The 144,179-nt window shown below is 39.1% G+C and overlaps 2 protein-coding genes across 4 annotated transcripts; one reads left to right on the forward strand and one right to left on the reverse strand.

The window, feature by feature from the left end:
* Positions 1-21,250: 21,250 nt before the first annotated feature.
* Positions 21,251-72,039, forward strand: SLC18A2 (solute carrier family 18 member A2). The gene is made up of 17 exons (XM_081954378.1): positions 21,251-21,363; positions 23,472-23,616; positions 29,757-30,111; positions 36,430-36,488; positions 37,315-37,398; positions 37,998-38,090; positions 42,340-42,429; positions 42,959-43,002; positions 43,086-43,146; positions 47,050-47,145; positions 55,729-55,807; positions 56,023-56,074; positions 57,570-57,633; positions 62,448-62,567; positions 65,032-65,165; positions 66,132-66,345; positions 68,067-72,039. Exons 2-16 carry the CDS (start codon positions 23,496-23,498, stop codon positions 66,240-66,242), a joined length of 1,563 nt encoding a protein of 520 aa, XP_081810504.1. The 5' UTR covers positions 21,251-21,363; positions 23,472-23,495; the 3' UTR covers positions 66,243-66,345; positions 68,067-72,039.
* PDZD8 (PDZ domain containing 8) lies at positions 70,426-116,079 on the reverse strand. 3 transcript variants are annotated; one of them, XM_081954368.1, is made up of 6 exons: positions 116,000-116,079; positions 114,678-115,190; positions 103,952-104,074; positions 100,756-100,858; positions 76,359-76,521; positions 70,426-75,070 (listed from the first exon to the last, which is right to left on the reverse strand). In XM_081954368.1, the coding sequence occupies exons 1-6, from the start codon at positions 116,062-116,064 to the stop codon at positions 72,759-72,761; spliced, it is 3,279 nt and encodes a 1,092-aa protein (XP_081810494.1). In that variant the 5' UTR covers positions 116,065-116,079; the 3' UTR covers positions 70,426-72,758. The 3 variants fall into 3 exon arrangements, with proteins under 3 accessions (XP_081810494.1, XP_081810495.1, XP_081810493.1); XM_081954369.1 differs by lacking the exon at positions 116,000-116,079 and adding an exon at positions 115,611-115,849; XM_081954367.1 differs by lacking the exon at positions 116,000-116,079 and having other exon boundaries at positions 114,678-115,849.
* Between the last annotated feature and the right edge of the window lie 28,100 nt (positions 116,080-144,179).

Raw genomic sequence — 144,179 nt, forward strand, 5'->3', positions numbered from 1 at the left:
CATTTTGGTTGCTAAGCAGGAGCGTTGTTAAGTGATACTGATATTATATAACACTTTGAATTAAGCGGGTACCTTGAAGAAACATAACTTTGAGTTTCAAATAATACTGATTTCGTTGTTGTCTTAGGTGACATCTGTGAAAAAAATTCGGGTGCTCAGGCATGAAAATGTGCCGCTCAAACACTATACTTTTCTGCTCACATCGAAAAAAAATTAGAGGGAACATTGCTTCCAGGTCTGTTTTGGCAGGTCACTGCGTGGTGTGGCTCTCTGACTCTCACAGTTTAAAATTTTGGCTCTTTTTGTCGAACTTGTTCGCCACCCCTGTACTATTGTGTTGAAGACCCAGTAAAACAGATGTCGATAAGAAAAGCATTCTGCAGCCAGAATTAGAGAGACCCTTACTTTAATTTAGCCTCCCATTTTGCTTTATTAGAGATGGACATTAAGAAGACAATTACAGAAAATTAGTTCAGAATTTGGGGTAAATGTATACTGTCTAGAATAGAGGTGGGGAACTATGACCCCTTTATGGCTTGACGTCAACTCCCAGAATTCCTGAGCCATGGCATGGCTGGCTCAGGAATTCTGGGAGTTGAAGTCCACCAAGTCATAAAAGGGCAATATAGTTTCCCACCCCTAGTCTAGAAAGAAAGAATCTTTTCGGTGCCTTGATTCCCAGATGAAAATATTTTTTTTACTTTTTATTTTAAAAAAGGGTATGCAAGTGGTGGGAATGGAGATTGAGAGACAGAAATATTGGAAGTCTTAATGGAAAGGCAATTTTTAGCATCTCTCAGCAAGTTCTGATAGATCTAATTTTATTCTAAAATTTCTCAACCCATAATCCGGCATGAAAGTGTAGTTATCATAATCCATGAATGAAAGTAAGCAGCAAGATTTAAATGGTGTTTTTCATCATGTATCTTCCTAAAGAATATGTCATTCTATCTTTATGGAGGGTAGAAGAGAACACAAACTGAGTCACTAACAACATTAACAGATGCATCTGCCCCTCTTTGGAAACTTGTGCTTTGAAATAGCTCTAGGGACGTACAATTTAATGGCTGCCACGGATGTTGAAACGATTCTGTGTTCTGATTCAAACTTTAAAGCGAATTTTCTCAGAGGAACAAAGAGATGGCTTGATATAAGGTTTGCAAATTATTTCTTTTATCTCTAATTTAGCCTTTGTGAGTTGGCCTTTGTCCTTTACAAGCAGAAACTTTATGCTAAAATGAATTTAAAATGTAGACAATGAAAGCAGCTTTTAAGCTTTCCCTCTTCCTTTTCAAGCTTTTATCCCTAGTCCGAGGAAACTAAATCTGGCATATTTTAAAAGGTCATTATTTGTTATCATACACAGAATCAAGGAATTTGAAAGATACATGGAAATTATGGTCTTAGATGCCCTACGTACATTACATGCGTATGAAATTTTATTTTTTATTTTTCAAGAGAGATCTCAAACTGACCTAAACACCTTCTGTATCTATGACTTGTCAGAAGAGTTCTTTGGTCAGAGAGGGATATTGAACATATACTAAAAGTCTTTACCTCCTTTCATGTGTAATGGAAAAATAACCACATTGTCAATCAGACCTTTGAAAGTGATCTGTGGAAACTAAACATCAGCAATGTTGATAGAAGTGAGACGTATTGAGCAACCTTACCTTCAGATGTGAATCCTTGCCCGTTCCTGGCATTGCACGTATCTCACTTTCCTCTTCTTGCCACACACTCACCCTTTTCCATTGGACTTTATCTCCCACATCTCTGTTCTTGCTGTGTTCTATGGGTCAGAAAAAAATACTTCTGTTTCTCATACTACTGTCATGTTTTCTTTTTTTCAGGTTTGTAATTGTGAATTCTATTAGGGATTGCCAAGCAAATAGATGGCAGCAATGAGATAAGGTGTTTTCTGTCTCTTTGCTGCCATCTTGTCATTCAGATATGGTAAGGGTAGGATAGTAAAAACTAAGCAACTATCAGCCACTTGAAGCTACCTTTAGAATGCTTAGAAGTGATAGTTGTACTGCAATGACCGCACCCAAACATTTTTGGCACCAGGGGACAGTTTTGTGGAAGGCCGTTTTTCCATGGACTGGAGAGGGGGATGGTTTCAGTTTTGCTCGCTCGCCCACCTCTCACCTCCAGCTGGTCTGTGGCCTGGGGTTGGGGGACCTCTGCTATAGTAGTTGAATGAAATCTGAGGCAAAGTAGGTGTATTTTATGCAAGAAAGTGATTCCCCCCCTCACATTGAAGATGTTACCTAGCTTGGGTAATGAAATGTCTGCAAGCAAACAGACAACTTCAGACAGCACCAAGCACCCCACAGTTCAACCCTGAGCTACAGATATTCTTTCCTGTTAAGGGTGCCTTACGCATTATGAATTGTGCCTCATTTTAAACATAGTTTATTACACAAGCCATAGTGATGTGTGGCTGAATTTAACTTGGTGATGAGGCTAGTTTACATTGAAGGAGAAATTTGGTTCTTCCTCAGTCTTTGGCTAAAAGTCTTCTTTGCAATGCTGTTTTAAGTCTAGAAGAATAATTACAGAGAGAACCATGGAAAAAGAGAACCGTGGGAGAACACCAGCTTTATGGGCTACTCAGATAACATCCTTCCAGTATGGATTTACAAGGGGATGGGAGTTCAGTTTCTAGTCATATACATAGAGGGTTGGCTAATAACAATTTTGTCTCTACAGCCTACCTAACTGTTCTGTCCCGTGATTCAAATGAAAATGCAGACACAAGCTTGGCTGTCTGCCATGATTAATTACATAGATAAAGCCACACCTTGGCTAGGAGCCTAGAAAGTTATCTTCAAAAACCCAAGATTAAATTTATGGAATGCTTTCTCAACGGCTCGTATAATGGACTGTTGTTTCCTGGAAAGATTCCCCTCCCGTCACTCCACCTATAATTTTTTGGGGAGGGGCCATACCCTTAGCCAGCTGTCCTTACTTCCTTCTATGACGTCTACTCTACAGCTGTTCCTTTCTCCTATCAATTCTGCGCATACACACATCAGGGACAACCTCCCTCTGTTCCTCCTCACTGCTCCCTGACTCCGATGCCACCTGGTGGCCAACAGGCCTCTCTAGTTCCTGCTCTGACTCCAAACATTCTCCAGAGTCTTCCTCATCCTCCAGAGCAGTCCCATAATGGTCTGAGCTGTCAGAGTCCACCAACAGCTCAGCCGGCTGCTGCTGGGCCACAACACCCAACTATCTATCCTGACATATTAGACCGCTTTTATGTTAGCTTGATTTAATGCTCTTCCCTCAGCATTCATGATGGGCAGATAGCAGAATGTTCTGTTTGAGCAAGCACTCTGCCTTTTGGGGATGTGTGAGCAGATTAATGAGTCATACTCTTCTGTGTTGTCTTCTTTTAAATTGAAGGATATTACTTGTTGGTTTGCATGATTTAAAGTATCCGAATTATAGTAAAGTGTTATGTCCCTTTATATAGGTTATCCTTGACTTACGACTAGCATTGAACCCAAAATTTAGGTTGCTCAGTGAGACATTGTTTTTTTTTTTATATTCAATTTTTTATTGGTTTTTAAAAAAAATTTTACAAGGAAAAAGGTTATAGAGTTATAAAACATTTTGGCAGCTACATCGTGCGGGGGGGGGAGCCCCCCCCAGGTCTTGCAACTTGTACGCACACTGATAAAGAGAGAAATCAACATTTAACTATGTATTAGCAGTTTGAAATTAACACATAATCATCAGTTTGTTTCAATCATTTGTTTAGTATCACTTCCAACAGACTACATTGTAGCAACAATTGCAATAGTATTCCAAGTCACTTTTGTGATCTGAGTATTCTAGCTGTTGCATCCTCTCTCCCATCCGCGGGCTGTGCCTCAGCCCCTCCCTCCTTTGTTTTTTGTGTAGCCTCCCCCACTTCGCCTAGAAGAGCTGCATGTTTTTTAGCGAAAGCCTCTGCTTCCAGTAGTGTATGAATTCTGATTCTGCTGCCCTCCCAAAAGATCAACATGCCTTCTGGAAATAGCCATTTGAACCAAATCCCATTATTATATAATTTTTTTGCTAAGAAGGAATATTTCCTTCTATTATCTCTTACTTTCTTTGGGATCTGTTTAAGAATGGTTATTTCTTTATCTTTATATTTTAATGGACCTCCCCTTTGAGCTCCTAGAACCTCATCTCTTGTAGCTTTTCTAAGAAATTTGACACATTGATAAGTGAGGCTTGCCCTATTTTATGACCTTTCTTACCATTGTTGATAAATGAATTACTGCAGTTGTTAAGTGAATCTGGCTTCCCCGTTGACTTTGCTAGTCAGAATGTCACAAAAGGTGATTATTTGATCCCAGGAAACTGCAATCATCATAAATATGAGTTAGTTGCCAAGCATCTGAATTTCGATCACATGACCATGGGAATGCTGCAGTGGTCATAAGTGTGAAAAATGGTCATAAGTCACTTTTTCCAGTGCTGTTGCAACTTCAAAAAGTCACTAAATGAACTGTTGTAAGCTGAGGATTACCTGCAGCTTTTTTTAGACTTTAGGATACATTGAAGTTTTTTCAGTTTATATAATTCATTTGCTTGGGATGGACAGCTATAAAAAATGAATGAATGAATGAAACTTTTATAAGTTGATATTTCCACCATAATAATAAAGAGAAACAAACAATAAATTAGTCACATTGTATTATTATTCCACTTGAAAAATGACATCAGCCAGTGTAAATTGTTAAAAGGAAAACAGTATGTTCTACAATTGTACCATCTTTTAATACTTTAAATCCAACTGGTCTTTTAAAATTATTTTGGTCAGTTCATTTTTCTCACTTTCCTGCTTTGAGAAGATTTGTTTTTTTCCCCCATTCTGTTAATTTTCTTTTTTTTCATCGTTTATTTACTAATAGAAGGCAATATAAAATGAAAACAAAGAAATGAGCAAAATGTCATAGAACTGGGTCTGAGAAACACAACACAACACAACACCTATACCCTGTCTGTGACTAATAAACATTTTCATAACTAGCAATGGGAAAAACCGCTCAATTACTATTACTCAATTAATAGCAACACCCAATGAAATTAACACAAAATAATTGTGCAACTGCACCCAGTAGGGTTTTCAGTAAGTTCTACTGATTTTAGTGCTGAACGTTAAGTGCTTCTGCGATTATTTCTATTTCAGATTTCATTAACTACCTGCCTTTGGTAAATCTATGCAAAAGATCCCAGTTATGGCTAGGAAAATGTTTATATGTATAGATATTTTGAGTTTCAATGCAATTTACCTAATCCTTTTTGTCTAAAATAGAAAGATGCCCACATTTAACCTCAATTGCTACTACTGTCTAAAAGCTCATTCCCTTCCTACCATTTGAATCCTGTTTTCATTTTTTTCATTTGTATTCTCTCCCCCCCTTCAGTTCATTACAATAAATCATAAAATCTTGAAACTGCTGTTTTAAAAGCATAATTAAGCATAATTAGAATAAAATCCATAAAAATCTAGCAGTATTGAAATGCAAGCTGAGAAGTGAAATGTCATAGAAGCTTGGTGGAAGAGGCACAACTTGACTGCCCTCCTGACTATAACAGGCATAAGGGTAACTGAAACTCCAGGAAAAAGATATTCCAGAAGATGTGATTCACAGCTCCTCCCTTCAGCCTTCCCAGGGTGAAGGGATCTATAGCATGTCCACCTGTGTGGCCTGAAGAACCAGGAAGATTCAATTTGTAAACTGTATATTGACACCAAGTCCTACAGGGTTGTATAAAGCAGCACTTTTGTACTGCTTTACCCACAAGCCTACTGGTAGCTAATGCAGTTCTCACAATAAAAATGTTGGACTATATTATGAGTCCTGCCCCTATCAGCATGCAAAAGGCTACATTTTGTAGCCATTACAGTTTTCTGATAGTCTTTCAGGGGCCCAGGTTCAAGCAGATGACAGTCCAAGATGTCTTGACCATAAGTGTGGGTTCCTATCGGTTTGGACCTGTTCAGCCGAACTGGTAGTAGTTTGGCGGCCTGGGTCACTGGAACTGGCAGCAACCCAGGCCTACCATGGCTTTGAACCGGTTCTCCTGGTTCTCCTGGTGCCTATGACACCACCATCTTGTTTTTTGCTTCTGCCTATGTGCAGAGCAATTTTTATTGCACCGTTCATGCACGCACAGCGCACATCAAGTGCGCGTAAGTGGGGTGCAGCCACAAGTGAACCAGCAGTAGTGCCTGCCAGAACCCATCCCTGATAGGTGTAATTCTTATTATGAGTTTAGCTTCTTTAACTGAACTCCTGGGCCATCTTTCATCTTCATAGAGGATGGGGAAGTAGAGGTACTACATGTTTATTACATTAAAACAGCGGTTCTCAAATAGTGGGGCGCGCCCCCCTGGGGGGGCGCAAGGCTCCGTAAAGGGGGGCGCAAAGGCTCCCTTTCCATCTGGGTGCAACGGCGGCGGCGTGGGCGAGGCATAATATATCCCGCCTGGAAGTGGCAGCACTTCGGACTGTGGATTTTCATTGGAGCCGCAGGCTGGAGCTGTGCAAGAAGCCTGCTCGGGCGGGGGTGGGAGGGAGGGAAGCATGGCTGTCCCAGGCTTCCCTCCCTTCCCCCCCCCAGCCCAAGCAGACTTTTTGCACAGCTCCAGCCCGCGGCTCTGATGAGTCTCTGAGCAGTCCCCAGCGCTGCCACTTCAAGCCGGGATATATTCTGCCATGCCCTCGGCGGCGTCTTTATGCAGGTAGCTCGCCTCCCCGCCAGCAGCTCCACCGCCAGGATTCCGTCTGGAAGCGGAAGCGCAACAGCCGCTGTTGGGGAAGGGACAAAGGGGCGGCGGTCGCCCGATCTTGCCACCGCCACCCCTTCGCCCCTGGGATGCTGGAGGAGCTGCTGGCAGGGAGGGAGGGAAGAAAGGGAGGAGGGAGTAAGGATAGACAAGCAAGAGGGAAAGAGGAAAGAAGGCAAGCAGGCAGGAAGGAGGCAGAAGGAAGGAGGGAAGAATGGAACTGGAAGGGAGGCAGGGAAGGAGGGAGGGAGAAAGGAAGGATAGGAGGATAGGGAAAGAGGAAAGAAGGCAGGCAGGCAGGGGGAAAGAGGAAGGAGGGAACTGGAAGGGAGGCAGGAAGGAAGGGAAGGAGGAAGGGAGGGTGGAAGGAAGGAAGGATAGACAAGCAAGAGGGAAAGAGGAAAGAAGGCAAGCAGGCAGGAAGGAAGCAGAAGGAAGGAGGGAAGAATGGAATTGGAAGGGAGGCAGGGAAGGAGGGAGGGAGAAAGGAAGGATAGGAGGATAGGGAAAGAGGAAAGAAGGCAGGCAGGCAGGGGGAAAGAGGAAGGAGGGAACTGGAAGGGAGGCAGGAAGGAAGGGAAGGAGGAAGGGAGGGTGGAAGGAAGGATAGACAAGTAAGAGGGAAAGAGGAAAGAAAGCATGTGACTACGGTGGGAGACGAGGAAAGACCGGTGTGCTATGTTATGCAGAGGTGTACTTATAACAATTTTATAGACAAATTATACTATTTACAGTCGCGCGGGGGGGGGGGGGGCGCGAAATGTTTTCTTCTTCCTAGGGGGGGCATGACAGAAAATAATTGAGAAGCACTGCATTAAAATGTCATATGAATATTCCCAGCAGTTAAATGGACTTGGAAATATTCGGTTTCCTGGAACTGGAGAAGCTAAAGCTTCTGAGGAAACATCTCTTTTTTTCCCCCTTGCTCAATCCTCAGCCTTACCACTTGGCTGTACTACAAGTAATGTACGCTTGTAACAGTGAGAGAAATCATTGATGTACTTATTAAAAGTTTCTTTTTATTTATAGTCACATGATAAAAAGTGGTTCTAGAGCTTATCTTTGATCCAAATTAAACCCTGATTTTTTTAATGTCTTGGTTTCTTTCTTCCTTAGCAATGCATTGCAGACTTAGCTAAAGTGCTATTTACTCTCAGAAATACTTAAGAATTTAAAATGGCAAACCACAGTAGGCTTCCTTCAGCTGCACTAGTGAGACCAATGGCTAAACTGTGCATCTGTGATGTAAAAGATAGTGTTTTATCAAAATTCACCACTCGGCACACCCACACAAAGAGACAGCTACCATTTGTGTTTCAGGAAGAAGCTATGAGGCAGATATGAAGTTTTATCATGTTCTTTCAGTCCAATGAAGAATTACTAAGTCCCACTAAATTCAGAGGACTATTATTAACCTATTAATAATTTTCAATTTTAATTTTAAATAATGCTGCACCCTACTGATTTAACCTATTATTAATGATTCTACTCCCCCCCGCTCCCCATTTTCTAATTCTTGTTTTTGGCAATAAATTATTAGCCTTTTAAAATCTGGATCATAAGATTGATCACTATTCAGACTCTTTGTAAAGGATGTATAAATAAATGGCATACTATGGCCCACCTTCTCCTTGTCTACCTCTCTAAACGGCAGCTATTTGTCCTAAACAGCTTCCCTTTTACTTTTGGGAAACATGTTTAGGATTTCCTAAAACCAATTTAAATGTAATCTAAAACTGTCTGGACAGCGAAAATGACTAGTACATGCTGAGGACAATGTTCCATTAGCACTAATTTATTGTCCTTCAGGGCATTGCAGAAACATTGATGAATACAACAGAACACAGACATTTCTGCTTTATTAGAATATCACCTCGCACATGTCTGTTCATGAATCAGCATCTTACAGTTCCTTTTATTCCCAGAATATTTTTTTTTAATTTCTATTCCAAATGTATATGAGGTATTTGAAGTGAAAGGGTCAAAGTACCATGTCAAAACCGATTGTCGTGATGAATACGCAGGAGCATGCAACCCAGAAGGAGACAACACATGGATTTTTTTCTTGATTTCAGTGCTTACAATACAACAAGGATAGGGAATATGCACTTTTTCCAGATGTTATTGAAGTCTAATTCACACCCACCCTAGCCAACAAGAGCAATAAGGGATGGATGGGAGTTGCCACCCACAACAGGAGATAGATGCACCTGCAGAACCCAATAGCTTTGTCAAAATGCTGATGATCAGGTGGAAAAGTTGTGATGCACGTTCTGTCCCTTGTATATGAATAGGTGATGTCATATTCAGAAAGGCAGGACTTGAGTTTAGTTGTTCTGATTCTCCTTTCATCATTGGCCCTCCTGATGGACTCCCACAGTGGGAGGTCACGCATTACTGTCCTGCAGTGAAGGACGAATGCATGCATTTTCTTAGATTATAGAATTATATTAGCTTTTGAATAACCAAAGAAATAATGATTTAATATAATAGGTATATGGCTCTGCAATGCTTCCTATTCTGGGGGCAGGAATATAGCATCTTTATGGAGCTTTTCAGAGCAACTGCATTTCAAAATCATGATAATAATGATAATAATAAACTTTAATTTATAGACCGCACCCTTTCCTAAACAGGACTTGGGGCGGTGTACAGTCATATTAAAACAATGTAAATACAAAAATATAGATAGATATACATAAATAGATGGAGGAGGTAGGTTGTACACTGTACAATAGATTAAAATTCGAGTATAAATTAAAAATACCCTTAAAAATTACCCCAAAATAAGGTGTTTGCCAGGAGGTTGAAAGTGGGACTATAAATCAGCCAGGCCAGCTAATTGGAACAGGTGGGTCTTAAGTTTCTGTCGGAAGGAGCGGAGGTCGGTAGTAATTCTAATATCGGGGGGGAGGTCATTCCAGAGGGTTGGGCCCATCACAGAGAAGGCTCTACTCCTGGGCGCCGCCCGTTGACACTGTTTAGTGGACGGCACCCGGAGGAGTCCCTCCCTGTGGGAGCGGATTGGCCGCAGGGATGTATGAGGTGAGATGCGATCCCGCAGGTAACTAGGTCCCGTGCCATGAAGCGCTTTGAAGATGGTAACCAATACCTTGAAACGCACCCGAAAAACTACAGGCAGCCAGTGCAGCTCGCGCAGGAGTGGTGTTATATGGGAGTACCTGGTCCTCCCCATGATAGCCCGCGCAGCCGCATTCTGAACTAGCTGTAGTCTTCGGGTGCATCTCAAGGGGAGCCCCATGTAGAGAGCGTTGCAGTAGTCCAGGCGAGACGTCACCAGCGCATGAGTGACTGTGCGTAGGGCGTCCCGGTCCAATAGGGGGCGCAATTGGCGCACCAGGCGAACCAGGGGGAACGCCCCCCTTGCCACGGCTGCCACATGGTCATCCATTGACAGCCGGGCATCTAGGAGGACGCCCAAATTGCGCGCCCGTTCCACAGGGGGCAGTTGCTCACCCCCTATGGCCAGTGATGGAGTCCACTGGTTGAACCGAGGCGCCGGTAACCACAGCCACTCTGTCTTGGAGGGGTTGAGCCTGAGTCTGTTGTCCCCCATCCAGACCCGGATGGCTTCCAAACACCGGGACATCATTTCGACGGCCTCGTTGGGGTGGTTTGGGGTGGAAATGTACAGCTGAGTGTCATCAGCGTACAGATGGTATCCAACCCCAAAACCACGGATGATCTCACCCAGTGGCTTCACATATGTGTTGAACAGAAGGAGCGAGAGGACCGACCCCTGCGGCACCCCACAAGTGAGCGGCCTCAGGGTCGACCTCTGCTCCCCTGCCAACACACATTGCGTCCGGTCGGAAAGGTAGGAGCGAAACCACCGCAAAACGGTGCCCCCTACTCCCACCCCCTCCAGCCGGCGCAATAGGATACCATGGTCGATGGTATCGAAGGCCGCTGATAGGTCTAATAGGACCAGGATAGAGGAACAGCCCCTATCTCTGGCCCTCCAGAGATCATCCACCAATGCGACCAAGGCCGTCTCCGTACTGTGACCGGGCCGGAAGCCGGACTGGCGCTGGTCTAGATAGTCGGTTTCCTCCAGGTGACGTGGGAACTGTTGCGCCACCACACTCTCTACAACCTTCACTAAAAAGGGAAGGTTGGAGACAGGACGATAATTAGCTAGCTCCGCCGGGTCCAGGGAAGGCTTCTTGAGTAGGGGCCTTACCACCGCCTCTTTCAAGGCGGTCGGTAAGGACCCCTTCCCCAATGAAGCATTCACAAGACCCAGGAGCCAGTCTCGTGTAACCTCCCAGGATGCCAGTACAAGGCAGGAGGGACACGGGTCCAATAAACATGTAGTGGCTCGCAGTCGCCACGTAACCTGTCCAAATCCTCAGGGGCAACAGAGTCAAACTCCTCCCAGCGTGGTGCCTCAAGATTTGCGTCCGACGTCTCCCCTGGTCCACTGAAGGGGGCCCATCCACTCCGGATCTGAGCAATTTTGTCCTGCAGATATTCCCCAAACTCCTCTGCTCTCCCCTGCAAAGAGGCTTCCCGCGGCCTCTGTGATAGGAGGGAGCGGGTCACCCGAAACAGGGCGGCAGGGCGGTTATCTGCGGACGCAATAAGAGCGGCACAGTGTCTACGTTTGGCCACTCTCAGTGCCACAAGGTAGGTTCGTAAATAGGCTCTTACCTGTGTTCGGTCAGATTTGGAGCGTGAGGACCTCCACCTGCTTTCTAGGCATCTCTTGTGGTGTTTCATCACCCTCAGCTCCTCGGTAAACCAAGGGGCCAGGGTGGTTCGTTGCCGCAGGAGAGGCCGCAAAGGCGCTACCCGGTCCAAGGCCCCAGCAGCCGCCATATTCCATGCGGCTACCAGGTCCTCCATCCGGGAGCGGGTCAGGGCTACAGGAAGTGGCCCAAGCTCCGTCTGGAACCTATCCGGTTCCATCAGTCGCCTGGGGTGGAACCATCTGGGACAATTGGGTTCCGCCTCCCCGCGATGGGGGGTAACGCCAGGGAAGTCGAGCCGGAGAGATGAGTTATCTGACCATGACAGGGGTGTAATAACCAAATCCCCTATTCCCAGATCACTCGTCCACTGTCCAGAGACAAAAATAAGGTCCAGTGTGTGACCACCCTCGTTTGTGGGGCCCTGAAGTAATTGGGTCAGGTCCATGGCTGTCATGGAAGCCATGAACTCCTGAGCCGCCTCAGATGCTTCACCCGTCGACGGCAGGTTGAAATCCCCCATAACCACAAGTTTGGGGGTATCCACCGCCGTCTCCGCGATCAGCTCGAGGAGCTCAGGCAGGGCCGCTGATGTATAGCGAGGAGCCAAGTATACAATCAGCAAGCCCAACTGCCTCCCTGGGCCCCATTTCACACCAAGGGACTCACACCCGGATATCTATGAGATAATTATACAGAGTAGCCACAGGACCCCATGGCAAAACACAGGCAATTTAAAGTGTTAGAGACAAGTGCTACCTTTCTGCCTCTGTACATTATAAAACACTTGTTTTAATTCAGTCCAATTTGCTGCACAGCCCTAATAAACATTTCAATCTTCCCAAAGGAATTCATCTTCCCAAAGGTGACTGGGAAACAATGAATGCTTGGAATGAATGAATGGAAACAACTTTCATCTTCCTAAAGGTGACTGGGAAACAATTAATACTTGATTCTGGGCGAGTTGAGTAGGGTTTTTTGCTAGAGGCTGATTTATTCTCATTGGGGATGAAAAGGAAGCCAGTGTTATGTACAAGAAAGATTTATAGATTACCATTTATAGGTTACTTTCTCAAGTATGAGTTTACTTGAGTATTTAAGATCATGAACAGAGACCATACTTTGTCTTCCAAAATCATGGTTGATTGGCTTAGAGAGTAGGTGCCTTTTTATGGTTAGACCCAGACTTTGCAAATCCCAGCTCAGAAATCCAAGCCACTTCTTTCTCCAGCCTTCTGCTGCTTCTTTGGCTTTAAACTTTGGGGTCTTTGTTTACCCATCTCCTTAAATATACACACGGATCTGCATGCATTAATTTCTCAACCATTCTGGGCCTATGACTAAGTTGCTCCTCCTGTGTGAAAGTTCGTGTCACAATAAATCAGTTCAACTTTAAGCTTCCATTGCACTTTCTGTGCATTTTTTAAAGAGAGTCTTTGCTTTCTACCTTCCATGCTCCTGCTGAGTATTGTGCCAAAGGGAAGATGTGATATTTTCTTTTCAGAGTGCAGGGCCCAGAGGGGAACAAGTGCTTGTTTCCTTGCCTTACCTTGACCTATACCTTGTTAAGCTACGTGCCTGACAAGTGAACCCAGATGAGGGCTCACGGATATAACCAATGCAGTTCATTGCTATTTATTTATACTTAAACATGGGTCAACATGCAAAGCAGAGTGTAATCACATTTGAAAGTGAGATCTCTGCTGAACATCATTCTGAACTTCCACAGTGCCTGGAAGATGATATTTACAGCTGGGTGTTTAGTTGTTTAAATGCCAAAAGGTTTCAAAGAGCAGCATAAACAGTCAATATAAACACAATTTGCATGTAATGACTGGATTCCTTTAACCTCAAGGGATGGGGAAGATTATTTGTCAGATGCCTTTTAGTTAGAGACAAATGTCCAGGAAAAAAAATAATTAGGTTTGTAACACGGCACTCAGTGTCTCTTCTTATTGATTAGGAAGCTAAGGCAAAGTTTGCCTGCAAGGCTGTGTCAAGTGTTAAAGAGAACACTTAGCTGGGAAAGACAGATAAAACAACCTGTGATTTAACCTGGTTATTAATCAGCTTTTATTTTTCTTGACAGCAGTTCTCTCCTTGTTAAAATACCAAGTTAAGGCAACATGATCTCTCTTTTCTGTCTGGTACAAAATGATTATTTCAAGTGATAGCTGTCACTGAAAATGTCAATAATTAACACTTACCATCTAATGTTCTACCTGAAAAAAACATTTTAAACATGACGTGTTTAATTCCAGTGCAGTTGCGTTTGTTCTTGATATTATTCTAGGGAAGGACAGTTTCAAATATTTCAAAGGATAGCAATTAGAAGTAGACGTGGGTACAGCTGAGCCTAGGAGGAAATCAATCAATCATATTTATAACTAATATAGTACAGTACAGTACAGAAAAAGCATGATGGAAAGTATATGAAATAAAGCAGAAATAACATCATATGTTTTCCGTTGCCAACTAAAACAAGTAGCCCAATTTGCTTATCACTGGAACAGATTCTGAATGATGATATGGTCATCTGTTCTAGAAACAACACAAAATTGGTGGGAAATGACACGTTGACTTTGGCAGCTGAGAGAGTGGAAGTGGGGATGTACTGGAAAAATTGGTGGGGGCAAATTGCCACATAGGTTCCCCACATATCTAGGCAACATATGGTGGCAAAGGAAGGGAGGGAGGGAGGGAAGGAAGATTCTGGGAAAACAGGAAATAGGCGGGCTAACTTGTAGGCCATGGGGAGGAGGAAGCAAGGGGACAACATATATCAGCCTTGCCTACATGATCTACATGTAAAATACAGTGTGAACCTTCTGAATTTCATTTTGACCAAACCAAAAGCAATGAAACACTTAAGGTTTTGTTTCTGTAACTGCGGTGGACCCAGACTGGTTTGGCAGAAACCTGTGGGATTCAGTGATGTTTTTATTGTTTCATGTACATATCTGGTAAGAATTGACCTGAAAGCAATATAAGAGACCATAGATAATGACCATTGTGATAGAATTTCCTAAGGAATACTATATTGTACATTGATTATACTGTAACTGTTTGAATATATTATCTTTTTATGAATCAGGATCATGATAGCTAAACACCAATCCATGGGAAAGTGGAGCATTTGATTGATAGAATACTTCGCCAATCCAGGACAGAAGAGGGAAGCACACTGGTTTAGACCTAACATATAATGCATACCATGCTTTCCTTGCAGACAAACCAAAACCTGGCTCTTCTGGGAAACTATCTTGAAACCATTGACAGGCTATTGTGTTGAGTTTATTTGGATTTTTCAGCCAAAAAAATTGTTATCAGTAAACCAAATCACAGATGTGTCACCTCTAAAAGAGGGAGTTTTATGCTGATTAATGTTCAAAGTGGGAGGGGAACTCACAAATCTTCTCTCTACTGACAATCATTTCCCATTCTGTAAATAATGTTCAAAGGACTACAATGTTAATTGAAGGCACGTGAAATGGCTAAGGGGCCATGACATTTAATGTTAGTGCCAGGATGTGCTAGAGATATAAGGGGATAGGAAAAACAGGAGCAACTTAATGGCATCCATTATACATTTCATCATAGAATCAAATGAACATGTGCTCATAGGATAAACCTTTCTTTTTAGACAGGAGAAATAAAATGACCATTCTTTAAATTGAGTACAAAAAGGTAATAGCTTATAATGATGATAATGGGAGCAATCCTGAATGTTGTGTCTTTGTAATCAACTGCAGAATGCTAGAATTCTAGTAGATGCTAGAATTTGAATTATCTGCTGGGAATGTAGCAGTCTCTCTCTCTCTCTCTCTCTCTCTCTCTCTCTCTCTCTCTCTCTCTCTCTCTCTCTCTCTCTCTCTCTCTCTCCCTCTCCCTCTCCCTCTCCCTCTCCCTCTCCCTCTCCCTCCCTCCCTCTCCCTCTCCCTCTCCCTTTCCCTCCCTCCCTCTCTCCCTCTCTCTCTCTTCTGTTTGCAAAGCTACATGATGCATACTTTTAAGATATTGATAAGGAATGAAATAATCAGTAAAAACAATAGCACTGTGAATTTGCACAATCTCATATATGCATAATGTTTGCACAATCTCATATATAAGAGCCAATCCTGGTGTCATTGTTAAGTGATGACTTTGAAGGTTCCTAAGCGTGACCATGATCTAGGAACAGATGTTGAAACCACATCCCAAGCAAGCATACCAGTGGGTGAGAACTGTAGGGCACTACAGAGCATGAAATCTATGATATCTTAATGGATGGCCATAACCTGAGTACTACCTATATTTTGATTTGCAATTGTGATGATTATATATATAACAAATGATATTGATTTATTTGTACCCCACGTTTATTGTTTTTACAAATAACTCAAGGTGAGGAATGTATCCAATACAGCTTCCTTTTCTTATTTTCCTTATAACAACAATCCTGTGAAATGGGTTGGGTTTGTGTTGAGGGAGAAAGACTGATCTGGCTTTCATGGTTAAAGCAGATTTAATTCCCATTCCCGCCTTTTAGCTTGGTGCCTTAACCACTAGACCAGATTGGTTCTCATATAGGAGATTGTGCAAATTCACCTGTTATTGAAGAACTCACTTATAATATTCTGGATAGATATCTGAGTATGATAACCTGGAATAGGAGATGTCTGCTCCTGTTAAAGAGTGTTCTATGCCATGCTGTGAAATTTTGATTTTGATTTTTTAAATTTTAGATCACCGTATTTGTATATGTTACCTGTATTTCTACCCTGGCAACAGAATTCCTTGCATGTCTCTCCTGCTAGACCTAATAGGATGTTAAGAAACATCAGGGAAGAGTTGGTCCTGAAAATTACTTGGCCCTAGAACATGAAAGGCTTTAGAGATGATACCTGTATCTTGAATTGCATCTAGAAGTACACTAGACACCAATGTGACTCACAATGTAACCAGTGGATACTGAGATGCATTCATAACTTCCATCATTATTGGATTCTTTACCAGCTGTACTTTCTGGAGGATTTTCAGGGACAGCCCCATGTAGAGTGCATTGCAGTAGTCCACTCAAGAGGTGACTAAGGAATGATCAACTGGGAACCAGGAGTGCTTTTGTACACTGGAATGACTATGCAAAATAGTGTTAATGACTTAGTGTGTGTTTTCAATTAACATGTGTTTGAACTTTGATCACAACGATATTATTTATTGTAACAATGTTAGCTACAAGATGGATCTTAATCAATTACTAAAAACTTTAAAAAATCACAATAACATTCCGTTGTTTCCACAGGAATGCCATTTGATTGCCTGCACTTCCATTCTAGCCATTGTCTATTCACTGCAGGATAAAGGTCTCTTCTGCGTGTTTCCATCCAATACGGTTCCTGAGCTTTCCTTTGCCAGCTGGGCCCATAATACTTGCTGATGTCATCGATCCATCCTGGTTTGAAACACGCTAAGTCATTGCAAGCCAATAGTGACTTACATATTTAAAAATATTCACTTATGTCTAAATTACCAGAAATCTGCTAACTGCTTTGCAAATTCTTGAGGGGAAAATGTAGCTATGCACAGGAGACGTACTGATTCAAACCAGTTTTCATTCATTGAGTGAACTTGTCAACATGATCCAAACCATACAATAATCAAATTAACAAAGGCATCAATTTTTCAATCACACCCAGGGAAAAATAAACTGACTAAATATAACTGAGTTTCCATTGAATGTGCAGTGAAAATCCAGCACAATGACCTTTTAGATGCTACCACCATGTAAGTATTAATAATATATCTGTGCACAAATAAGTACTCTCAGAAACAATTTCAGCCACTTGTTCTAAAGGTGCTGGCAAGATCCCTTTTAATATATATCAGCTTTTGTATCTGGCAGTGAGAATGTCAGCTCCTTGGAGGCAGAAAGACCTTGAGAGACTAGGAAAACCAATGATTCAAACTCGAGCAGTATTAAGTAGCCATCATCACCATGCACTGAGCTGGGGAAAGGCAATGCAAGGAACAGAATAAACAGTTACAGGCTAGAGAGGAAATCTTTTATGGCAAGATGTTTACAATATATCTTGTCATAAGGAAATCTCTTTCTTCTCTCCTAATGCACAACATATGTGGGATTCTCTTTGAAAATCTGACTGCATTACAGCTAAAGATTTATTTATTTTTCTCTTTGAAGTATTGTTAATGTGTAAATTATTCCTTTTCACCATAATGCAATATTGCTATTGATGTTTCGTAAAAGGACATTAATGTAGCTTTGACTAAATAAGGCTGCTTTCTCCTAGTTGCAGTGGGTTCCAATTCAAATTTCAGTAATTATCTGTTTACAATTACAGCACATAGGTCTTCGGCTTTCTATTGGAAAATTGAAAGATGTGTGTATAAAGAGGGTGGCAGAAAGGGAGAGAAAGAGATTATATATTGATTTACAATATATTTTTTATTTCTTCATAAAACTCAAAAAATAGTTTTATTAGGACCAATCCAAATGTTGTAAAATAGCAAGCAAGCTTTCAGTTGTTCTGCATGGTTAAAAAGGCTAAGCAAAACATAGATGGAGGAGAGGATTTGTCATGATGTGGTTGGCAAATCTGTATTTGGAGATAGCAGAGATAATTATTTAAGAAAGGGGTGAACAGCAACAGAGGAGTCCATGCGTTATGGTTCACTAAACAACTGTGAACGTTGCATGGGTGAAACAGCCTCCTATTTTATTGCCAAAAGTTCTGGCACTCATTATGAAAACAAATCAGAACCAAGTAGAATTTATAATACCTTGTACAGAAAGTTTCTTAACCTCAGTAACTTTAAAATGTGTAGATTTCAACTCCCAGAATTTCCTAATCAGCATGCACTGGCTTGAGTATTTGGGGAATTGAAGGCCATGCACCTTATAATGGCTGAGGTTGAGAAACGTTGTCCCAGGTTATAGTGAGAGGAAGGCAATGCAGAAGGGAGAATTATAAAAGCTAAAAAGGAAAGCCGATAGAGAAAGCTGTAAAATTATTGTATATTGTTATTCATGTTCTGTGTTTTGTTTTGTCTTATTGTGTTTCTTTTTCTTTGCTGTGTCTTCCCTATTGTTTTTAAAGATCAAAACATTTAATTAAAAAATTTTTTTTTTAAAAAAAGAGAGAAACGTTGTCCCAGAGCCATCTACCCAATGTGTGAAAACAGCCTTTATGAGGGAAAGATTCAGAGATATCTGGATGATGTTATGAAGATGCTATAAGTTGATAATAGAGAAATGTATGGAGATAGATAGTGGAGCAATATGTCAAGACTGTTCCTTTTGCTATGATAATTCTAGAAACAACTACTGTAGTTCTCAGAACTGATTGGAAGAACTTTTTTTAAAAAATTGGAGAAATAGATGTTGATGTAGATTGTTTACAGACAATACTAGCGTGTAGTCACTGAATTCTCACAACTTCATTTTCAAAGCTGGGTGTTTAAAAAATGCAACAGAGTGATATATGTCTAGCATCTATTAGGAAACAGGACAAAAATCGATTTTATAAAATTTAGGGTATGGAATTTATTTCACTAAAAAAAGAAATAGAAATGTTTTATATATAAAACCCCAACCAAAACCAAAATTTGTATTGACTGATAAGCGGGGAGTGGAAATTAATCTGCATGGATCTAAGACTTTGATGTTGGAAATGTATGCCCCAAATGAGGATAAAGCATTATTCTATAAAACACTTACAGAGACCCTAATAGATTTCCCTTATGAACATTCTCTAATGCAAATCTCTCACGACAAGAAGCATTTTACAGAGGAGAAATTGACTAGAAAGTATTGCATAAAGGCACTTCAAATTTATTTTGGAAATATGAACAAGAAAAGACATTTAATTATGTTTAGTATGTAAAAACCGGGAAAACTTTAGATTCAACTACACATACTGACTTAAAAGATTTTAAAGATTAATATACAGTTTAAACCAAAAGGGTTCAGAGGGGGGATTGATGGACAAACAATTGCAAAGCTGTCATGAAACTTTGTTTTTGTATATGATAACTGCAGCAAGATGATTGTATCCATAAAAATGGAAAGACTGGCATTATCCACAGTGGAGGAGTGGTTGATGAAGATGATTAAACTAAGATGGCTATACTGATTTAATTTATTATGAGAAAAGACAATATCTATGATTATTGCTATGTGGAAGCCACTTACAGACTGAGTACCACAGAAAAAAATGAACTTGTGATTTATGATTTTGATCATTAGACAGGACCCAGGTGCAGGCTACATAGAGACCTCAGAGACAGTTCAACACATAGTAGCAGGATGAGGATGCGGGTAGGAACACCCTACATTGAATGACTGAATCAAATAGCTGTTTACAAGAACATCGATACAATATATTGGCCAGATGGAAGATTCCACAAAAGGTCATGCAGAAGAAGAGGACTAAGATATGGCGGGACTTCCAGAACCAGACATACTGATAGGTACTAGAAATTCAGCCAGACATCATGGTAACAGATCCAGCACACAAGACAGCAATCGTGATATATGTAGCAGTGCCCGGTGACAGCAACATCACAAAGAAGCCGTATGAGAAGCTAGAGAAGTTTCAGGACCTGAATGAGGAACTACTAGACAACATATGAAAATGGCAGGAGACTGTGACATCTAATCTAAGAGAGTAGCTCACATAAATCCCAAAAAGGACATCAGAGCTCTGTCCAGAATTGTCCAAACCTCAGACTGCCTTGTTAATCAGATGCCTTCTCATAAGTTGTCTACCAGCACTTTCAGACCAATAATGGGTCAATTTCTGGTCAATCCCATGGATGGTAGAGCTTGCTGACTAGTAGCCTAAGGTAAGGTGACTTGGGCACACTTTCTTGTTCAGTCAAGACCCACTTCTGGTTGCACTTTGTAACACCTCTCCTTCCTGTAGCAGGACCTGTTTTTCTTTAAAAGGATATTGTGTCCACTACCCTGGAGTTCAAGGGGAAAGGTATAAACTAATTAAATTCTCTGCCAGGAAAAAGGCAAGGCCTGCGCCTGTGGCCGAAGGGAGCAATCTCGAACATTGCTAGGGCAATCTGCTGCTGATGGAAAGCGCAAGTGAGGAAAAAGCCCTAAAGGCAAGCAGTGCTTTTTATTCAAGTACATTTCAGTGCTTTTAACATTAGGCAATGCAGATCAGCCTCCTGTGCGCTGCGTCCGAAGATGGAGACGCCAGTAAAGCCAGCTGGCTTCAATGAGCTCTGGGCACACTGTCTTCCTCGTATTTACCGCTCGCGCAGCAGCTGCCCGAGGAGCGTGGCGGAGAGGCCATCTGCCCCGCCAGCCACGGTTATTTCTTCTCGGGCTTCTAAGCCAGACGCTTGCAAAAAGTGCCTCAGGCTCTGCAGCGGTTTTCCACAAGGGCAACTTCTTCTTTCCTTCTTCCAGGCGTGAGAGACTTGCTTACTTTTGAGACTGAGAGAAGAAAGAGCGGGGTGGGAGGGGGAGGAAGCAAGATGCCCCCAAGCAGGGAGCGCTACCTATAATTTCTTTTGGGGGAGGGTGGGGTGGGGTGGGGGTGAGGGGACGGGACCAGGCAACGCCTTGGTTGCTGGGCTGCCGTCCATCAGCCAGCAGCATCGGAGGGAGTCGTGAGGAGAGAGATAAGGATCTGGCGTGACGTCAAGGAGGAGCTTGGTAAGCGGAGCTTCTGTGAGGTACCGGGGCTCTTTAGCGCGGCGTTGGCGCTCCGGCAGCGAGCGAGGCGAAGCTCAGGGCTGCGTCTGGGGAGCCTGGTCGTCTGGGAAAGGCGCGTGGAGGTTTTTGCGCGCGGCAAAGGGAAAGAGCGGGCGAGGGACGCGGGAATCTGAGACTGTGGGGTGAGTGAAGGAAACCTGGCGGCGCTTCTGGAGCGAGAGCAGGAGAGGCGCTGGGTCAAAAGAGCGGCCGGGGCGGGGAGAGAAGCGGTGGCAAAAGTGCGGGAGGGTGGATGGATTTGGGGGGGGGGACTGATGGAAATGAGGCGAGGAGCGATGCTGGAGGACCCTGGAGGAGTGGGGATGGGAGGGAATGGCGGGAGAGACCGGTACAAAGATGGATTTTGGAGCCGGGCGAAGCATTAAAAAAAAAGTACCGAAGTCCCCGCGCATCCCAGTCACTTTGGTTGGTATCCTTCGATTCTCCCCTCTCCCCCAAACTTTCTTAATGGCACTTTACACACTAGTGGATTAATTTTTGTGGACAAGATTTCATCACCTGCGTAGAGAAATACCTGGGGAAGTACCCAGGGATGGCATTCCTGTCTCATCCAGTGCATCTCATAAAGGGGACAATACTCCATCAAGGCTGATGCCATAAAGATAGGCACTTTTACAATCTTGCTCTCTTTCTCTCTCCCTCCCCCACTCCCCTTCTCTCTCCCTCCTCTGTATTTAACATTACCTGAATTTGGGAATTAATGACATCTGTCAATCCAGGAACAAGGGAATAATCTGGAGCCAGAACACTGTGGATGTATGTGTTTTTGGACATAGTTGGGAAGTAATGGCAGAAACAATGTAGAGATGTATATTGGGGTTCATCCTTGGCACCTATTTTCAGTATTGAAATACAGACCTGGAAGAGACATTTTTCTCATCTGATTCTTGATATATCAGCTTTAACAAATGATTAATACTGGTCGTGAAAAAGTAGGAATGCAAATATAGTGAAGTCTTTAAAATATAGGATGAAACAGTATGTATGAAATTTAATTTGTGTACTTGTAGTTTTACATTATATTGTGATTTTGGATAATGATAAAAATTCATGCAATGTTACCGGTACCACCTCTTATAATAAACATGAATCTTTGGAGGTATATTGGGGGGAAATCGTTCTGATGATGCGGTATGTCAATTAGTGAAGAATATAAATATTGGTTGGGGTGAATTTGTTTTAGGGTTTATTTCTGTGTGGGGGTTTGTAGGAATCCATTAGGTTTGTGTCTTCCTGGGACCTCTCTATATAAAAAAGAATATTTGAGTCAGCTTCCCATTTACTCTTTCTTGAAATGAAACCCAAGTTGTAGAATTTGAGTTTGGATCCATGGTGGATGCATGCATCTGGAGTATCAAAACAACTGAGGTTCTGAGATCTCAAATATTAGTAATCCCCCTTTTTTTTTTTACATTTATTGTCAATCTTTGTTATTTAGGCAAAATTGCCACATTATGTTAAACAATTAGAAATTAAAACTAGAGATTTTTGGAAATGGGTATATTGGGTGGAAACAAACTATAATCAAGAAGAATTTTCTGGATATATGTCTATATTGCACTGGTGTTCTGAATAATTTTGTCTAAAATGTAATTCAGTCTTCAAAAGTCAGTTTGAGATTGTGGAAAATAAACATATTTATTTCATGTCAACTATTTTTTTAAGGAGATTATTTTAAATAAAGGTATAAGTGCCTGATGCTCTTTGTCTAGAGCGAAGCCAGGCAGATTAATTAATAAAAATATGGGCAGTAAATGAAGCCAGTTTAAGATATCAAGTATTTCTGTTGGTTCAATGAACAATATCTTTTTATATGTTACTAGGCTAGTCTATCTTTATTTTTAGATTATTTTTATTTCTATAAACCACTGTTAATTAGATTTTGCACAGGCTATTTTTACATGTGGGTACCCAGCTCTAACAAAAGGCAAATAACTTCTGTATAATAAGTTGGTGTTGAAATATTGACAGCAGTGTTAGCCATCATTTATAGCTTTATTCTTGATAAGAGAAAAATCCTTGCTTAGCTAGATAACATAAGAAAAGAGTCAAGCAGAAGCAGCAATGACAGTCACGAAAACGAAGAGAAAGAGACATAGGTAGCCTTAGTGGTGGCAGATTATGAAATCATGTTCTTCTTTAAAAAGAGTGCCAGGAAAGCAAAAAAAAAAAAAAAGCTTTCAAATTCTAGATTGTATTGAAATATTGTTTTTTATGTTTATTTTATAAGCCATAATTTGAGAGAACTAAAATCATGGCTTGGCATGAATTCGGTGTGCTGAATTGGCTTCGAGAGAGTCGGCAGTCCCGGAAATTAATCTTGTTGATTGTCTTCATTGCTCTGCTCTTGGACAACATGCTGCTGACTGTAGTTGGTATGTAAAAAGTTCCTGATATTATAAATATTGTAACCGCTTTGCTTGTGGGTAGCCTTAAACTCCTGCATGAAGTTTGTATGTCTGTACATGTGGGTTTGCTACATTCATTTCCTTCCTTTGTGGCTTTTGTAAAACAAAATGGCAGGAAAGATAAAAAGTTGGCATGTCATGTCTGATGAAAGAGACTTTGGCTCTTTCATTCTTACATTTTATTATGGTTTAGGTTTTCAGTGTCACAACAATTAGCCATTATGGAAACAGCAAGAAATTGAATTAGCTTGCATGATGGCTTGAATGTATGAACATTGATCAGATAATTAAACATTGCGTTCTTATCAAAGGAAGAGATATTTTATTCTAAAAGGACTACTGTAAAGGACTGGCTTCTCATCTACTGTAGGCAAATCTTAAATTTGTTATCTTCTTTTATTGCTATAAGCAATTAAAAAAAGTTTGAAGCAAGATTTGTTTTCAGGTAACACAAAACTTCTGTTTTTATTCAGTGGTAATGAACTGTTATTGTTTATTGCTCATATAGCAATTGGCAAGACAGTAACTCTTATAAAACAAATACCAGACTTTTCAGGTAAACTAGATAGGAAACACAACCAGAGGAGCTAATTCTACTTTACTGCAAGGTTACATAAACAAATTCTTGCGGGTCTGAAAGTACAAATCTCCCACCATCTCCTTTTCAGTCTGAGAAACAAGGGAGGATCCCTCTTGAGCCTCTTTCTCCTCTCATTATGCAGCTGTAGAGTATGCCTTTTGTTATCTGGCTATTCTCTGGGAATATCTATGGAGATTCTCAGTCATCCAGGTCACAGTACTCCCAAAGGTGCTTTTTTCAAGAGGCAACTGGACTTTCTGGTTTTTCTTTGATGACGTTTCACTTCTCATCCAAGAAACTTCTTCAGTTCTAAGCGAAGCGAAACGTCTACAAAGAAAAACCAGAAAGTCCAGTTGCCCCTTGAAGAAAATCACGTTGGGAACATTCTCAGAAGAGCATTTCTTTGCCCTGAGTCCCAAAGTCATTCTCACGTATCATTGCACAGGGGGAATTTCTTCAATAAAAGAATCATGAAGATGAAAAAGCATTCACAGAATTATCAAACAAACAGCAAAAACCTTCATCACAGGAATGTACTTCATTTGATGCCCCAGATTTGATAATTCGAATATGTATTTAAATCAGAATGAGTACAATTGAATAATTTTGAAATCTGTTTTGTATATAGAAATTTAAATACATGTTAAGTTGTGTTAATACTTAAGCGTTTCTATAATGTAAATCATGATTTTGTATATATTGTAATATTAATTTTTCCATGAAAATGCATCTTACATTAAAATGAAACCATCTTTTTAAACTTTTATATGTTATTTCTTATAATAACCCTGTGAAATGAATTGGGTAGATTCATAGCGTATAATTATGTTTACCCTAACTAGTTTGAATTTCCAGGTTTAAAACAACCAACCATCATTTAGAATTCTGTACTTGGGGTTTCCCCCCCCCCACAAATTTCAGTATTTTATTTCTATTTCTTTACTAGACTTTCTATGCAATTATCAAGACAAAATTGAAAACAACATAGAATTCCAACTACAGACTCCAAAATAATAACAAATGTTATTCATCAGGGGCTTTTCAGATTTTAATATCCCCCAATTCAACAGACTCTTCAGGTTGACTAATATCCTAAATGTAGATTGTCAATTATCTCTGACGTCTGTTGAATTATACATACGCATGAACAATTCTTGTTTTATGCCCCGTCCAACTCCATTCCCATAAAAAAATGGCTATTTCAGCGTTGTTATTGTTTGGTTCAATATAAAGTAACATGGTTTAATTTAGCAATCCTGTACTAATGTACCAGGAAATATGTCGATTGATCTAAATGAAGCTGACTCTGAGGAGACATGTGGGGAAAAGCTATTTACATATGAATTTTTTTGTAGCTGTCAAATTGTATATGTGTTTATACAGGAAATATAAAAAAAATATTTTCATATTATATTTTAAACCACTGGTTGAAATGGGACTTAATTATAGCAATTTAAATTTGCTCTGATATCAAGTAAGTAAATCTTCACTAGATGTTGTTTTTGCAGTGTAGTTTGTAAAATTAAATTTGAGATCCATAAATTGGAATAAGTAATCTTCCTGCTCCTGTATCTACTGCACTTGTGCAGAAGTAAATTTCAATTTTCCTTTGTCATGCTTTAGAACTAGCTTTGACAAGAGATTTTCCAAATGATTTTAAGTTTTGCAACTTAGCATCCTCACTCTTTCCCTATTTTTCTTATCAAGCGTTCCTATCTATTCCATTTTCACTTGCTCTTCCTGGTGGAATATGCCCTTTTCTGCATAGTCCCCCCTCCCCAAAAAAAGCCTGGTTATTTGAACAGCTTTATAAATAATAGCCATTTATGGCTCTCCTATCCACTAGGCTTCCTGTAACAACAATAATATCCTGAGAAAATTGGTTATGCTCTGACATATTAACATTTTTATCTGTTTCATGTTACATTCATGTCAAAATTATCTTTTAGTTTTAAAGTATGGAAATATAGCTTTGTAAATTATTTCCATATCACTAGTTTTTCAGTTACGTACTTGCTGAAGGCCATTCACTTATCTCAACTGAAAGGTTTCCTGAATAAATAGGATTGTTTACACAGTAATTAGATTCAGACATTTGCAAAACAAGATTCATCTAAATGATTGATAATTTTGTCATTAATATCCCCTGCCAAGTAGTTTTTCCTACCTCCTTATTTTAAAAGTCCTCATTTTCTTTCTCACACATTTATATACTTGGGATGCTGTTACTAGGAATTTCAACCATATACAGATGCCATATTTACTCATTTTCTTTCTGTTTCCTTAATTTCCTAAAATAATTACTATATCATCTGAAATACGTTGACTTGAAATTGAACAGGATTTCCACAGGACCATCAACCTGTAATTTATTAAACTGTATCAAATTTCTGTACCTGGACGGGAGGGTGGATTAGCAAGTGTGGAAAACGTGCTGGGAGGCATCCTATCAAATCGCAGTTGAGGAGATTAATTAATTTGGCAGGCAGCAAAAGCTCACCGACTGAGCAGCAAAGAGAGAGAGAACATCTCCTGTCAAATCTCAGAGCAGTAGTATGGAATGAGGTGGATGATGCTATCTACAACGAGTCCCACTTTAATCGGGCCTTTGGATTTATGACCAGAGTAGCTCTACAAGCAGAAAAATTGGATCATCATCCTGAATGGTTTAATGTTTACAACAAAGTTTACATAACCTTAAGCACACACAAGTGTGCTGGCTTATCTGAATGGGGCATCAACTTGGCCAGTTTTATAGAGCAAGTTGGAAACACACTAGCATAAAGGGCTCACATCAACTTTGTCTGTAAAGGTAGCTCCCGCATCTTAACCTGTCAGAAAGTACCATGACAAATGTAACCTGGCCTCCATAGCCATTTAATATGGCATCTTTTTGTAGAAACCTCATATTCGGTTACATCTGGCAATGGGCAGCCGTGCTGTGAATTCATCTGATATCCATTATAAATCTGTCTTGTGTCAATATTGTATTGTATAAAAATATCTGTCTCTAGGGTTCTTTAGTCTGTAATGATATTTAGCAGTATTAAGTAGGTGTGGGAGAAGTTGCCTGTGGTTGCCAGTTTTAATAAAGCCTGTTCTTACACAATCAAATTATTTTTAAAAAGGGAAAAAAGGAATTCCAACCAAATGCAGATTGCCATATTTACTCATTTTCTTTCTGTTTCCTTAATTTCCCAAAATAATTACTTTATCATCTGAAATACATTGACTTGAAATTGAACAGGATTTACACAGGACCATTAACCTGTGTGTCATTTATTAAACTGTATCAAAAAGTTTTATCTGGAAAACACCTGTTACGTACATTTGTAAAGAACATATGAAGGAGAGATTATCTACCCTAATATTGTCTTTGTTAATTGCAACAACTGTTCGGAATATTAGATCTGAATCTTTTCCAGAGCTACTTGGAATCTTGAATGTTCATGACAAAAATAGGAAGCTAATTACTGAGTTATTTATAAAACCAGAAGTTCACATTAACTGAAGTTAATGTGGAATACTACTTAATCTAAAATCTCTTCAGATTAATGAAGATTAACAGTATAAATCCAACCCTAAATAAGTAGTCTTGATTCATGTTCTTCAGAGATCAAGTACATTATTTTATAGAATGAATACAAGAATTATTTTACTTTCAAAATTCTTGAAGAAATATCAAATGCAACCAGTTGTAGATAATTATTACATTGTGTTCCAGTTAAGAAAGTCAAGACTAAAAGTATCATTGTTATTTATTTCCTTATTTATATTTTATTTAACAGTTTTGCAAACAAAAAAGAAAAAAAGAAGCTTCGTTTACTGAAATAACTAAAAATATAAAAGATACAATAGTAGTTCCTTGAACTCCGTTATGAAGAGGGGAATTCATCCTTTTTCTGCGGTGTTTCCTGGACAACTAATTGGTATCAATATTGCATTCATTTACATACCAGGTTATTATTTTTTAGATGACTAGTATTTTGTTTCCAGATGAACTTTATAGAGGCTGATTTATCATTGTTGCCTTTTGATGTTTATTGTGTTTGTTCTAATTAGGATGCTTATTTGATGTTTATACTATGCGCTTCAAACAACTGCTGTGGGTAAAGGACATATACTGTAAATGAATAAGGGCATAACAAGCATAGGATTTTAATCTTTAGCTTTTAAAGAATTGGAAGTATTTTATTCAGATCATAGTTATATTAATGCCTGGGGTACGCAAAAATCATCTTACACATAATTTTAATATCAATTTTTAGATGCTTTTGCATTTTTAAATTCCACTCCCTATTTAACCATATGGGGAATACTTTTGCAGAATTCTGAGGAAATTGGGGAAGACTTGAATATATTTTTCCTCAGTTCTTTGATGTTAGACTGAATAAGTCTTATCATGTTTTTTTCATTCCGTGTAGAAAAGAATGACTGACTGCTTGAATTCCAATCATTTTATGAATGAACTTATGGGTTTGTCTTCATCAGGATTCTTGTATAAGTGGAAACATACTTTAGAATAGCTATGTTTTCAATTTTTTTAGAACTATCTTATAAATTAAATAGCCTAGTTTACGATACAGCCTATTTTTGTGTTTTATTAAACTAATAATAATGCTGTTTAAAAATACAAATAGGAAATGCATTTTACAATACAATAGTAGAGTTGGAAGGGACCTTGGAGGCCTTCTAGTCCAACCCCCTGCCTAGGCAGGAAACCCTATACCATTTCAGGCAAATGGCTATCCAACATCTTAAAGACTTCCAGTGTTGGGGCATTCACAACTTCTGGAGGCAAGCTGTTCCACTGATTAATTGTTCTAACTGTCAAGAAATTTCTCCTCAGTTCTAAGTTGCTTCTTTCCTTGATTAGTTTTCACCAATTGCTTCTTGTTCTACCCTCAGGTGCCTTGGAAAATAGTTTGACTCCCTCTTCTTTGTGGCAACCCCTGAGATATTGGAAGACTGCTATCATGTCTCCCCTAGCCCTTCATTCTCTTAAGCTAAACATACCCAGTTCCTGCAACCGTTCCTCATATGTTTTAGTCTCCAGTCCCCTAATCATCTTTGTTGCTCTTCTCTGCACTCTTTCTAGAGTCTCCACATCTTTTCAAGTAATATGCAAATATTACTTTTCAAGTAATATGCAAATATTACTTTTCAAGTAATATGCAAATATTAAAAGATGTTACAAGTTAAATTATGTTGAAATGATAAAATAGTTCACGTAAGATTAAATATGAAGAAAAATGGAAAGTCTGGACACATGTATCAGAGAGTACAAAATTTGATCAGACTTAAACTGCTTTTATGAGCTCTTCTGTTGAAATAAAGTTATTTTTGATAAATCCAAACAGTAATTTTTCCATCATGAAAAATTCTGAAAACTAGCTAATTGTTCATCCATGCACTTTACAAAAGAAAACGTGCAGCCTTGTGCTTATTTTTGTTGTGTTTATTACGACATGTGTATGTCGTAATGTGTGACATAATTATGTGACAATTGCTCTCTTTGCTTTTTCAGTGCCAATAATACCAAGTTATTTGTATAGCCTTAGACACCCCCAAAATGTAACGGATGTCCAAACCATTAGACCAGAGACTCCTGTCAACTCGAACAGATTGCAAAGCATCTTTTCTTATTATGACAATTCAACTATAGTTACTGGAAATAATTCTGAGAGAACAAGGCCAGAAGATTATTATGCTCAGACAGAGCAAATGGTGGTCAATATGACTATGACAACTCCATCCTCCTCAGACTGTCCAAAGAAAGACAAAGAGTTGGTGAACGAAAACGTAGAAGTTGGTTTGCTTTTTGCTTCCAAAGCAACTGTCCAATTGCTTACTAACCCTTTTATAGGACCAATGACAAACAGGTATGTTTTCTTTTTTTTCTTACATAATAAAATATATTCCATGTGTTCTATTCACCTGTGTATTTATTTTTTTAGAGAAATATTTGCTTTATTATGTATGTATCTTATTTCTTATTTTGTTTATTGGTTGCTTTCACTGATATATATATATATATATATTATTAAAACAAATTGCTAATAAACCTGCACTATATCATGCTTAAACAAACCAGCCTTCTATTTACCTTCTATTTTATTTTAAATAATTTTCAACTTTGTTCCTTTTCTGCTTTTTGACTGGCATCTTGTAGAAGGAGTGAACTTTTTTTTAGCTAATGCAGATATCAGATAATGAGAACTAGAAATGAAATAGCTTAGTAAAAGTATTGCAATGTCTTCAGTAATAATATGGGAGTAGTGAGTGAAAATTATGCACTTCCTTCCAGCCAAGCTTTCAAATACGTTTTTTTAAATTATAAACACATTTATTTTTATGTTACTTTTCAAAGAACATCCTCCTAAGTTAGCTTGTTGTGCACTTGGTTAGACTGCAGATCAATTCTGTCCATAGCCAGGAATTTGATCCTGACAGGGTTGAAAGTTGACTCAGCCTTCCAGCCTTCTGAGGTCAGTAAAATGAGGACCCAGATTGTTGGGGGTAATATGCTGACTTTGTAAATGACTCAGAGAATGCTGTAAAGCAGGGGTGTCAAACTCAATTTCATTGAGAGCTGCATCAGGGTTGTGTTTGATCCCGGGGGGGGGGCAGGTGGGCATGGCCAGCTTGACACCAATCATGTCAGGGGCACCTCGGTGGCCCAAGTGCTCTACCAGCGAAAACAGGCTCATAAGCTCTGTTTTTGGCTGGGACGGCCTCTTGCAACCCTCTGCCAGTGAAAACGAAGCTTGGGAGGGACGTGCGTGGCCATCCCGAGCTCCATTTTCGCTGGCAGAGGCACCACGAGCCAGTCCTTTGCTGTTTCCAAGGCTGCCCCACGGACCAGATCTAAGCACCCTACGGATTGGATTCGACCCATGGGCCTTAAGTTTGACACCCCTGTTGTAAAGCATATGGAGCAGTATATAAATATTAAGTGCTATTGCTATTGTTACTATAAATGCCTGCAAGTAAGAGCTGATGAAACCAGAGACAGAAATGACTGCATGATGGGTTTGTTGTTCAGTTTGTTGATCAGTTTGTTTATCTCCTGAAAAGATAACAATTCAGGCAGGCTCATATTGTTCCCTTTTAGGCTGTGATTAGAAGCATTAGAGTGGCACCATGGTTTTAATATATATCATCACAATTTCATACTTTTCCAACAATAGCCTATACAATAAAGCTGTAGGAAAAAAGTTAGTATAATCAAATTGATAAACACTATGTTCCTATTAAAGCACGACTGAAAAACACCTATAAAACAGCAAACCATTGCAACATTCTAATAGCATGAAACAGTGATCATGGGCAGAAAACCTTCTGATTCCAGGGACGTTATCTTTACTTCTGGATGGGTTTATACTTCATTGTGGAGAAATGATTCATAATTTCAGAATTATTTTGGATTCATGGCTCCTGTTTAAAGAGAAGATGACAGCTATGGTCAAGAGGACTTTTGTACAGTTATATCCATTGCGGAAATTATGAATATTTCTGAACTGAAAAATCCTAAAATCACTCTGGATTATTGTAATTTATTTTACAGAAAACAAGTAGTTTTCTGCTACATTCCTCCCATATAACACCTCTAGTTTGAGAGCGGAATTGGATGCCAGTTTACGTTCAGTTGCAATTCTTTAATTGTCATATATTATCTTTAAAGACTTCTTGGTTCACAAGTTGAATATCTACAGAACTGCCTCCTCCAAATTCTACCTGTCTATGCAGATCAAGTGAGGTATACTTTTCTTGGGTCATTCAATCTATACAGGCCAAAAGCTTTCCCAGTTACACTCCCTCTTCTCTGAAGCATTTGTACTTCCAGAGGTCAGATTAATCCCCAATTTACTGGCTTTTGGTAAAGCTGAAAAACTGTTTTTTAAAGCCCCAGGAGGAGATCTGGTCTGAGGTTGTTCTGGGTTGTGTCTGAATGTTACCTTGGAGACCATAGTTTTCTGCCTAATTTTCTTTGTTACTGTTAGTTATCTGATTGTGGATTGTGTGTGTGTGTGTGTGTGTGTGTGTGTGTGTGTGTGTGTGGTTATTTTAATCTTATTGAAAGAATAGAGTAGAAGCCATTCAGAATCTCTCTGGATTGGAGACGCATAGCACAGCAAACAAATAAGCACAAATTTCTGTTTGCCCATAAGATGCTGCACATATAATGATCTATTTTATATAATGTAAAACAGTTTTTTTTAAAAAAAGGCATTATGGTTACTATTTGATTATTAGTTATGTTTATATACAGCTGTGTGAAAAAGTCCTGCATGCTTTACAGTTTACGGTTTATGACATTTTTTGGATAGGTCATTGATTTTATGATATTTTATGCTAACTGATATGCAAATATTGTTATATTTAAATAAATACTGGTGGTTTTTAAGTGAAAAGCATAAACATTTTGCAATTTGGTACTGTTTGGATAGGAATTGTGAATTTTCTTGCATGCTTACAATGCATGCTTATAATGACTATGAAAACAGATTAACTGATGCATACCCAGTGGCATACGTGTTGCAATTACTAAGGCCGATGCTAGAGTTTTGTTAACATTTTTATTGTTTGTGGCTCTGAAAGGGACCGTCTAGGTAACCAAACATGGTTACTAATATGAAATTGGCCAGCCCTTATTGCTTATCACCAGGCGGCATCACTTCGGCATAGACTGTATAAGCCTTTGCACGTGATCTTTGGTGACAATGTGATGCCAGGCTGCAATAATGGATTCAATCAGCTCCTGCTTGGTCTTCGGATGCTTCTTGCTTATTTCGTAACCAATCTTGGCCCACAAGTTCTCAGTTGGGTTCAAATTCAGGCTCTGAGCTGGCCAATCCAGGAGTCGAACACCATGCTTCTTCATCCACCGCTGGACGGACTTGGCTCAATGATAAGGAGCGTTATCATCCTGGAAGTAAAAGTCCTTCCCTACAAGTTGCTGAGCTGGAAGAAGCATGGTCTTTTCCAGGACTTCAACATACTGCTTGGAATTCATGATTCCCTGCACAATTTGTATCCGACCAATACCAGAAGCAGCGATACAACCCCAGATCATCATGTGCAATGGATGCTTCACAGATTCAGGCAGTACGGCTGAATTTTTTTAAGCTGGAAATCTTCTGACATACCTATTGCACTGATTCCCAGTCAAGTAGAAATTGCTCTCGTCATTGAAGATGACCTTGGCCCACTGTTCATTGGTCCACTTGGCATACTTCTTGGCCCACACACATCAATGAGAGCAGTGAACGTCTGTGAGCAAAGGTTTACTTTGAGCCCTGCAGCCTTTGTGTCCTCCAGCAAGCAGTCTGCGACACACTCTACTTGTGCACACTTTTACATCTGAGGTGAGGTGAGCTTCCTGTTAGCCATTGAAATGCGTTGCAGAGCCTGATTTTGCCATTTTGTTGAATTTCTTGGTCTTCCAGAGCGGAGCCTGTCATTAACTGAACCAGTTATTTGGTACTTTTCAACCACTCTGCTCACTGTGGTGTGATGGCATTCCGCTCTCTTGGCTATTTCTGTACAGAAGTAACCCTCTTCATGAAGCACAATGATGCGATGCCGCTGCTCAGTACTGGTGAAAGCAAAGGCCTACATCCTTCCCTGCAGCCAGAGCTAAATTAAATTTCTCGATGCTTTTTCATGCCTATTTATAGTCAGAGAGTATGACAACATTGATTGGCTCATAGATTTAGCCGCTGTTCATTTTGATTGGTCAGCCAAAGCTCGCTGCTGATTGGCTACTTTCGATCCTAACATTCTCAAAAATTCAAGTTGTGTTTGTTTTAGCACATAAACTCACTCAAAACCTTAAAAAGACTTTGGTTATATTAATAAAAATTATGCATCTCAATCCGACTACATAAATTTTCATCGAAGTACTAATTTTGTGTGGTTTCTATGAGTGAAAAGTTAATTAAACATGTAAATACAGCTTAAAACTGAAAGCGTGCAGGACTTTTTCATACAGCTGTAATATATGCTATTATATATGATATCCCACCATACTGTCTACAAGAAATAAAACCAAAGCACATAAAACAGTAAAGTAACATCCGTGTTTTCCCCAAAATACGACAGGGTCTTATTTTCATTTGACCCCCGAAATAAGTGCTTGGCCTTATTTTCGGGGAGGTATTATTTTTGAGGTGCAGGAGGTGGCGAGCATGGTCACCTCATGGCTGCTGCTATGTTGCAATATTTTCAGGGAGGGCTTATTTTGGAGGGGAGGGCTTATTTTAGCACATGCGCTCAAAAGCCCGATTGGGCTTATTATTTGAGGAGGTCTTATTTTCAGGGAAACAGGGTATCAAAAGCAATGGCAATTTTATCAGCCAAATTTTGAACTGAAAAGTCTAAAATATTAGAAAATCAAAACTGCAATGATAGATTGAAGCCTGAACCTACTCCTTTCTGATATTTAATATAAAATAAATAAAATAGTTGTTTTAGATGAAATAGCTGGAGGGAAAGGTAATATTTATATTGCACTTTGAATATTAAAATCTGCTAAGTATTACTGTTGTGTTACTTTTAGAAAGCAGTATTAATTTTCATTTAGAGTAATATAGAAAGCCTGGTTCACATGCTGAATGGGCTCACAATATATGGATGGAACAGCCTAATAACATATAGATTCTGGAATGGTTAGGTCTAATTTATGTAGGTATTTTAGATGCAATTGCGTGTTTGTTTGAATTTCTAGTAAAAATGTGAGATGCCCTTGAGCTCAGCTCAACTCCTTTTTTAAAAAGGGTTTTTATTAGAAGAACAGTTTAAGAAACTACAGAAACATAAAAAAATATTAAAACAAAGTAAAAAAGTGAAAGATAACAAAAGAAAAAGAAATCTAAAGAAGCACTTCTGGTTTTCTTTTCGGCAATTATAAACAAAATAATTGACATCTCTTTCCCCTCCCTTCCAAATTACACATCATGGTTTGCTTCTTCTCTTATACAAACCTTTTAAATCAATGAATACTGAAATCACTAGTTCAAGTTTATTCATTTCCAGCAAACAAATAAATAAATCATAAGGGTTTCCAGGCTTTTATAAAAGTAAGTATAGTTTCCTCCTTAGTTTAGCTACAATTCCTAATGATTGTAGGCTATGTAGTTTCCTTGGCAGTATTACCAGAATGGTTTTCCTTTCCCCCTTTTAATGGTTTCCAGCAAAGCCAACAATGATGTGATTGGAGCAGCTGAGAAAAGGTAGAGCAATCGTAGTGGAAAAACCATTGTTGCAGAAACTTTCTGTAAATTTCCCTCTTTTTCATTGGTTGCAAAATCATAGTAACTTGTATTTATGTCATCTGGTGCTGATCTGATATTTTGATGAAGAATTAACAGAGAACGGCCTCGAGCCTTACTTGTTTTAGCATCTCATGAAGAAACATCTCATGGAACACCAGAGAATTTGTCTGTACATCTCTGTACTCCTTCTATTTCTGTATTTCTTTAATGGTACTAATACATTATTGATATGTGGTTCTGTATGCTAAGTTAATGAAAATAATTGTGAGTTTTAAAATAAATGATTTATAATCTGTAGAGATCTGTAAAGAGATTTCTGATACCATTTCGGCCTATGCAAAAGTCATGGGTTTGCATCATGATGCTCTTACAAATGTCAACCCTCTTGCTGGCTTTGGGGGAGTCCCTACCATTTGGCTAAAGTATTATGAAACTTTGTTTCAGTCACGGGTCTCCAAACTTGACAGCTTTAAGACTTGTGGCCTGGCTGGGGAATTCTGGGAGTTGAGGTCCATGAGTCTTAAAGCTGCCAAGTTTGGAGACCCCTGGTTTCAGTATTAAAAGTTTTGCACAGCTGTATGTTGTGTTTTGTCACTGAAGGAATTTCTTGAATGTAATTATTCATTTGTAGTGTTTTACAGACAGTTAATTTAAGGTAAGAACCAGAATTTATTTCACTCTTGCTGAAACAAACAAAGCTTGTAGTCTGGCAAAAATCTGAAATTATTTTGTGGTTCCCCCCATTTTACATGAGCAACATCTCCTCACAGATGCTTGCCCCCTCAAAATTCTTCTCTGCCCTTCAAAATGTGGCCCTAGCTTATAAAATATTATTTTCAGCTTCCTAAAAAATGAAACATCTGTTGTAGATATAGAAAAAACATATGTAATGAGTCAAAAATTGCTATTGATTTTGTTTTCCAGGATAGGCTATCAGGTCCCCATGTTTGCTGGTTTCTGCATCATGTTTATTTCAACAATAAGTAAGTGTTGTTTTTCTACTATATCCCCAAGTATTACAGAAGAGAAGGAGAAATGGGAACAAAGCACTGTTCTGCATTGTCAAATCTGGATATCCTTTGGTTCTAAGAATATATGAAGCTTTCATAGAAAACTCTTGGGTAAAACATCAATGAAGACAAGACTTTGTTCCACAGATTCTAACTGTGCCATAATAATCTTGTAGTATTCACTTAACCATTACCTTTACCACTGTTGCTTAGGGTATGCTTTGAGCTGAAATGTTTTCTTTTACAGTCCATACCATTGAAGCAGAAGAGACAGAATGGATAGAAAAATAAGGCACTTTAATCTTGCCTTTTCTTACTTGCCAGATGAAAAGCAACCATAGCCCAATGGAAAGAGGAATGCCCTTGAATGTCTCTCATTCACCAGAGTGGCTCCTTCAATTGAATTATTCTATTTATTATATAGCAATGCGTATTCTTCACAGAGGCTTGGTAATTGCTTGTCCATTTTCAGAAAAAAAAAACCTCCTAAACCAGTTAAATTGTATCTTGACTATGGGAAGGAATTGTGAAATGTTGGAACAAATATTGTTTTGATAAGAAGCTTCCTACATTTTTTTCTTTTATGTTGTGTCATCAAGTGGCTAATCATTTCAGCAATAATAACTCTAGATGAAATAAGACAAAATAATGCAGGTTGAAATTCACATGATGGTCGCAGAGAATTCAGATTAAATGAATGTTAATAATAGGGTAATATAAAAGGCTTTAACTTTTAAATTTAGATAGAGTGTAATCCTTTGGTTTTTTTTTTAATGTTTTCTCCTACTTTCCCCCCCAGTGTTTGCCTTTTCAGAAAGCTATAACTTGCTTGTAATTGCAAGAGCTCTCCAAGGTGTTGGTTCATCTTGTTCTTCTGTAGCTGGTAGGTTTTGAACACGTACATCAGCATAAGGGCTACAACTGTTTGTTCTTTTCTTTACTATGGATTTGTTCAAATTGCAAACTATTTTAGTGTTATTATCTTTATATAATTAGATGAGGCCTCTAATTATAAAAAACTTTGAATTTCTTAAGAATGTTTACGATATTTTCTTCTACTTTTAAAGCTTTAAAATCATTTTTCAGATCAAGTAGATTTAATACGTTCTGTGTCATTTAGAATGTGTAGTTTGTTGCAGTCATTCTAGATTCCTGGAAGTCTTCATCTTCTTGAGAATTCCAGGTTATATCCATTATCCTTTCCTGCATACCACTTTCTGGTAAAGGGTTGCAAAGAAAAGAGTAAGTTAAAGGGGGGGGGGGGGAGGTCCCATTTGTATTAAAGGCTCCATTGCCTTAAAGAGGCACAGTTGGAGAGAATTCTCACCCCTCCTCTCCCTGATCTTGAGAGATTTTCCAAAGGACAATTTATTGGATGTGTGAAGATAAATGTTTCACAGGTGATTGCTCATATCTTAGTGTAATTTCCTGTCTGCCGAAAACAAGCCTAGTGTTTTTCACTTTTCTTTTCTTTTTATGCAGGGATGGGTATGCTAGCCAGTGTCTATACTGACGATGAAGAAAGAGGCAATGCAATGGGGATTGCCTTGGGAGGCTTGGCCTTGGGGGTGTTAGGTCAGTATGATAATGTTCCCTGGATCAGAATATAGGTAGTCCTTGAGTTACAACCACAATTGAGCCCAACATTGATGTTGCTAGGTGAAACATTTTTCAGTTTTCCCATTTTACAACTCTTCTTGCCACAGTTGTTAAGGGAATATGGATTTCCCTATTGACTTTGCTTGTTGGAAGGTCACAAAAGGCAATCGCATGACCCTGGGACACTGCAACCGTCATAAATGTGAACCACTTGCCAAGCATCTGAATTTTGATCATGTGACCATGGGGATATTGCAATGGCCATAAGTGCGAAAAGCTGTCGTAACTCACTTTTTTCACTGCCGTTGTCACTTTGAATGGTCACTAAATGAACTGTTGTAAGTTGAAGACTACCTGTATGCAATTTTAGAAATTTCACATGCTGCTTTTTCAGTCAACTGTGCTACTTTAAAGCCAGTCCTTCTTACTCTTAACTAAATCCATTTGTAATTAGTCCCTCAGGCTATGAATTTTTTCACACCTACATTACAGTCATTGCCACTGAACACATAAATACTAACATCTAAGTAAAACTATTCAGGAATATACTATTAAATAAATTATTTGACTCAGAATTATTTTGTTGGCTTCTCAAAGAATTGTACATACTGTATATGCACACACAGAGAAGATAGTAATAGCAATAGTACTTAGACTTAGACTTATATACTGCTTCACAGTGCATTTCAGCTCTCTCTAAGTGGTTCATAGAGTCATCATATTGTCCCCACCAATCTGGGTCCTCATTTTACCAACCTCAGAAGGATCCACTCAGAATCAAACTCCTGGTTGGAGATCACTTCCAGTTCCTGCTGGCGACGGACGTGCTGTCCGCCGCTCGTCTCCTCGGTTGGCTCTGTAAGGAGCACAGGGGGCCTTGGAGGGGTCTCCTGCTGAAGGGCGGCTCGCTGAAACCCCTCGGAAGCAGCGGCAGCCGGCGGGGGTGTTTTCAGCCTCGCCTAGGAGCTGGGGAGCGGAGGGGGGGTTTGGGACAGCTTCGGGCTGTCCGCCCTTTTGCCGAATGGGCTCCGGGAGGAAGGAGTTTATCCAAGGAAGAGCAGCTGAATGCTGGTGGTGGGGGAGCCATCCTGATCTCCTTAATCATCATTAAAGAATAAGCAGCAGACTACTGTAAATTCGTGTTCAACTTATTTGAAACTGAAGATTAGGGGGGGGTGTGTTTCTTCTCTTTACCCCCCTCGGATTAAGCGGCATTTGAACTCTATTGGAATGGAGAGAGAACAAAGGCTGACTCGTCACTTGAACTAACTATGTGAGAAAGATCACTATCACAATTGCAAGAGATGATTGCTGAGCTGTCTTTTTTAAAAAAAAACTTTATGGAGATCTCCGTTCTTCTCTTTGTGAAAGATGCCCCCCTTCTGTCTTTGTTTTTGCACTTACAAATGACGTCTGCCTTTTGAAACTACCTTAGAAAAAAACCCTCTGGTATTGTTTTATTACCCTCTCTGAGGGAGACCGGGACCCCCCCCCCCCGTTACGTGGTCTTTCTGGACTTTGATTATTCGACTTTCCCCTTTCTGGTGTGCCTCTGTGCCTTGGAACTGTGAAGGAGAATTAACTCTTCGCTTTTGGATTTGCCTGTCTCCTTGGACCGGCACAGCTGCGCAATCCGCTGATGCCATTTTCTTTGTAAAAGACTTATATACGTCTCTGAACTTAGATAAATGGGGCCTAAGAAACCACCAACGGGCAAGTCATTTTCGGCTCCTGTGTCTGCCGCCTCCAGTCCAAGCATGCAGCAAATGAAAATTACTTCATTGTTACAACAAGAAGGGTCTGGAGAGAGCCCAAAAGAGCTATCTGTTACCCAAATGTTTCAAGAAATTATGAGGGGTCAAAATGAGTTGAAAAAAGAGGTGACAGATCTCAAAGATGAACTCAGAGATGTTAAACATCATATTTCAGAAAACAAACAGAGAATTGTGGTGTTGGAGGAGGGAGAGGCTGGGCTGGGGGAGGAGGTTAAGGCATTCCAGAAGGGAAATGTAGACCTGGAAAACTTTATGGCAAAAATAGAATGTGAAAGAATGTCCTTTTTTCTCAGATTCCAGAACCCACTAGAGACAGAAAATGAAGACCTTAAGGATATTATGAGTTTTAGCAGAATACATTAAGAGAGACAAAGAACAGCTGTGGTGGGATATGGATCTGGTTTATAGGTTTAATCCAGCATATGCTAGAAGTCATAATGTTCCAAGGGAGGTACATGTTAAATTTCTCAGGAGGACCACAAGGGATGAGGTGCTTGGGGCCCAAAGGGGGTTGGGGCCCAACCACTAAAATATAAAGATGAAGAAATCACCATTCTTAAGCAAATTCTGAAAAAGATAAGAGAAAGAAGGAGGAAGTATTCCTCCTTATCAAAGAAATTATACAATAAAGGAGTTTGGTTTAGATGGTTATTGCCAGAGGGAATGTTGATCTTTTGGGAGGGAAATAGAATCAGAATTAATACAGTGCAGGAGGCTGAAGCCTTCATTAAAAACATTTCTCTCTCCTAGAGGACGAACACAGAGAAAGTAGTGAAAAGGGTAGCAAGGTACAAGATATGAAGGAGCGGGGGGCTGTGGCTTCACCTAAGGACAGGGAGGAAGGAGCAATATCGAAAAGGCTCAGGTCACAAAAATAAAAGTATTTGAAATATTTGTAATTGTTGATATACTAGAAAGTGACAAAGGAAAAATGATTGAACACATGGTTGATACAATGTAGAATAAGATTCTGTTTTTTGCTTATCTTTTATATGTTGTTTTTAATATTGTAAAAATTGTGAGATCTGGAGGGATTTCTACCACTAGCATGGGAGCTGCCAAAATTTTCTATGTACTCCTTTACCTTTTCCCATAAATGTTTAAAAACCAATAAAATTCTTTTTTTAAAAAAGAATCAAACTCCTGGAGTAAGCAGTGAGTTATCCAGAATGCAGTGCAGCATTCTAGCCACTGTACCACTTAAGTACAGCCACTGTACCACTGTACTTAAACCCGTACAGAGTACCGTGAATGAAGTTTTGACTCCTGGTGAGGGCCTTGACAAGTCACTGTTTCCTGGAACATTTTCAGAAGTGGTTTGCCATTGCCTTTTTATCAAGCAGAGAGGGAGTGACTGGCCAAAAGCTGCCTAACTAACTTTGTGCCTAAGGTGGGACTAGAACTCCCATTTTCCCATTTTCTAGCTTGGGTCCTTAATTATTACACGAGCAGACTGAGTTGCTAATACACTGAATATGTAATTGTGCTTTCCTTCCATTTTGTAGCTTTAGATACTTAACAAGTAGCAAGCAATAGTTGCCTAGACATTCTTGCATTTTTATCATATTCTGCTACATTTGATATATAAGAACCCTGGTGGCACAGTGGTTAGAGTGCAGTACTGCAGGCTACTTCTGCCGATCACCCACTGCCAGCAGTTTGGCACATCGAATCTCACCAGGCTCAAGGTTGACTCAGCCTTCCATCCTTCCGAGGTAGGTAAAATGAGGACTCAGATTGTTGGGGGCAATATGCTGATTTTGTAAACCGCTTAGAGAGGGCTGTAAAACACTGTGAAGCAGTATATAAGTCTAAGTATTATTGCTATATATACTGTATGATTGAAAAATGTATGGAGTAGGCAAGTGTTTCTGTGAACAGCTACTTCATGTCCCAAATGATTCAGTAGAATGATATTTTTTTATTCCTTTCAATCAATTGAATGTTGAAAAGAAATTATGCATTAAGAACTGTCCGTTGGTGGGATAATTATCTAAAAATAGAATGGAATTACCAAATTGGGTGTTGGGGAGAAGCAGATAGAAGAAAAATCAAGTTTGAAAATAGACCAAATTGGGCTGATGGCTGTGGGGGAAAAATCAAGAATATTCCCCTTTGAATCCCTTTATGAGAGAGCCAGTGGGACAGTGGCTCTGAAGGCAGCTGGGTGTTCCATTCAAGCCCCTTCCCCTATTCCATCCTCACATGAGCCAGAGCACAGCTATTTTAAGCTGTTGGGAAGAATTCCTGATGCCATGGTCTTGCATGCTTTCTCTGCTTTGTTTGAGGTTAAAACTTTCCCCATTAAAAATGAGGTTTTAATCTAAATGGCAGACACAATATTTGTCTACTTATAGAATTGCCTTTCATCATTGTTGATATTTGGCCATACATCTTACCAGAATGTAAATAGTTACTAAGCAAAGTGACTTTGGTCTGGTTTTTCCTAGTGGGTCCACCTTTTGGAAGTGTGTTGTATGAATTTGTTGGGAAGGCAGCCCCATTCCTGGTGTTAGCAGCATTGACTCTTTTTGATGGAGGTAAGTCAAAGAACAAGTAGTCCTCGGCTTAGGGCCAAAACTGAGCTCAAAGTGAGCTCAGTGAGATACTTGTTAAGTGAGTTTTACCCCATTGTATGACTTTTCTTGACACAGTTGTTAAGTGAATCATCCTAATTGTTAAGTTAGTGTCATGGTTGTTAAATCTGGTCTTCACTTAGCTTGTCAGAGGGTTGCACAAGGTGACCACATGATCCCAGGGCACCTGCAACCATCATAAATATGAACCAGTTTCCAAACGTCTGAATTTTGATCATATGACTCACATGGGGATGCTGCAATGGTCGTAAATGTGGAAAGCGGTCATAAGTCGCTTTTTTCAGTGCCATTGTAACTTTGAATGGTCACTCCATGAACTGTTGTAAATTTAGGACTACCTGTATTGCTTATGGTTTCATACATACATACATACATACATACATACATACATACATACATATATATATACTGTATATATAATTAAATTATAGTGTTATAGAGTAAAATGACCCTTTTTTTGGTTTTTTTGCAGCAATACAATTGTTAATTTTGCAGCCATCCAAGATACAACCAGAAGTAAGTACTTCGGATAACTTTTTAAAAGAATGTTTATTTTGCCCCTTTATAAAACTGTTTATTTTTAATTCTTATTTTAACAGAGTCAAAAAGGAGCATCATTACTGACCCTCTTGAGAGACCCATACATTCTTATTGCTGCAGGTATGTTTGGATTTTACAACATATTTTTAAAATATGTGGTTGTTGTCTGAATTTCACAGGTCACTTGAAAATGAAATTAAAAAAATATTTCAGCATTCAAAACCAGCTATCTTCTATTACAGTGATGGCGAACCTTTTCGGCACTGAGTGCCAAAAAAGGAGCGTGGATGCTAATCTGGGCTGCAACCTGGGAGAGGAGCTGTCCAGGGCCCATGAACGCACCCGAAAATGAACTTCTGGTTTCTGGGGCGCACATACATGCCGGTCAGCTAGTCTTCCAGGTTTCTGGCACACATGCACGCGTGACAATCAGCAGACTGGTGCGCATGCTCATGCAGGAAAATTGAAGACCAGCACTGCTGCATGCATGAAGGTCAGCTGATTGTCGCAAGCACATGTGCGCCAGAAACCTGGAAGAGGAACGGGCTACTTTGGACACGCGTACCATAGGTTCACCATCACGGCTCTATTACCTTTGGTGTTATTCCTTCTTTTTTTCCTCCTTCTCATCCTCCTTCTCCCTCTTCTCCTCTTCCTTCTCGTCCATGAATAAGTTCTGGTTTACAGCTAATCACTATTTTTTTTACTTTTGAAGCGTCAGTTAGACTATTTCCAGCCTTTTTTTGCTTAAAAAAGTAAAATTATCTTTGGCAAACTAAAGTGAAATTGAGTTCAGGACATTTAGTAAGTGGCAAGAGAATTATTCATGCTAATTAGGAATCACAATGGAAATTCCACATCCCAGGTAGCAAAATTTATGCAACAAAGCTTTATATAATCATTTATAAATTTCTGTATATGGTAGTCAGATTCAGCATAGCAATATTTTTTCTCTGGTATTTCTTAAGAGTTCCTTAATAACAAGTTTAGTGATACTCTATTTCCTTAACTACCTGGTTTCTGATTTTTCTCTCTTACAGCAGCAAACCCTGGTTAACTTCTTTTTGCATTTCCAATTTTTAAGCCCTCCTTTTCCCCAGATCTATATCCTATGTTTGGATTTCTTCAGTATGATATCCCCAGAACCCATTATTTCTTCACAATTATCTTTTTGGTTTATGCTTTTTGTTTTCACATTGTTGTTGCTGTTGTGCAATTTTCTTCTGGGTAATCTGAAGAAGTGATTGGTCACTTCTCCCAATTATCTACCCTTACCTTTTTTTTCTGGAGATTTTTTTGCAGCTGTACAGTACATGTGTATGTTTTAAGTGGAATGAATGAAAATAACATTACCTTGTTGAACAGAATTTGCATCTAAATTGCTAGGCCACTTGAGCAACAGGACATCCATTGTACCACTTATTAAACAATTAGAGAAGGTCTCACAACTATAGCCATGATACAATACATAATTGTGTCTTTTCAAAGTATATTAAACTGAAATTGTGTATCACTGTGTTTGTCAAATACTATTGAAAAGTTGTTGAAATAATGCTTCTTAGTGTTGATTTACATGCAGCTGGTCTCTTGACAAGTGCTCTTTGGTGTTAGAAAAACAAGGCTGGAAAATTACAAAAATGGGGAACTTAAAAAAATAGGAGAGATAATTAGATATACTTAAATATCATTGAAATTAAAGGAACATGTTTCTTTTGGAAGAAATATTCATTAATTTTAATTGTAACCTAAAGCATTCTTATTTTCCCATTGTATTAAACTTAAAAATATACCTTCTTTTATCATATTTCTTATGTGTAATTTTATTAGATATGCATGGGATATACTGGGATGGGTTAAACCTCTGGTTGGGTATATGAACTGATGCCTATACCTCCTGTAATAATTCATAGCTCTTCCAAGAACTTTCCAGTGATTTCCTTCTATCTTGTTTATATTTTCTATCGTCTTCCCTTTTTCTTTTGTTCAACCTTGTCACACAATACTAGCTTTATCTACACAACTAAAGTATGTGAGTTTCTGTTTGCTGATCATTAATTTGAAGAATCCTACCTTATTTGTCCAGGACCAATTTATTGATTCTTTCCTGCACTTTTGGGTGGTAATCCCTGGGAGGGAAATTATATTGCATGGTAATAATTACTCTTAGAGTTATTTTAAATAATAATTAGGTATCAAAAATTTAACTATTTAACACCAAGTTGTAAATCATTGAAGCATAATGAGGGCAATGTCACAATTCTCTCTTCCTGGTGTTTGGTTCTCTTTAGTAGCTTTATAATTTGATTATGTGTGAAGCATTTTGCTTCAAAGTTGATTGCTAAATCAAGCAAATCTCCACTTGTTTGATTGTTTTTGGGTTTGTTTAGCAAACTACATTCCTCTTAAATCATATTTATTCTAGGGAAAACTAGATTCTGTTTCTCCTGTTCTGTGGGAAGAAATGAGGTGTTTGAGACTAGAATGAAACAAACTGTTTTCCCAAGTGGGTTCATGTTTGTACATTAATCATAAAGTTTAATTTTCAATTTTTGTCTAATTTAGACTGAGCTGTAGTGTTATTTTTTTCCTTGAATAGCTTCAATGTATAGCATTTTAAATTGGATTTGCAGAGCTTTGGATGTTTGCAGCTGTGTTTATGTCAAATATTTTTCTTTAGAATTGGTTCTCAGTTAATGCTCCTGTGCTGGAGTAATAGCGTCCTACATATTTATATTAAAATTGTTTATGTTGATCTCTATAAGTTATAAAAGCAAATAAAAGTACTTTAAAAAAGGAGAAAATTGAGGACTCTTAAATGTGGCAACGGTCACCTTGCCTTATGTTATAACATGCTGCTAGAGAACTTGTCATCCACAGCATTTTATGTTAGCATTGTTTTAAACAAATTTATAAAAATAAAAATGGCTGAAGTTTTACATTATAAAATCTTGTGAGAGGTTTGCAGTCTCACAGGACAGAGCTATTTTTGTGCAAGAAGATATCAGAACTTGAAAAAGCAAAGATGTTTTTTCCCCAAGTTCTAATATCTTTGGTACAACATCATCATCTTTGCAAGAAATGAATTGGATTCTTGTTCTTTGCCTTTAGGCATATAGGTGAGAGCACATCTAGGTTTTAGATATCCTAAATAGACAGCTTAATACAATGTGGCATATTTGAACAAAGAATGACAGCAGTAGTCATTTTATTGCTGAACTGTGTGATAAGAGAGCCTTTTCTTGGGCTAAATAATTTCTGTATAGCTGAGAAATACTAGTTGAAGTGTAAAGGTTTAAAAGTCATCACAAGCTGAGTTTGCAGTTAAGTTTTTATTGTTATCAAAATTATTTAAACTGCTTTAAAAGTCATTCAGTGCATGAGCGGTATAAGTCCGAGTTATAGAATCTGAAGATTTTCATGTAAAAACTCCATAATTACTCCATATTACTCCATAATGTGCTGGAAGAGAAATTCTATCAAAAATAGCAACACACTTGATATATTTGAATCTACTTGTAGGGAATGTGGCCGCTGTTTTATTTTGTGATAAGCAATCCACAAGACTTGATTTTGTTGGTTTCTTTCTTTGGCTCATTCTCAAGTCTTGTAGCAAATAAAATTTCAATCTGAAAATTGAAAGCATCGCATACAAAAACACATTTTATTAAAACAAAATATGCATATTATCACTGAGTCAGTAATAGCAAAATTATTTGTATTAAAAGTTGTGCGTTGCCTCTGCTAGATTTAAAACATTTTCTAAACGTCATTAACACATTGCACTCCATGTCTTTGGCATAATCTATTGCTTATTGTCTCATTTTTGGAAAAGTGGAACTTTTATGAAATTACAGGATTAAATGCTTCCCTCCCCCCACCCTAGCAATTGAAATATAATCATTGTTGTACATTTGACAACCAACTCTTCAAACTGCATTTGTTCATGTCGGCGTAGCTCTTTCCAGCTATTGATTAGAATTTAAGTGAAATAATTCCAGAAATCTATTTTTCATCTCTTTCAAGGAGCAATATGCTTTGCAAACATGGCAATTGCTATGCTGGAACCGGCCTTACCCATTTGGATGATGGAGACAATGTGTTCAAGCAAATGGCAACTGGGTAAATTGCAACAAAATCTTAACTATTTTCTTTTTGATCCTAAGTGTATGTGATTGCCTTTTCAGAATTGTTAATCATGGATGTTCAGTTTTTATTTTTGAAATCTGTATTTAGCTAATAGAATGATTATCCAACTTATAGTACTTTATGCATTATGCATTGGAAAACATGAGACTGTGCAGAATTTCAAAGGATTGCCTCCGTTCATAAGATGCCTAATGAAAGCAGATATTTGTGGATAAATTTGTGAGTAAAAGCAGTGCCTTTTACAATGCTTTGCAATTCCATGCTTAGGAGAGGGGACTGGTGATGCTGCTTCATTTTGGTGACTGAACTACTGTTTATGATCCATGGAAATGAAAGCCTTCCCTATACATGCAACATGTTTCACTGAGACAATAGTATAACTGTGGCAGATTGTCCATGATGTACTGAGTAAAGCTTTTATGCAGGTGTAGCGTACATAATGTAGCATCTCTACTGTTCTCTTTATAAGGAATGTGATGTACTGCACACATTCCTTATAAAGAGAACAGTAGAGATGCTACATAATGTACGCTACACCTGCATAAAAGCTTTACCCAGTAGAGGTTTTCTAAGCATTGGAATGTTCCATTAGAAATAGATAACATTTAATTAAATTTACCAAATTATATATGCACCAATATACCCCAACTTCTGAAGAATAGCTCTATCTGGGCCATGTGACTCAAATGACTTGGAATAGAACAGTCAGCAACATTCAAAGTGCTGCCTAAGTGCTTCTCCCATAGGAAAGAACTGGATGAGTTTTCTTTGGACTTTTTTCTTCTCACCTGAACTTGCCTATTTTCTTCCTCAAACTTCCCCCCCCCCTGGATTCTCATTTACTGTACATCAAACATGCTTCTAGTTAGTTCAGGATTCAAAATGTTATACAGACAAATAGAGACCATAGTCCATTTGGTAGTGCAGTGGTTAAAATACAGTATTACAGGCTAACTCTGCCCACAACCAGGACTTCGATCCTGAATGACTCAAGGTTGACTTGGCCTTCCATACTTCTAAAGTCAGTAAAATGAGGACCCCAATTCTTGGGAGCAATATGCTGACATTTGTAACTGCTCAGAGAGTGCTATAAAGCACTGTGGAATGGTATATAAGTTTAAGTGCTATTGCTATGTAGTCACTTTCCAAAACTCCCTTAACTTGAAAGGTATGTAAAGGGAAACTAACTCTGTGATAGTTACTACAGAGTGAAGGGGATAGTTTCTTACTTGCATAGATGCCAAATGTAATAGCATTATAGTTTCCCATCTGTCTGAAGCACATATGCTAATATTACTCAGCTGGACTCTGAAAAAATATCCTTATTAAAGGCTGTTTAGTATACTTAGTGATGGGATAAGAGGATCTACCAGTTTATGGATTTCTATTTAGAAAATAGAAAACAAAAATTAGGAATAAATGGCCAGTTTTCTAAGTGGAGGGAACTAAAACATAAAATCCTTTAAGGATTTATTTGGGAACAGAAATATTAAATGTATTAATCAGTGGTATTGATCTGGCCAAACTGTTAGTAGATGAACCAAACTGTTCACAGTACCAAGAGTGGAAGTACCAAGAGTGGAAGAAATCCAGAATGAGTTTTTTAAATGGGTAAGTGATCAATTAAGTGATAAATGCAGGTCACTTTAGGTGTATGAAAGACAACTGGACTTTCTTGATTTTTTTCTTTGAAAACATTTTGCTTCTCATCCCAGAAGCATCTTCAGTTGTGAAGAAGGAGGAACATAATTTTTTTTTAATAAAAGTTTTTTATTTATGGACAAAGACGAACAAAACATAAAACATAAAACATAAAACCTTCATCAATTACATATATCATGTCGTTTGTTTACAGGCTTTTGTGCATCGCCGCTTACAGTTACGTATAAAGTCACAGATAAGCCATCAGATATGCATAGGTACATTATTATCATTATACATCATTTGTTCATCTACAGTTGTTATTCCTTTATTTTGAACAAAATATTCTAAGTATTGAATTCCTATATATATCAACATTCCATTGCATCATTCTTAGTTTATTTAATAATAATATGCCTTTATAAAGTCACCTATATCATTCTATTATTCTCACAGTATATAAACAGAAAAAAAAATCTCCAACATTTTTCATTTCCATGTTTTTTTATCTAGCCACTGATAGAATAAGTCCCATACCTTATAAAATTGTTCGTCTTCTTGTTCTCTAATTTCAAATGTCAATTTACACATTTCAGCACATTCCATTATTTTCCAAATAATTTCCTCCTGCATTGGTATTTTCTTTTTTCCAATTTTTTGCAAATACAATTCTAGCTGCTGTTAAGACATTTACAATCAAATATTTCAAATCTCTGTTGTATATTTCCGGTATAATTCCCATCCCAACAATATCATGTCCTTCTATGGTAAATAATCTGGAATTCCTTAATGTTATCTACTCCTTTACCCACATCAGGCTTGTTGCCTGATAATATAATTCCCAGTTAGGCAGGCCAAATCCTCCTCTTATTCTAGCTTCTTGTAACAATTTTAATTTTATTCTTGCTTTTTTCCCCTGCCAGATGTACTTCAGCACTATTTTATTTAAATCGTCAAAGTAGTCTTTCCCTAATCTGATTGGAATTGTCTGGAACAAATATAAGATTATGGGTAAGGTATTCATTTTGATTGCAGATTTTCTCCCTATCATTGATAGTTGTAGATTTTCCCATTTCATCAAATCGATCACAATCTCCTGTTTGAGTTTATAATGGTTGTTCTCTTTGAGTGCACTACACCTTGCGGTTAAATATATCCCCAAATATTTAACCTTATTCGTAACTTGAATCTCCAAGGCTTCCGCCAATTCTTCCTTTTGTCTTGATGATATATTCTTTGTCAAAATCTTCGTTTTATCTTTGTTTATTTTCAAACCTGCTACTTTTCCATATTCCTCTATTTTTTCTATCAATTTAGGTGCAGTTTCTAATGGAACCTGTAAGATGAAAAACAGAGTATCTGCAAATGCTTGCAGTTTATATTCTTCCTTTTTAATTTTCATTCCTTTTATTTCTTTTTCTTCTCTGATATTTCTATTTAAAACTTCTAATGTTAACACAAAAAGTAGAGGTAATAAAGGGCAGCCTTGTCTCGTCCCTTTCTTTATTTGAAGAATAAAGTCAAATAGTCTGTCAGTTCTCCATTTATCATTATCTTTGCTGTTTGTTTGTGGTATATGGTTTGTATGGCTTGTGTAAATTTCTTACCAAAGCCCATCTGTTTCAGTTGTAAAAACATAAATCGCCAATTCACATTATCAAATGCTTTTTGTGCATCTAAAAACATCAAAGCCATTTGTTTTTCAGAGTGTGCCTCATAATATTCCAAAGTGTCCAGAATTATTCTCATATTATCTTTAATTTGTCTCTTTGGTAAAAACCCATTTTGGTCAGAGTGAATAAAACTATTTAAATATTTTTTGAATCGTTCTGTCAGTATTGAAGCAAATAACTTATAGTCCGAGTTTAACAGGGAGATAGGTCTATAGTTCTTAATTTGTAATGGATGAGCCTCTTCTTTTGGCAGAAGTGTGATATATGCTTTTGACCATGATTTGGGTATCCTCCTCTCTGACATCACCTCATTCATAACTTCTAATAATGGAAAAGACAAAGGTTCTTGGAGTGTCTTGTAAAATTCCACTGGTAGCTCATCCGGGCCTGGGGCCTTTCCATTGTTTTGTTTTTTGAGTGCTTCGGTTAGCTCCATCATAGTTATTTTGCCTTCTAGCATTGTTTCAGTTTCTTTGGGTATCTGGGGAGGATTAGCTTCCTGTAGATATTGTTTGACTCCTCCCTCTTCTATATTCTCTTGTTCATACAGTTTGCCATAATAGGCTTGTATATTTTTTTTCTTCTCTTCATTTCCATGACAAAATTGCCCTCGATCATCTATGAATTGTAGTATTTTCTTTGATTCACAGGAATTAATTTCCGGTGTAGTTTTCTATAGAATTCATCTTGTTTATCGTTGGGAGCGTAAATTGCTGTTAAAAGTATTTTCTTGTTATTGTCCATAATTTCCACCATTAAAATTCTTCCATCATCATCTGCATAGATTTGTTCCGCTGGTATTGTATCGTTAATGTAAAAGATCACTCCTCTTTTCTTACAGCTTGCCAATGTAGTAAATATTTTTTCCCAATTTTGGCTGTACCAATAACTGTTCATGTTGCTTTTGAATATGTACTTCTTGTAGACAAATTATGTCCAATTTTAATTTTTCTAATTTATGGAATATTGTTCTTCTTTTAATTGCTGAGTTAAGTCCATTTATATTGATTGTAATCATTTTTATCTCTTCCATATTTATGTTTTATAAGTAGGATTTATAGCTCTAGTTGATCTTGGTTCTCATGGTTCTCTGATATCAACACCATCTACAGCACCTTCTTCTATCTCGATCCTGCCTACAGCACCTTCTTCTTTCTCAGTCTCGGCTGTGGACACTTCTTGAAGTTCTGTCAATGATTCTTCTTTTCCAGCCTCTCCAGCCTTCCCTCTGAGATGTTCTGTGAAAAATGCTTCCGCTTTTTCAGTCATATCTATTTTATATCTTTGTCCTTGCCATACAAACATTAGGCCTTCTGGTATAAGCCATCTGTAGTTAACGCCTTTTTTGAGTAAAGTCTTAGTCAGGAATTAGTATTCTCTTCTCATCTCTCTTACTCTTCTTGGAATTTGTTTCAGAACTACAATCTACTTGCCTTTATATTCCAATTTTTGATCTCTTGCTTTTTGTAGTAGTTGTGTCTTAATTGCTTTCTTAGTAAGTCTTACATGAATTCCCCTTGGAAGAACATTTCTTGCTGCATATCTTGTGTAAACTCGAAACACCTCATCTAAACCATCCATCATCTTCTCTTGTGTTATCTCCAGAACATCTGTCAGAAGTTCTGTTAATATTTGTGCCAAGTTCTCTCCTTTTTCTTCTTCTATATTTTGAAATTTTAGAAAAAATTCTGACCTTTCAATTTCCCATCCGCTGTTGTCTTTTTCCACCATATTCAGTCTACTTTCAATATCCCCAATTTTCTTCTCTCTTTGTTCATTTTTTCTTCAATTTTTTGTAGTCCGTCGTTGTATTTCATCATCAGTTGTTGAATATGTTCAATTTTTTTGTCTGTTTTACCTGTTTTTTGTTCAATATTTTTTTTGATGAGAAGTGAAATGTTTTCAAAGAAAAAGTCAAGAAAGTCCAGTTGCATTTTGGAAAAAAACACTTTTGGACAACTAAGACCTGGATTGAGAGTTTTCATAGACATATATGAAATGATGCACCTTGGGACTCCAAAACCCTTAGCTATACAGATAGAATATGAATTGACTTTAATTCTCAGGGTCACAGAAGATAGCTTAATAAAAAGGCCAACTCAGAGTGAGAACCAATGTCTTTCAACCTATCCCTTGCCCTAAACTAAACAGATTCACAATTTGGCTTTTCCAAAATGGGAATTTCAGATATTTGGAACAATTAATCTGTAATGAGAGCTGGGCCATGCATCGTGAGGCTGGGAGGTGGGTGAGTGAGAGCGGAACAGCTGCTCGCACAACCCCCCTCTCCAGCTGTGCAGAGTGCCATACACTGGCATTTGGAAGGTGCCAGGCTGCGGGAGCCGGGCGGCGGCGAACAGATGCTCATGCAGCTTGGTGATACCCCTAGGTCAGTGAATGGCGCTGTGCCCGGCTGCACAGGGGGTTTGCTGGGTGGCTGCTTGTGAGCGTGGTTGCTTCATGGGTGTTGTGCTGCACTGCTGCGACAGTGCACCACAGCCATTCACCCATGAGGCTGTACCCGGCTCTTTGGGAGCCCACTCGCAGGAGAGCAGCCGACCGGCAACCCCCCTTTTCAGCTGGGCACAGCGCTGCTCACCAACCTATCCCAAAGGCACCAAGCAACGCAATCACTTTTGCCTCCTCCTAGGTTTCCATGGCTTGGCACCTTCAGGATACCGCTAGGTTGGTAAGCGGTGCTCTGCCTGGCCGGAGGTTGGGGGTTTGTCCAGGGGGCTTATATGGGGGGCTTATATTTTTGCCCACCAGAAAAATGTGGCATGGTTGTATTATGAGGACATGCCGTATTTTCGGGTAAACATGTAAGATGTTGACTGCATGCAAGAAAAAGCAATTCTATACTTCATTATATAGTGAATTATACATATAATTCATTATAAAAAGGATTTGAGTTTTTCACAGCCGCTGTACACAATCTACATCTTAATTGAGTAATTGACCATATGATATAGTGCAGTGAATTCTTGATGTGAGGAATTCTATGACTATGCACAATAAGGTGACTAAAAGAATAATATTGAGAAATTGAAAAAATGCTAATACTCCAGATACCAAGGGTTTGCATCATGTCCATTCTTGAAAAGGCAATATTGGTTATCGTAAACTAAAGATGAAGCAAGGTGTTCTTTTTTTGGCATAGATGTTATTGCAATAATATTTTGTTTCTGATTATAATACCATATGGTATATTTGCAAACCAGGGACTAACTGGTTTGGTACAACATCATCATCTTTGCAAGAAATGAATTGGAATATATTCAGTTTCTTCTGCGTCTTCCCCCACTTTTTTGTTTTTTATCATTTTTATTTATATAGATCAGTGATGGCAAACCTTTTTCGGCTAGCGTGCCAAAAGCGGGGGGAGCTCAAGGGGATTGTACATGGGCATGCCACACCCATAATGCTTTGCGCACAACCCTAGTGCGCATGCGCGCATGACCAGCACTTCCCCCATTTTTGGCATGCTTTTTTCATCCTCCCCAGGCTCCAAAGGCTTTATAGGAGCCTTGGGAGGGTGAAAACAGCCTCTCCCACCCCCCCGAAATTTCCAGAGGCTTTAGAAGCTTCCCTTAAGCCTCCGGAGTGCGAAAAACCGGCCCTACAGGCAAACTGGAAGTTCAGGAAGTTCCGTTCCCGAACTTCTGGTTTGCTTGTAGGGCCGGTTTTAGCCTTCCAGAGCCTCCAGGGGCCTCCAGGAAGTTTCCCTTAAGGCTCCGGAGGGCAAAAAATGACCCTATGAGCAAACTGGAAGTCACTTCTGGGTTGCTTGTAGGGCCAGTTTTAGCTCTCCAGAGCATTCAGGAGCCCTCAGGAGGCTTCCCTGAAGGCTCCAGAGGGCTAAAATCAGTCCTACGAGCAACTCGGATCCTAGTTGCCCATAGGGCTGGTTTTTTGCACTCTGGAGGCTTCAGGGAAGCTCCTAAAACCTCCAGAGGGTGAAGAATGGCCTCAAAAGAAGGCTGTAGTCAGCTGGCCAGTGTGCGCATGCATGCTGGCCAGTTCACAGGGCAAGCCTTGCGTGCCCTGATAAATGACTCCGTATGCCACCTGTGGCACGCGTGCCATAGATTCGCATCACAGGTATACGTAGGTTCATTTTAAATTTATTATAGTTGTATATCTTAGCATTTTTAAAAATAAACAATAAATGAAAGAAAAAAGCTTTTGGAGATGTGTGGTATGTTGCATCTGGAATACTGTGTATTGGTCACCATTTGAGAAAAGGAATAGAAGAAAAAATTGTTAAAGAGAAAAAAGTGTTAAACCAAACTGCTCAGAACACCTTCCCTGTGAGAATATTTTTTCTCCTTCTCTCAAATCATTAAGACAAGGGACCAACTATTTCGGATGAGATTTAAAATAGGAATAAGAAGTTATCTTTAATAGAATGCATAATTAACATGTAGGAAATCATCACTGATTTGCATGGCTTTAAAAGGAGGTTTGGTGGTAGATCTATCAAGCATTAAACACATGTTACCTGTAAATTGGGGAATACCAATGTCTGTTACAGGGCAACAAGAACAGGAGAAGGATATAGTGTCTGGGCATGTCCCCAAAAGTACCTGTTTAATAAAACGAACCTTGACCTGATCTAACATGGTTACTAAAGAAAATCCTTCTGATTCACACCAAAGACCTGTCAAGTCCAGTATTCTGTTTACAATAAATGAATAGGGAATCCTATAAGCAGGATGTGATCAATAGAATAACATTCTTTCTTCTTGCCAGTAACAAGTATTCCGCTGCATTATATAGCAACAATGGACTGATAGCCATATTCTCCGTTAATTATTTTGTATTTTATAAATTTGGATTTCTAAATGTAAAGTAATTTGTGATCTAATTCTAGAAAAAAAATTAGTTATTAGTGTTTATTACTTTTCAATTTAATTCACCTTTTAACAAAATGTATTGGCACTTCTTAATATGTCTTATTTCTTTCTTCTAGAGCTGCATATACTCCTTCACCTACACAGAAACAAGAATTTATGAGAACGCTTTTGAAAATATAATGATAGTTTAAATCTGATAGATTGTCTTGTTTGAGATTATAAAAGGTTTGAGGTAACCCGGATATTAAAGGGTATTTTATTTTATTTGGTTCAGACCGTGGACCTTCATTAGATATGTTCTAATAAAATTGGCTGTGCCTGAAGGTATTAGTTTTTCCTATGCTTCACTGAAAGCAATGTTGATAAGACACTCTCATATTTTTCAGGCGTTGCTTTCATTCCAGCCAGTATCTCTTATCTGATTGGAACAAATCTTTTTGGGAGCCTTGCACACAAAATGGGAAGGTAGGCTAAGTTTAAACTCTGAGTTCATGGACAACATTTGCTAAATGCTTGGTGTTTCTTAATTCTTAGGGAAAACATTCTGATGCATTCATAATAATCAATTATTTTATTTTAAAGTCATATAGTGCTATTAGCTACCATGTATTACTTCAGGAAAAATTCATCTGTTTTCTGTGTTTCTGGATGGCTAAAAGATACTATTTCTCCTTCCATAGGTGGTTTTGTGCCCTAATTGGGATGATAATAGTGGGATTAAGCATTTTGTGTGTGAGTAAAAGTTGTTACTGCAAAAAATACATTTTTGTTCTTTTTTTACTTTTGTTGTTTGTAACAGTAAAGTAGGAAGCAACATCCTTTATTTAGTCAGATCTAAATACAGGTGGTTCTTGACATGATTACATCTGAGCCATTCCATCCTAAGTGAGACTGTTGTTAAGTGAGTTTTGTTGTTCGCGTAACACATTTGTCAAGTGAATTTGGCTTCCTCCTTGACTTTGCTTGTCAGAAGGTCACAAAAGGCGATCACATGACCCTGGGACACTGCAATCTTTATAAATATGAGTCAATTGCCAGGCAGTTGAATTTTAATCATGTAGCCATGGGGATACTGCACCGGTCACAAATGTGAAAAATGGCCATAAGTCACTTTTTTCAATGCTATTGTTACTTCAAATGGTCACTAAATAAATATTTGTAAGTTGAGGACTACCTGTAGCTCATTAAAATGGGGGGGGGGGCTTGAAAATTTGAGTTTAACAGCTGCTTATTTTCAACTGTGATTTGTTTTAATCATATATTATTGAACAAACTAGCAGCTCAATTCACACATTTTATAAGCTATAAAATTGTGGTTTAAAAATATTGGGTTTTTTTTCTGAACAAACTGGAATATTTCCCCTTAATATGAACAATTATGCCCTTGAATAAATTGTCCAATATTTTTCCAATGTAGATCCTCTAGCACTCATTTTTCCTGTGTATATTTTCCTGGTGCACATTTTTAAAATGCACATTCCCTGCTTTAAACCCATTTAAAGATATAAACTTCAAAATATATAAATACTGCTATTTGCAGTAATATTCATTACTATATCTTTTTGCCATGCATTTTTTTACGTGGGCAAACAAATGATTACAGCACTTCCAGTGAAATATTCTTTTGCATCTCAAATTGCAGCCATTTTGTTCTTACCCTCCTTCAGGAGAAAAATAATTATAAAAAATGAGCTAGGCCCTCTTGATTCTATTATTCTTTTAATTTGTGTCAACAACACTTAGAAATCTTGCCTTCATTAACATTTTTAGTTTGCATTTTTCTGGCCTTAGTATTTCCCTATCTTTTAATGTAATGCTACCAATTTTTAAAATGATGTTGCTTTCTCATGTATAAACACAACTAGTTAGACTTGAATTCTATTGAATAAATTCCATTTATTCATGCTCCAATTCTCATAGCTGAAGACTTTGTAGGTGTAACTGGTGTCACTAAAATCTTTAAAACTAAAACATTATTTACATTCTATTTGAATCTTATATCAAACATAGGTGTACATTCAAATTTAATAAATTTAATACAGGGGTCTAGGAGGTACGTCTCACCCCCTTGCTTTTGGAGGCTCTACCAAATAGGTGGTGTCAAAAAGTTGCATTTAGAAATGTTAAGAGGCATGTACCACACAAAACTAGCATAGTCCTCAAGCTGATGGAAATTGTCTGCTCATCTAATGAAAAACTTTGATACTTCATTTTGTTTTACTTCCAGGTACCATTTGCTAAAAACATATATGGACTTATAGTACCAAATTTTGGAGTTGGCTTTGCCATTGGTAAGAAAAAAATGGCTAAACATTTGGTTTAGAAAAGTGTGTGTGTGTGTGTGTGTGTGTGTGTGTGCATGTGTGTGTGTATATATATATACATTGTGTGTGTATTGCGTGTATGTGTGTGTGTACAAAAATACGAGGGCCAGGTGTAGTTATAAAAGAAACAGACATTGTGATCACCGGAACTTTAAAATATATTGCTCATTTAGCTTTCCTTAGCCACTGCTAACACTGTCAGAGTGTAAAAACCATTAAAGAGATACCTGCCTTTATACAATATTAATCAATTTGGCCATTGCATACATGTAGGCCCATCCACCCTCCTCCCACCTGTAGTTAGCTTTGTTGTTTTACATCAGGCATGTTAATTGATGCTCCTATTCCTTCCTCCCCTATCGAACACAGCTTGGGCTGCTCATCCCCAGGGAATAAGGCTGAGCTGTCTGGTGTTGCTTTAATAGCATTCTCTCTGGCTTCCTCCCACACCTCCTCCTCCTCCTTCTCTCTCACAGGCATATTTGATATATTAACCAGCTTCATTTGTTGTTTTGCCTGTGATCTTGTAATTGGCCCAGGAGGAGCAAGCCTATTGTATAAAGGCAGATATCTCTTTAATGGTTTTTACACACTGACGATGTTACCAGTGGCTATCGAAAGTTACGTGAGCAATATATTTTTAAGTTCTGGAGATCACAATGTCTGTTTCTTTTATGTATGTGTCTGTGTGTATGTATGTAAGTATGTATGTATGTATGTTATATGCAGTAGATTCTGATTTCTACCACAATTCTCTTCAATGAATTTGAAAAGGGTACAATATTTTCCTGTGAAGAGATGCATCCAGATTGTTCATATGCACAATTCTGTGAAAGAAGGGGAGGTACTTGAGATACATCTTATGTTTCTGTTGAACAGTGGTAGAAGTGGTAACATAGAAAATAGCTCACCTGGATTTATGGGATTGGTTCATGATCCTAGATAGACTACTTTATATCTCAGATTTTAATTAAGTTGCAACATGTGGCATCAGTTAGTAATTTAGATCTCCTTCCTGATTGGACTCTGAATTCAAAAGATGCATATTTGAAATATGATGGCTTTAACATAAAGAACTTTATCCCATTTTCATTACTAACAACAATTATCCTGTTTCCCCGAAAATAAGACCTCCCTGGATAATAAGCCCAATCAGACTTTTGAGTGCATGCGCTAAAATAAGCCCTTCCCCAAAAAAATAACCCCTCCCCCCCAAAATTACAACACTGTAGCAGCCATGAGGTGACCACGCTCGCCGCCTCCTGCACCTAAAAAATAATAAGATCTCCCCAAAAATAAATACCAAGCGCTGTGTTTGGGGAAATACGGTAGTAATAGTTAAGAGTCCAACGTTCTAAAAAGATTGTATGCAGCAATATACATTAGCCTTTGTAATACATGGAAACCTGAGGCTTGGTCATTGTTTCCAAAAATATACACAGTAAAAACATTGCCAGGAGAGTTAATTAGTGTTCATAGTAGGAAAAGATAATGCTTTACTGCTGCTTCCTTTCAAAAAGCAAATATTTTACAATCTACAAAAGAAGTACAGTCAGCAGTGATTATCAGTATATAAGACAAATAAGAAAACCTATTTGGTCTCAATGCAATGTTGGTAGACTATGCTGCTAGCAAGAAAATTAAACATATTTTATTGTATCATAACAGATATGACAGATGGTACAATAATTAGATATACATATGTCATATAGAATATAAAGAGTTTTTACGGGGTAGAGACCATGTACAATATTTTGACATTGGTAAATAGCACTGAATCGATTATATTCTAATAAATTACCTTTAATTATAGCAAAAGTAGCTCATGGATAACTAATTCTAGCATATAATTTAACAGTTTTAAATTAGTCAAAGGTCCCATTTTTTACACACTACAAGGTAGCAGAAAGTATTTTGTGAACATTTTGCCAATAAACATAGAAAGGGCTAAACATTTTGGATGAATCTTTCACAGAAAATTACCCTTGTCTTTCATATACAGGCCTTTGCAGATGGAGATTAATGTTTCTTTATATTAGCACCAGCTTTAAAGTATCAGCAGCAGGAGAGTTCTTGTTTTGAACTGTATTTATATATTATGGCAGAAGGTTTGATTAATTTCTAACAGCCCAGCTGTAATAGCTACAGAATGTAATATCTCTTCTACTGGCTTGATGTCTCTGTCTGCCTGCCTGCCTAGTCAAATCTATAAGGAGGTTTAAGGACAGTTAATGGCAAGTTAAAACCACACATTAGTAGAATACATTAATATGCCGAGAAAGCCATTCAGCTGAAAATAATATACTTGCATTAAGACAACTTGTATTAAGGCAATTTAAATTTTGCATTATAGCAGGATACATAATTATATGAAATCTAAACATATATTTAGTGCTCAAATATACACCGTTGAACTTTGATATTGGAATAATAAGATACATGGTGAATTCATGATTATTAAAAAGTTTTCCTAATTTCAGAATCTGAAATATCATAACTGATTATCATAACCCATTGATTTTATACCTGATACCATAACAAAGTTTGTAAAGGTGATATGATGCTTTTATAGACTAGGCAGAACTAGGCTGTTCCTCTTTGTGAAAAGTAATCTCAATTTAGAAGGGCAAACACCTGTACATAAAGCAATGTGACATTTGAAGCAAAATTTCTTATTAAGAACTTACAATTTTTTTTTTGTAATTGTTCCTGCTCTGGTGAACAAAGCACAACCTACCGTATTTTTCGCCCTATAAGACGCATTTTTTTACTCCAAAAAAGAGGGTGAAAATCTGGGTGTGTCTTATAGGCCGAATGTAGCCACCTGCGCAGTGGTGGGTTTCTGCTGGTTGGTCAATGAACCTGGAAGCCCCGCCCCTGTCACTCACTTGCAAGTCCTTGCCGTTTTTTTGCATCGGGGCTTGCTGCAAGAGAGAGGGAGCAAAGACCTTTTCCGGATTGGTGGTGGTGGAGGTGCGGGCCCGTACTCACTAAAGCAAGTCTGGGGAAGTCCTTTGCGCCAGCTGAAAAAGGTCTTCACTTCCCCCCCCCCTTGCAGCATGCCCTGATGCAAAAAATGGCGAGATCTCTTCTCAGAAATGTCTTCTCGGGCTGGCCGGATCTCTCTCCAGATCTTGCGGCTTTTTCAGGGTTTTCTTTTTTAAAAACACCTGTCCGAACTATCTTGAAAACCTGTGATGTTGCTTTGGGAGGGGGCAGGCGGCAGCATTTGCCCCTGCCGCCCTCCCTGGGCACCTGCAGCCTTGGAGCCTGCAGCTTTAAAACAAGCCTTTGCACAGCTGCCTGTCTTTCCCCTCCGAAAGCAACCTCGCAGGTTTTCAAGATGTTCTGCAGAGGCGTTTGGCGCAAACTCCTCTCCTGTTCCTTCTTCTGCGGGGAGGGGGGCTGCCTTGCTTTGACAGCCACCTCTTTTCCAATTGGGGGGTGGGGAGAAATCCTTTGCATGGATCCCCCCAATTGGAAGGAGGAGGCTCCATCCGCGGGGGGAGAGATCCCCCTCACATTCCTCGTCTTCCTGGATGGGCTTGACATAAAAAGACATAAAAAAGAACCTTAATTCCAGGCTCAACAAAAGAAGCTGGAAAGAGATACTGAAGCCAGGAAGCTGAAATCCGGGACTGGAGAACAACCTTTTCTGTCCCCTTACCAGCCCATCCGGGAAGATGAGGAACGCCAGGGGGATCCCCCCCCCGCGGTTGGGCTCCAAACTAGCGGAGCCTCGTCCTTCTTTTTAAGCAGCCGATCTTTAAGCAGGCGATCTTCGGCTGCTGCACAAGTCGCGCTGCCTTCTTCTCTCTGATAGCTGCCTGCTTAAAAAGAAGGACGAGGCTCCGCTGGTTCGGAGCCCATCCACGGGGGGGGGAGGGATCCCCCTCGCGTTCCTCATCTTCCTGGATGGGCTGGTAAGGGGACAGAAAAGGTTGTTCTCCAGTTGGGACGGAGAGAGGGACAGACAGACAGAGACACACACACACACAGAGACACACACACACACACAGAGTGAGTGATTGAGTGAGTGACAGACAGACAGACAGACACACACATATATACACACAGAGTGACAGACAGAGAGGAAGGGAGGAGAGAGAAACACAGAGCGATAGAGAGAGAGGGAGGGAGGGAGGGAGGGAGAGGGAGAGACAGACAGACACACACATACAGAGTGACAGATGGAGGAGGGAGGAGAGAGAGAGACAGAGATAAAGAGACAGACAGACAGACACACAGAAAGAATGACAGAGAGAGACAGAGAGGGGGGAGGGAGAGAGAGAGACAAAGAGCTACACACACACACACACAGAGACAGACAGACACATAGAGAAACAGAAAGAGAGAGAAAGAGAAAAAGGCAGAAAAAATGAAAAAAGAAAAGAAAAAAAAGAAAGTGGGAGAGAGAGATGAAAGAAACAAAGAAAGAAAACTTATGACCACAATTGAGCCCAAAATTGAGTGGCAATTGAGCCCAAAAATCTTTTTTCTCTAGATTTTCCTCCTTTAAAATTGGGTGCGTCTTATATTCCGGAGCGTCTTATAGGGCGAAAAATACAGTATTTCAAATTTTGATTGCATTATATTGAAAGGAATATGTTTTTGTTATTGTTGGAATGCGTCTTGATTTCAAAATTCTGTAGTAAATTCAGTAAACTGGGTACTTCACATACATACTTCCTTCAGAAATTATTTCTAGTCATTTTGTGAGTAGATATTTGGAGAGAAATTGGAGATCCTGATTAAAATACTTTTTTGTGTGTTATAATCAGGGATGGTGGATTCTTCACTGATGCCTATTATGGGCTACCTTGTTGATCTGCGCCATGTTTCTGTCTACGGGAGCGTTTATGCAATTGCAGATGTTGCCTTTTGTATGGGTTTTGCTTTAGGTAAGGACTTAATCTGTTTATTTGAAATACATTTAACATTAAAACACTGTTGCAGAAGAACTTTGCACTGTTTTATATTACCCCACCTTCACCTCCACAAATCCAGCTCCCAGGATTGGGGGTGGGAGGGTTTGCAATTGAAGGCTTTTTCACTTCCCGCTGAAGAGATGCTATTCTGGGGCAGGGGTATCAAACTTATGACCCGCCGGGCAGAAGCATCATGCACTGGCCATGCCAACGCCCTGTTTAGTGAAGGGGAAAGAGTTGCATCATGTGACCACACTGTGATGACGAGAGTTTGACACCCCTGTTCTAGGGCTTACCCAAGCTGTTCTTCTTTTTGCCTTTTTTGCCTTTCCTACTGCAGAATGCTACCGTATTTCTCAGAAAATAAGACCGAGTCTTATTTTCTTTTAGGCTTGAAAATAAGCACATCGGCTTATTTTTGAGGTGGTCTTACTTTTTTTTAAGGTACAGCAGGCCGGACTCAGTGAACTGGATGTGCCATGGACATACCACCGCCTCCATTCCAAACCTTCAGCATTCGGAATGGAAGCTTTTTGGCAAACAGGAGGAAAATGGGCAGGATTTTCCTGCCTGCCATCCTCCCCTCAGTCTGTGCTAAGCTTGCGGAATGGATGACAGGCAGGAAATTCCCCCCTCCCATTTTCCTCCCGTTCACCAAAAAACCTCAGTTCCAAATGTTGAAGGTTCAGAATGGAGGCTTTTTGACAAACAGGAGGAAAATGGGGGGGAGGGGGGAATTTTCCTGCCTGACATCCTTCCCTTGGTCTGTGCTGAGTGTCAGAGTTCCAAGTAACACCCCCAATGAAAGAAGACTCCAAAGCTTGAAGTTTCTCAAAATTCCATTTTATTAGAGATGTCATATTGGCACATCTGGGAACACCCAAATCTGAAGGTTCTGGGTTTTCTCTGCCCAAAAGAAAGTCAAAGATCCATCCCCTGCACCTGCAAGTCCATCACATGGTCCAGTCAATTCACTGTCCCAACTGGAGACAACCTCTAATCACTCCCATCCAAATGCAGGCTAAATGCCCTTGATCCCAGAGAAAGGAATATTGTTATGGCTAATCCTCCACCACTCCTTGTGATCCCCTCTCCCATTTTCCCAGGCACTAAATGTGGCAGGCCTGAAGCTCCAACAGAAAAGATGGCTTCCAATGATGACTCTGAGCTTGAGGAATGGATGACAGACAGGAAAATTGCCCCCCCCTTTTCCTCCTGTTCGCCAAAAAGCCTCCATTTCGAATGCTGAAGGGAAGGAGGGTTTTTGGCAAACGGGAGGAAAATGGGGTGGGAGGATTTTCCTGCTTGCTATCCTTCCCTCAGTCTGTGATGAGCTTGAGGAATGGATGATAAGCAGGAAAATCCCCCCCTTTCCTCCCGTTTGCCAAACAAACCTCCCGCAAGCCTCCCAAACAGAGGGAAAAAGCAAAGCATCTGGTCACGGAGCTGCCAGCTTCGGGGAAGCAGCCCAACAAGCAGAAGTGCCGTATCCAGAAAGAGAAGGGCAAAAGCAGTATGTGCGTTGCCCAAGTGGCCAGCAGGTTGCAGTCAGACAGTTGCCCCCTCCCCCCTGTGCCACTACTCATGCTGGCCACTCCCATCTCCTGGCTTATTTTTTGGGTAGGGATAATATTAGGCCCACCACCCAAAAATTAGGGTTAGGCTTATTATTGGGGTGGGTTGTGTTTTCGGAGAAACATGGTAGGAAACCATGCTATCTCTTTTTAATCATTGGTAGAAGTCCCAAGGTATGCATGAAAGTCAAGAGGGGCACTCTGGGGCCTTCAGATCTCCACTTATGCTGTTTAAACTTTCTGAAAGAAAGCTACAGAAAAATAGCCTGATAGCAAAAATGATGGGTTAGGGCGAGAACAAGCTGATTTCCCTTTTTCACTCTTAAATTCCTTGAAATAATGACAACTATGGCAATGAAGCAAGGGCATTATACGAAGCATTTCAGTAGGCAGCAATCAGAACATTTAGTATAATATTCACATTTTAAATATCTAATCGTGCTTTCAGAGTATCCTGCCTATCAATGCACCTTATGAACAAATGTGTTGGTACCCATTGTCAATCATTCCTGTACAGGTCCTCTTTCTGTTCAGAGTGGCTAAACTCTGGAACCAATCTATGGCTTGTTTATCTTTATATGCCAACTGCGATCTTGTGGCATTCCCAAACAAGCCCTACTTTAGTTTGGAGCATGTCATCCAGGTTTGTACATAATGCCAATTAAATAGAAACATAGGTAGCTGCCTTATCCTTATTTTAGGAGGAGCCAATTGAAACCAGTTAGGCAGTTTTAATTGGCCTACTTGTCTACTCTTTGACTTAGACATGAAGTGGCCCAATGTTTTAGATCATGTCTTATATTTTTTTTCTTATGGATGGTGCTCAGCTTTTCCTTTTGGTTACACAATTTGTATTTCCAAAGGTCCATCTGTTGGTGGTGTTATTGCAAAGTCAATTGGATTTCCATGGCTTATGACAATTATAGGAATTATTGATATCCTCTTTGCTCCCCTGTGTTTGTTTCTACGCAGTCCACCTGCCAAGGAAGAAAAAATGGTAAGCACAGAGCTGCGTCTTGTTCTTCTCTGGAGTCAATATAGAACAATTTTGTAGCATGCCTTCCATGGCTACATTTTCTGCAACAAAATAAACACGATTGCTTTTAAGTACATTAACAAAGGTGTTTTATCATTTACTTTTCTCTAAAATATATATTTTAATTAGGAGACTGTTGAGTTCTAGTCCTGCTTTAGGCAGGAAAACTGGCTGGTTTACTTTGGACAGATTACTCTCAGACCAATCCACCTCATAGGGTTGTTGCTGTGGGGAAAATGGGAAGGAGAAGGAGTCTTAGGTATGTCTGTCACCTTAAGTCAGGGGTGTCCAAACTTGGGAACTGGCTGGCTGGGGAATTCTGGGAGTTGAAGTCCACAAGTCTTAAAGTTCCCAAGTTTGGACACCCCTGACTTAAGTTATTGAAATGAAAGCAGGATAAAAAGCTAATAACTAACTAACTAACTAACTAACTAACTAACTAACTAACTAACTAACAAACAATAATATTCTGTAAGTTATCTGGATAGTTCCACACTAGAGATAGATTTCTTCTGTATTTTCAACTACTATTCTCTGGTAGTTGACTAAAAACCCTATATTTTGGACTCATATTTAGATAACAGCATGTTATCAAGATAGCTGAAAGTATCTTAAGTTAAGATACATTTTTTAAAATTATAGATAAAACTACTTTTTAATCCATCTTTAGTTTGGATTAATTCACAAACCATTGGATTAATCTGTTTTGTATTTTTATATTTAGTGAACAGGACAACTACCTTAAGTGTTTTATATTTAAAACTAAACATTAGTTAGGCTAGTATAAAATGGGCAGACAGATTAAACTTTTGAAAATCAATCTTATGTGCTATATACTTAAGTGAGAACTAATTTTGAAGACTTATGTTGTTACACAAAACATTGCAATGCTTTGGTAATATAATAACATCTATGTTTTTTTTGTAGGCAATACTTATGGATCAAAACTGTCATTTTAAAACCAAAATGTATACCCAGAACAGCATCCAACCAGATCCATTAGATGATGATGAAGAAGAATATGAGAGTGATGAATAATATTTAAAAGCTGTTATTGGTAGTTCAATGATCCATCTCATCAAAAAGTTTTAAATGTACTGCTCTTTTAATTGTGAACTTGTATAACAAAATGAAACCAAAGGTATAGTTATTTATTGCCCTTGATCAAGATTACCCATTGCCTTATGAAAAAAAAAATTAGACGATTCTGTTGTTAAAACTTGGTGTTTCACATTATGCATTTTGTAAATGTATACATCTCCATCTAGATCCAAAATTAATTCAAACATTTCCCTTATTATACATTTTCATTTAATTCATTGCAGCAATGAGTGCCTGAAACTAGCAATTATAAATTACCAGATTGTCTATTTAAAGATATTTATATAATACTTTGCACTTTTCAAATTAACTTTACTTCAAACTATTCTTACACTTAACCTAATTCAGAATGATGTAGAGTGAACAAAACTTTATATGGCTAATAGATAATCAATTTCATTACAAAACTATGTGACATTTGGGAAAGAGAAGTTTAATATACAGTATTTAATAGGTTCATCTTAATTTTGCATTGCTACTAATAACATTCCACTGAACATTTTAAATCTCATCTAACTTGCCCAAATCTAGTGTCTTATCCTCATATAAACATTGTCTACTACATTATCTAAATATGTAAACTTCAGATAGCTTTGCAATAGCTTCAACCATTCATCACATTCAAAATGGTACAGAAAGAAAAAGTTAAGCTATATGATTCCTGCTTACGTAAGTTTGAAGTCGAGTGTGTATAGGAGACAAGCCCCAGATCCCCAGTTAAGATGTGATAATTCACATTGTTATTTCCCTGGGATGGAGAGTCAAGCCTTGATCTGGAGCTTCAACATGCTGCAAACAATGATGATGCGGGAGGCCTTTTTGTCATTTACATGAAAATAATTGTTGTTTCCAAAATCCTGGACTGTAGGACCCAATTATAGCTTCGGGAAGTCTGAGGTTTAGTTATATCACATACTCTATGAGTTGTGCCTCATCGTTATTCAGTCTTTCATCCTAGGCTGCTGCATGGTTTATGGTTTAATATTTTCTTCACATCAAGTACCTGACCTAGCCAATTTCCAAGCAATGAACCTCACCATATAAAAAGAAAATTATTTATAAGAAGTTATTTGCGTTATATTCCCTTCCTATTCAAAATTCAATTTGGATGATTCCTTCCAAGGAAGCTACTGATGCTACAAATTTGAGCATGTCACAAAACAACATCCAGTCCTGGGACATTTTAAAAAATTAATTTTTCAAGGAACATAGCCCCAAAATCTTTATACAAATTTCTGTAAAGTTTGGCATGCTTTATCTCTTCGTGAAGCATTTAGTTTTTCTGCTAATGTTTTCCCATTTAATGAAGAAACAAGACTGATAATTAATCCAGTTTCTCCCATCTTAGTCTAGAGTTGCTTTTTTTTACCCCAATTCTTGCTTCAGATCCAAAGATAAAAATGGAATGGCTATAGCAGATCAGCCTGTTTCTGAAGTCAAGATGAATCCTCACATTGCATTATTAATCTCCGCATACTTCTGGATAAATCTGTTCTAATATGTGCCTATTTAAACTAGAAACAAAACTATCAGGACTTCAATTCCCACATGAGACTTGTTTTGTAAAAATGCTATCTGATTATTAAAAAGGAAAACCAGGCAGGTATATTCCCTAGTAGACTTGCACTAGAATAAGTAAAGTATCTGTCATGCTAAAAGTTTTATTTATTTACACGTCATGTTAAAAGTTTTATTTTTCTAGTTTGTTTTGTTTTTGCAAATTACAAAATTATTGGACACACCTGCCTTTAATGTTGTCAGACTTTTAGGTATCCGGACAAAATGAAATCCATACCAAGTCTATTCACGGACTTTGCTTGTAACTATCCTTTGGACATCAGCCGATGGAAATGGATTAACACCTTTTCTTGAGTGAGAGTCTGCAACATATTGTGCTTTTGAAGAATATGCACAGCGGGATTAGAGATTTCAAGACTGACTAGCTTGACATATGGGAGGCAGGTAACATTCTGGTTAATACATAATGGTCTATATTGCAACCTATCAACTCCTGTAAGTGTTCTCTCAGTGTTGAAATGAGCCCACGGGTTATGGCCTTAGTTGTGAAAATAAAAAACAAATGTAAGACCATGTAAGTATCAAACATTTATGTATTGTGGTACACATAACACCCTGTTTGTAAACTTGATCTCTGTGCCTTTTCTAATGTATCAGCAGATGCTTTGTATTTAAAACAGACTTTCTATAGTTTTGTAAAACATGTGTTTATGTGTCTTTTCCATGTATAAAACATATATTTTGGTCACGTTTTGGAAATGCTTTAGAGGAATTGTTATTGTTCTGTTATACAGAAAATAAGAATGGAATGTTATTTTGTGAAAGAAATAAAAGGCAACACTGTGGTATTTCATTACTGTTAATGTGCCAATTAGTCCAGAAAGGTAAGACACCAAGTCTTCATCTCCTTTCTCCACTGTATGACAGTTCTCAAAATGACTGTACTGAATTTTAAATTGTTCTATACATTGAAGAGTAAACAGCTGCCCTCATATAAGGATTCAAAAACCTTATCTTAAATGACAATTAAACAGATATCTCTGTGTCTATATATGTATATGCAAGGGAAAGAAGTGTGTGGAAAGAGAGGCATTTGACAATTCCTCTAATCTCTTACAGATTTTCAGAATTCTCCCTTTAAACTCAAATGTTGGGTAGATAAAGAGATGTTCTGTATTCACAACTCTTCAACAGATTCCCTAAATTATGGGTAGGAAGTTTTAAACAACAAAACCCCACTGTGAAAGGTAGGAGAGTGCCAGTTATTATTCTTCCCTCACGGTTGTCCTTCTTATGGCAGCACAATAGACAATAAGTGGCACTGGAGATTTCTGCATCAGAACATTCTGAGACAGATTTGAATTACTCAGTTTTTTCCCTCTTACTATAAACATTGCGCTGGATAATAAACTAATAGGCTGAGATGCTATTGCAATTAATTTATTCTAATCCATTTTACTTTTGGCACATGACTGTAATCAAATCAAATTAAATCAACAAATTGTACCACATTTATTTTAGTGATACCTTTATTACAGAGAAAAGTATTTACCTCAATCTGTATTTGGCTTCAATGCAGCATATTCTTTCAAAAGTCACCTTGCATATCTAAATGTATTGTGCAGAATTTACTAATTTCTCTACAAAATTAGTTTTATTTAACGGTAGTCTGAGTTTTTGGGTACATTTTTCAAAACAGATAATTGATTTTTCTGATCTCTTTTTCATAATACATTTTTAAAATATATTTTTTTCACCCTAATAAGTATGTTAAGTAACATGTTTTCAGATAATGCTTATCTGTGAAAAGTCATACTGATAATCTTAAGAGAATAACATAAGCATTCAAAACTGCTTCTATGATATTATGATAATGATATTGAATATAAAACCTATTAGGATACTCTTAGATAGTTATAACCTCAAGGAGTTGCATCACACAGTATGTTTTAAGAATTCTGTTATTAGAAGTTTAATATGAAAATGATTATGAAAACACAAAAAAACCTACAGGACATACTTTGTAAATAAATTTAATATTCCCAAGAAGTTTTAACTTGTGATTTTAAATTCCTCAGATTTATCAAGAATTTCTCAATCAAAGAATAAAGTACTTCTTCTGTACCAGAAAGTATTGCAAATGTAGAGAAGCTCCTTAGAAAATGTGTTATTAGAAAAAAGGTCACGTATTGGTACCTCTTGTATGTAACTGGGCAATCTCATTCTCTATTTCGTCCATTAGCCTTTTACCAATGTGGAGCCTTTACCAATGCAATTCCCTGATTACAGATAAGGCTATCTGACTCTGATGAGAAATGAAATCAAAAACATTGGGCAGAAATCAGGATGGGAAAGGGTCCATAAAAGTTTCCATTGTGGGGGGTTCCTAACTACCTAGGCCTATGAAAGAATGACTGTAGCATCATTATAGATACACAGGCCTTCCATCTATAACATTTCCACCATAGTTTTACTGAATACAGAAATGCTGAAAACATAGAAAGCCATTACTCTAGAAAATAGCATAGCATGGAATAAATTTAAAAAAGAAACCTTTAATTATGTGCCACAATATTTAACCGCTTATAACAAAGAAACAGAATTTATTTAAAAACTTTTATTAAAGCTTGTTTTCATGATAAAATCATCTGACAATCATTTCAGGCAGATTTCCATAAATATATGCTAGTGTCAAGTAATAAGATACCATCACATCAAGATACTCTTGCATCCAGTGGTATTTATTATTTTCAGCTGTGTATAGTAAAGCAGAGAAGCAAAGGATATAAAAGGAATGTATCAATAGTTTTTCTTAAAAACAGTATTTATTATAATTCTATGCTTTATATGTTTTCCTTGATACTACAATACTATTATTTTGCTGCCATTCTCACGCAACAGTTAGAATATTGCACTATATTTATCTTACATTATACAATCATCATAGTGGAGTATTGATACCCAACTTTTCATGCCTCTTTCATGAACAGGTGACTATTATATGATGTTAGCTTATTAAACCTAGTATCTGTAGTATTTCTGTCATAGCATTCTCATTTGTAAGTTAGTATCTGGACAGAAACTAAAGGGAAAATGTTCTAGTTTATGCAAACTTCTGTTATTCTGATGATTTTTGAAAAATAGGATTTTTTAAATACAGTATAGATTAAATATTATTGGTTCATTTGGGAAAATACTTAAAATTGTTTTACCTTTTCAAAAAATATGGATTATATTAATTTGGAAACTGTTCGGTTGAACCATTTATTTTTTTATTTTAAGGGCAAGTTGTAAAATTAAAAATGTTAGGACGTTGTTCACTCCCATTATACAAGCAAAAAAATTCTATGCAGTAGCATAAGTGGTTTCTTGTTAGTCAAGTAGGAGTAATGCAGAATTCTATCTTTTTATTTAGTTTTACAAAATTATTTTATAACACAATGCCAAAAATGATAATTAAGCATATAAAAACAAAACATTAAGAAATATGGGTGTGAAATACCAAGATAACTCTAACAAACAATCCTCATCTCAGATCAGTTGATATTTTTTTTCCAGAAATGAGACCAAATTTTGTTTTAGTGTTGCTGGAATCAAGTTTCAATGGGTGGGTGAGGGCTACAGGGGAAGTCTGACGTTGCTGAGTATGTCATTTATTTATTTATTTTGTCACCAGAACTACCAGAGAATAAATCAAATTAGTGTTAATTTTTAAAACCCCTTTACATATGAATTCTTAATATTTAGATTCTTTAAAAAAAACAACTCATAAGGTTACCATTAAATTTTCTCATGGGCGCTTAACATTATTACATCATAGAAGAGTATGTTTTATGAAGCTTCCATCTAGTTACAGGAGCAAAGAAAAACCTGTGGCACATACTCAATACATTTCTATAAAACATTGGTATAGCATGTGTATAGGCAAAAAGGAATTGTCTATGGATATTTCTGAGCAAGGAAATTAGAACCTGATGACCGTTGTTTCAATGATATGTGCTTTAAAGGTATTTCCTGCTAAAGACTGTAATAAATTCACAGAAGGAAAGAGTAAAATGTAAATTGTCTTTTCAAAAAAATCAGACTTCTCTGTGAAAGAAAATCAGAGAAATCAGACATTAGAATACTAATGCTACCAAATAATTGAAAATAAAGGCATGTTATCTATAATGCATCATTGGCAAAAAAAAAACAACAACCCCAAAAAACAAAGAAAGCTGAAAATCACAATCCCCTTTCCAAAATATACTGAATAAGCAAATAGCAAAGTATAACAAAAATTTTCAAAAACTGGCCCCTCGGCAGCTGCTACAGTAGTTCTAATTTGAGCACAAAATAAAAAAAAAAGTTTTAAAACTGGGGAATGAAAGGAACAAAAAAGGAGAACCAAAACTGTGCAAAGCACTTCAAGGGCAATTTAGGAAGTGTGTTGATGTGAGCAAAGGGCTCTTTCTTGAAACAGAGAGGCAGCCGTGCCCTTCAGAAGACAACATTTCCATTGAGATTGCCAAAAAGCAGGCTATGTGTGAACATGTCTGTGGAGATGACAGCAGAAAGCCCTCAAAAGAGGTGTTAGGTCTCATGGAGGAAGTGGCTGCTTCACTCATTCCAACAAAACATCAGTCTGAATGCTTTTTTTTTTTTTGCAATTTACCCTGATATATTTTAGAAATACATTTTAGAAAAAAGTTCAAATAAATTAAAAATCATCTAGTATAAAGTCCCAAAATGTTATTTAAACATAACATGGTTCAACAAAATAAAACCATATTGTACCTGGAAATAAAAGCCATTTCCTTACATGGGTTTGAAAATAATGGAGAAGCAGCTTGTATATATTATCTCAGTGTTTAATTACAATTTTGAAATCCGATGTAGTTTGATTAAGTGCAAAGTGTTTCCCAGTTTATCATTTGCAAGACCAACTGTGCAATATCAGTCTAAAGAAACATTCTGGGATTCAAGTCTCTCTTCTTCTTTGAGTAGGGTTTCAAGTACTGGTGCTATTACTAAAGCAGCCTCATCTTCATTATCTGTTTCTTCCACTAAGGTGTTGTCCTCTTCATCTTTATCCTCTTTTGTAGATCCAAGTTCTGAAGCAGAATTTTCTAAAGCTTCTATATCCTCAATGCCTGCTTTATAATGGATCATAAGGAGTGTTAGGGCTTGCAACCTTTCACCCGATTTAGCCAGAGCAGCAGTCAATAGCCTTTTTTTCCTTACATCCGTTGCTTCTTTCTTTTCTCTAATTAAGGAATTGTTGCTCTCCAGTTCCTGGTCTATTTCATATTGAAGTTTTTCTAACATAATCTCTAATTTCTGGATTCTTTCTTCTGTAGGTAAACTTCTATAAAGGTCTCGGCCAATTTCTTTCACTGCAATGAAAACACTGTCATCAAGTCCTCCTTCCTTCCTTGCTAATTTAATCCCCGAAGCAGTTACTTGCTTAGAAGGACTACTAGGACCACCGGTATCTGTATCACTACCTTCATTATCAGAAGGGTGTGGCGTCTGCTTTGGCGAAGGTTCTACCACTTCAGGTCCTTGATCATTAATACGAACTTTAGGAACTTGACGGAGGTTTAAGAGTCGGCTGCTTGTATTAAGGAGGTGTCTTGTTAGACCGGTTGCTTTATTTGCAGTTTTCAATTCTGAATCTATACGAGGTCCTGGTGTGGACTGAGAATCTTGATTTTCAAATTTAAAAGGGTGTGAAACTCGTTCAAGTCGTCTTGTGGCTCCTAAACAGAAGGGAGCATCTGTCAGACACTTTTCTTGACATTTTTTGTGGCAAACATATGCACAAACCACACACTGTGAGGCTGCTTTTGTCCAAACTTTCTTTTTGCAGTAGTCACACCAAGTTGGATTTTGAAACTGAGTATCTTGGAAATTATGCCTATTTTCACTATAAGTAATTTGTCCGAAGTAAGAATCATCTTTTGAAAGAATAGGAGCTGCTGCTTCTTCTGAAATATTTTCTTTCTCTTTTTCCAACAGAAAAGTTGAGTCTTCCGGCTCACCCTCTCTTAAATATTTAAAATGTACAGTGACATCACCATAACAAAACTTTTCATTGAAACCTTTGTGTGAGATCAAACTCCGTAATGCTGTTCTAGTTACTGCAGCTTTAGGTGCAGGAGGATTTAGTCGAAATGACCTAATGAATTCCATGGAGGATGTAGCTATACAATCTAAAGCTACATCTTCAAGTTTTACGCTTTCATATCCCAAACAAACCAGCCCACCTACTTTAAAAGGGTCTCTACACCAAACACCAATATTTAGGTAAGTGTGTTCTTTTCCTACTTCAAATATGTAGGAAGAGCCTTTTGTCCTTGACCATTTACCTGCTCGATTACGGTAAGGAATTTCTGGTGATTCCCATGAATTATGGTTTTCTACTGCCTTAGCATTCAGTGAATAATGTGAATTCTCTGATATGTCTTTATGTAGTTCTGATTTGTTTGTAACAGATTTATTGGCAGGTGCTTTAATATTCTGTAGAGATTCTATACTTTCTTTTAATGCTTCTGATTTATTTGTAATTGTTTTAAAACTTTGTGAAGTTTCTGAAGACTCCTTAGCAAATGGTTTGGGTCCTGTAGATTCTTCTCCTAGATCAATAATTCTGATTACCTTTTCTGAACCCTTGTCTCCATTATTAGCAGGAAGAGGGAGCTTGTCTACTTTCTCAGAAGATAAGTCGCCAGTTTCTAATTTATTTTGAACATCACTAGAAACTGCTGGCACTTTAATCTGTGGTCTGGGTGGTACAGGTGGTTTGGTTACATTTAACTGTGGCTGTTTGTTTGTCTGTTGACTTATATCCAAGTTCTCAGGACTTTTGTGTACTACTGGTCTGGCTGTCTCTTTGAAAAGTCCCCTTGAAGGTGCCTGATAACTTCCTAGATGTAACTTGCGATTTAATACTGGAGATAGTGTTCCAGGTGGTTTACCAGCAAGTGAAACTGGTATGTGCTTGGGACTAGTTGAAGAATCATCTTTGAATTCACTTGACTTTAGTGCATTTGCCAAGTCTTCAAATTCTATATCTAATTCTTTATTATCTATTTCATTCAGCAAATATTCATCTGAAAATGTTGACTCTTCCAACTGAGTAAGATTATCTTGAGGTAATGAAGTCTGCTGACTATAGCCAACCGGTCTCTCATAATATATGGTGACTCTTTCACCGGCCTGTTTGATAAGTTTTAACACTTGTGCTGTTGATGTAATCCTGACTCCTATTAAAAAAAGAGAGGAAAACAATAATGATTAATATTTGTTGAAGTAACTGATAAATACCTAAACTGAGAATGCTACCTAGTCAAGGAGAAGCCATGCAGTCTCTTTCCCTTCCATACACAAATTGGGATTGCCTTATCAATTAATTCTTCATCAATGTTATTACTACAGGTAGTAATGTAAATAGAAAGTAAAGCAATTACCATTTGTATTATAACAACAAAGAAACCCTATTTACACTGTTGATGGAAGGAGAGCTGGTATTGGTGTACTGGTTAAGGCACCAGGCTAGAAACTGGGAGATATGAGTTCTAGTTACTTCAGGCACTTTTGCCAGTCACTCATTCTCAGCCTTAGTAAAGAGACAATGCTAAACTGTTTCCAAAAATGTTGCCAAGAAAACTGCAGGAATTTGTCCAGGCAGTTGCCAGGAGTTCATACTGGAAAATACAAAGCCAACCGATCATCTGACGAAGGGATAAATAATAATGACAATAATAATCATCAGAATCCCAAGGTTACAACAGGTGCTATGTACTAGGAAAGGAAGAAGCAGGGAGATCTTCCCTCCAACCCTAAAACTCACAGGCTGACTCTGGGACAGTCACGCTCCCTTACTCCATTTTATCTCCCAAGGTGATAAGAGAGAAAAGGACAGATTAAAAATGCAACACATACATAAAACGTACCACTCTTTAAGAAAACACTTGCAATATTAACACAAAACAATACTGTTCAACAGATAATAAAGGTTTAGAGAATTAAAACTTTCACATTTACTATTCTCTACACAAACATCACATATAGTGAACTCTTGTGCACCAAGAACTATTTTACATAAAGAGTTACCTAAACACTCAATTGTTTGTATATCTTCTACTGAATGAAAACCGTTTCCTCAACAGCTGATACCAAATACTGATGTGAGTTTTTCTGAAATATTTATGTGTTTTCTATTCTCCAAACATAATGCCCCTTCAATGTTGAGAAAAATATATCTAAAACATAAGTAGTACAGGTATTTTTATTCTAAAAACTACACTAAAATGTAATTATGACATGCAGCTGAAAACAAGTTATGATATTGTTTCATTAGGGCACTATTGCCCTCAATATTATAAAAAATTCTATGATCCTGCTTGGTTATGACTGATAAAGGATGGGTGAAACTTTTAAAAATACATTCCCCATAATGTCACTTAATTTTTACACCTTCTGAGCACTTCCCCAATGACATACAGCTTAGCAAATCTTATTAAGCTTAGTTCATGTAGTTTCACTGCATACCTCCAATAGATAATAGCCTGTCGCCCCTCTGAAGGTCAGCGGCGGCAGCAGCAGAATTTGGTGTAACAGTTTCAATAACAACGTGACCTGTTTCTCCTTCCTTAGCCTGTATTTGACGCAGAGTGAGTCCAATACTTGGCGAATTTCCTTTTATGAGTTCTGCCTGTGAGGGGGGAAAAATGAAAAATAATTTTCACTGTTAATATTAATGTCTATAATTCATAAAATTAAATGTTTTTCTGCTTGTATCTTGTGCAAAATTGTACTTGAGAGAGAGAAAGGTATATACCATATAATTACTATGTTTTAAGGAGAAATAGGTTTATAAAACACAGTACGTCTCACAGGTCAATTATTTCAAACAGAATATTTGTTATAGGTTTTATCTTATTATCTAAACAGTACTTAAAATGATCTTTTCTACCCAAATTGGATACTATTAATACAATACTTTTTCAAAAGTTATTTGAAGAATCTCTGTAATTTACAGTATACTCCAACTTAGCAAGAAGATATGTAATTCATGAGTTCAGCTAAACTAATTCATAATAAAAGAAACCAGAATTAAGAAAATTCTATAATCTTTATATTTTCTATTCCAAGTATCCAAAATCATTCACATTCTCCGATATAAAACATTTTTAATATGTCAGTATCTTTATAGTCACCTGAAATTGGGAAAAGTTAATACTGTTACCTAAATAACTGGCCTATAGGATAATTGTGTGTTATATTATTTATTTGTTTTGTTGTTTATTCACACCACCTTCATTCATATCTATTACATCTTTTACTTTTCTCTAAGTTCCACAGGCATAAAGCATATCAATTCTCTTTCTTTTCTGTATTAATATATGCTCTATCATTTACTTCTCTTACGTTCCAAGTTCCAATTTTCTACATACCACGATTGATACCTGATGGCCCTGGAAAAATATATTACTGCTGCCCATCATGGTTTTGGGGAAAACTCAGGGTTTCAAACAATGCTTTTTAGCAAGAGAGAAACAGACTAACTTATCGATCATAGCTGTATCCATGCCACAGATACTACTTTTCTATTAACAATAAACATAGTAGTGGTCTGTTCTGGAACATTATGGCCAGTGCACCACAAGTATAACTAAAACCCAGTTCGATCCCAAACATACTCACACTACTCTATGCAATCAAGAAGCTCTACGTTGGAAACAACCTTGTGAACCTGCAAACTTTGGCCACGTTCCAGTAATTATAAGAAACATACAATATGATAGTTTTAGAATCCTCAAATCTTTGGAAATATTCTCTTCTTACTGCTCTTCTGAAATCTTAATTATGCAATGAAACATTAATTCAGTCTTGTTCTTTGAATCCAACTTAATGGAATCATCATTAAATTCTCTCCATTTGAATCAAATTCCAGAAATTCTGAGTATCAAGTTGTTCACATTTCTAGCAGAAGGAGATTTCGACTACTCTCAATGAAAATGCCATCACTTTTTTTTCAGATATCATCTGTATTTTTTCCTGTGACTGCCCTACCTAAAACTAAGCTTCATTAGAAAATAGAGTTCTTACAGAGACAACAAAACAGATATATCTTCACAACCTACCACTCTCTTAATGATAACTATTTGCTCAGAACAGCTGTGCTTTGCTTGGAGCAACTTGAGATTAAACTATTGTCTATCAGAATATGTCTACTCTGAAAATGGTAAGTACTGCTACAAAGGGAAATTTAAGACAGACTTAATAATTTCTGTTTATTTTTATTTATTATTCTGAAACAATAAATTCTGTTAAATTTAAACAAATCACAGCAGTTATTTCAAGTCAACAGTGAATAAAAAGTTAAAAGTTAACATAAACATTGAACATAGATTATTAACCTGACTAATAGCAGCTAAAATACACAATAACAGAAATCAGAAGTGCTATCAACTGATATTGTACAATATGAAGATCAGTACTGCTTGTAAAATCATCTCTTTTGATTAGCAATTCACTTGTCAAACGTAAAAGATTTTTAAGTTTTAAAAATTGTCTTGAAAGATCAAACACATGTATTCTATACAAGTAATCTAAAATTCAATACTGGAATCTCAATCAATGATTATCTAGATAGCAGAGCTGGAAAAATATTTTCTCTGAGAATTTCTAGAATCTTTTCCAGTTGGAAAACAGATGTTCAATGAGTATTATATATTTCTTTAACATTTAAGAAACAGTTACATAACATCCCAGTGTCAGAATCTGATTTAAATTTTAACAAATGGCCCTGATTTTTTCCTGATTATTTCATCATACTTGTAATAACATACACTTGAACTGCACTGAGCCTCTCCTTGAGGGAGATGAGTGATCTAGAAACATGAAATATAAATAAAAAAATAAAAAAATGCAGAAATAATCAGTTTCTGTGGCTAGCAAGTAAACTTATCAGCAATTAGCACAAATTGCCTAGGTATTCCAAGTAAGCTGCAATTACCAAACCAGAAAAGAGAATATACAAACTGCAAAAGCAATTTAAGAAGCTGTGTGTATTAGGTCGGCTTTTTAAAAAGACCATAAGCTTTTTACACAATTCTGCAGCTGTTTCATCAAAGAGAACAATTTAGCCAGTGTGATTCCTGCTGTATATGTCTTATTCTCCGACTTTTAATCTTTGCTAATTGTAGCTGGGATGCTATCTCAGACCTGGAAGAAAATTATTTTTACAATTTTCACTCTTTTTATATACACTGACAGTTAAAAAAAATCCTCTAATTTGGCATTTGAGCACAAAAAATTCTGAAAATTAAACCAAATGATTTCTCAGATAGTAGATATTAATTAAATATAGCCTTTAAATAAAAAGAAATTATTTATTAAAATTTAGTTATTTTATAATATTGCTCTAAGAACTTATTTCGTTATGAGGTGTACTTAATAATTTAGTACAACTAGACCATTGTTATTCAGATTTCAAATAGTTTAAATACGGATGGACACAGTTCTCTTCTGGTTCAACTCCTTCCTCCAAGGACAGTTCTAATTGGTGAAAAAGGAGTGAGAGGTGACCCCTACTTTGTGGGGTGCCACAGGCAATGTTCCCTCTAATTTTTTTTCAATGTGAGCAGAAAAGTATAGTGTTTGAGCGGCACATTTTCATGCCTGAGCACCTGAATTTTTTTTCACAGATGTCACCTAAGACAACAACGAAATCAATATTATTTGAAACTCAAAGTTATGTTTCTTCAAGGTACCCACTTAATTAAAAGTGTTATATAATATCAGTATCACTTAACAATGCTCCTGCTTAGCAACCAAAATGTTGGCTCAGGAACTCTGGCATTTGAAGCACGCAAGTCTTAAAGCTGTCAAGTTACAAGACCCTTGCACCCCTAACCCTTTAGAAAAAAACCCAGGGGTCTTCAAACCTGACAGCTTTAAGACTTGTGGACTTCAACTCCCAGAATTCCTCCTCCAGTCATGTTGGCTCAGGAACTCTGGCATTGAAGTGTGCAAGTCTTAAAGCTGTCAAGTTACAAGCTCCTTGCACCCCTAACCATTTAGGAAAAAAAAAACCAGGGGTCTTCAAACCTGACAGCTTTAAGACTTGTGGACTTCAACTCCCAGAATTCCTCCTCCAGTCATGTTGCAGCGATGTCATCTGCGTGGATCTGCTCCATCTTTGGTTTCTTCATGGCAGCGGCGCCTCCCCCTCTGCTCGGAGCACCTGAGCTGAGCCCTGCGTTACCCTTGCCCCCTCCTCCTCCGCCGTGCTTTTGAGGGGCCATGAGGCCTTTTTTGCCCCTGCTCCCCCCCGCCGCCTTCCTACTGGCTCCCGCAGCCTCATGGCTCCTCAAAAGCATGGCGGAGGAGGAAGGGGCAGGGGTGACGCGGGGCTCAGCTCAGGTGCTCTGAGCGAAGGGGGAGGCGCTGCTGCCATGCACGGGGATGCCGGCTGGAGCTTTGGCGGCTTCACCTCAGCCACAGCGCCGGGCGGCAAATCCAGCAGTGCTGTTAGAGGAGGAGGTGGCAGCAGTTATTCCGGTGGCGGCGGGGGCTTTGGGGCTTCACAACTACCCTCAGTCGCCCGTGCTCATCAAGACAAGTCTGGGGAGGTCCTTTGCGGGCGGCCAGTTCTAGCTGCCTGCAAAGGACCTCCCCAGCTTCCAGAGCCTGTGGCAATAGAAATCACTGCTCGGCAGTTGAAAACTGCTGCGCGGTGTTTTCTTGCTACGTGCGTGGCTGCGCAGCCGCGCACCTTAGAGGGAACATTGGCCACAGGGCTTTTTGCTCTTTCCACATCTTTTAAACATCTACATGAAACCTCTTGGCGAGCATATCTGTCACAATTAGATGAGGTATCACCAATATGGCGATGCTACCCAACTATATACAGGTGAAACTCAAAAAATTAGAATATTGTGCAAAAGTTCATTTATTTCAGTAATGCAACTTAAAAGGTGAAACTAATATATGAGATAGACTCATTACATGCAAAGCAAGATAGTTCAAGCCGTGATTTGTCATAATTGTGATGATTATGGTTTACAGCTCATGAAAACCCCAAATCTACAATCTCAGAAAATTAGAATATTACATGCAATCAATAAAACAAGGGTTGTACATAGAACAATATCGGACCTCTGAAAAGTATAAGTATGCATATGTACTCAGTACTTGGTTTGGGCTCCTTTTGCAGCTATTACTGCCTCAATGTGGTGTGGCATGGAAGCTATCTGCCTGTGGCACTGCTGAGGTGTTATGGAAGACCAGGATGCTTCAATAGCGGCCTTCAGCTCTTCTGCATTGTTCGGTCTCATGTCTCTCATCTTTCTCTTGGCAATGCCCCATAGATTCTCTAAGGGGTTCAGGTCAGGCGAGTTTGCTGGCCAATCAAGCACAGTAATCCCATTGAACCAGGTTTTGGTACTTTTGGCAGTGTGGGCAGGTGCCAAGTCCTGTTGGAAAATGAAATCAGCATCCCCATAAAGTTCGTCTGCGGAAGGAAGCATGAAGTGCTCCAAAATCTCCTGGTAGACGGCTGCGTTGACCTGGACTTAATGAAGCACAGTGGACCGACACCAGCAGATGACATGGCTCCCCAAATCAACACAGACTGTGGAAACTTCACACTGGACTTCAAGCATCTTGCAGTGTGTGCCTCTCCATTCTTCCTCCATACTCTGGGTCCTTGGTTTCCAAATGAGATGCAAAAGTTGCTCTCATCAGAAAAGAGGATTTTGGACCACTGAGCAAGACCAGGTCTGTTTTTCTTTAGCCCAGGTAAGACGCTTCTGATGTTTTTTGTTGTTCAGGAGCGGCTTGACAAGAGGAATACGACATTTGAAGCCCATGTCCAGGATCCGTCTGTGTGTGGTGGCTCTTGATGCACTGACTCCAGCCTCAGTCCACTCCTTGTGAAAGTCCCCAACACTTTTGAATGGCCTTTTCCTGACAATCGTCTCCAGGCTGCAGTCATCCTGCTGCTTGTGCACCTTTTTCTTCCACACTTTTCCCTTCCACATAACTTTCTATTAATGTGCTTTGATACAGCACTTTGGGAACATCCAACTTCTTTTGCAATTACTTTTTGAGGCTTTCCCTCCTTATAGAGGGTGTCAACAATGGTTTTCTGCACAACTGTCAGGTCAGCAGTCTTTCCCATGATTGTGATTCCTATTGAACCAGACTGAGAGACCACTTAAAGGCTCAGGAACCCTTTGCAGGTGTTATGGCTTAATTAGCTGATTAGAGTGGGACACTTTGAGCCTAGAATATTGCACCTTTTCACAAGATTCTAATTTTCTGAGATTGTGGATTTGGGGTTTTCATGAGCTGTAAGCCATAATCATCACAATTATGACAAATCACGGCTTGAACTATCTTGTTTTGCATGTAAATATATGTAATCTCATATATTAGTTTCATCTTTTAAGTTGCATTAGTGGAATAAATGAACTTTTGCACGATATTCTAATTTTTCGAGTTTCACCTGTATCTCTGTTCCCGGGTCAAGTGAGTGATGCAGTACTTGTTTATTTTTGTGTGTTCAAAATGGACAAAAGGAAGATCCCTTCAGATAAGAGCACTACAAGTTCAAAGAAAGAAGAGGCTTGTTATTACACTAGAGCTGTGATGGCGAACCTATGGCATGCGTGCCACATGTGGCACGTGGAGCCATTTATCTGGGACAAGGCGTTGCCCTGTCAGCTGACCAGCGTCCATGAGCGCACTGGCCAGCTGACTTTGCCCTTCTTTTGAGGCCATTTTTCGCACTCCAGAGGCTTCCCTGAAGCCTCCAGAGCGTGAAAAACCAGAGGTTTGCTCGTAGGGCCGGTTTTAGCCCTCCGGAGGCTTCAGGAGGCTTCCTTGAAGGCTTCAGAGGGCAAAAAACGACCCTATGAGCCAGAAGGCCGGTTTTAGTCTTCCGGAGTGTTCAGGAGGCTTCCCTGAAGGCTCCAGAGGGCAAAAAAACGACCCTACGAGCAACCCGGATCCTGTTTGCTCATAGGGTCGTTTTCTGCCCTCCGGAGCCTTCAGGGAAGCCTCCTGAAGTCCCGTAAAGGCTCTGAAAGGGTTAAAACCGGCCGTACAAGAAAACTGGAAATCTGTTCCCAAACTTCCAGTTTGCCCATAGGGCCGGTTTTTCACACTCCAGAGGCTTCAGGGAAGTTCCTGAAGCCTCCGGAGGGCCTCGGGGGGAGGGAGCTGTTTTCGCCCTCCCCAGGCTCATATAAAGCCTCTGGAGCCCGGGGAGGGCAAAAAAACAACACCAAAAATGGGGGGGAGCACTGGTTGTGCGCATAGCATTATGGGTGTGGCACGCCCACTCACGACCTCCCCTGAGCTCCCCCCGCTTTTGGCACGTGAGCCACAAAAGGTTCGCCATCACTGCACTAGAGCAAAACTTAGATGGAATAGAATAACACATTAACAACATCACATTTTCATCACAAGCCCAGACTGGATTGCAATTGTCATGGGTGGAAATTATTTCTCTTTCATCTACCATCAATGTTTCCTTAACAGTATGGCTATTTTGGGAACTAAGGTCATGCACGGTTAAAGATATACACTTTGCTACCAAGGAGAATTACTAAAGCAATTTTCACTGTAGTTGATGTAAAAGCAAAGCTGTGTTTTTATAACTGTATCCATATATCTCACTACATCTATTTTTACCACAGGAGGGTCAGCTATTCTTCATTCTTTGTGGGGATTCTGTTCCAGGTAAACAGTTGTAATTAACAAGACCATAAGAAAATTTATTTTCTATGAGAGCAAAAATCCATTTACCATTTACTTGGACAACAAATCTAATTTATTCCCACTGGGGATACACAAAACCACCGTTAATGAGGGTTTCAATAACAAGGGCTACCTGTACTACTACAATTCAATGAAATGACATAAGGAACTGTAAGGAAGCGCAACAATATTTCTTTTGCTGATACCTTTGAATAACATATGACAGACCAGAGAGACACACAGACTGATCTATGATGCAGATGATACATATTTGGGAAGTTTGTATGCCAATTGGCATTTACTGGGACAATTTCTTTCCAAACACACTTTCTCTAATGAATTCTGAACACATCTGGAATCCTAGGAGCTCATATAAGATGATAATAAGCAACTAATTTAGCTAGGCTGACTATTATTTGGAAGACTCTGCCTCTCCTTGTCTTTCCTGCATTTTCCTTTTCTCAAAAACTGTGTTTATTTGCAAGTTTGGCTCTCGTGATTGAATAATGGAATTTCTACTTTACCATGCACGAATCACAGCCTTTCTCAATGGACATTTTTGGACTCTAAAAAACAAACAAATCAGAAGTTCAGAAAACACTACTGGTAGTTAAAAATGATTAGAGAGCTTATAAATCTTCTGAAGACTGGCTTAAGAAGATGCTGTTATTTAACCCTAAGAAAAGAAGAAGGTGGCAGGAAAAAGGAATATCGCTCTTGAAATACGTCTCCCCATACAGAATGATGATGTCATTGAATACTGGAATCCAGTTATGGAAAGGAAGGTTGCAATTGAGTGTGTGTGTGGTTGTGTGTGTTTCGCAAGAACATTTGGAACACTAGAACAGCGGTCTCCAACCTCTTCCGCTTAGTGGACTGGCGGAGGCGATGGCAGCAGGCACGCACACTCTTGCCCACCACTTCTGCAACCCACTTGTGAATGGGCCACAGACTGGGTGTTGTGGATCCCTGTACTAGAACACCATCTGATGAAGATGTTTTGATTTGAATATCTGCAGTGATCTGGAAGATGATTTTGATAATCCCTTCCATATGTTAGAAACAAACAAAACCATTACAAATATACTTCTATAGCTGATTTGAGAGTACTTTAGGAATGAAAGGATGTTTAGGTACTCTCTTCCAATACAGGAAGGATCAACAATTGGAGGGGGAAATCTGATGCTGGAAACAGCCCCTCCCCATGCCACTAGTTTAAAAATCTCCAAACATTTTGAAGAGAAGCATTTCATGTATGGATGATTTTACAATGTTCTGGAACAGATTCTGCACAGTCCAAGGATACAGAGTACAATCTGTTGCGGACATTTCACAATAGAAATTAAAGAGTTTGCTGCAGTATAGGTAAAAAAAAATTGGCATTTAAATATGTAAAAAATGTCACATTTAAATATGATAGGAAACATTTGCTTTTTCAGGAATTTATTTTTCATGTGAGCTTTCCCAAAGTCACAGAAAAAGCTGCAAGGATTAAGGCCATTGTTAGCATTTGGAAATGTGGGCCTATTTTATTTCTTGCTTACAACCTGAAAGAGTTCTGTACTACTTTACCATTTCAAGATCACTCAGTTGGGTCAGTTACACTGTAAGTATAAGAAACCTATTTCCTACTGAAGAAATCTGTTAATCTTCAAATGTCAGCAGAAAATCATGAAAAATAAACCTCTTTTTTCATCACTGAACTCTTGCTGTTCATATCCTGTGACCTATATTTTTAATATCCTCTAAACAGCAGAGTGGTAAAATAATTAAAAGTGAAAAGATTCTACAATGTGTTGGCATTTAAATTATTAGACAAACAAAAAGAGATTGAATTAGGTTTCTGAGCTGTTAAGATCAGGCAATGTGGATTAGAGACTTATTTTTCAAAACAACTTTAATTTATGAATTTGTTTATATGATAAATTCTCTTCAAGGATGGTTATATATTATAGTGGAGAATTGGAAATGATGAGGGACTGTGTTAAAGAACTGGGGATTTTAAAATTGCATTAATCCGCTACTTGATCGCTTGCCATTTGGCAGGAACAAAAAAACGTCTCCCCATTACTTCTTTTTCTAGGAACATTGAATTGGTACGCTAGATGCTTCAAAACCCTTTGCATAGAAAACAATATAAAATGGAAAGTAAGGTTCTTTGGCCTGTACACACTGTAAAAAAACCATAAAGTGATATGCTTTTGCTTCAATTAATACAAACCAATATGAGGGGGAAGTACCCCTCAATGTATAAACTGCAAGTTCACATTTTATGGTTTATGATGAATGTAACAATGAATTACAGGTAGTCCTCAACTCACATCCACAACTGAGCCCAACATTTATGTTGCTAAGTGAAACAGTTACTAAGTGAATTTTGCCCCATTTTATTAACTTTCTCTTACAAGAAAAAAGTTAAGGAAACAATTGGTCCATTGCTAGGAGAAAGTGGCAACTGGCTGACCAACCGCACTCAAAGTATAGTCCTCAATGGAACTGCATCTACATGGAGGGAAGTATGCAGTGGAGTACCCCAAGGCTCTGTTTTAGGCCCAGTACTCTTCAACATCTTCATCAATGATTTGGATGAGGGAATAAATGGGGAACTCATCAAATTTGCAGATGACAGCAAGCTGGCAGGAATAGCCAACACTCCAGAAGATAGGCTTAAGATACAGAAGGATCTTGACAAACTTGAACATTGGGCACTATCTAATAAAATGAAATTCAATGGTGAAAAGAGTAAGGTTCTACATTTAGGCAACAAAAACGGAATGCACAGGTACAGTATAGGTGGTACCTTGCTCAGTAGTAGTAACTGTGCAAGGGATCTTGGAGTCCTAGTAGACAACCATTTAAATATGAGCCAGCAGTGTGCAGCAGCTGCCAAAAAAGCCAACGCAGTCCTAGGCTGCATCAACAGAGGGATAGAATCAAGATCAGGTGAAGTGTTAATACCACTTTATAATGCCTTGGTAAGGCCACACTTGGAATACTGCATTCAGTTCTGGTCGCCACGATGTAAAAAAGATGTGGAGACTCTAGAAAGAGTGCAGAGAAGAGCAACAAAGATGATTAGGGGATTGGAGACTAAAACATATGAAGAACGGTTGCAGGAACTGGGTATGTTTTGCTTAAGAGAAAGAAGGACCAGGGGAGACATGATAGCAGTGTTCCAATATCTCAGGGGTTGCCACAAAGAAGAGGGAGTCAAATTATTCTCCAAGGCACCTGAGGGTAGAACAAGAAGCAATGGGTGGAAACTAATCAAGGAGAGAAGCAACTTAGAACTGAGGAGAAACTTCCTGACAGTTAGAACAATTAATCAGTGGAACAGCTTGCCTCCAGACGTTGTGAATGCCCCAACACTGGAAGTCTTTAAGAAGATGTTGGATAGCCATCTGTCTGAAACGGTATAGGGTTTCCTGCCTAGGCAGGGGGTTGGACTAGAAGACCTCCAAGGTCCCTTCCAACTCTACTATTGTATTGTATTGTATTGCCACTACTCTTAAATGAATCACGGAAGTTGTTAAGTTAGTAACACGGTTGCTAAGTGAATCTGGCTTCCCCATTGACTTTGCATGTCAGAAGATTGCAAAAGGTGATCACTTGACCCCAGGACACTGCAACTGTCATAAATATGAGTCGGTTGCCAAGCGTCTGAATCATATGATCATAGGGATGCTGCAACAGTTGTATGAAAAACGGTCATAAGTTACTTTTTTTAGTGCCTTTGTAACTTTGAACAGTCACTAAATGAACTGATGTAAGTAGAGGACTACTGTACTGATCTTGATAAATATTTTATATTAAAGTTTTGGGTATTTTTTATATATACTTTTCTCCCCAAATATCATCATGCCTCTTTTCTCTTTTCTAATCTTAGCTTCATGCTTTATTCAGCTTTTACCTTCTCTCCTGAACTGACAACCTGTTCCTTCAATTAGCTGAGGAAATTGGAAGCTGATAATGAGTAGGAGGTAATGTAGCTTCTTACCACTAGAAACATATAAAATTAAATGTGCCCAAATTTTTAGCATCTAAAAAACAGACAAACTTCCAGGCAAAAAGCAACCTTTGTTATTTGTTAGGGTTATTTGAAAAAGCTCTTGGAGTGGTCAATAGGCATAAATGGCTATTGACACTGGCTAGTAGAGCAGGGATGTTGAAAACCTGAAGAAGAGCTATTGCTGGGAGAGGCTGTTTACCTGGTAAATTTACCTTCCATATCTTAACCTTTGCAGGGCTACACTTTTGTTTCCCAGCTACAGCATTTCCTTTCATTTGCATGTTTTATTCCACCTTTTCTCTTTCTCGTCTTTATTTTTTCTCTTTACACCCCATATCTTTCCCTTTTCTTATCTTGCAGAAATATTTGCTTGCTTGTTTATTAAATTTATATGCCACCCATCTCAATGTCCCAAGTCACTCTGGGAGGCTTACAATATACAAGAATATACAACAGGAAGAATTTGACTTTTGTATTTATACTGATGAGAGTGACATGTATAAGAGAGAATAAGTAGCATTACACAGATGGGAATCAATTACTTTTTGAAATGCCCTATCATTTTAGAGGACAATTCATTTTATGTAATAATTATTTTGTATATGTGAATGAAAGGGTTAATACACAAACACACAATAGATACAAACTCAAGGTAAACCGCTCCAAACTCGATTGCAGAAAATATGATTTCAGCAACAGAATGGTCAATGCCTGGAATGCACTAACCTGACTGTTCTTACATCTTCAAACCTCCATAACTTTAAAACTGTCTACTGTTGACCTCACCCCATTCCTAAGAGGTCAGTAGGGGTGTGCATTAGTGCACCAGCATGCGTAACATCTCTGTCCTACTGTTCCCATTTATTTGTACCCATTTCCTGTGTTCTAATTTATGTTTATTTTTTCCTGTTATCTTGTGCATGAGTGACAAACTAACTAACTAAATAAAAATTCATAAATAAAATCTCTACCCCCAAAAGCGTTACAGCTTCTGACTTTTACGGCTGTCAATTGTATCGTGCAAAATGAACCATCAATTACATTACGACTATAGATCAAGCCTAATTTAATTATTGTCTAATTGAACAACTAGCTTCATAGTTAATCAACTTTTATTCTGCTTAGATCCGAGACATGCATACAACTTTTAAAGTAAGAGTTATCTGGAGATCAGATGATATTCTTACCCTTACAAAACTTTCCTCTAACAAATTATCCAATGTTATACATTCACCCTTTAGACAAATAAAGTTGTCTAGATTTTAAAAAATCCTACACAAAGTATTTATAGGAAAAGTTTATAGCCCAGTGCTCACATGACTTCCAGCAAAAACAAATAAGCATAAAACCTTCCTACACTAATGTTTTCAAGGCCTTCCAGATCATCATGAAAAGGAAGCTGTATGGATCTCAAAGGGGCCTCATTCCAGAGGCCAAGCACTGCTACAGAGAAGCCATACTTCCTGGATCTTGAAATGTAATTTTGCTTAATCAAGGGGAAGGAAAATGCATTTATTCAATTAGATCATCCTGGACAGGCAAAAACAGTGGAAGACAGGGGCTCCATCGAAACGTTGCGCTCTATGCTAGATAGGAGTTTATGGGTAATAACCAGTACCTTGAAACACACCCAGAAGCAGACTGTCAATCAATGCAACTCACGAAGTAGAGGAGTCATATGGGCATTCAGAAGCATGCCCCTTACTGCTCATGTTGCTGCATTCTGGAACTGTGGAAGCTTCCAAGTGATCTTCAAGGACAACCTCGTGTAAAGCACATTGCAATAATCGAGTCACAACGTGACAAGAGAACAAGCAACTGTTTAGAGTGAGTGTCAACTGAAGCAGGAAAGACTGGTGCTCCAGGAAAAAACTCTGTAAAGGTCTTCTTGGCCATAGCTGTCACCTATTCTTTAAGCAAGAGCTGCAAGTCCAAGAGAATCCCCAAGTTGCACATTCTTCTGATTGTAGAAGTAACTCATCCAGAAATATAAAGATAATTCCTGGATCTGGATGGTCTTAACTGCCACAGTTATTAAGTCTTAGCAGGATGGACGTAGAGTTGGTTTCTCCCCAATTAGTCCCACAAAGCCTCCAAGCACTGGGACAGAACCTTGACATCCTCACTTGCCTGGCTTGATGTCAAAAGATATAACTGGGTATCATCAGCGTACTTATGGCACTGACCTCATACTCGCAGATGACATCACCCAGAGGTTTCATGTAGATGTTAAGTAGGAGAACAATGCATATTAACGAAGGGAGGGAGGAAAGGCAGAGATTGTTGATGCTTCCTGTCAGTTCCCACAAGGAAACTTAATGGGGAATCCAGCAGGAAGTTAGAAATTCCTCCTGGTCCCAGTGCTTTTTTCCCTACCAATGGTCATTCTATTTCTCGGTTAGGTAAAGAAATATCTCTGAAAAGATGACCCAATGGGGCATGGATTGTCTAGTACAGGGGTCGGTAATCTTAAACACTCAAAGAGCCACAAAGGTCCTAACTGGAAGCCCCCTGTTCAATTCTGAAGCTGACCGGAAGTCTGGTTCTTACACCATAGAGTCTCCTCCTAGCACAGCATCTTTTCCTCTACCTGTGCTAACCAAAAGCCCTATCAATTGTGGAGCCAACTGGCAGCAGGGAGCCGCAACAGAGGGATGAAAGAGCCACATGTGGCTCCAGACACGCAGGCTGCTGACCCCTGGTCTAGTATATACTGTTGTTGTGGCAGAAAATATACATATAACAGAACACAACTACTACAATCATTGGAGTCAAGATGACAAACCAAGTTAAACATTTAATACAGACTGAATTTATATAAAGGATTATATAAAGTTACATAACCTCCAAGTCTCAAAACTATCCCCCAGAATATTTCTAAATATTGACTCTTACAATATTTCTTTTGTAAAAAGTGACATTTTCAAAAAGGCAATTTCTCCCTCTTAATCTCAGTTCTCGTTTGACAGGATTAACAAGTGAAATGGCAGATTTTAGTAAGTACAGTAAATTGCTAACCATATGAGGCATTTAACGAAGGCTCACACATTATTAATTCACCATTACTTCAAATGAGACAGGAGTTCTTAAATAAGATATCATGTGTTTGTTTATAAGACATGGATAAACTTAACATTAGTATCACAAGTGAAGATTTAAGGTCTTTTAAGAATGAAAATAATGTCTTTTGAAAAAATGACATTTTATCAGAATTTTTATAAATTAGTGGTTAAACTCCAGGAACAACCCAGGAAACTACACATTTTCTTCTCATTAGGCATGAAGCAGCAAACTACAAGTGATTTTAACTGTGTAGTTCAAACCCTGATATTTTTTCCTATAAAAATGTTCAGTATTTTATATATTATTATTGTTGTTGTTGTTGTTGTTGTTGTTGTTGTTATGGTTAATCTTCATTTTGATTCAGAGTCTGGGACTGGTAAAACAGTTCAAGTCCTAAGTAAGGACCTAAGACCTGTTAAGGTAGCATCTGAGTATATAGGCAATTCTGATTAGGGTGATCTCCCACCCCACCCCCCCCAAGTCAGGATATTTAGGTCTAATAAGTTCAAAGTTTCCATATCTCTAGGCAGCCCTTTGCGTATTGCTCTAAGGGCATCTATTACTATTGGTACAACCATTGATTTCTTCCTCCATAATCACTCAACTTCAATTTGCAAATCACAATATTTTTTTCTAGCTATTTCTCCTCAATTCGCCTGGTATATTATTATTACTATTATTACTATTAGAATTATACAATTTAGTCTGGCACTGGTAAAAACTTAACAGTTCAAATCCTAATCAGGGACCGAAGAGCTGTTAAGATAACGTCTAAGTATACAGGCAGTTCCGAGTTTAGTATCATTATTATGGTTTGTCACAGTCAGTCAGATATTCAAACTGGATTTGGAGTTTTTGCCCACCTATCGAGTCCTTTCCAAGGACCTGTTATAGGCAGATCTGGATGTTTGATGATGTTACAGATATCGTTGCAGGATGAAGGCTATTCTGAGCAAAAATGCCTTTTGCAACAGACTGATGGTGAATTTGTCAATGCTAATGGTGTCCAAGAAATACTACAGTTGTTTTGGGACTGCACCCAAGGCACCTATTACAATAGGTACTATCTTTGCTTGCTTTTGCCACAGGCATTCTATTTATATTTGCAGACCTTTGTATTTTGTTATCTTCTCCTGTTCTTTCTCTTCTGCTGTCTCCAGGTTCTGCCATGTTCACTATCCAGACTTCTTTGTCTTTCTTATCAGCAATTGTTAAGCCTGGGGTGTTAGTATTTAGTCCATGTAGAGTTTTGTCAGTTTGTTTTTAATGATACCCAAATCAGTGGGGTTCAAAACATGAGACAGTTCTCCCAACAACAGAGGTCCCTAGGCAACATACACGTAACTACTCACTGTTTACCCCTTCTCCACTCTTCCCCTATTCCTCCACCTACTTCTCCTTGTGAGTTCTACTACTGGAAAAAAGTACATCTTTCCAGCTGCTTCAGGCTATTTTATTTCCACCTATACTTCCTTCCCTCTGTACTGCACACCAATACGGTTTCTCAGCACAACTTTTATAGTTAACATTGCTGCATTGGCTGGAGAAAGTGTTTAAAGAGGCAGGACAACAGCTACATATGTGCTGGCCATTTTCTAGGCAGCCTGCCTTCTCACAAGGTTCTTCTTCATTTTATTTTCAAAATAAATTTGTGAGATCTGTTACGTAGATACAGATTGGCCCAAAGTAAACAATGGAGAAGGAATCTGAACTTGTCCCGCACCTTAATCTAACACCTTAATCACAACTGTACAGGCTCTAGCTTTAATTATTAAAAATGACTGGGTGCAATTTGCATATTTGGGGATTTGCATATTTGGGTACAATCCTTTAAGTCTTCAAATCCAATATGAAATAACGGTAAATGACAGCATGCAGATACTAGATGTATTTGCCATGTAACAACCCTAGTTTATTAAGTTTATGTTGTTACTTCTAAACCAATTATTGTGTAAAAATACAAATACAAAATAGAAATGGAATATATCTATCAAAGGTAGGGAGCATCTCCAATACTTCCTGCTGAGTTCCCACCACATTTGCTTTGTACATAAAAGATCACTTGAGAAAGCAATGATGTTTTCCACGACTTAGCAGTAAAAGGAAACCAGACCACCAAAGAACATGATGGCTGGACACCATCAAAGCTGCACCTGCCAAAGCACAGAAAAACTCAAAGAAGTAGCGTATGATTGGAAGATGTGGAGAGAGCTGGCCTATAGAATCACCAAGGGTTGGACACGGCTGAATGGAGAACATCATCAAGAAGATGATTTGGGAAATACTCTAGTCTGAAATGTGGAAAATAGTTGCCAATCAGTGTAGATTAAATTCCCTAAAACAATGGTAATGGGAAGTCCTCTGATTTTATGTTTAAAATTGAGGGTCTTATGGATTCACTGGAGCACCCATTCACTTTCTGTCAGGAGAGGGAAGCAAACAGGCTTTGCCCTCATTTCCAGTGACTTTGTTATTAATAGTAGTTACAAGACTGATACATTGAACAACAGTATTAGAGGGAAAGAAATGCAGAATCCTTGTAAAAATGGGATGCTGTATAGCAGGGGTGTCAAACTAATTTCATTGAGGGCTGCATCAGGGTTGTGTTTGACCTCGGGGGGACTAGGATGAGCATGGACAACTTTATGTCACTTGTGTCAAGGGTGCCTATGGTGGCCCGAGTGCTCTATCAGTGGCTCCCAAGCTCCATTTTCGGCTGCAATGGCCTTCTGCAACCCTCTGTCAGCAAAAACAGAGCTCAGGAGGGCCCGGTCCTTCGCTGTTTCCTGGATCCGGCCTACGGGCTTTCAGTTTGACACCCCTGGTGTATAGCTTCTGATCTAGTCAAAACATAGCCATGAATGGGGAGGGGGGGAGGAGAAAGCAGACTTCAATTATACAGCAAACATGTAACTGTATATGAACCATGTACAGAAAATTACAAATGTTCTTGAAACAGATATGCCATATTGACAACTGACATTTGAAGCAATATATTGGATAGGTTTAATAATCCTGAATCAATTGTAATCCTACAATCAATTATGTACCAATATACTGTAGGTGATGTGATAAGATTAAAAGTGTCACCACTGTTCATTGCTGTGACTAAGCTGTCTAATTTATCTTCACTAATAAAATAAAAAATGAAAATGCCAACCCAAAGTGGGCTAGTATTTTTCTCAAAGAGCTTGAACACACAAGATAAAAATTGTTACTCTCTCTATCGCTAAACATATTTAAATCTTTACACAAAATTACTGAACAGATCCAGACATTTTTAAACAATTGATATCTTGACAAAAGGTATTTCTACTGCGGGTTTGCTGTTAATATTGCCTTGACTACAATTCATTGATTTCAGTAAATTAAACAATTTGTGAATATTTCAGATACACAGCTTAAAGTTTAGCATTGCTGAAAGACTTGTCACCAATAGATGAGGTTTCACCAGTATGGTGAAGACAGGGTTCTCCCCCCCCCTCCCCCTATATGATATCCATCAGATGTTCCCAAACTGCAGACTTTAACTTTTGCTCTCTCTCAAATACCGTACTTCAATTTTTTTCAACATCATATGCTAAAAGTCAATTTAGGGTCAAATAAACAGGGAAAGTCAATATAATATAGGGTCAAATAAACAGGGAAATACATGATTAAAATGAAGCGTATCATAAGAATGTCTGTCTGATCAGCATGAGATATAAAATTCAACTCAGTAATAATGGTTGTTGGAATAATTTAGGAGCATTTTATTGTACCGAACATTTTTTGGATTAAACCATTAGCAAATCTGACGGGTAAAACTCCTGTCAGTACCTGTTCATCCACCAGTTCTTCAGTTATCTGAGAACCAAAAATTGTTCAAAATATATAGTTCATTTTTAGCAAAGCAAAAATATGATGTATATTCATTGGGTTTTTTCAGTAAATTGAACCAGAACTATGTAATCAGTAGTTTTCACTACAATCAAATGCTCAAACTGGGTCTTTAATTTTTGTTAGATTAAAGGGATGTAAGAAGTGACATTGTATATTATATCACACCCTAGAGATCTCCAGGAGCCTCTCCTTGCACGTATTTCCCTTGGATTTGGAACACTTGATTTATATCACCTGGCTTGGAGCTGTATAGAGACCAACACTCTCCTCTGGATTTGCTTGCCTTTTGACTTTTCCCGGTTGTGTCTTTCCACAGACGCCATTTCTTTGTGCAGACTTATAGCTATCTCTGAACTTGATACGGGTCCTAAAAAATTACCGCCTGGCAAGCCGTCTTTGGCCCCAACATCTTCTACGTCCAGCCCGGTCACCCAAAAGACACCATTGGCTTCATTTTTACAACCTAAAGCGACTGAAGAGAGCTCAAAGGAATTATCCGTGGAGCAAATGTTTCAAACTATTATAAAGGGACAGGACGAACTGAAAAAGCAACTGGCAGATTTAACTGATGAGCTCAGAGAAACGCAACAACAAACAACACAAAATAAAAAGAGAATAGGTGTGCTGGAGGAGGGCGCGACTGGGCTAAGGGAAGAGGTTAAGACAATCCAGAAGGGGAATGTAGAATTTGAAAATCATATGATAAAGGTGGAATTTAAGTGAATGTCTTTTTTCCTTAGATTTCAAAACTTGCCAGAAACAGAGAATGAAGATCTCAAGGAGATCATGACCACAATCTTAGCAGAATATATTAAAAGAGATAAACAACAGCTATGGTGGGATATTGATTTGATCTATAGAATTAACTCAGCATATGCTAGAACACACAACGTGCCAAGGGAAATACATGTTAAATTTCTTAGAAAGTCTACAAGAGATGAGGTCTTAGGAGCTCAAAGGGTGGGACCACTAAAATATAAAGACAAAGAAATAACCATTCTTAAACAGATTCCAAAGAAAGTAAGAGATAAGAGGAAGAAATATTCCTCTTTAGCAAAGAAATTATATAATAATGGAATCTGGTTTAGATGGCTATTGCCAGAAGGAATGCTGATTTTCTGGGATGGCAGCAGAATTAGAATCAACACAGTTGTGGAGGCGAAGGCCTTTACTAAGAAACACAGTGCCCTCCTAGATGAAACAGGGGACAGTACACAAGATATGAAGGAGGAAGGGGCCGCGGCTTTGCCGGCAGACGGGGAGGAGGATGCAACAATCAGAAGACTCAGGTCACAAAAATGAGTTGAAACATTATTGCAATTGTTGTTATAATGTAATTCCTGGAAGGGATACAAAAGTGATTGAATATATTGATGACTGAATGTAAAAACAAAAAGCTGCCAATGTTTATTCAAATTCTGATGTTTTCTTTTTCTTTTTTGTAAAAATGGTGAGATTTGGGGGATTTCTATCTTCCGCATGATGTAGCTGTCAAAATTTTCTATACCTATTTACCTTTTTCCTCAAAACATTTATAAAAAAGCAATAAAATTTTACAATACAGAAGTGACATTGTACTATGCTTTTCTCCATTATTTCAAGGATTCATTTACTTATAGCAGAGGCTGTAAAAGAATGTTGTGAAAGGATTACAAAAAATGTAGAGATAATGTTTTGGCAAGCTTGTGAATTTGTCTAAAGGTGGAGGATGATTCCTTGACTCTGGAGAGGACTTTCTAGCTGAAACATAAAAACTGTTCTGCTGAAAGAAGCATCTTTATACAAGATATTTTTGAAGACGAAATTCTAACCTAACTTCCAGAATTACTATCATCTATCTTTTTCTTTCTTGGAATTTCCCCCCTTAATTTTCATTAAAAAAACAAGCTAATAAACATATTTTAAATTATAACAATGGTAACAATATAATGTAGTCTTAAAATAAGCATAAGGGGAGAAGAAAAGAGAAGAAAAATTTATTATAAACAGAAAAAAAACCATACCAAATTAATTCAAACAATTGTACACATTAACAATCAATCGCTAATTTAGTGGGGAGTTCTATATTATATAACTCCTATCTCATAAAATGTCTCTGTGGTTTTTTAAAAAAAATCTCCCTTACCAGAATACAATGTTTCTCAACCTTAACAATTTTAAGATGTGTGGACTTCAACTTCTAGAATTCCCTAGCCAGCTTTTTTGAGAGTTGAAGTTTACATGTCTTAAAGTTGCTAAGGTTGAGAAGCACTGAATGTAATGATAAATGAGTCCAAAATTCCAGTTCTTGTCAGATTCTACACATTAGAGAAATAGCCAAGAGGACCATATTCAAGTACACTTATTAACAGTGACGTGCGGTGAGGTTTATGGCTGGTGAGGCACTGACCCAGTGGTGGGTTTCAAATATTTTTAGACTTGTGGACTTCAACTCCCAGAATTCCACAGCCAGGCATGCTCAGTTCCGATTTAAAGCGACAGCATTTGTTTTTCTCCTTTGCGAAAAAAGCTTCCTTTTTTCATTTTCTTTTTCTTCTCCCTTCCCCTCCTTCCTCCCTCTCTCCCTTTCTCCCCCTCTCTCAAACACACACACACACACACACTCACACACACACACACAAACAGAGTTGGATTGGACTATCTCTCCTACCCCCTTCCCTCTCTCACTCACTCTTAAACAAACACACACACACACACACACACAAAAGTTGGATTGGATATCTTTTCCAGTGGCTTGAAAGCAGCTCCTCTGCCATGCCCCCATTCCCCTGCTGCCTTCCCCAAACACCTCCACCATTGCAAATGCAGCCTGCTGTCTGGGTGGGAAATGCTTGGAATGCAATAAAGCCCACCCACTCACCTCCTGCTGGCAGGCTGGGGTGAGAGGAGAGGCAGAGAAGCCGGATATTATTAAACATCCACAAAGGTACCCAAAGTACACGGAACATGTTTTTGTTTAATCTTATTTTCAGACCACAAGAAATTAATTTCATGTTATTTAAAGCAACCTTCCATTCCTTTATCAAGATAGGATATTCAAACTCATTAATCCAGAAGTAAAATAAAAAACAGTATTAATACCCTTCAATTTTTTTAAAAAAAAATTACTTGCACAGAAACTACGGTTTGTTCCTCTATAACAGGCCTGTCAAACTGGTGGCCTGTGGGGTGGATGCATCTCATGCTGGCCATGCCCACCCCGACTCAGCGAAGGCAAAAAATGTCGCGATACATCATGTGACACAATCGAGTTTGACACCTGTGCTCTATAACATCCAGTCACGGTAGAATTTCAGAAACAGCAAGGGAATATGGAAAAATAGAAGTAATCAGAAATGCTTGGATTAAATAAAACTTCTAACAATCATTCTGGAAATAAACAGAATTCATTTTTAACTTTACAAAATGTTTTCAAACAAAAATCTCAAGATTGAGTTGATCCAAAGTAATATTATGAAAGGCTCAGTTTACCCAGAATTTTTAACTAAAAGTATTATGCTATAATGTAATATTTCCAGAAGTAAAAGGAATGCTGATAACCTGGGAAAAACTACTGAGGAGAGAGCAGAACGCTGGCAAAGCAAAAGGAAGTATGCCTTAGAAACAAACTCCATTCATGGAACAATTGCTTCGTTATTCTTTCAAAATTCCATTGTCTTAGTCCTGCCCCATTACCTCATACCCTAATGATCTCAGTGACTTCATCAGGCACATGATGTATTTATATCCAATGAAATGCTTGACTGCTCTAGCCAATCACATGCATTCTATTGTCCGTAAAGTCTACAAAAGAAGACTGTAACTCTTCCATTCTTTAAGCTGATCTTTGCCTCCTCTGGTGTCAAACAATTTATTCTTCAATGTAATATGTCCTGGTGTCCGGTTTAATGAATACTATAATGAATATAGTAGGAATGAAGTACTTCCTACTATAATTTCAATCGGTTTAATAATAACTATTAAGTTATTAAAGCAAGAATAAATGCCCAGTGAAGCCTGAAAGTATGAAAAACAAAATTGATCTTTTCCAAAATTTGAACCTTTTGCAGTCTCAACACTTTCAATCCTACTGTATAATATCAGCTGAATTATTTTTAAATCCTGCATTGACCATCAATGTGCAACAAATTATTTCCACTGAACACTTTTTGGAAGTTGTATTGTTGGACACTAAGATGCCATCTTACAAGGATGAAAAAAGTAATACAAGCTTTGGCAGCAGTATAAAATGGTGTTTTAAAATAGATTCCAGGTGGCAGTCATTATGATCTCTACATGATTCATTGCACAATTTTCTAATTGAAGAAATGTGATTATCAGACCAGTCACCTTGGAAAGAGAAATAAATGCTTTGGGCAAGGTTTAACATTCTAAAAGCTGTATTTGATGTTTGTATTATTTTTAACATGATGAAGTTGCTCACTTTAGAATAATCAAATAAACATTTCTGAAAAAAGGAATTCTAGTTTAGTTTGGACCATGTAGGAAATATATCTGAATGCTCTTTAGCATAAGAAAATCACCATTCCCCTTTTATTCCTTCTGAAGGCTTATCTGCAAAAGTATCAAATATTAACAGCATATGGAGAGCATATCAAAAAGGTTATGAAGAAAAAAAACCTTTCTTGCTCTTAGAATAGTTCAACAGCCTTGCTCCAAATAGATCTTTCTGAGATTAAGTGGGAATCACCTGAAAGTTCATTACTCATGTAATCAAAAAAGGAGAAAAGAATCAACATTTGGATTACAACTGATGACCAATTCAATATTCCTTGTCCTAGTGAAAGTGATGGCAACATTAAGACTTCCTCTGCTAAAAATCTTGTATGTCATACAATAGGTATCCAATGCAAATTACTTTTGCTTGTACAAACAGAGATCTCAGCTAAGTAACAGGATAAAATAGGGGATCCAATTGGTGTTTTCTGTCAAGTGCAGTGATATTGTGGAAGATATTCTAAGAATATCTTAGTATAGTGGGATGAGCCCATTAAATGTCTTGTGTGAGGTTCTGTCGCCGGGGTGGGGTGATTTTAATATATTAATTTATTGTATTACTTCTTTTATTAGTTTCCTTGCTTTTATAAGGGGTTTTATATTCTGTAAGCCACCTTGAGTTGCCATGTGTGAATAGGCAGCAATATAAATTCCCTAAATAAATAAATAAGTTTAAAATCTTAATTCAAGTAAAGGGATAATGATCTTACCTTCCCTATCACTTTCATTCACTAATGCATAAAAAATAGCAATACTGCCACCTACTGTTCAAAAGTATGCAATTATTACATGGGCTGAGAATAAGAAAATGCTACACCTTAAGTTATGGTTCTCAAAAAGAAAGTGTGTCATACCTTTATTTATTTCTTAGATTTAGGTACCACCCCTCCTACTCTTAGAGTGAGTGTTACCAGTCATATGCCATCAGTGGCAGCAACTAAGAAAAAAACCTTATTTTTAAAGATTGGGATACAGTAAAGACAAAAATAAGTTTTAAGAGTTATAAAACTTATATACAAAAAAAAAAAAACCCACCCTAAGAAAAAAAACTCTAGAGAAGCAACCTACAACTAAGGAGAAATTTCCTGACAGTTAGAACAATTAACCAGTGGAACAAGTTACCTCCAGAAGTTTGAATTCTCCAACACTGGATGTTTTTAAGAAGAGATTGGACAACCATTTGTCTGAAACAGTATAGGGTTTCATGCCTGAGCAGGGGATTGGACTAGAAGACTTCCAAAGTGCCTTCCAACCCTGCTATGCTATGCTACGCTATGCTATTGTTTGGAACAGCCATTAAACAGAATGGAAAACCACTGCTTTCTCACCCCCATCCTGGGATACTGCCCATTGTTCAAGTAGTGTAATTTAATTTATACCCCACTTTTATTTTTTTTAGGTCAAGGCAGCATACCTAATGTTCTCTCCTCCTACTTCTGTGAGGTAGGCTGAGTTGAGAGAGAATAGTTGACTGATCCCAAGGGGAATAGGTACATAAAGCAACATGTACCTAAATATACGGAAAGAATATAAGGAATCTGCTTTCTAGGAAGTGACTGGTCCAAGAGATAATGAGCCAAATTTACACTGGAAACATTTAAAGTTCATACTGTAAGATTATGTATCAAATATAGCATGTTACATATTATATAGTATATTGTATTACATACAATATATCAAATATCACAGCTGTATGAAACTGAAATTGTGGAAACTATGGCTTACCGTCTTGATGAAAGTCCTTTCTTTGTCTTCCCAAAATTTGTCACTCAATTCAATTGTGCAGTGAATATTTATTTCTCTCTCATAGGAACCAAAAATAAATAATCTGAAATTCAAACATATAATTATTACATTACCATTAATTGCTTACAGCTGCTATATTTTCTTTAGCAATTTATTTATAGTACACTATTTCAGGATATCAGAAGTTTAAAATAAGAATTAGCACCCTCTAGTGGAAACAGGTAGCAAATGAAAGCAAAGACACAATTTCAACATTTTTCATATACAGTAGGTAATATATGCACTGAAGTAGGTAACCAGTGTAAACTGGGCATTATTGCAAAGTAAGTAGTGATAAAAACTGTGAGTGAAAATTAATTTTAATTAAATATATATTAGTGAAATCATTCTAAAGGGAAAATATTCTTCTTTTCTGACAGGACAAACAGGGATCTGTCACCATAACTTTTAAGTACTTCTGAAAATATGTCCATTATGAAATGTAGCTGCCATCTAATTGGAGTAGCCTTTTAACCAATATTTTAAATATATATTCAGTATAGCTCGTGTGTGGAGATTCTGCATTTTATAGGAATATTTGTAGTTCTACTCAACTATTATTTTATAGTTTAACTGCCAAATAAAATAAGAAAAACAGGTTAGATTAAAGATCAAGGAAGTCTTATTTGTCTCCTTTGTTACACTTGTTCTGAATTATATATAAGAAATAAATTTTAAAACATGGTTATGTTGCCTAGTTTTTCTGTATTAACCAATAGGTTTGATTACTTACATGCTATCAAGTCAGTATTGACTCAGTGGCTACAAAGATAGATTTTTTTCCCTGATGATTTGTCTCTAATCTGGTTCTACATTTCTTCTAATGCAGGGGTGTCCAAACTTGGGAACTTTAAGACTTGTGGACTTCAACTCCCAGAATTCCCCAGCCAGCCATGCTGGCTGGGGAATTCTGGGAGTTGAAGTCCACAAGTCTTAAAGTTCCCAAGTTTGGACACCCCTGTTCTAATGGAACACCTATGACTAGTGTAAATTGACCATCCATCACCTGAGAGGTTGTCCTCTTCTGCTCTTTCCTTTCGCTTTTCCAGGGGAAGTATACTTCTCCAGAGACCTAGGTCTTCATATTAGACCTTCATATTCAAAGTAGAATAATTTGAACTTGGTTATTGATGCCTCGGGTAAGAACTCTGAGTTGATTTGCTGGACAGTCCCTTAGTTTGTTATCTTGGCTATCCAAAACATTCTCAGGATTTTGAACAACGACGTTCAAAAATGTCAAAACTTTATCCTGCCTCTCCAAAGTCCCCCTTTCACTTACTGCCTGCATACTTTTGATCTTTATAGGTGTGGAGACATCACTGCCTCTGAGTATCTCTTCCACGTCCTTGCTACTTTACCAAGTGTTAATCTGCATCACATTTCTTAAATATTAGATACATTTTAATGCTTACAGTTGATCCTAAAATGCAGAAGTTACCCACTATTTCAATATCTTCACTGACAGTTCTAAAGTTGGTTGTTGGACCTGCTTTCATTAATTTGGTTTTCTTTATGTTTAGTCTAATAATTCCCTTTTTTTTCCATTTTGCTCCTTGACTTTCATTACTAGAGCTTGCAAATCATTCACTTAGCTATCACTACCCAAAATACATAAGGTTTTTCTTTAGTTTCCTGAGCTTTTTAACTTGCATCTGATAAATTAACCCAAGAGATATCTTTTTGACAGAGAGAAAAGTCTCTGTCTTGCCTATCACCCTATCCTACATAAACAGGACTGTTTACTACCATTATCAACTGTTACCTTCGCACTAATGATGACTCAGCAGTGATTCCACCAAGTTATACCAGAGGGAAAAACAGGAAGCAAGACTATACCATTACTTCAGCTACTAAAGAGGCCAGAAATGTGAAATTTTCTTCTCTTAGCTATTTCCCGTGCCAATTTGTTTTGATAAGAGCAGCAGCTTCTGATTACTTTATAGTTATTACTTAATTGTTTTTGCATTCCTGCTGGTCATTCTAATATCAGTAGTAAATTGCATATTATTTCCCAAACATTCTTGTTTTCTTTTCCTTCCTCTCCTTTGTGATTTTCAGCTTTGACTTATTGCTTTGCAGGCCACTCTGGGAATCTATCCAGCTCAAAGGAGAGATTACAAATGTCTTATTTTAGTTTTGTTATATTTATTTATTGCTATATTAATATTTTATCATTTTTCCAAGAGATCCATACACATCAGCATTAGTCCTTAGCTAAAACACAGGACATGCTATGGAACTGAATGTCTCAGTTCCATAGTTGATCCACTTCAGAATTCCTGAAAGATAACCATTCAGCTGTTTCAAGTCTTCAAACTCACTACATCATGTGGCAGCCTGTTTCACAGGTTGACAGTTTGTACTACCAGGAAATTAGTCATGATGATTATAGTGAACTTCCTTGTACTTTTAACTTTCTGGTTTTGTTTTGCCTTCTGGGCCACAGATTACCCTTTTCTATGACAACCGTTCAGATATTTGATACTGTTATCATAGCTCCACTCACTTGAATTTTATATGCAGATCCTTTAACATTTCTCATAGATAGGTTTCCAAAACTTTCACTACCTTGGTGGCTCTTCTTGAACTTGCTCTGTTTTCTCACTATGCTTTTTGAACTGGTGCCCAGAACTGGACGTATGGAGCAATTCTGATTTCTTCAATTAGCTCTGTGCTCTGAAGTTAATATACTCAAAGGAGCATATGTCTTTTTTGAGCTGCAACATACTGCTAGCTTGTGTTTAACAAGTTGCTGACAAAGACACCCAATTTATTTTCACACACACTGCGGTACTGCCAAACTAGGTCTCACCACTCAGTATTTGTGCTATATATTTTTCCTACCCAGATGCTGAACTTTACATTATTCCTTTTGGAATTTTATTCTGTTCATTTTTGCTTACTGCTCAAATCCATCTAAATCTTAAGTGTTCTCTCTTATCTAAAGTATAGTTATCACAGGAGCTCTGTCCTATTTGCTAATGAAAACTTTCTGTCAGTAAAATAAACCGGGATTCAAATCCTTAACTTGAAGAATCGTGACTCTAACCTTAACTCTTTCTTAATCCTGTTTACCCAGTCACTTGACTTTAAGACACAAACAAAATCAATATTACAAGAAGTGCCAAGAACATACCTTGAGCATTCCATTAAAGATACTTTCAGTCTTCCTTCCGTTAATGAGAAACCTTGTATACTGAGGTTCCGGTCTCTATATTCTTCAGGTGGCACAACTTGAAATGGAAAAAATGGTTTGAACCTAATCAAAAGATAAACACATATTATTTATTTAGAAATGTGACTTTAGCAATTCATTCTGTTGTCACAAGATTCTGACAGAAAGTATCTATATCCCCAGAAATGAAATAATCATTATCATCATGGCCAGGTATGGAGTATATTTTGCAATTGTTGTTGCATCTAAAAGTACAACTAGTTTGTGTGCATGTAATTATTTCACATTTCCAGTAATACTATTTGTGATCACATTTAAGGTTTTATTTCCTAAAAGACTTGAAAAAATATCCATGTGTTTATTTTTATGATAGAAAGTTATAAAGTTATAAAAGTCCTCTCGCCACTCCTGTTCAACACATACATGAAGCCGCTGGGTGAGATCATCCGTGGTTTTGGGGTGGGATACCACCTGTACGCTGATGATACTCAGCTGTACATTTCCACCCCGAACCACCCCAACGAGGCCGTCGAAGTGATGTCCCGGTGTGTGGAAGCCGTACGGGTCTGGATGGATGACAACCGACTCAGGCTCAACCCTTCCAAGACGGAGTGGCTGTGGGTCCCGGCTCCCCGGTTCAACCAGATAATTCCATCTCTGGCCATTGGGGGCATTCAACTTGCCCCCGTGGAGCGGGCGCGCAATTTGGGCGTCCTCCTGGATGCCAAGCTGTCCATGGATGAACATGTGACAGCTGTGGCCAGGGGGGCGTTCCATCAGGTTCGCCTGGTGCGCCAATTGCGCCCCCTATTGGACCGGGACGCTCTACGCACAGTCACCCATGCGCTGGTGACGTCTCGCCTGGACTACTGTAACGCTCTCTACATGGGGCTTCCCTTGAAATGCACTCGGAGACTACAGTTGGTCCAGAATGCGGCCGTGCGGGTGATTATGGGGAGCACCAGGTACTCCCACGTGACACCACACCTGCGCGAGCTGCACTGGCTTCCTGTGGTCTATCGAGTGCGTTTCAAGGTTTTGATTACGATCTTTAAAGCGCTCCATGGCTCAGGACCTAGTTACCTCCGGGACCGTATTCTGCCCCATACATCCCTACGACCTATTCGCTCGCACAGAGAGGGACTTCTCCAGGTGCCGTCCACTAGACAATGTCATGGGGCGGCGCCTAGGAGCAGAGCCTTCTCTGTGGCGGGCCCAGCCCTGTGGAATGACCTCCCCCCGGATATTAGGACCACTACAGACCTCCGCTCCTTCCGTGTTAAGCTCAAGACCCACCTTTTTCAAATATCTGGCCTGGCCCAACCATAACTTCGTTACGCTCCTGAGGGGTTTTTAATTCAGCAATTTTATTTAGGGGATTTTAAACTGTGTTTTAACTGTGTTTTTAGCTGTGTTTATTGTCTTTCACTTGCAGGTCTACTCTCCTCCATGCACAAATGTAATTGTCCTTGTTTTTTCGTATGTATGTGTGTCCTATGTGTATTTTATCTTTTTGACTGTACGCCGCCCCGAGTCCTTCGGGAGAGGGTTGCGGCTAATCAAATAAAATTTGAAATTTGAAATTTGATAAGCATTTATTCAAAGTACCTATAACACTTATGGTAAATCTATGCTAGAAAAACATTGAAAACGTAAATGGCAACCTCCACAGGAGCGAGCAGGCAAGATGTATCAAACTGACAAAAGCAGTGTTGCAATCCAAATTCTACCTTTAAAAAAAATACATGCCCAAAAGGATAAAAATAGTTGCATGATGGCACAATAGATTTTCTTCATTCTGATGAAAGGAGCAAGATCTTGCTAACCCTACTGAATTTAAGTATCCTGTAACTTATAAAAGAATTGTATAAATAACTGATTGAATTTTGTTTCATGCACTGGTTTCTGAAGGCCAAATTACTCCAGGTTGTTCACTAACTTAAGAAAGCTAGAAGGTGCCTGATTTCTACGCTCAATATCCATTTTCATGTTAAGGTAAAGTCTCCTTTAAGTTGAATGTTACTCCTAATGACTTAATGGACATGAAAATGGTTCCCCATTGCATTCTTCCAGGATGTTCCTGGTGCTATTGTAGGAGAAAATAAGGTGTTGTTTAGGAGAAGCTAACACCACACTCCCTAAATTATCTTCCCAGGGACTTGAGAAGTGATGATAGTTAGATGCTGCCAGTAACTGGGTGTTTTTATATGGGTTTTTTAAAAAGAGGGTATGTCTTCAAATGAAACTTGACTTCTCGTGACTGCCTAGACAAGTCCCGGCAGTTTTCTTGGCACATTTTCAGTAGTGATTTTTACATTAGCAGTACAAGCAATCCTTGACTTACAACTACAATTGGGTTGAGAATCTTAATCACTGAGTAAGATGCTCATTAAATGAGACAATCTTCATGTGGCTGCTTTGCTCAAGAACAGTAATTCCAGCACTTTAAGGATGACCTGTTATTATGCACTATTCTGAAAAATAAAAATGTTCCCCTATTGGGTTAAATTATTTCTATTTTTGTTTTTGTATTACATTATTCATTTGCATTAGGTTTACCTAGTTTGTCCTAGGTAGAACTTAGTAATTACAAAGCATATTTTACCCTTTAGAGAAATTATGAAGATAATTTTCAAAATTGCAAAGATGACAAACTAACTATGCTAATTTACCTTGCAAATGTTCTTCTTAATAAGGGAATATTTGATCATTTATTATACTTCACATATCTAGAAAACAGAATCTGTCCAGTGGTGAACAGAGTTCTTAAGTTCCTTAACAATAAAAATGTTGCATGCCACTATGCTAGCAAATCAGACACTGCCACTACTTTGTAACACAATGCCAATACCTCATGCAGTCCAAGACATGTATTTTCTCATGTATGAGAAAATATGTACATTGCATATTTACCATAATGCTGCTCTACATAACGTCTTACCAAGCCAAGAGAAAAAATGGGAAGTTACCTTTCCGTGCTCACTCACACTAGCCTGATGTCAACCAGAGTGGTGCAGCCTTGCAATCCTGCATGCTAAATTGGATAAGGAGCAGGCCTAAGTGCCAGTATTCCTTGGCCATTACTCTTACCCAATCAAAACCAAAGCCCCATGAGAATTTGGTTCTGTTCTGTCTGAGTAAAATATATCATAGGAAATGAAAGATAAAAAAGAAAAATAATTTGCAAAATATACAGATACCCTGATAATCATACTAAATTTGCTTACTGAAGTCTTAGAGAGATGATGACAGTTAACATTGTGTTGAGAATCTGATAGAAGGTAATCAATTGCATATTTTCATTATATTACACATTGAACAGTGTATATAGAGAGTTATATTCTGTGTTTAGTGTACTATAAGAAACTTCCCGATTTGCATTCTTACTATTTGTTAGCATATAGTTAGCTGAGACTGTAAAATAAAATTCCAACTAATTCTCAAAAGAGTTATTTGTTTTTTGAATGAAATTTTGTTTTAAAGACTCAGGATCACAACTCCAGATCTCTCCATGCGCTTTCCAGAAAATTCACATGTACACAGAAAATAAAAATACAATTTTATAGACAAAACTTAAGAATGTCCTGTATCCACCAAAGAACATGCATATTCCAATAATGTCATCTGAAATAACAAATAGGTGTGCCAATTGTGCACATAAGATTATAATCAAGTACCTTAACACCTGCTCTAACAGATAATTAAAAATAAACTGTTCTGAGCAAGTAATTATGAGGTCTCAAGATCTCATTCTCATATCACGCTTATAAATATTACTGAATCCATGTAGTGACCCTATCTTCTAAACACATACACAAAAATGCTGCAGAGTTTTAGGAACATAAAATAAATAGAGAGTAGCAGAATCCAATGTCATCAGTCACTAGTGTTAAGAAAATAACATTCATAAGGAAGTAGCATTTATCATGAGGTTACACAGAAAAAAAAGGAATAATTATATACAAAAGCATAAATTATTGGTTAACAGTATAAAGTGCATACCAAAATGGATGTATAACTTAGTGCCCTGTGTATATATACATGCAAACTTTTAGAAATATAATTTTATTAAAGATTTTAGAAAAATCTAATATAAACTAAAAGAATAGAAAAAATGAAAGGTACAGACAAAAATAAGAGAGTAGAAAACAGAAAGAAAAAAGAATAAATAAGGTAAAAATATATTAAAAAATGACTCCCAATGTTCACCACCACAAGGATAAATAATTTCTTCACCCCCTTTTAGTTTGCAACCAATGATCTCTTCATCCCACACCCCAAGTCTTTTCTACTGGTAGTCCTTCATTTATGTTCCATTCGTCTAAGTTAACATGGATCTGAAAAAAGAGAGTTAAGACTGGTCCTTGCACATATGACTGTTACAGCAGCCCTGCAGTGACACGATCAAAATTTGGGAGCCTGGCAATCCGCATATACCGTATTTTTCAGAGTATAAGACGTACATTTTTCCCTCAAAAAAGAGGCTGAAAATTTGGGTGCATCTTATACACTGAATACAGCATTTCTTTGCCTCCGAAAACCCCGCCCCTTCACCAAAATGGCCTTGCATAGTTTGTAGGAGGCGTTCAGAGAGCTCCTGGGGGCTGGGGAGGGCAGAAATGAGCAAAAAAATGGGCCATTTTTTGCTCCCGCTCTCAGCCCCCAGGAGCACTCTATAAGCTTCCTCATGCCCATTTTATGACAAAAAAGGGCCCGTTTTTTAAAAAATGGGCCGCTTTTTGCTCATTTTTGCCCCCCCCCGAACACTCTACAAACCTCCTAAGGGCTATTCATGCCCTTTTTGGGGGGGGGGAAACGGGCCTGTTTTCACAAAAAATGGGCCGGTTTTGGGGAGGTTTGCAGAATGCAAAAACCTTTTTTAAAAATTTGCCTCTTCAAAATCTTGGTGCGTCTTATACTCCGGTGCATCTTATACTCTGAAAAATACGGGTATTTATGATGATTGCAGCATTTCAGGGTCACATATTTGCCAGTTGTGATCTTTCCAGGGTGCCTTCTGACAAGCAAAATCAATGGAGGAAATTGGATTTGCTTAATGAATGCAGTGTTTTGTTTAACGACTGCAGCAAAAAAAAAAAAAGCAGGCACAACTCATTTAGCAACCACATTGCTCAGTGATGAAAGTTCCAGTGTCAATTGTGGTTGTAAGTCAAGGACTACCTGCATAAACAAATGCATAAAGCATAATCTTTTAAGTCCTGGTGTCAGCTGAAAGTCTATTAACAACATAACATATCTTATTTTAACCTTGATATTTTAACCTTGATAACCTTATATTTCTTCCTTTTTTAAAATAGTCTTAATCTTTAGTCAATTCAAATAATCTTGTAGAACTTGATTTCTTTTCTGTCTCTTCTGATAAGTTTCTTCAAAGCTTTAACAAGCCTCTTTGTAAATCCAGTATAACAAAAATTACCCAGATAGTTTGCTACAACTGGTCCAGAACACAATTCTATGAGCAGTTATAGGCATTTCCTATTTCACCTATGTAAAATCTTTACTCTACAAGCTGCACAAGTTACAGTAATGTCCAAGTGCAATTCAAAGGGTTGATTGTTACCTTCAACATCTTTAGGACCTAGTTAACTTCAGGAGCATATTTCCTCTAATTCTCCCCTGCCAACAGAAAGATTTCATATAATACAGGTGGCATGTTCTAAGCTGTAAAGCATTGCCATCTTGCAAGACCTAAGAGACCCACCATCTCTTAGTATATAAAATGAGAGCAAACCTCACTCCCTACTAGAACCAATGATGTTACGTCATTTGGTAATGAATGTTGGCAAGGCTTTGCAAGGCTGCAAAAACCTACTCATGAGGCACTGTGGTCTGATCTGCTCTCAGATAGCATACTTTAGCATTTGATTGTGAAAACTTTTCTCCAGTACTGCACTGTACTTGTTAGGGCTACTTGGTCGCTATGCTTATTATTTTATGCCGTTATTTTAGCCCCAATATATAATCTACTGAGAATTACTCTGATGACTGATGTGGCATTTAAGTTGCTAAAATAAACTTATTAAAACAAATATTTTAATTAAAATGAACTAACTCCCAATTTTATTTTATTAATCTACAGGGAGGCGACCTATTCCCTCTCTTATGAATTTATTACAAATACTGATCTTAAATCCAGAGATACAGGACAGGTAGTTCTCCAGATGTTACTAAAATACAGCTTCTACCATTCCCCTCATCATCACTCATGCTAGCAAGAGCTCTGGAACATTGTGTGTGTTCAACATCTGGAGTGTGACAAGTTCTGTATTCTTTAATGTATTCTAGTTTTCAGTTGCTACTGTACTGTTGCAAAAATACTGTAAAGATCTTCTACTCAGAAAAGCTAGATATTATCCAGCCCCACTTACTTATTTAAGAACATTTGTATGCCTGGCAGATCAAATAATGAATCATAAAAGCTTTAACCCAACAATATGTACAGTATAATAGCCTTCATAACCAATCCCCTAGGCACCAAAATACATTGTGCATGGTCTTAATCTCCTTCCTGAAAGATATTAGGGAGGGAGACATTTTAATCGGGGGGGGGATCTGTTCCATAGGATTAGGGCAGCCATGAAACTGTCCTGCTTTTATTCCTGTCTGTATGATTTCTAAGGGAAAGAAATTAGGAGCATACCTTGGGGAAAGGAGTGGATTTTTAATATTAGCCACCTGGAATCACCCGCCCATTGGGCAGCCATATAGATTTGAATTAGAAATAAATAAATAATAAATTCCTTCCCAGTTAGAATATGCCAAGTAGGCTTCAGATTTTGAGAATACTTGGTTAAAGAACCACTTGGACTGCCTACAAAATTGTCCATAGTTAATCAAGCAGGTTTTCTTCTTTTATATATACACATAATATTTGTAAAACCTACATATCTATTATTAAAAGAGGATTTCTTTGTATTTATTGAAATTGGGCAATCACCACAAATGCTATTCAAGTAAGAATTACGTTTGAATATACAATATCTGATTCTGGATTAAAGCATCAATCTTTAGAAGAAAAAATGCAGAAATACTTTTAACATTTTGAAAAGAATTCACAAGACCTGTGTAAACATATTAGAGGAAAAGTTGAATGCTAACTTTGCTATGTTAGTTCTAATTCAAAAATATAAAATTTTACACTGGTCCAATTAAAATGTTATATTCTAAAGCCTTTTCCTGCTCAAGAGTGTTAAACTCTTTTTAACTTGTCTAGCAACCCGTAACTGCATACAGAAAAGAATTCCCACCATAGATGAGTGAAAAGTTTCACTTTTGTCAGAGCGACATCAGTTAACCCATAAGTTTTATGTTTTTTTCAGAGATGCATGTACTTATTGGATGTATCCTCCCACCTTCATTCAAATAAACTATTAGTTTACATTTATTAATAAAAAATAATAAAACAAGAACAAACAAGGCTTTCTGAAAAAGCTCTGTTTTTAACAGTTTACAGCAGTTTTTCTTAAAGTGTGGTCATAGGACCACTGGGAGTCCCACAAGACCCTTTCAAGGATCTGCAAAACCAAAATTATTTCCCAGCCGATGTTGACTTATGGAAAGCCAACTGCAAAGGGGGCAGATCAAATTTTTGTGGGAAAGTTATTCCAAAATATAGGTATAGCAACCAAAAAACAGCACTGTGAGTAGCAAGATTTAGGCTGCTAATAGTAGTGTGCCACAGCTCAGTGTCACATATGGTATATGACAGTGATCAAACCTCTCCTAGCACTTTTCAAGGTAGCCACTATGACAATGAGAGTCTGACTTTATATTGAAGACTGCATATAATTACCGGTAAGACCCTTACTTTCTTAATATTAGTGTAAGGTTCTTAAAGTACCATATTTTTCAGAGTATAAGACACATTGGAGTATAAGACACACCAAGGTTTTGAAGAGGCAAATTAAAAAAAAAAGTTTTTGCACTCTGCAAACCTCCCATTTTTTTCAGAAAAAGAGCATGAATAGCCCTTAGGAGGCTTATAGAGTGTTCCTGGTGTGTGTGTTAGGGGGGCAAAAATGAGCAAAAAACAGCCCGTTTTTCGCAAAAATGGGCCCATTTTTGGTCATAAAAGGGGCATTAGGAAGCTTATAGAGTGTTCCTGGGGTCTGGAGGGGGGGGGGAATTGAACAAAAGGCCCATTTTTTGCTCATTTCCTCCCTCCCCAGCCCCCAGGAGCTCTCTGAAAACCTCCTACAAGCTATGCATGGCCATTTTGGTGAAGGAGCAGGGTTTCAGGAGGCAAAAAATGCTGTATTTAGTATATAAGATGCACCCAGATTTTCAGCCTCTTTTTTGAGGGAAAAAGGTGTGTCTTATACTCTGAAAAATACGGTAATACTTCAGCTCCATAACTCCATCATGTGAGAGAGCTGCCTATTTTATACACTGGTTTGTTTTATTTATAGCCAATTCAACACTGACTGTGGATGTTGTGCAGATTTAAAAAAACAAGCACATGATCTAAAATCAAGCAAAAGATAATGAGCGTAACAGAAACAAGCATACAACATTAATAGAAAAATACTTGGATCTCTGAACTAATCCAGAGCTTGGGGAAAAGGTTTTTCAAAAGTTCTTTAAATTGAAGGCTTAGTTTAGTTCAAACCTCCAGGGGATGCTATTCCAAAGACCAAAACAGAGAAATCACACTTAAGTCTCATTAGAGGACAATGATTAATGGATGGGAAATAAAGCCCATCACTCTGCCAGATGTTACAGGACAGGCAAAGAGCATGGGAGAGAGATGGTTCCTCAGAAAGCCACATCCTATCCTATTTACACTTTGAATTTTATCTGCATGCTCATAAGTTACCAGCAATATTGCATGGTTAGACTGGAGTTTGTCCACAATTGTTTGTGTTGCTGCATTCTCGACCAGTTTTAGCTTCTGAATGATGTCCCAGGAAGCCCATTGCAACAATCCACAATCCAGGTAAGATGACTGAGACATTAATAATTTAGTCCATAAAAGAGTATAAATTGGTGCACAGCTTAACTTCCATAACACAATTGTCACCTGCTCTTTGAGATGCTGTGAGCCCAGGATTGTGTACCAGTTCTGTCTACGGAAGTGCAACATTATTTATAACCATAAATGGAGAAACTCTGGCATATGAAGAACCATGAACCATAGCTACCTGGGTAGCTACCCCATCCAGACTCCAATAATCTTTAGGCACAAAACCTCAACCTCATTACTCACTCAACCAAGGCTAAGCTATCTATCATCATACTGATGGTAACTGACCATGTTTCAACAAATGACTGGTTCACATAAATGTTAAACAGGAGGCAAGAGAGTCAAGCGCTGAGGCACCCCACAAAGAAAGAGCCTATGTAAAAACTAGCTATGTAAAAAGAAGGAAAACCATTGCAACACTGACCCTCCCATTCTCAAATCCTCTAGCAATCCAGAAGAACTTCATAATCAATACCAAGGAGAACCAGATGGTCATACAAGCTTCATCTTGGATTTGTCAAAGATTAAGTGAAATCAATGCTATCATTCTCAGCTGAATGGACGGATGATGTATAAAAGTGGGGTAAATATAGTTAGCTCAGAAACCTTCTAGTCCAATCCTCTGTTCAAGGCAGGAATCTGATAGCAGTGACCAATATGAATTGAGAACTTTGATGTGATTTGTTGACGTGAAGGAAAGGAATAAATATAATATTTCAAAACAAATCTATTTAGAAAGAGTTAATGGGTCAAGAAAAAGACTAAGGTTGTACTTGTATGGAATTGCTGAAATTCTGAAAAACAATTACAGGTAATCCTTGACTTAAAATAGTTCATTTACAGTGACGATTTGAAGTTAGAACAATCACAATGGCACTGGGGAAAACTGATTGTTTTTCACATTAACAACCATTGCAGCCTGCCCATGGTCACATGATCAAAATTCAGATGCTTGACAACTGACTATTTATGATGGTTGCAGTGTCCCAGGGTCCTGTGATCACCTTTTGTAACCTTCTCACAAGCAAGCTCAATGATGAAGCCTAGTGCACAACAATCATGTTAGGAACTTAACTACTGCAGTGATTCACAACTCACTGAATCAAGAGAGGCCGTACAATAGGACAAATCTCACTAAGCAAATGTCCCATTTAGCAACATAAATTTTGGTCTCAATTGTTGTAAGTTGAGAACTACCTGTATATAATTTTAAAAAAATGCAAGGATGGATCAGGTGAAATAAGGCTTTGCCAAACAGAGATGTACTGAAAATTAGTATGGTGAAAATTAGGTATATTTCCTCCTCTCTTTTTTAATTCATGTATTAATTCCTTTGGCTTATTGTTTCTTACTCCTTTTATGATATCTTCCTAATTCTGATTCCAAGAAAGGGAATAGGGTAATGAGTAATGTGGGTATAAAAACTGAGCATCTTATTCACTATCAAAGTCCACAATGATGTGAGATTTGAGCTGTCTTCAGAAAATGTGCATGGCTTCTTATGGCAAATTATACACTGACAGCAAAGTTGAATAATTTCCTCATGCATCACTCTTGCAGAAGACATTTCTGTTACACTTCACACTGTCCTCACCAAATTCCTTCAGATTAACCCCCCAACTGTGAACTAGTCTTTTCCATTCCCACCCGTTTTACCCAAGCATGACAATGTCAACTTGATCTCCTCAATCCAAAACAACTTACCTGATTTTATAGTGAGGTAAGGTATGCTTGCGCTTGATCACTTTCTTGAACTGATTGACAATGATGGAAGTCAGTTGGGGCAAAGGTCTCCCTTCAAACTGCGACTTGACCTCAAGGGCGATCAAAGGCTCATCGACAAAAGCAAACGACCAGTGCGTGAAGGGCATACGGGTGAAGACCAGCCTCAGCCGACCCATGATTTTAGAGATTTTGGCAAACAGATAGGCCGACTTGCCAAAAACCAGGTCCGCATCAATGGCTAAGTGGAAGCCCCCCTCGTACTCCATGTCAACTTCGAAGTCCAGCTCCTCCGGGCAGCCTTCCTCGTTACACGTCACCGGCCGCAATATCTTGATGTTTTTAAAAAGGGGGATGACGTTGCCAAAGGAGACATCCCGCAAGCTGAGCCCCTCCAGCACTTTGCCGGTCACCTTGGTCTGCAAAAGCTCCTCGAATTCCACCTTGATTTTCTTGGTGATCCAGTGGCGGAGCAAGGTGGTGTCCTTGAGTTCCCTGAAGAGAAAGAGGCAGATGGCATTGAGCCAGTAGAGGGTCTCCTCCGTGCACTCCACCAAAGGGGGCGATTCCTGGCCGGAGGCTTTGAAGCTCTGCTCGCTTTTGGAAGAAGACTGGCTGACTAAAGATCCGGGGAAAAACGCTTCCTGCCCCAAGAGGAGGAAGCCGGTTAAATAATCCTTGAGGGTCGAGTCCGGCATTACTCTGGTAACAAAGAAGTGGGAGCTGCGAAGCCGGGACACCCCGGGGACGGCTTCGGGCTGCCTCCGGTAAAAGAGCAGGAGCTGGGCGAGCAGCGTGAGGAAGGAGCCCAGCAGAGCTGACAGCAATATGCCATAGACCGACAGCATCGCCTCGCCTCGGGCGCCCTTCGCTGCCTCGAACCAAACGCGCCGGCTTCCCCAGACAGCTTCCCACCTTTTTACGCCGTATCCGGCAGCGGCGAAGCCATCCCCGCCTCCTCCATCTTGACGACAACGACGACCTGCGGAAAACCACCGGGCCCCCCGCGCTCAAGTCAAGGCGCTAAACTCGGCGCCGTCTTTCCCTCCCCGCTCCGCCCTCAGACGGCGAGGCGAAAAGCCGCCGCCGCCGCCGCCGCCGCAGCCAGGCGCGCGCACAACTCCCTCCTTCTCTGGCCCGCTTAAGCCTCTCTCTCTCTCTCTCTCTCTCTTTCCCTCGGCGGCGGCGGCGGCGGCGGCAGCAGCAGCAGCATCCGGGTCTTTCCTTCCTGCCCTTCCGCCGCCGCCCCCGCCCCCTCCACTCCCCCTTTTGATAGGAGAAGAAACCAACTGCTGCTTCTCTACCTTTGCTCCGCTCCTTCCATAGGTCTGGATTGGAGGAAGCGGGGAGGTACGGAGGGTGACGTCATAGGGCACGCCGTCCCTTCGCGCTGACCTCATAATACTGCGGAGGGAGGAAACAACAACCCCCCCCCAAAAAAAAGAGAGGGGGGAAATATCCCAACCCATCCCACCCTCGTAGAATGTGCGCGTGCGCATTCCCTCCGCCCGTCTTCTTCCTAGCGCGGTGCTTCAAAGCGTTCCGGCTGGTCGGCGAAGAGGAGCGTGGGCGGGTTAGAGAGAACAATCTCATTTTTGCAAGCCAATAAATCTGATGAGCTTTGTGTTTGTCAGGCCGATAGTCATCCTGCACGGAAGAGGGATTCCCTTTTCAATGACAAATAAGAAGGCTGAAAAAAATGACGGGATGGTTAAGTGACTGAATGGCCCGTTGCTTGTCATTCTTTGGGTACAGGTGGTCCTCGACGTATGACCAACAAGTTGAGCCCAACAATTCCGTTGCTAAGTGAGACCTTTGTTAAGTGAATTTTGTCCCCGTTTTACCACCTTTCTTGCCACGGTTGTTAAATGAATCACCGCAGTTATTAAATTAGTAACATGGCTAAATGAATCTGTCTTCCCCAATTGTCAGAAGGTTGCAAAAGGGGATCACATGACCTTGGAACACTGCAGCCGTCATAAATATGACACAATGGCCAAGTATCTGAATTTTGATCACATGACCATGGGGATGCAACAATAGACGTCTGAAAAATAGTCACTAGTCATTTTTCTCAGTGATGTTATGACTTCAAACGGTCACTAAATGAGCTGTTGCAAGTCAAGGACTACCTATACTGACTCTGAAGGAGGCATGATAACCTGCCTTGTTTCTTTTAAGCAGCAGCCAGTTGCATCTCCAACCATTTCGTCCCCTTTGGGAATTTTTGAGACAAAGTACTCATGATATTTAGAAATAGGGCAGTGCCTGTTTCTAACGAGGGAAAAGTGACAAAAGTGGTTCAAACAAGAAGAAAACATTCTAATTAAAATGCAAATATAATTTAAACAACAACAAAAATTGAATAAAAGCCATTCTTAAACTATACAAAAAGCTAAGTTGAAAAGTATATAGGTTCTGTGAAATAAACAGCTGAAAAGCAACATAATGTGAATTTACAGATTGTGATGATTGTATTTGTTTTGCAGAGCTGCTTTCCCAAAGTAGAATAAACACATTCCCTGGAAAGGACTGCCAATGAAAATATTGAAGTTGAAATAGAAATCAAAGAGACAGTGGGCCAAACTTTAGGAAGTGGAAGACGTCTGGAATTTTGAGAACCTACGGATATTTTCTAAAATTGCTTGGCTCATTGGGCTTGGCCAATGGCACGCGTACCTAGTTGTACATAATATAATCATTTTAAGAAAGTGACTTATCAGACCATCCACCACTTCATGCTCCCTCTCCCAGATGGTTCCTACAATTTCTGGGTATTAATTAAATAATGAGATATTAAATTAATTAATTTATTGGAGCATAGTTATTAGAAATAAAGGCAATGTTAGAGGCTGGGGGTTAGCTTTTAAGCATGTTCGCTTCTCACTTTTTGAATTAAATTTTTAAAATGTAAAATGGCACATCGGAGAGATGACCTGACAGGGACTAAAATTGGTGTGTGTACCCACGTTGATGCAGTCACATTGGATATACAGCCATGGCTCAATACATTGAATGTTTTACAAATAATAATAATACAGATACAGATAGTTCTCAACTAATTTCCACAATTGGGCCCAACATTTCCATTGCTGAACAATGTGGTTGTCAAAATGAGTTGTGCCCAATTTCACAACTTTTTGGCCACCATTGTTAAGTGAAACACTACAGTTGTTAAATGAATCACTACAGTTGTTAAGTGAATCTGGCATTACCCAATTGATTTTGTTTGTTGGAAGCTGACCCGGGAAGGTTGCAAAACGTGATCACATGACCTTGGGACACTGCAGTTGTTATAAATACTTGCTTGTTGCCAAGCGCTCAGATCATATGATTGTGGGGATGCAGGGACAGCTGTAAGTGCAAACACTGGACATAAGTCATTTTTTTCAGCAATGTTGTAACTCTGAATTGTTGCTACATTATTGGTTATAAGTTGAGGATTACCTGTACATTTCTCCTAGGTTGCAATAGCTTCCTTAAAAGCTCTTTTTCAATCTCCTATTTTTCCCTCTAAAATGGTAACTACCGTAATCTAACCTCAATTACAGTAAAATTGGAAGTGGGGGGGGGGGGGTTAATTAAGTAATGCATTAAATTATTCATAGTTAATATATATTTTATTTAAAATCATTTTAATTCCGTTTTAGAAGTATTTTGTTCATAGGTTTATTAATGGAGACAGCTAGATATGACGATAAGTGTTCAAACAGATCAGAAAATTAAAGAAGTGAACTACAAAGCAATTTATTTACAATTTTTAAGCTAAATTGGGGGAAAATACCTTTTTATTCATTTTAGTCCCGTTTTTTCATTACGTTCCTGAATTTTCATTACTACACCTTCGTATCACACACATTTTCAGCTGAGTTGTGTCATCAACACAGCACAGGTTTGTTTCGTGCTGCATTTTCAGAGAGAAAAGAGGAAGGAATTATTTAGACATTACTTCTGTAGATATCAGAAACCAGAACACGTCATTCCTCTTTTCCTATATCATAAGACTGTTTATTTGTACCAACTGTTATCCACTGAGTTGTTGCTAGCAGCTGATGTGGCAAACATGGAGTTAGAAAAATCTATTGGCTGCTGAAGGGAGATTTCAGGACAAAGTGTGGCTAGGGAAAATGAATTAAGCTGTTTTTCTGACAAGACTTAAAGTATCTTCCTTAAAAAGTGAGTGCCAGAAAAACTAAGGGAATTAAAACCCTAAAATGTATCTGGAGGCAAGCATATCTAGTATGCATTCCAAGGAGGAAAGAGGAGGGAAAAAAATCTGAGAAATGAGGAAACTGGTGGAAGAAATAAACAAAAAGTGGCAATAAATTAACTAACATTATGTACAGTGAATTCCTGCCTACCAATTAGTAAACTATAAGATAGTAATTAAAACCAACCCTCAGTGGAGAATTCTTATTTTCCCGTTCTTTTAGACAGATGTTAACCTTGAGAGAATAAGAATGAATTAAAAAAGAGGGAAAAGTGAGGATGTGAACATGTGAATATTTAGCATTCTAAGTCAATAAAGCTTTATTGTTCCTAAACTTTCTATGCTTCATATACGCAAAGATTCTAGTTATATCTTAATGGAAATCTGAGAATGCTATTAGGGGAAGCAATTCCCTTGAATGTGCGCGTATGCGTGTGCATGCTCCTTTAATAAATCCCCTGCTTCTTTACCAGGGTTGTAGAAATAGAGGCATTTCCATGATACCAAATTACAGCAGTTACATGTGAACAGTTGATCAGATCAATTGGGAAATGCTTTAAGTAATTGTCTTTAAGTTGAAAGGGGACTCACACAAGAGATTGCCTGCTAGTTTTTTAAAGATAAAATTGAGTAACAGTTTATACTGTGGAAATCTTGTTAGCAATTAGCAAAAAGCAAGGGCATGAGCCAGGAAAAGAGTGCTGAAGATGAACAGGACTAGGGTGAAAGAGGACTCTTGGTGGCTTTGACGATAACAGAAGAGATAAAGGATCTTGTTAGTTGTCAAAACTAAATCAAGGCCAGTTGCCAGTTCATCTAATTGAACTAAAGAAATATTGCCACTAATAGCTCTAGCTCTTAGCTCTAGAATTACAGTTAAGAACTCTAGAATGAAGTCTTGAACTCCCCTTTAGAAATCTTGGATTGAGGAGGCAAAATTGAAATTACAGGCCTGCCTCAATTGTACAGACTGAAGAGCTTTTGAAGCTACCTCAGCGGACTTGGATGAGCTCACTGATATTGTGATATCATATGTTAGTTTTTGTGAGGACATATGTGTGCTGACCTTGCTCTCCTTGCACATATACAGTAATAATAAGCCTTGGTTCACAGTTAAGCTCAAGCAGCTACATCCTACCAAAGAGGTGGTCTACAGCAGAGCCCCTAATCCCCGGTCTGTAGCATGCCATAATGGTCTGTAGCATGCCAGAAACTGGACCATGTAAACCAGTGATTCCCAAAGTGGGCGGTACTGCCTTCTGGAGTGGTGGGATGACTTAGGGAGGTGCTAAGAGGCAAGGGGGGCTGCAGAGGGGCGCTAAGAGGTAAGGGGGTGGTGGCAGGGGGCGCTAAGAGGCAAGGGAGGTGGCAAAGGAGTGCTGGAGGTGACCCCCTCACAGGGCGCAATTCTGCCTGGGGCTCTGTTGGCCGCCAGTCAGCTGAGCACTTCCGGCTGGGGTGACATTCAGACACCTCTGACCGGTTCTCCTGAACGGTAGGACAAATTATGGGCAGTTCGCAGAACCGGTAAAATGCACCACTGACTGGCTCCGCCCTCACCCCCCGCCCTTCCCACTCACTCCTTTTCGTACCTCGCCTGCCTAGAGGCACAGGTGCTGCTGCTGCTGCTGCTGTCAAGATATCTATTCTTTCCCCAAGCTATTTCCCTCCATCTGGACTCTTCCTTGCAAAGCTGAGCCTAGCATTCAATTTAAAATCCAGAGCAGGGAAGGGGGGCAACAGAGCAGCCAGGAGGAGGGAAAGGGGTTTTTCTTTTTTGCCAGGCTATTTCTTTTTTCACAAGCAGAGGAAGAGAGGGGGAGGGAGGGAGGAAGGCAGAGAGGGAGAGAAAGAAAAGGAGAGAGGAAGGGAGGAAGTCAGAGAGAGAGAGGAAGAAAAGGAGGACGGAAGTGAGAGGGAAGGAGGAAAGAAAGTGAGAGGGAGAAAGATGGAGAGAGAGGAAAGTAAGAAAGGAGAGTGGGAAGGAGATAGGGAGAGGAAGGGAGGAAGGAGGGAGGAAGAGAAAGGGAGGAAGAGAGGAAAGGAGAAAGAGGGAAAGAGAAGGGGAAGAGAGGTGAGAGAGAGACAACTGAACATGAAAAAGTATTAATTATGTCAATGGAAGAGATAGGAAACTGCATCTTTAACAAATCACTGGAGATGTGCTACATTTCTTCTTGGTTCAAATGCTCTACTATCATCCTGGAGCCTGTCCATATCCGTAGGTGGATTATAAACTTTCTGACAGATAAAAGGCAACAGGTAAAGCTTGAGAAAGTCAAATACCTGGACAGTATACTCAATAGAGGGGAATTATTGAGTCTGTCATTTGTACTTGTGTAATTGTCTGGTTTGGTACAATTACCAAACTGGACAGGTACAGACTTCAACGGATAGTTAGGACTGCAGAAGAAATGGTTGCCTTCCATTGAGGACCATGTATACTACATGGATCAGAAAGAGGGCTGAGAGATTATACATCCTGGGCAAAAATTGTTTAAACTTCTCCCCTCAGAGCACCACTATAGGGCAATGCATGCCAAAACAACTAGACACAGGGGTAGTAGTTTTTTTTCCCCTCCTGCGATCACTGTGCTGAATAAATGTCAATGGAGATTCTCAGTCATCCAGATCATGGTTATTCCAAAGGTGCAACTGGACTTTCCAGAAAAAGCACCTTTGGGACTCTCCTGAATACCTCATTCTCATAACACTATCTTATGTCTAAGTATATTTATTTATATAGTATGGCTGCATTACTTTTATCTGTTGATAGGAGAGGGGAGGGGAGGGGAGAGGAGAGGAGAGAATACATGTTTTGCAGCGGAGACAAATTCCTTCACTTGGCCAATAAAGCTATTCCTATTTTATTCTATTCTATTCTCAATTCTAATTAGAGAAGACAGAAATAGAATAATATACATGTATTTAACCTCAGTTCATAATTTGTGCACAAAGAGATGCTTAGAATTTACTAGAACTGAAAGTTGTAGTTCCGGAAAAATGTTCTCACTTTTGAAACACATAAACAAGAGAGAAACAAGTGTTCACTATAAATCATGTCTGTAAAGCTTAGCTGGAAACAAAAACATTTCCATTTCCAACTACGGTAAGCTTTGCAAAGATGATTGCTATGTGTTTTATTTATAGTTTTGAAGGTGTAGTGGGGGATGGAATGCTGTCGTGTCTCTCTCAGTCATCGAAATATAGGATTGGAAGGGACTCTTCACCCAAGGCAGGAATCATCATACCATCCTGGACAAAATGGTTATGGACAAATGGCTGACTGTTCTGTTCTTGAAAACTTCCAATGATAGTATACCCAGAACTTCAGTAGGCAAGCTTTTTCACTGTTAGGAAATTCCTAATTTCTAAGATGACTTTCCTTCTGATGATCTTCCAGACCCTTAAACGTATCTTGTGACATTTATTTAAATTTGTTGGCTGCCCAACTCCAATGGACTCTGGGAAGCATATGAAACTAAAAAACAGGAAACAGCAAGAAACATTAAATCAGTATGTCTAGTTTAATGAAAAGAAGGGTTAGGGTAGGGCAACATGATAGAGAGTTCCAATATCTAAGGGACTGCCAGAAGAAAAGGGGTTAAGCTATTCTTCAAAGTACCTGAAGGCAGGACAAGAAACAATAGATGGAAACTAATCAAGGAGAGAACCAACCTAGAATTAAGGAAAAATTTCCTCACAATTAAATCAATTAATCAATAGAACAGCTTTCTTTCAGAAGTTGTGGGTCTCCATCATTGGAGGTTTGGACAACCGATCTTTTGGCAATAAACAATGACAAACATCAATCCAGGCCTGGTTTTCAAGGCTTTCTGAAAACTAGAAGAGAGGGTTATATAAAACCTGTGTATGGGTGTGTGTTTATTTTCATTGTCTGGTGGTGTTTATTTTATTTTTTTTAAATCTCAATAACAATTCAAAAACCCATTATCATTGGTGCCATTATTACTTACTCATCTTTATGGTCCTATCATTTAACAATCACTGTCTGCAAAGTAGCCTGCTCTCTAGGCAAGCATGATTAAATAGTCAAAATAGAGTTTGCATATTATTAATCACACATTATTTTGTTCGGTCACATAGAGCATACTTTAAAATGCTTGCAGTATCAGTGGTGAAATTCAGTTTTTTTACGACCGGTTCTGTGGGTGTGGCAGAGGAAGAATACTGCAAAATCTCCATTCCTGCTGCACTCTGGGGCCAGCCAGAGGTGGTATTTGCTGGTTCTCCGAACTACTCAAAATTTCCACTACCAGTTTTCCAGAAGCTGTCAGAACTTGCTTAATTTCACCCCTGTGTAGTACCACTAACTGATTTCAGCAAGGAAGATTGAATGACATTGCTTAATCTAGTCCTATGTAATCCACTTGGGGAAAAAACAAAAAAATGCAGTAGTGTTATAAAAAAAACCAATGAGCTTGCTGTTTGTTTACTCATGAAGATATTTTTCCCCATTAAAAATACTTCAAAGCCAGGCTGGATGTGAATAAAAGGTAAAGGAGGCTCTACTGATTGATCACTTGCGATAAATGATCACAGGGTTCCAGATTTATTTTTAATAAATGGCAAAAAAAGGATTCCTTACCTTCTAAATTAGTCTGTTGGAACCTTTAATAGTATCATCTATATATATAAAAGCCAAATACCACTCACTCATCACGAAATCTCCAGAACTGTAAAGTCTACAAACTTGAAATTCGGCATGTATGTTCCTCTTGGCTTCTAGGTGCTCGCTAAGAAAGGATTTTTTGAAATCACCATCAGAACATCAGTATTTCTTATACAGTATTATATTAACATGCATCGCTGCTAAGGAGTTAGACGTTCTACTCCCCCTCCCCGCCTGGAAGGAATTCTGTTTCAACTGCTAGTTGCCTTATATGGGTGTGGCACATGACTTATCCAGCCTGTGGGTTGGGAGTTTAGACATTCTACTCCTCCTCCTCACTTGAAAAGAATTCTGTTCCAACTGCCAGGTGCCTTATATTAACATGCTCTGATGCTAAGGAATTACACATTCTACATTAATTTTCAAGCTTTAAGTGTCGATTTATCAAGCCCAATCACAGTTTTGTAGCAAAGCACAGGTATCCAGCTAGTTCTATATAGAGATGTCTTCCTGCTTTTCATCCCATAGAAAAGCTGAAAGTTGTTTGAAATAAAATGATAATATGTTACTGCTGCAATCATATTCTTTTTTATTTTAGCAAGTGGCACTAGTGAGTATCCAACCTTGTGCATCTGATAAAGTATGCTCTTTTATTTCAAACACAGCTCCACAATGTGTTTTATTTCTGAAGCTGGTTGTGACAGTGCTTCTTTTTCCCTAATTACTTCATGGGAGCAAATCTAATGGTGCTGACAGGTGCAGCTGTTATTCCTCCAAAGTCATATGGCATACCTGGATGCAATTGCCCTCATGGAACATGGCACCAAAATTGACCTTCAGGGATATGAATAGATCCATTCAGTCAGATAATCCTGCAAGGAGAGGGAGGGAAGGAGGGAGATTTGATGATCTTTAGCATGCTAGTGTTCTCTCTGCTTTTAATAGGATATACATGATACTAGCATCCTTAATTCTATACAGCATTGTTATATTGTGAACTGAACTGAAAATACATGACAAATTACTCTTATTTATCAGTATATGTGATCAGCAGAAAGGTAGAATGCCTGTAGTACCAATAACTGATTTCAACAAGGAAGATTGAGTGACATTGCTTAATCCAGTCCTATGTAATCCACTTGGAGGGAAAAATTAAAATGTGCAGTAGGGTTATAAAAAACAGTGACGTGCGGTGAGGTTTATGGCTGGTGAGGCTGGTGATGTCATCAGTGTGAGCCGCGGTCCCCTTCATGTTGACTCAGGAAGGCGGGGAATGGGACCACGTGTGCAGGAGGCTGAGGCTTCCTCAGCCTCCTGCACACGTGGTCCCATTCCCCTCCTTCCTGACTCCTGAGTCAACATGAAGGGGACCACAGAGCGCGCTCCGCGGGACCGCAGCTCACGCTGTGCGGTCCCCTTCATGTTGACTTAGGAAGGCGGGGAATGGGACCACATGTGCAGGAGGGAGGCTGAGGCTAGAGGAGCCTCCTGCACACGTGGTCCCATTCCCGACCACGTGTGCTGAAGGCTCCTCAGCGCCTTTTCCCTTTTTTTATTTTCATGATGAGAGTGGTGAGGCTCTGCCTCCCCTGCCTCCCCTGACCGCACGTCCCTGATAAAAAACACCAAGGAGCTTGCTGTTTGTTTATTCATGAAAATAATTTTCCCAATTAAAAATACTTCAAAGCATGATGGATGTGAATAAAAGGTAAAGGAGGCTCTACTGATTGATCACTTGCAATAAATGATCAAAAGGTTCTGGATTTATTATGTAATACGGTAATAGCAACAAAAGGACTCCTTACTTTCTGTATTAGTCTGTTAGAATCTTTAATAGTATCATTCTATATAGCAGGGGTGTCCAAACTTGGGAACTTTAAGACTTGTGGACTTCAACTCCCAGAATGGCTGGCTGGGGAATTCTGGGAGTTGAAGTCCACAAGTCTTAAAGTTCCCAAGTTTGGACACCTCTGCTATATAGAGTTGTTTTGAACTTTGCTGGAAAAAAACTGTCATGATTGTTCTCGCAGACACTATTTCATTGCTTATCTACATTTTTTTGTTTGTTTCAGAGTTGCCACACTTAACATTCATGATCATTTACATGAATTCTGTTTGTACACTGCCCGGCATCACGTCTGATATGTGTACTACAGAAGGAACCCATGTTTTTCTCTCCATTAATATATAAATACGAGTTAATGAGAGAGGGGAACATTCTCTTAATCAGTTTTCTGAGATGTTAATTTTGGCTTATTGGCTTTAAACATAGGTGTTGAGATGTTGTGCCATGTAAAAATAATGTACTTTACTAGGGAACACAGCAGAATAAGTGCATCATGGTGTTCATCTATTATTCAGTTTATAAATAAACACACCCCTCTGTTGTTCTCTGGAGAGTTTGAGAAAGCCTGATGATTAAAGGCAAAGGAAGAGAGATCTGCAGATAAACATGCTTAATAAAAGGCTGGGGTAATGGAGAAGGATACGAAAGAGCAGGGACAAAAAATACATTAAGAACCAGTGCCTAAAACTATACAGTGTCTTTCGCTGTGGTATAACATATATAAATCAAAAATAGGCACTTGATACCATCAATGGTCAGGAATTATGGAGGGTTTCCTGTGCCCAGATCTCACTGCGCTGGTAAATTGGCATCTAAACTATTTTTTTATTTTTCAGAAAGAAGGAGGGAAAGATGGGATAATTAAATATTATGTTCTTCCATTAAGAAAAAAAAAACACAAACCAAACATTGATTGCAGATGGAATGAAACAGTGACTGTCAGCTTCTTGGGCCCAAGAGCAAAATTAGGGTTCAGGTGAATTTTGGATTTATTCAAATGTACTAGCAGCTAAACGAGTACCTTGTCTGTAAGTAAGGGAAAGATGTTGGCAGATTTCTCTGTGGTCATCACATTTAATTAGTTGGAAAAAAGCAAACCACTAGAAGACTTTCGGATGAAGGTTCAGAGAGAATACCACTTTCAATATATCTTTGTGAAGGTAAACTTCCATTTGTCACCCAAGACTCTATGTTGAAATAGGTTAAATGTTATGCCATTTCAAGAATCGTTTAAAAAATAAAAGGCATGCCATACATTGAAGAAATATACCATCCTAAATACCTACATGCTACTGAGATTTGTAATTGATGCATTAACGTAAAGGAAAATAAAGATGTTTATTAATGCATGTTTCATTTCAACATTTTTATTTTTAAAACGTTTTTAAAGAAACAGTAATAGGTTTAATAAAAAAATATTGCTCAGTTATGTGTGATCCCAAAAAGATTAAGAAACATTGGAATGAAGAATCAGGATGGCATCTGATTTTGGCATTTTATTTATCATGAGGAGAGTAACACTCTCCACCCATTATTAGAAGTGAAACAAGCCATTCAGAGGTTTACAACCTTAGTAAAACCTAGGCTACAGGCCAATGTGCCTTTCAAAGAGCTTTACATCTATTTTGTATGTTTTATAGGAATTTCCTATCTCCTGATGCTGGCCAGATTTGCTCACACTCCACACACTATTATCTCTGCCTTTTATGATCATTCCCAACCCTTTTCCAACCAATGAAAACTTATCTACCAGAAGCTAGGTAGATGTTGCTTTTTTTCTTTGTTGTTGTTTATTTAACTGTATTTCTAATATGCCCCCCGCCTCAAATGATTCTAGGCAGCATTAAACAGCAGGAACAAAATTCAGGAACATGAATGATAACAAAATCCAGTGGCCAAAGTACTTATGCTAGTCATACTCAATCACATAAAATGAAGATAAAAGCTTGTTGAAATGTTACGTGTTTGTAGAACAGGATAATGGGATGTGGGACACATTCCTCTGGAGAGAGAGGTGATTACTACCAAGAAGTTATTATCTCGTCTAGACATGCACTTCTTACGAAAGGAGGATTCTCAAGAGGTTCCCCCTCTTCAGCGGCCCCCAATCTTTTGGGCACCAGGGACCAGTTCCATGGAGAGAGGTTTTTCTGCAGATTGGAGGGGGCTTGTTGTTGCATGCTTCCTACATATTGCTTGTTTGTGCGGCCCAGTTTTTGGCAAGCTGCAGCCCAGCGCTGGTCCATTGACCAGGGGTTGGGGATCCCTGTGCTAGATGACTAGAACAACAGATTTAATTCTGGCAAGGCATTGCTCCATGTATCCCAAGGCAGCAAAATAGTTACCAACAATTTGAATTTGGCTTGGAAGTCTAATGGCAATCAAGGCAGTGGTTTTAACATTGGTGTTACTCTATACCAGCAAGGATTGTTTGCTGGTATGCTTTTTTTACAAGGTTTAGATGCTAATATAGTACAAAGTACTAAATGAACAAAGGAGGGCTCATTTGTTTTGTTTAAGACCTTTCATGTTTTATATGGGAATGCTGCATTTCAAATATTATCATTGCGGAAATGGGCCACTGTTAGATTTGGGCAATGAGAGAACAGACTCCGGACAAGTAGTGACTTAACAGCTCTTTATTAATAGTAGTAGTGATCCAGCTTGGTGTGTGGTCTGAGGGTTCCCCTTTTATAGAGATCGGGTACGCCTCTCGACCAATCATAACGATCCCTAGTTCCCGCCCTAGCGGCGGACCTGAGAGGAGACTTACAGCGATATATGCTAATATCTAACACCCCTCCCTTCTTAGACGGAGTGTTCCTGTTAGTGATAAAGTCCTTTAAGTACGTTGGTTTCTGTCTTACGCGGGTGGATCGTCGGAGTTCGGGTTGAGTTGGAGTGGGTGTGATGTCGGCTTGCTCGGATGGTTCCGTTCCGCAGTCAGGGGTTGGAAGGCTTTCCTCGCTCGGATGTTGTTCCACTTTGTCGTTGATCTCTGGTTCCTCTCTTGGCTCCAGGGTGCTGTAATCCTCTGTGTTTGGGCTCTCGGGTTGCTGACTTTCCGACGGGATATAGTCCTCGTTAGCGGATCGCAGATTCGAGTGTGCCAGGCGACCCCGGAGTTGGTCTATGTGCCTTTTCCAATTCCTACCGTCCTCTAGTTCCAGCAAGTATGATCGTGGACCCGTGATACCAATTACCTTTGCCGGCATCCACAGAGTTCCCCCTGCATAGTTGTGGGCGTATACTGAATCCCCTATGCTAAAATTCCGAATCTTGCTTGTAGAGTCAGGGGGCGATGTGGCAGAGTAATTTGGGTGAAGTCGGTCCAGGTGAGACCGTAGACGGCGGCCCATGAGAAGTTCAGCGGGGCTCCTACCCGTCGTGGTGCTGGGGGTAATATGTTGAATTAGAAGGTAATGATCAATGCGTGTTTGCCAATCACCTGGGCCCATCCTAGCGAGGGCCTCTTTTGCAGATCGCACCATTCTCTCCACCTGTCCGTTCGAGGCCGGATGGAATGGCGCGACAAGAGCATGCCAAATTCCCTGACTTGCTAGATATGTTTCGAATTGCATGGCCGTGAATTGGGGCCCGTTATCGGAGACCAGGAGGTCGGGCAGGCCATGAGTGGCGAAAAGTCGCCGTAGTACCTTAATGACTGCCTCTGCCATGATTGAAGTCATTAGGACTACTTCCAACCATTTGGAGTATGTATCCACAACTATGAGAAACTTTTGTCCCTGGACTGGCCCTGCGAAGTCAATGTGTATTCGCGACCAGGGTGCTTTTAGTTTGTCCCATTCTGTGGCGGGTGCTTCAGGGGGTGCTGGTCTAGACTCTTGGCACGGATCGCAAGTGGCTACCCATTTCTCTATCTCTTTGTCCATGTTTGGCCACCAAACGTAACTCCTTGCTAACGCTTTCATCCTTACGATCCCCGGATGCCCAACATGTAACGCTTCTAATACATTTCTCCGCAATGCATATGGAACAACAACTCGATCCCCCCACAACAAACAACCCTGTAATACCGACAATTCATTGCGTTTTGTCCAAAACAGTTTGAATTCGGGTCCCACATTTCCCTTTGGCCACCCCCTCCATACCCAAGTTTGTACTTGTCTGATTACATTGTCTTTAGCCGAAAATTTAGCAACGTCCAAAGAAGAAACAGGTCCTGAGTCCAAACAGTCAATTAATAAAACCGGTACCTCGGGAGTGGGGTCTGTTAATAGTTCAGGAAGTGGGCAACGGCTGAGTGCGTCTGCGTGCCCTAGGGTGGAACCCGGTCGATGTATCAGTTTATAGGAGTACGCAGCCAGGAAAACAGTCCACCTGGTCATGCGCGGGAAGAGTGAGACTGGTGTGGGGCGGTTTCCCGCCAAAAGGCCCAGCAGTGGTTTGTGGTCTGTGATGAGCTCGAAATCGCGGCCGTAGAGGTACTCGTGGAAACGTTTGACTCCTGCCACAGCGGCTAACGCTTTCCTGTCCATTTGGCTGTAGTTTCTTTCGGCCGATGAAAGAGTCCTTGAATAGAATGCTATGGGCGCTTCGTTCCCGTTTGGCATCCTGTGGCTGAGAACTGCGCCGACGCCGAAAGGTGATGCATCGCAGGTCAACACCAGTGGTAGCGTCTGGCTGTATTGAACGAGTAGCAAATCGGTGGTGAGGAGGCGCTTGACTGCGGCGAAAGCTGCTGCCTCGGAACGTCCCCATGTCCATTTTGTGTTCTTGGCGAGGAGTCGGTGTAGCGGCTCAGCAGCGGTTGCTTTCTGTCTCAGGAAAACGCTGTAGAAGTTAAGTAGTCCGAGGAATGCCTGCAACTCGGTCTGGTTACGTGGTGTGGGGGCGTCCTGAATCGCCTTAATTTTCTTCGATGTTGGATGTATGCCCAAACCATTGATTCTATATCCCAGGAATTCTACGCTAGGCACATTAATTTGGCACTTTTCTTTTTTAAGGCGGAGAACCTTCTCTCTAATTCTGGCCAAAACAGTTCTAACTCTTTTTACTAGTTGCTCCTCGTTTGCAGCTGACACCAAGATGTCGTCAAAATACGGGACGACCCCTGGTATTCCCTGCAAAAGCAGTTCCATGACGCTCTGGAACAGACCGGGAGCGATGCTTACACCGAATTGCAACCGGTTGCATTTGAATGCGCCCCTATGTGTCACTATAGTCTGGGCCTCCGCTGTGGCGCTATCCACTGGCAGTTGCTGGTAAGCTTGTGCCATGTCTAATTTAGCAAATATTTTTCCTGGCCCCAACGAGTGCAATAGGTGTTGGACTACTGGCACAGGATATGCACTTTGTTGTAGGGCGACATTAATTGTGCATTTATAGTCCGCGCAGATGCGGACTGACCCATCTGGTTTAACTGGGGTCACAATGGGCGTTTCCCAGCGCGCGTGATCCACCGGTTCGAGGATCCCCTGTTCTACTAGTTTATCTATCTCCTTATCAATTTTGGGGCGGAGTGCAAAAGGCACTCTCCTTGGTTTGAGTCGGATCGGCGCCACGTTGGGGTCTAGATTGAATGATATAGGTTTACCCACGTACTTACCAAGACCAGGGCTGAACACATCCTCGAACTCCTTAAAAATCTGTTCAGCGCTGCTGTTCTCCACGGCATCGATTCCGGTGACTTCTAGCCCCAGGGCTTCAAACCAATCCAATCCCAGGAGGCTCTGTAATGGCGCGCTGGTGACGGTCACAGGCAGCTGGGCTACGATGTCCTTGAACTGCACCCGAAACGTGCCTTGACCCACGATGGGGACCCTGTTCCCCTGGTAGTCTCGTAGCAGGATGTCTGGTGTACGCAGTTGGCGCTTTTTAAGGCGAGGGATTGCCTTTTTCATGGCAGACCATGAAATGATCATCAGGGACGATCCAGTGTCAACTTCCAGCTCGCAAGGGGAGTCCTCCAGGAGGACAGTGATTTTCAGCTTTTTAGGCCGCTTGGTGCGGACCTGACCTATCGTTGTGAGATAGGTTTGCAATGGTTCTCTCTGGGTCAACTCTCTCTCGGCATCGGTATCCTGGGAATACTCTCTCTCGGTTCTCTGGTAATACGCTCTTTCAGCTCTTTGTGTGTATTCTCTCTCGGCAAACTCCCTTGGATTTCTCTCTGGGCGCCCTTTGTTTTTCCGCCAAGCCCCTGGGTTGGGCTTCTGTTGGCGGTACGTTGGAGGCTGCCGTTGTGAGGCAGGGACTTCGCTCCGGCACACCCTTGCGATGTGCCCCAGTTTGTCGCAATGCAAGCAAACAACGTTTCTGAACCGACAGGTAGACCGGGGGTGGTTCCCTCCGCAACTTGCACATGGTGGCAAACGGAATTCGGGTTTACCCACCGGTCTCATGTGACTGCTCCGCATACGGTAACTGTCCTCGAACTCGGACTCTTTGATTTCTTGATCGGTGTCCTCATAGTGAACTCTGGCGTGTCTGGTGCCGGTCTGGATCGCGCTGTATCCGCGTTGTATGGTCTCGGATGATCTGTCTGCTGATTCGGACGCCCTTGCTTCATCGAGTGCAATCTGTAGGCTTAAATTTGACTTGGCCAACAATCGTTTCTGTAGAGAGATGTCTCTCAAACCGCATATAAGTCTTGCCAGGATTTGCTCGTCCAGATCCCTGAACTCGCAATGCGTGGCCGCTTTCCGTAGCGCTGCAACATATTGGTTGATTGATTCTCCTGCCTTCTGGTTCCTCGTGTTGAATTCCTGGCGGCGAACGTGGCGGGAAGGTTTTGCCGCGTAGTGCGTTTGTAAAGTCTGTTGTAGCGCTGCCCATGATACCGCTTGTATAGGTGTTGGCTCAGAGAGGTCTCTGGCCGTCTCGAAGACTTCTCGCCCACAGTAGCTCAGGAATATGTTCTTCTTACGAGAGTCAGGTACTCCCGTGTATTCGTTTGCTTCAAGAAAGCACTCGAATCTGATCATGTAGGACACCCAATGATCGTTCATCGGGTCGAACAGAGCTGGAGGAGTGTGCATCGCCATCTTGTCTGCGTTTGAATTTGCCGCGCTGAGATGGCTGCCGGAATTTCCGCCGAATTCCTAGGCTGGATCGAATCCTTGGATTCTGGAGGTAGCGTCTTCGTCCTATCTGTCTCTCGATCCCATCCTCGTCGCCAGTGTTAGATTCGGGCAATGAGAGAACAGACTCCGGACAAGTAGTGACTTAACAGCTCTTTATTAATAGTAGTAGTGATCCAGCTTGGTGTGTGGTCTGAGGGTTCCCCTTTTATAGGGATCGGGTACGCCTCTCAACCAATCATAACGATCCCTAGTTCCCGCCCTAGCGGCGGACCTGAGAGGAGACTTACAGCGATATATGCTAATATCTAACAGCCACATCTATCTTTTTCATTAAGGTACCTATGTCAAGAGAATCTAGTGAACTTCTTATGCAGGTTACCTCTGCTGTTGCAAGAAATAGCTGAATAATTTTGTGCAACATTTCCACACATAAACCTTAGTACAAAGCTAATTCAAGAGGAACTTGCTTAAGATTCTGCAGGAAGTAAAACTTAACGTTTTGTGCCAAGACTGTTGAGGTTGACGTTCAGATCCAAATTTAACTTCACCTAGCAAAATTTGCTTCCACAACCCAGTTATTGGGAGGATTAAATAAATGGGGATTTTCACTGTCTTGGGTTTTTAGCAGAAAGGTGGGATAAAATTGTACAGTTTTACTAAATGACAATCAGTGAAGCTAGATACAGATCGTGAAAGAGGATTATGTGTCAGAAACATAAATCTTTCTGGAATACTTTCTTTCATTTTATTTGCTGGACCCAAAGCAACCGGGAGTAATGTTTCGGATTCAAGCTTAAAAATATGTATAATTCCAGAAATATCTACTGCTCCACAACTCCAGTGACAATTATGTATTTTAAAATAAACAAAACAAACAATAAACTGTTTTTCCTTGTCAGTCTTTCAAATCATTTATTGATCTATTGCATGCCAAAACTTTAGCTAGCATCACATATCATCCAAAAAGAAGACATTAACCTCCACATTGCAGTTTAGGGAATTGCCGGAACAAGTAAAATATTAGGACCCAACCAGAGGCAAGATTATGGAGGTGGGAGTGGAAACCAGCGGCCACCAAGATTTTATTCTATTGTCTTATGCTATTATATCAGTCTTCCTCAGGGGTGAAATCCAGCAGGTTCTGGAGAACCGGTAGCGGAAATTTTGAGTAGTTCGGAGAACCAACAAATACCACCTCTGGCAGGCCTGAGAGTGGGGAGGGAATGGGGATTTTGCAGTATCCTTCCCCTCAGTGGTGGGTTTCAAATTTTTTTAGAACCTCTTCTGTAGGTGTGGCCTGCTTTGTGGGAGTGGCTTGCTGGCCATGTGACTGAGTGGGAGTGGCTCGGCAGTCATGTGACTGGGTGGGCATGGCCAACTTGTAAAATGTGGTGAAACTCATTTTATTTATTTATTTTATTTATATTTAATGCTTCTAGACCGCCCCCTCTCCCAAAAGGGACTCGGGGCGGTGTACAGTCCATACAGAATATAACAAAATACAATAAAAAAGTTAAATATGTACAGTTGGCATGGAGGAGGTTAAAATGCAATTAAAAGAACTGTACAAAGCTAATATAAATATAAGTTTTAAACCCCTAAAATAGACACAATAAATTAAAAAACCCCTAAAATAACCAGATGATAATACATTTGCCAGGAGGGACAGTTGTAATTATGCCAGGCCTGCTAATCGGAACAGGTGGGTCTTCAATTTTTGCCGGAAGGAGCGGAGGTCAGAAGTGGTTCTAATGTCGGGGGGGGGGAGGTCATTCCAGAGGGTTGGGCCCATCACAGAGAAGGCCCTACTCCTTGGTGTCGCCCGTTGGCATTGCCTAGTGGACGGCACCAGGAGAAGTCCCTCCCTGTGTGAGCGAATTGGCCGCAGGGATGTATGTGGGAGGATGCGATCCCACAAGTAACTAGGTCCCGTGCCATGGAGCGCTTTAAAGATGGTAATCAGCACCTTGAAACGCACCCGAAAAACCACAGGCAGCCAGTGCAGCTCGCGCAGGAGAGGTGTTACGTGGGAGTACCTCGTACTCCCCATCACAGCCCGCGTGGCTGCGTTAACAACGCTCTTGCTTAGCAACCAAAATGTTGGCTCAGGAACTCTGGCATTTGAAGCACACAAGTCTTAAAGCTGTCAAGTTACAAGACCCTTGCACCCCTAACCCTTTAGAAAAAAACTCCAGGTGTGTTCAAACTTGACAGCTTTAAGACTTGTGGACTTCAACTCCCAGAATTCCTCCTCTCGCTCTTCATCTTGGACAATAGAATGTGTTTTGTCCATTGTAAAAAAGTTGGTCACCTTACATCTTGATGATGTGCGGGTGGGCGGGGGGAGGGAGCTGGAACTGGTTCTAAATGGCACTGTAGCTTTGTGGAACCTCTTCTATAAAAGAGGTTAGAACTGGCAGGAACCTACTACTGCTTCCCCTGGAATGGGGTGGGAATGGAGATTTTGCAGTATCCTTCCTCTGCCACATCCATCAAGCCACGCCACCAGTTTTTACTACACTGGTAGTAAAAAAAAATTGAATTTCAACACTGGTTTTCCCCTACCTGATGCCCAGATGTCCTCTCTTCCACCTTATTGGCCTTCTGAAAAGCCTCCTGTAAGCTATTTAGGAAGCATTTAAGGATGTGAAGAATTAGCCTATAGTACATTCATGATATTTTAATTAGTTAGACATTTCCTGTAGGATTTCATATTTTTAACTGCGTTCGATAATTTGTGAACTATTCAAATTCTTCGAGAATGCAAATATATGCGTACTTCCTTATCTAGAACAAGGGAAAATTGTTGTGCTCATCTGTGTGTTTCCTTCTTTTGTGGTCTTATTACTCAATTCCTATATTTCTTCATAAACTTAAAAAAAATATTCGTACTGAGAGAGGGAAGCAACATAACTGTATACTACCTATTTTAAAATGAAGTGAGAACCCAGAATATAGATTGTCTTCAATTTACAACCACATTTGGGGACTGAGACATTCGCTGCTAAGCAGTGCAGTCATTCTGTGAGCGGTTCCCAATTTAACAATCTTTTTTACCATCGTCATTAAGTGAATCACCATGGTCATGAAATGAATCATGTGGTCATTAAGTGAATCCAGTTCCACCCATTGACTTTGCTTATCATAAGGCCCCTGGGAAGATTGCAAATGGGGATCACATGATCCTGGGACACCCCCCAACTGTTGTAAATTCTTGCCGGTTGCCAAGTGCCTGAATTTTGATGATGTGACAGGGTTGATTCAACAGGACTTGTCCTAAGTCCTTTTTTTCAGCACTGTCATAACTTTGAATGGTTGTTAAACAAATAAGTTGAGAACTACCTGTAAGCTGAATAACCAATGATACATTGGATAGGCACTTTTTTAAAATATATAGTTGCACAGATTCCATGTAAGTCCACATTAGGAATCCACTTCAAATGGTAGATTTTTTTTTCTTTTTTTCATATATATATATATATATGAAATATATATATAATTTCTTAATATGTGTATTTAAGCATTTTGTTCTTAACATTCTCTTTATGAAGAATCCACAAGAATGCCCACACATTTGGTGTCGTTGTGGCTGAATTTTGGCAGGGTAATCCTGGAGTGTTTTCAGGAAATCAAAAGTGGGGCAGAGGAGTCTACATTTAGTCCATTAAACACATGTTCTCCATCCCAGTATGTAGAGCATTTCCTGTTATAAAAAAAAAGTTGGGTGTAGTTCCTTTAACAGCTGCAGTCAGATTTACTCTCTAACTGGAACTGTGAGAATGGCAGGAGAAACCATTTTGTATAAAATTGAACGTTATTATCACAGTCATCTCCTGATCGGTTTACTTTTGTCAGAGGGGAATTGAGAAAAAGACTGACAGAGGAAAGAAAGAAAGAAAGAAAGAAAGAAGAAAGAAAGAAATAGGGAGAAAGTAAGGAAGGGAAGGAAGGAATGTTAATAAAACAAATGCATTTCTCCAGTACTTCAGGGTAAAATTGGGGATCCAGCAACCATAATCCTGAAGTACTTTAGCATGCATGACTGTTTGACTGAGGCTTAAGCAAGACATTGCTTTTTTCTGCAGATCTCCAAAGTGTTAAATTTTATATTACCATGCCATCTAAGTGTGGAATTGGGGATGATATCAAAAGACAGGCCCAGTCACCTTTGTTAAATATTCCCTTTCAGTTTACAAGCCTTGAGTTATTATAACAATGGACTTTATGTTTGACTCAGCACAGGGGATTATGTTTGTTCTGGCTATATTTTTAGGCAAATAGCAAAGGCTGTACATTGGTTGGGTACAAATACAACACTGCATTTTTATACCACAAAAATCCAAATGCTGCTAGAGAAGGAGCTCTGTCATTTGCGTACAATTTATATTAGAACTGTGCAAAGACCACTCAATTTATTCTGGAGTCTGGAACTGATGTTCCATGTCGATCATCACCTGGTCTCACCACTGGCAGGATATAGACTTGCTAGTCCAATTTGGGAGGAGCTTCTTTACAGATGAGAGCATTTCAGTCCGCATACCCAACCAAGGCATTTTATACAAGCAAATTTTATTTGTTTGTTTGTTTATAAAATTTGTAGGCCACCCATCCTACCTCAGAGTAACTTTGGACAGTTTGGATGCTCTTTTTCCTTTTTATTGATTTATTGACCGCTCAAATCAGGATCTCAAGGCTGAGAATATTGAGTAGGGACAGGATGAGCAAAACAGAGGTGGGTTCCTACTGGCTTGGACCGGTTCGGCCAAATGGTAGTAGCCACACCCCCAAACTGGCCAGCCACACCCCCAAACTGGTTCTATTGTTTTTTTGTTTCTGTGCAATTTTTTTACTACTGCGCATGCACTCATAGTGTGCATCAAGCATGCATGAGCAAAGCACATCCCTGAGCAAAGCAGCAGTAACAAAAGCCGGAACCCACCTCTGGAGCAGAAGCTATCCATCCTGTTTCAGGATAGTAAGAAATGGTGCTTAATTGCCCAGAGTCATTCTGAGGCTTTGACTTAGGCAGAGCATTACCCATCAATACATTTAAAAAACAACAGGTCTGTCATTCAGAAATATGTATCTTCAGTTGCTTCTTCTAAGATGATTTATATCTGGCCAATATTGAATGGACATTTAGCTCCAGCAATTCTCCCTGTCTTCCTGGCCTGTTTCTTCCAGTTGTTTAGAACAGAATGTTAACAAAATAGATTCTTATTTTTCCACCATTCCTTCCCCATTCTTTTCTTTTAGTTATGTGTTATTATCTTTAACTTGCAAACTGAAGGACTACCGTTCTACTAATCTTAGTGAACTATTCTGGGAATTGTTTTGTTTAAAGGACAGGCTAACTAAACTGCTGTAAAGAAAGAAGTTGAACATGCTTCCTTTCTAAGCCTTAGAAGCATAATCTTCTAGCTTATAAGCTTTTCTAAATGTGTTTAACAGACTATAAAGCCAATCTTGTTTAAGATTAAAAACACAGATATTTTTAGAATGGTGGAGCCACTATTAGAAGTTATCTTTAATGCAGAAATAGGCAGTTTTCCTCTTAGGAATCACAAGATAGCATGAAAACAGAACCGAAGCCAACCAAAAGAGGGATCTGAATCCAAAATGGCTAAGGACCTCTAATTTCTGATAATAATATATTTATTTCTTAGCCGCACCCTCTCCCGAAGGACTCGGGGCGGCGTACAATGAAACATATGAAATAAATATGTGGACAAAACAAACATATAACAGAGACATATACCGAGACACACACAGGGAGGAGGTCGGCTGATAAATAAAAACAATTAAAATACAGTATTTAAAAACCCCTAAATAATTAAATATAATTAAAATACCCAGTTAAAAACCCGTCAGGAGCGATATGGTTAGATCAAAGTTGAGCCAGGCCAGCTGCTTGGAATAGGTGGGTCTTAAGCTTAATACGAAAGGAGCGGAGGTCAGAGGTATTCCTAATATACAATACAATACAATAATACAATAGTAGAGTTGGAAGGGACCTTGGAGGTCTTCTAGTCCAACCCCCTGCCTAGGCAGGAAACCCTATACCGTTTCAGACAAATAGCTATCCAACATCTTCTTAAAGACTTCCAGTGTTGGGGCATTCACAACTTCTGGAGGCAAGCTGTTCCACTGATTAATTGTTCTCACTGTCAGGAAATTTCTCCTCAGTTCTAAGTTGCTTCTCTCCTTGATTAGTTTCCACCCATTGCTTCTTGTTCTACCCTCAGGTGCTTTGGAGAATAGTTTGACTCCCTCTTCTTTGTGGCAACCTCTGAGATATTGGAACAATGCTATCATGTCTCCCCTAGTCCTTCTTTCTCTTAAGCTAAACATACCCAGTTCCTGCAACCGTTCTTCATATGTTTTAGTCTCCAGTCCCCTAATCATCTTTGTTGCTCTTCTCTGCACTCTTTCTAGAGTCTCCACATCTTTTTTACATCGTGGCGACCAGAACTGAATGCAGTATTCCAAGTGTGGCCTTACCAAGGCATTATAAAGTGGTATTAACACTTCACGTGATCTTGATTCTATCCCTCTGTTGATGCAGCCTAGAACTGTGTTGGCTTTTTTGGCAGCTGCTGCACACTGCTGGCTCATATTTAAATGGTTGTCCACTAGGACTCCAAGATCCCTTTCACAGTTACTACTACTGAGTAAGGTATCACCTATACTGTACCTGTGCATTCTGTTTTTGTTGCCTAAATGTAGAACCTTACTCTTTTCACCATTGAATTTCATTTTATTAGATAGTGCCCAATGTTCAAGTTTGTCAAGATCCTTCTGTATTTTAAGCCTGTCTTCTGGAGTGTTGGCTATTCCTGCCAGCTTGGTATCATCTGCAAATTTGATGAGTTCCCCGTTTATTCCCTCATCCAAATCATTGATGAAGATGTTGAAGAGTACTGGGCCTAAAACAGAGCCTTGGGGTACTCCACTGCATACTTCCCTCCATGTAGATGCAGTTCCATTGAGAACTACACGTTGAGTGCGGTTGGTCAGCCAGTTACGAATCCATCTGGTGGTGATGCTGTCTAACCCACATTCTTCTACTTTATCTAGTAGTAGGTTATGGTCTACCTTATCAAAAGCCTTACTGAAGTCCAAGTAAACTATATCAACGGCATTCCTCTGGTCCACTAATTTTGTCACATTATCAAAGAATGCAATAAGATTAGTCTGGCATGATCTGTTTTTGACAAATCCATGTTGGCTTTTGGCTATTACTTTGTTTGCTTCTAGGTGTTCGCAAATTCGTTGCTTGATTATTTTTTCCAGAATCTTTCCTGGTATTGAGGTTAGGCTGATAGGTCTGTAGTTTCCTGGGTCTAATTTTTTCCCTTTTTTGAAGATGGGAACCACATCAGCTCTTTTCCAGTCCTCTGGTAGTTCCCCGGTGTTCCAGGATCTCTGAAAGATATAATTCAGTGGTTCTGAGATCTCATCTGCTAGTTCCTTCAGAACTCTGGGGTGTAATCCATCCGGTCCTGGAGATTTGAACTCGTCTAGGGTAGACAGGTGCTCACTTACCATTTTCTTCCCTATTTCAATTTGTGTTCCTAATTTTGTGGTGCTGCTTTTGATAGGTTGGACTGTTTTATCCCTTTGTGTAAAGACAGATGCAAAACATGAGTTAAATAGTTCTGCTTTCTCCCTGTTGCTTGTCACCTTCTTGCCACTTTCTCCTAGCAATGGACCAATTGTTTCCTTAACTTTATTCTTGTTTTTAACATGTTGGAAGAAGCTTTTTTTGTTAATTTTTACTTTTGTGGCAAGCCTTTCTTCATTGTGAGCCTTAGCTTTCCTCACTTCATCTTTACAGGCTCGGGCTATTTGCTGATATTCTGCCTTAGTTATGTCCCCCTCCTTCCACTTTTTATACTTACTTTTTTTGTCTTTCAGTTTGTCAGATAGTTGTTTATGCAGCCATGCTGGTTTCTTTTGGGAGCTGTTATTTTTCTTCTTCATTGGTATTGTGTTAGACTGGGCTTTTCTAATCTCATTTTTCAAAATTTCCCAAGCTTCTCGAGTTGTTTTCCCCTCGAGGATTCTCATCCATGGAATTTTTCCCAAGCTCTCTCTAAGTTTATTGAAATTAGCTTTCTTAAAGTCCAAGACTCTAGTTTGACTTTGTTCTACTACTTGTGTTTGGATAATGTTGAATTCCAATATTGCATGGTCACTTGCCCCCAGGGTTCCTATGGCTTCAACACCTTCTATCATTTCCTCTCTGTTAGTGAGAATTAAGTCCAGTATGGCTGATCCCCTTGTTTCCTTCTCTACTTTTTGGAAAACAAAGTTGTCTGCTAGGTTTGTTAGGAACCTGTTGGATCTTCCACTTGGTGCAGAGTTTGTTTCCCAGTTGATGTCAGGGTAGTTAAAATCTCCCATTACTATTGTGGTGTGCTTCCTACATACCTTAGTTAGCTGACTAGCAAAAAGTTCATCTTCTTCCTCTGCTTGGTTGGGTGGCCTGTAGTATAGACCTATGGCAATGTCATTTCCCCCACAACCTTTAATATTGACCCAAATGCATTCAAGATAGTTCTCATTATTGTTGTGCTCTATTTCTGTAGAGACGTAGTTATTTCTTATATATAATGCAACTCCACCTCCTCTTTTATTTGGTCTATTTCTTTTAAATAATTTAAATCCTTCTAGCTGTATGTTCCATTTGTCAGTTTCATCCCACCAAGTTTCTGTAATGGCAATAATATCATATCTGCCCTCTTTTACTTGAATTTCTAATTCTCCCTGTTTATTCCTCATACTCTGTGCATTAGTATATAGACATTTGAGTCCATTTTGATTGACCTTGTGTTTACTGTCTACATAACCTGTGTTATGGCTGACTGCCCCTATTTTCTTGTCACTTGTGTGATTCATGCACATGGTATGGCAATCACTATTACATACTTGGTTTTGCTTTACAGCAGGAGTGATAATCTTACCCACACACACATCTATGTTACATGCATTTATAACCCTATGGATTTTAGTTTGCTGGGGACAGAGATGTTCTGTATCTATTAATTCTCTGTCCCCACTCTTCAGTTTAAATGTTTATCAAGAAAATCTGTGAATTTAATGCCAAGTAACTCAGTCCCTTTCTTGGATGGGTGCAACCCATCTCTTTTGTACAGTTTTTCATTGGACCAACTACAGGCTTCATGACTAATAAAACCAAAGCCTTCCCTTTTACACCACTCCTTTAGCCAAACATTAAACTCTGCTACACGCTGGCCCTTCCCTTTTTGTTCCTTATATACAGGTAAAACCTCTGAAAAGATAAGCCTACAACCTATACTATTAAGTTCATACCCCAAGTTCTGGAAATCATTCTGCACAGAAAGTACATCTTTCTGGGATAGATCATTAGTGCCAAGATGTATAATAGCATCAACGTCACAGTCCTTACTTGCATTCTTGACTATCTTAAGAATACGCCTCTTGTCTCTGCTGGCAGTAGCACCTGGCAGACACCTGACCTCTTTTAAAACCTCCATATCCTCTCCTAAATTAACATCTCTTACGATTGAATCACCAACCAGAAGGTGACTTCTCTTTTTACATACCTTGATCTTCTTCTGTGACTGATGTGTGATACCTGGTTCCCCTTTTCGCCTTTCCGAAGAAAGTTCTTCGTTTTGGACCACGATCCCCTGCTTATTTGAGTCATCATTATCACAACTGCCTTGACCTATCTCTTTAGTGTCCCCATTAAGGTCAGCAAGGGCACTATATCTGTTTTGCTGGGTCACAGCAAAAGCTTTGTGTTTATGGTTCACAGCTCTCAACCTGCCAGATCCCACAGTTGTCCAGACAGCTCTTCTCCTGCAAGATCTTTGTGGTAGAGGGGGCTGATAGTGTGGCTTCGCCATAGAGTGGAATGGCTGACGTAGACACCTTGTTTCTGCTTGGAGAGCACAGATTACAGATTCTAGATAGGTAATCTGCCCATGTAGACTCGTAATTTGTTTACAAAGGGGACAGTATCCAAATTTGAAAAGAGTACTGCGAATATCCGGAGGGAGGTCATTCCACAGGGCTGGGCCGCCACAGAGAAGGCTCTACTCCTAGGCGCCGCCCCGCGACACTGTCTAGTGGACGGCACCTGGAGGAGGCCCTCTCTGTGCGAGCGAATTGGTCGCAGGGATGTATGGGGCAGAATACGATCCCGCAAGTAACTAGGTCCTGAGCCATGGAGCGCTTTAAAGATTGTTATCAAAACCTTGATGTCACAGTGTTATTTTTTTTGAAATCCTCTTTTTTTCTATTTTACTTTCTGACATTTTCTTTTCTCCACATCACTTAGTAGACTGCAGGGAAACTGAACTCTTCCTCAGAGAATTTTGAATTAAGACAAGGAGTATAAGCTCTCCAGTGTAACAATGGTGGACCTGTCATATTGCATCCAAAAATAATCATCTGGAAATGCTCGTTATTATAATATAGATATTTATTATAATAATATAGCTTATAGTTATAATATAGATATTTTCCATCAGATTATAGCGGCTACAGCAGGGGTGGGATTCAGCTGGTTCGGACTGGTTTGTGTAGCTCCGATAATCAGCTGAGAGCAAACTGGTTTGCTATGATGATCAGGTTGGCCTGCCTGCCCGTCCGCCCTTGCGCTTTACTTACCTATATCCCTGAGCTGATTAGCGTGGCAGAGAGGATTGCCGCACCTCAGCTATGTTACTCCCCAACGGGTGGGTTCCTGCCAGTTCTAACCTCTTCTATAGAAGAGGTTCCACAAATCTACTGTGCCGTTTAGAACCGGTTCCAGCTCCCTCCCCCCGCCCGTCCGCATCATGCTTGCCCCGCCCGTCGCTCACTGATTGGCTGGCTCACCAATCACCTCGCCCGCCTCTAAGAGTCCAATCTAAACCTTAAAGTCTTAAAACTGTCAAGTTTTAACATCCCTGGGTTTTTTTCTAAAGGGTTAGGAGTGCAAAGGTCTTGTAACTTGACAGCTTTAAGACTTGCACACATAGTTGAGGTGCGGCAATCCTCTCTGCCACGCTAATCAGCTCAGGGATATAGGTAAGTAAAGCTCAAAGGCGGGCGGGCCAACCTGATCGTCATAGCAAACCAGTTTGCTCTCAGCTGATTGTCGGAGCTACCCAAACCAGTCCGAACCAGCTAATCCCACCCCTGCTGTAGCCGCTATAATGCCGGAGTTCCTGAGCCAACATGACTGGAGGAGGAATTCTGGGAGTTGAAGTCCACGAGTCTTAAAGCTGTCCAGTTTGAACACCCCTGGGTTTTTTTTTTCTAAAGGGTTAGGGGTGCAAGGATCTTGTAACTTGACAGCTTTAAAACTTGCGTGCTTCAAATGCCAGAGTTTCTGAGCCAACATTTTGATTGCTAAGCAAGAGCATTGTTAAGTGAATTTCACCACATTTTACAAGTTGGCCACGCCCACCCAGTCACATGACTGCCAAGCCACTCTCACTTGGTCACATGGCTGGCAAGCCACTCCCACCTGGTCACATGGGTGACAAGTCACTCCCACAAAGCAGGCCACACCTACAGAAGAGGTTCTAAAAATTTTAGAAACCTACCACTGCTCCCCAAGAAGTAATGTGGAAGGTAGGTTTTGGTAAAACTATGCACACGTGTGTAGCATACGTCAGCCATGTGCGTGAGCAAAGTGAGACCCTGCGCATGAAACGTAATCACCAAACTGGTTGTTAAACCGGCAGGATCTCACCACTGGGATACAGTA

Source organism: Natrix helvetica (assembly GCF_964273705.1).
Source record: "Natrix helvetica genome assembly, chromosome: 5".
NCBI lineage: Eukaryota > Metazoa > Chordata > Lepidosauria > Squamata > Natricidae > Natrix > Natrix helvetica.

What these genes read in the sequence shown, in the direction of transcription:
- SLC18A2 (XM_081954378.1), top strand. Translation starts at nt 23,496, where the DNA reads ATGGCTTGGCATGAATTCGGTGTGCTGAATTGGCTTCGAGAGAGTCGG. An exon ending in CTTGGCCTTGGGGGTGTTAG is followed by an intron (nt 38,091 to 42,339) that starts GTCAGTATGATA and finishes GGTTTTTCCTAG; the next exon opens with TGGGTCCACCTTTTGGAAGT. An exon ending in CATCCAAGATACAACCAGAA is followed by an intron (nt 43,003 to 43,085) that starts GTAAGTACTTCG and finishes TTATTTTAACAG; the next exon opens with AGTCAAAAAGGAGCATCATT.
- PDZD8 (XM_081954367.1), bottom strand. Translation starts at nt 115,543, where the DNA reads ATGCTGTCGGTCTATGGCATATTGCTGTCAGCTCTGCTGGGCTCCTTC. An exon ending in TCTTTAATGGAATGCTCAAG is followed by an intron (nt 100,859 to 103,951) that starts GTATGTTCTTGG and finishes TTTGAATTTCAG; the next exon opens with ATTATTTATTTTTGGTTCCT. An exon ending in CAGGCTATTATCTATTGGAG is followed by an intron (nt 75,071 to 76,358) that starts GTATGCAGTGAA and finishes TTTTTTTAATAG; the next exon opens with GAGTCAGGATTACATCAACA.